Source organism: Denticeps clupeoides, chromosome 10 (genome assembly GCF_900700375.1).
Source record: "Denticeps clupeoides chromosome 10, fDenClu1.1, whole genome shotgun sequence".
NCBI lineage: Eukaryota > Metazoa > Chordata > Actinopteri > Clupeiformes > Denticipitidae > Denticeps > Denticeps clupeoides.
Genome location: NC_041716.1, coordinates 20138029 through 20282207, shown reverse-complemented (window position 1 = coordinate 20282207; position 144179 = coordinate 20138029). Strand labels below are relative to the sequence as shown.

The 144179-nt window shown below is 41.4% G+C and overlaps 2 protein-coding genes across 8 annotated transcripts; one reads left to right on the top strand and one right to left on the bottom strand.

Annotated features, from left to right (window-relative positions):
* The first annotated feature begins 45266 nt into the window (after positions 1-45266).
* LOC114798342 (contactin-4) lies at positions 45267-97877 on the top strand. Its single transcript, XM_074933651.1, is given in 25 exon segments — positions 45267-45430; positions 50614-50728; positions 61790-61922; positions 64096-64271; positions 72436-72531; positions 75514-75717; positions 75884-75986; positions 76059-76243; positions 78699-78838; positions 82068-82197; positions 83101-83251; positions 91453-91580; positions 92737-92912; positions 93704-93821; positions 93895-94053; positions 94129-94157; positions 94159-94207; positions 94210-94281; positions 94491-94561; positions 94982-95216; positions 95295-95410; positions 95490-95676; positions 95766-95878; positions 96388-96556; positions 96640-97877. Coding segments are annotated over 24 exon segments (3087 nt in total). The 5' UTR covers positions 45267-45430; positions 50614-50673; the 3' UTR covers positions 96732-97877.
* Positions 97878-98412: 535 nt separating this feature from the next.
* Positions 98413-138717, bottom strand: LOC114797777 (band 4.1-like protein 1). 7 transcript variants are annotated; one of them, XM_028992841.1, is made up of 24 exons: positions 138587-138717; positions 120131-120214; positions 119296-119451; positions 117384-117488; positions 116522-116564; positions 116334-116409; positions 115783-116001; positions 115361-115448; positions 115113-115280; positions 112864-112961; positions 110855-111030; positions 110477-110658; positions 109168-109206; positions 107991-108026; positions 107440-107583; positions 106430-107146; positions 104888-104938; positions 104409-104759; positions 103152-103370; positions 102843-102902; positions 102657-102749; positions 101895-101975; positions 101695-101811; positions 98413-101087 (listed from the first exon to the last, which is right to left on the bottom strand). In XM_028992841.1, the coding sequence occupies exons 2-23, from the start codon at positions 120197-120199 to the stop codon at positions 101695-101697; spliced, it is 3288 nt and encodes a 1095-aa protein (XP_028848674.1). In that variant the 5' UTR covers positions 120200-120214; positions 138587-138717; the 3' UTR covers positions 98413-101087. The 7 variants fall into 7 exon arrangements, with proteins under 7 accessions (XP_028848674.1, XP_028848675.1, XP_028848672.1 ...); XM_028992842.1 differs by having other exon boundaries at positions 115128-115280; positions 138583-138667; XM_028992839.1 differs by having other exon boundaries at positions 138583-138666.
* Between the last annotated feature and the right edge of the window lie 5462 nt (positions 138718-144179).

The window sequence follows — 144179 nt, the reverse complement described above, 5'->3', positions numbered from 1 at the left end:
TTTATGTCCTATTCATTTCAAGCTGTAGAAAAGGGCTTCTTATCAGCGGGCGGATGCTGGTTTCCCATTCTCTGCTAGAATGTATTATGAGATGTGATCAATGGGGAAAGGGAGGAGGCCTGAAATAGTTGAATACAGTATAAATGGAACTGCAATTCCATTCATGAAATATTCATCACTGGTATTGCAGGAAAAGTTCTGGATGATTTATAATCTGAACTCCAAACGAGCACAAAGCACACAAAGACAAGCCTGAATTGTGAATAGATTAGAACCTTTTCACTGACCAATCCAAGATTCCTACAGGTTTAATGAATCAAATAATAAATGATAAGGATATCCAGTGGCTCGTTCACCTACAGTTTAATTTGTTTTAATTTGCTTTTAAAATTATTTGGAAAAAATGTAAATTTGTTGAAAAAGTTATGTAAATTTGTTGAACTAGTTGACACACCAGTGTCAAAGCAATCAGAAGTCATTCACTCTATTTGTCAGTCAGTGGCAGGCATTGGAATATCCACTGGTGCATGTCTTGGGTGGTGTGGGCAAAGTTTATCTTTAATGACCAATAATGATCTGTCTTAGGCACTGCAGCTAAACAACAATAAAGCCAAATACTCAAGAAACCTGAACAATAAATAGTGTCAGGATTGTGTCCGTGGGGCGCACTCACAGACATCCGCTTTGTGCTGGGTTGAGGTTGGTTGGGGTGAGACACCTGAAGAAGGACAGGTGGCAGGGGCCCAGAGTGCTCTAAATATGTCAGAGTAAGAAAATATTTCTTGAAATAGTTTTGTGTCCTATGTATAGTATTTAGCAGAAAATCCTCATCCAGAGTTACTAACAATCAGTAGTGACAGGGATAGTCCCCCAAGAGACACTCAGGGTTAAGCGTCTTGCTCATGGACACAATGGTAGTAAGTGGAGTTTGAACCTGATGAAGGTGTTTGTATCTGAAACAGCTTTTATTCTTGAGTTATTGCATAGTGGACAGCTACATGTTTCCCAGAGTGAACACCTAGGGTCTCTGTTCTAATGAACTGAATGTCATGCTGGGTGAACAAGGCAGCAAGAGCGGGTGAAGAAGGCAGCAAGGGAAACAGTAAGGTGCATATAATATCTGATGCTGCAACATCCATCGATGTTCTTGTTCATTTACATAGGAACTTGTGGGTACGAAACAATGGGTCACGGAGAAGAGGAGAAAAGATAATTCTTACTGGGAGTTGACATGAGCTGAGTCATGTCTGATGAAGTCGCCACAATGACTGAGCATCCCGAGCAGCTGGTTGGCAGTGATGAAATGCAGAGAATTGTTACCCTGATATTTTTACATTTAGTAAATAATTATAACATGATTTCCCCAAAATGACAACATATTCAGTAATTAGGACAAAAACAGATTATATGCTTTTAAGGAGTATAGCTGTATGATACATTACTTTTGCTTGAATATGCCCCAAAGTTTTCACCATTCAGTAAATGTTACATTCTATGTCAATTTAAGTGAATTAATATAGATTTTTTTCATAATAACAAGAAGAGTAAATCCAAGTCAGGCAGTTTGTCATTATGGCAGAAATTATGAACTGGCCAGCATTACAATGTGAATACAGTGTATTCACAGTGTACACTATGTCAACCCTTCAAGGTTTTCTGCATTAATTTGGCAAGGGTACTGCCTAAAATAATGTGTTTGATCTTTGTTGTCTTTACTGAGAACAAACATAAAAATTCATACTGCCATTGGAAATGCATATTGCTGTTGGCAGCAGTGACGTCCACCAGGCACTTCCTGTAGCTGTGGACCTGGACATGTTTCAGGAGAAATCTTTGCCCATATACCTTGTCATGTTCTTCTGACATATCACAGAAGGGCAAGAATGGTCAGACCCATGTGCCAAATCAAATGTAAAAAATAAATGTTTTAATGCACGCAAGGTCGCAGCTTTCCATTTAAAAAGTATTTCAAAGCCCCTGAGTCCATCATCCCTCCATCAGCAATGCAATCCATCTAAAAATTTCCCCTCAAGCTCTGGTTCCCTTATATGGGGAAAATGCCTTTCAGAGAAACTTTGTAACTGCAGTGAAACTTGGAGTTACAAATTGAAGCCACATAGAAATTGTATTGCTAAGTATTAGTACTTAAAAACCCAGACATAATGCTAAAAGTAGAAAATGACAACAAAAAAAAAAACACTGTCTGGAGATAGTGGATTTGAGAAGTTTCAAAAACTTCTCAACTTGTACATGATTCATGAGGAACAGGTGATAAGCTCATGATGTCACAGAGGCGCGAGCAAAAGAGTGAACTTGGGGCAACTGTGGATGAGTCTTACACTGTCTGACTGGGATGTCCAATCTGACACAAGGCTGAACAGACAATGTCTGTTCACAGTTCAACTGAGATGTTTAGAAAGAGAGAGACTGTAGCTGAGATATCCATAAAGCTCACCCCACTCTGTATCCTGTGTAGACTATGACTGGGAAGTGGCTAAAATGATTACATATTGCCGTGTAATTTGTCAATTGCTAGCCATGTACTGTTTCTATGTAATTTAAATTTAATACATTTACGCAGGGCCATACAGTTAAAATCCAGGCTCTAGCTTTGCATGTTTGAACATTGCATGCAAGTGAACCAGACCTTGTGAATACACTAAACATACATTTACATTGACGGAAATGCATGTCACCTCTGATCTTAGGATAACAAAACATTATAACTGCATCCTCGTAATGCACTCATGCTGCAGCCATAAGTGTTGTATGGTTATATGTGCAAAATTCCAAATATCAGTCTGAATGTTACATTAACTGTTGTCATGGTGGATTGTAAAGGAGAAACAAGTACACAACAATGAAGTGCTTTTCTCAAATGCAGTAAACACGGGGATACATAGAAAACACAAGGCTGGCTAATACAGATAAGAGATATGATACAACTGACTGAAGTGTCATGTCCCAAGAGTTAGTTTTACTCTCACTCACTATCCTTAACCACTTACTCATGGTTGTGGTGGCAAGAGTTATCTTGAACAATCTGAATTATCTAAAAATCTCGAACACCACTAAAACTCAAAGCAAACGGTGTTGCACCCATATAAGGAGTTTCATACCCTTATATTTACAGTTATACTAAGTGTAACATTTTACATGCCAAGAAAGAGCAGTGAATGTCCGCAGGGATGAATTATTATTATTTTTGTTTTTTGGCTCTTACATTAAATTATTGTTACCCTGTAGGCTATCAGGCTTAATCCTAATTGGACAAACCCAGAACAACCAACATGTGCCAATTACTCAGGTTTCTCACTGCCTGGGGAGGTTAAAATTGCTGACTGGGAAAATATTATACCAGTTCATTGCAACAGGAAAAGTTCATTTGGAAAGAAATGGATGGCTGGATATATCACTGAATATGTTTAATCAAGACATGGTCAATCAGCACTGGTTTTGGTTTTGTTTCAGCCCTTGTGCCATATTCCCATCAATTGCTCCTGCCACCTCTGCCCCATACTGTGACTATGACAGGCACTGAAGAATAAAAAAAAGGCTATAGCCTCATTTTACTTACTTTCTTGATGCCTTTAAATTGCTAAAAGAAGCAAACAGGAATGTCCATGTCCACCAGTGACTGAACATATTTTTCACTGGCACATTGCTGATTTTCTTATGATGTGGCCTCATATTCAAAAGATATGATTAAATTATTAAATGAAATATAAGTGGCACGTCTTCCTTACAGGGCAAAGATGGACAATGCGATGGACATGGCACCACAAGGCTTTCGAACAGCAGAGACAGACAGGCAGGTGCAGGACTTGGGCAGGTAAATGCAACAGGTCACAGGAAACAGAAAGGGACATTTAGGATGTCCCTACAGACACACTTCAGATCAGGCACAAGAATTGGCATTGTTCACAGCTGAGTTTCAAGTTCAGTATGCAGGAGAAGGTGGCCAGGATAGACCGGATAAGGACATGAAACCAACGACATGCTGAAAATTTTGGAGACTTTCCAGTTTCCCACAAAGAGTTTCAGGCTTTGTGTGATCCAGTGGAGTACAGCCAGCAGCAAGTGGAAACATACATTGTAGAAGACATGGTCCTCAGAGAATCACAATATCCCTCACAGAGGGACTGACATGGCTCTGAGAAGAAACTGTTCAAGCGATCTTCAAAATAAATCAACAAAATCAACAAAATAATCAATTCATCAATCGATTAATAAATCTTTTGAAAATACAGAGTTATATATTCAGAATATATATATATATATATATATATATATACACACACACACACACACACACACACACACACACACCAAATCATGATGACCCCTTCCTTCTTCATCCATCAACCCAGATCAAAACATAAATATGTTTAAACACCTTTAAAAGTCCCAACTTACAACTTATATAACAACACGACAAAGAATGTTCCAGATGGGCTTTCACACATTCAGACATATGCACCCACTGCTAGGTATCCAGGCAAAGGTCTTGTCTCCACAAGTGCCTTGCAGGTGTGGTAGGTGGACCCCCAGGTCACAGATATCTAGGGCCTTTTTTTACCAGATCATCTAGGGGCTACCAGATATCTAGGACCTTTTTTTCTGATCTATAGATCAGATTGAAGCTGGTTTGCAATCACAGTTTTGATAAACTAATTATTATTAAGCAAATGCAATAAGACATTCTTGAATGACATGTATCAGTTGTTTATATTACCGTGGTGCTAAATACTTCGCTGTTGTGGGTGCCAGAATTTCACCATAAATTCTATGTGGAAGTGAAAGTGATTAGTTGTCACATGTGACAAACCACAGCACAGCACCAAGTGCACACAGATCATAATCAGAAGGTTGCAGCTTCAAATTCCGAACCATCAAGGTGCCACTGAGATGAAAAGCAGCAGGATTTTTTTCAGAATAGCCACACTCCCTCCTTCCTTCAGACCATTCCTAAGCAAAGAATGTCTCACCTACGTCACATGATGGGAACGTGGAGACAGTGACGGGTGATTCCTGTTCTATTTAATCAGCACCAACCTGGAATCCTTGCTCAGTCATTGAGTTCTGACAAGCTCTCCAATCCCTCGACTCAACTCAAATTAAGTCCAATCCCTCTCTCCCTCTTTGTCCATTCATGTCCATTCCCTTTTTATTCCCTCTTTCCCCTTGTGAACATCAGAACCAGCTGCATTGTACACTGACTCGTGTTCATAGATTAAAAAAGTGGTACTTACTTGCTCTTTTGAACCATACTGCATAAGCAGCAGGTTCACTTTTTCACTTTTCTTGTATTCACAGAATGACTATAGAAAAAAGGAGGGAGGTTGCTCTCAGTGGCTTGATGGCATATCTCTGGGAAAAATGAGGAAGATCTCTTCAAAGAGCAGTTGTTTGGTAAAATCCACATTAAATGAAACATTCAAATGTGTCTGTTATTTTTAAACATACCGCAAGGGCATGGATTCTGACCAACTTATGCTAAGATTGTGAGGATGTACTTAATGTAGTGATGAAGATAAATGGATCCAGAAGTGCCAGCCAGCTCAAACATTGTGATTGAGGGAACAGAAGTCTTAATGTCCTTGAATGTCCCAACAGCCTTTGCTTTCCTAATGGCAATGATATATGCACTCAACCTCAGCTACCCAAAACCACAGAAAAATACCTTTGAGGTGTTACAAATGATTTCTTCAGCAAACTCTTCCAAACTACAGTGACTACGAGATTTGCCTGTCCCTTTTGTACTTCTGCAAATTGAATGCTTTTGACCCCTTCTTCTGGCCATGACAACCAGACATCCAAGATGCCCCTGCACCTGACTCTCACTCCTGGACCATCCTCAAGCCAGCCGCATTCCTGTTCTCCCCTGTTCCACTACACCCAAGCCTCCCCACACCCTCCGTCCCACCACTCCCCATGGAGCCAGACTTTCCCTTCTTCCGCACTGCTTTGCACCCTTCTTTCCAGTCCTGTTCCCCCTCACCTTCAGAATCAGAAAACATTATTAATCCTTCAGTCTCCCTCCATCATGCAAAGTGTCTCCGGTCCTCCTCTTCGGATCCAAGCATGCCTGTGAGTGCATCCCCGGACTCGGGCGTTGACAGTTATGTATCTCAAAACTCAACTGTACCATTGAAGATTTTTTGGGTTATGGAAACTATTGATTTTGAACCTAGGATTCTTTTATATTTTAATTTAATCTGACTGAGGTTAAGACATTTCTTACTATGATTTATGTAAAATTTTTATGTTAAGCAATAACTGAAAATAATAAGGATTTTATAATTGCAAGCACTTAATAATTACTTTAAAATATTAATGCAAATTGTTACCTTAATGCAAGTATAGTATTTTATAGAGTGTACCATTGTGTCCCTGAGCAAGACATTTAATCCTGAGTGTCTCCAGGGGGACTGTCCCTGTCACTACTAATTGTAAACCACCTAAGGGTGTTCTTCATGAAATAAAAACTTTAACGTGAAGACCTTTTATTCCATATCTGTAAGCATTCAATATATTTACATGAAAAATTATCACATGAGACTGTCAGAATGATAAGACCTACTGCATCACAAACATACAAGCAGGATGGAAGGCACAGGCTCAATAATGTAAACTTAGCTTAATGCACTTAAATGGGATGGGAGAAAGCTTACTGTGGTGTGAGTCATAATAGTGCTGGCAGGCCGCCTACCTAGCAGGCTTCATTAATGCCCCCTCTTAAGTAATAAGCGTGGCCATTGGCTGCTGGGCACTCAAGTATTTAGCAGTAAAATGCTCAGTGGTGATGTATAAATTAATCATGGGGATTGCGCCAGCTGTGCATTTGTTTCCCCACAGAGTGATGAGCTCCCTGAAAGTAATTCGATAGTTTGCTCTAATTTTTGTTTTACTGTTTACTGTATTCACCAATTTGACACAAAACTGTTCTCCAACTAAATTTGTATTTTCAGCTGTTAACTGCAAAAGAGATTGTGAATGAAGTGTTGAAATGGCACTGTCACAGATCGAGATGTAGAAGAATGACTGGTGTTGGACTTCTAACCAATAGTCTAAACTAGGCACAATACTGCACCTGTTCCCCCTGTGGCGTCCAGGGGAAGCTGAACGCCATATAGTCTGCCCGGGAACTGGCAGATGCAAAACTAATAACAAGGTGTATCAAAATTAGAGGTGGACATAGATTAATTTTCTTAATCTAGATTAATCTCACTGTAATCTTGGAATTAATCTAGATTAATCTAGATATGTGTGCTACCCAAATAATGACTAAAAGTAAGTCATCAGGGTTCATCGCCTGTTTCCAAAATGCATCACAAACCGCTTGAGAAAGCTGTTCTACTATGATAATTGGTGATGAAAATAAGTTATGTTCAATAAAATGTACTTGTGTTTACCAACTGTTTATTCAGTTAAATAACTGCATCCATGTTACCACATCACGTTTGATGTGGTAAATTCACAGTTCGAAGACTCGTCCTCTCCCCCTACAGTGCAATTCGGCTAGGTATACATCCGTGCTAAAATATCAAGGTGAAAGTCATCATAGTGTAGCGGTTCTTCTGCGTTGTGTAATTTTTTAATTTCGTTTCTTGAACCACAAATGATAAGCTGACACCCAAGATATTTTCTGTGCAAAGTGTATTCTGTACAAAAAGCCAGGTCGCGTCAGAACATCGCGTCACACATCGCGTCTTTCTGCACCTCTCTCTCTCACATCTCACGCCATGTGTCCAAGAGAACTGAACATTAACATAAAGCATTCACAATTTACAATACTGCATTCCTGTACAAAAAGCAAGGTCGCGTCAGAACATCGCATCACACATCGCGTCTTTCTGCACCTCTCACAAACCCCACGCACCTCTCACAAATCACGCCATGTGTCCAAGAGACCTGAACCGGGTCTCAAGAACAAAATAAAAGTCTTTAGAAAATAAGAAAATAAAAGACACAAGAAAGAAGAAATATACTTATAAACCTAGTGTAACCATTTAACTCTGGCACAATAGCTTGCGTAGTATAGACCCAGCTCCCAACCCAACTTTGTGAATAGATTAACGGCGATATGTTTTTTATCGGCCGATAAGAGTCTCACATGAACGCAGCACGTTAACGCCAATAACGGCCCACCGCTAATCAAAATTGATATGAAATTTGAGTATGGATAATATCTGAGAATACATTTTTAACAACTCTAGTCTAAACCAAAATAAGCAGGCAGGATGGAGAAGAATGTATATTCAATAAACCGTGATAACGTCTTCTACAGCACAGATAGGAGCATTATTCAGCCTTTTAAGCAATGAGGCTCTCTACATTTAAATGACATAAAATTAATGGCATTCATCCTTTACACACTGAACTGTCATGCACTTGGATTTACTGGGATTCATTTACTTCACTTTAGTTTCATTGGTTGGCTTTGCAATGCCAGTTTTCCCTGGAGAACTAGGGTCAGCATTATGCTGACTAACCACAACCTCAGCTGCCAAATAATGCAGCTGCTCCATCAGACTCTAAAAACTACGAATACCATGTATCCAACAATAGCTGCAAACATTTGAGTTAGTGCCCAACATTATTTATAGTTTTATTATATTAATTTAACATTTATGATTTTAAAGGTGTAATTTTACCGTGAGCCTTACACCTGAGAACCTTAGTTTGGGCTCAGTAATGACAATCAATACAGGTCACAACACTGTGGCATTGTTATGTCCCTGGACTTATGCTCCCACATGTTCTGTGTGTCTGGTTGGGTTTTTGTGTCCTGTCTCATTTAGGTTGACTTCGTGAGAGGAGTTGAAGCCTACCAGCTCCACCTACCATCTGCCTATTGTCACCTCCACCTATATAAAGTGACTTCAGATGGTGTTCTGGAGGTCCCCAGTGTCTGCTAGGCACTTACTCTTTTTGGGAGGTCCCCAGGGTCAACCGAGATCTGCAAGGAGCTCCGTTGGACATCTACAGCACACGCCTCACCAAGAAAGCCCTCGGAATAGCAGCATATCCCACCCACCCAATGCAAACCTTCTTCAGCCTGCTGCCATCAGGGAGGAGACTGCGGAGTCTCCAGGCCAGGACCAGCAGACTGAAGGACAGCTTCACCCATCAGGCGGTCAGGAAACTCAACTCCCTCCCGGCTCTGCCCCCACTCCCCTCACTCCCCTCTTCTGCTCCACAAACTTTCTGAACCCTAACACACACAAACTGCACCAGTCACTCTGTGCAGCTTTGGTCTGCCAACTACCTCACTTGTCACTTTGTCACTTTGTTACCTCTGTTGCACTACATGGGTTTGCACTCTCCACCATGTGCCCTTATCTGTATATGGTGTTTTTAAAATTGTATATTGTGTTTTTTAAAATTGTATTTATACCTTTGTATTCAATGTTACTGTTTTGTATTTAATGTTACTTGTATGGGTCTGAGAGTAACGTAATTTCAATTCTCTGCATGTCCTGTAAATGTGGCAGAATTGACAATAAAGCTGACTTTGACTTGACTTTGACTTTATTATGTGTGTTGTTGCTTTGTGTGATAGACCCTTTGTTGTTAACCTGTAAATCTTGTGCGTGTTTGAGTTATCCCATCTTGTCCACTTCTTCCTTTAGGCTGTTCTGGTGTTGGTTATCTGTGCTGAGTCTGCTGTTTTATTGTACATCTTAGCTCACTTTAAATAAAAGCACTGTTTGTATGCTTTGTTTGGACGTCCTCCTCTCCACTCTCGTCATGTTTCTTAAATTTAGGAACATGACAAGCATAAAGAAAGCAGGAGAGTTCGGACCAGAAAACAGGAATTCCCTCAGCCATGGCATCATGACTAAATATGCAGATACTCAGTAATGTCTTCCGTTTCCGTGGGGCTAATTCCTGGTCTTGCTCCAATGTACCCCTGGCAAGACATAAAGCAGGTAGACTGTTCACATTTGGATACACCATGCAGGTCCAGGGTGGTGCTCTTGTTTGCCTGTCATGTCTTTAGTATTTGTTATGTTGTCACTGTCATATCCCCATAGGTATGTCTGTAAGACACAATAGGAGTAGCAGCCGGGCGGGAACTCATGTAAGTTTTGGGTGGTCAGGTAGTCAGCCAGGGTGTGAATATTGTAAATTTAAATATTGTTGAAACCATTTGGCACTTGGCTCCCAGGTTGATCACAGCTCCAACTGCACCCACATCTCTAACACCCTTGTTCACCCCTGACCCAAGACCAGAGGGGAAGTCTCCAGTGATTACTGCAGACTTTTTTTTCTATAAATGCCTTTTTTTCTTTAGTCCATCAGAGCTTTCCCCATTTTGATGTTCACTGAAGAGATTTTCCTTCATTGTGGTTATCATGAGCATGAGCCTGGTATTTTGGCTGGTTTCTTAGCATAACTGCTATATTATTTAAGCAATGAAGATAACATGAAACCATTTGGCATAAAAATGTAAATAATTACAAGTAACATAGAACGGAACATTCCTTTATAGGTATTTGACAGTTGTTCTATGAGGTCAGAGAGTCAAGTAGTCATATAAGGTTCATCAAAGGTCTTTTTCTGATATAAGTTTAGAAAAGATCTTCTACAGGGATGACAATCAAAAATGTTATCATAGCATTTCTTGATATGAAAAAAAAAATGTTTACTATATGTTCACATCACCATAGCACAGCATATGAAAAATGTGCTCAACCTGCACATATGAATGACATAACTGAATTTAATGTTGTTGGTTTTTTTTACTTCTTATTATATAATTACAGTATGTGGTATTTCTACAGCTTATTTACCAAAAGAAACATATTACTACAATCACTATAACAAAAAATGGATATACAATTATGTTGCCTATTAATTACTTAAATTTATTAAATTTGAAATATTTTTTTTTATCATTTCATTCATTCATTCATGTACATGAAACTTTATGAAAGCCAAAAATAAGTCTTTGATCCATCACAGGGAGCAACATGAATTGACACTGACACTATTGTCATCATCATGAGCAAGATGCTCATTAACGTAAGTGAAGGTAAAGCGGCCTCTTTCAGGCCTGTTGTCTAACTGGAGGGGGTTGAGAGAAGCCAAGAGTGTGAAATGCGGTCATCATTGTAAAAGGTCACTGCTTCACTGAAGAATCTCATATTATTTTTTTTGGTCTGCAACATTCTTCTGTGGGATCACAGTGAAGTTTAAAAGAATTAAAAAAAACACACACACTAGAGCACACAAATGTACATATACAGCTATATCAGAACCAGAAAATGAGAATCAGAAAACTTTATTAATCCTGAAGGAAATTGCTTATTTTAAAATATATTCTACTATGTCCATTTGTTGGGGATATGCTGTGCTGACTATAGGTGGGTGGCACCGGTTCTCTTGATATGAGAGACACCTAAAGCATTTAAAAAGTAATGAAATGTGTTTTTATATTTTAACATGATAGAGGCGCAAAAGAGAGGAAGAAGAAAGAAAACTCAGTTATAGGCCCTATGTAATTTACTCAAAACAAGCAATTTCTCTATTATAATCAGGATAAAAAAGAAAGAAAAAATAAATCAATCAGTTGTATGAAGATAGAAATGCTTATGAGCCAATCCAATTACAGTGCCTAAAATGATTACAGAATTGTTTCTTAGCTAGATTTGTAAAAAAAAAAAAAAAAAGACAAAAATATCCAAACATGTCAGAAAACAACTCAGTTGGGAAACCTGACCACTTTTAAAATCCTGGTGTTTGGACCACTGAAGGAAGAATAAGAAAAAACTATTTTAATGGGCCTGTAGCTGCAGACATTCCTAATTTACATTTACGGCATTTATCAGACGTCCTTATCCAGAGCAACTTACAATCAGTAGTTACAGGGACAGTTCTCCCCTGGAGCAACTTAGGGTTAAATGTCTTGCTCAGGGACACAATGGTAAGTGGGATTTGAACCTGGGTCTTCTGGTTCATAGGTGTTACTCACTAGGCTACTACCACCCAAGTTGGTTTGATCACTTTGTAATTAATCTTAACTACAAAATTATTTGAATTATATCAATTGTAATGTTAACTATGATTAAGTAGCAAATGTTTGCAAAAATGAAACAATGAACAAAACAGCATACTATTATGGTGATATCGATATTTGTCACTACCCTGTAATATGCAATACGGTAAACAGACTTGGAATTCTAAATAAATTGGTCGTCTTTTTCAATTTTTCATTAGTAGCATAGCATTTGGTTAATTCATGCAGGCCCTTTAATATATGAGTGATTGGGGGGCTAGGACACAGCTGGACACTTTAGATGGTATTCCCTGGTGGAGACTCAGCAAGGAAAGGCAAAGGATAATATGCAAGATAGCATGCAGAATCCTTTAACAGTTACACCCAAGCTGCAAATTCCTGCAGAATCCTGGAATGCACAGACCAGGCTATGGGTTGTTCCAGCACAGGAGTTTGGTGCAGATGCAGTGCAGTCTGTACAGGAGAGCATGGAATTACCTGTATTTATTCATCAGGTAGAATGCATGAAGTAATAATTAAACTGCGCATTACACATTAGCAAACTGTGCTTATTTGATGATTTTGTCTGGTGTGTATGTTCAGATGGGTTTGAGCCCCCATGGTTGTGTGTATCACATCAATCTTTTGACTGTATCCTCCTCAACATGATTTGCAGGGATAAATACCCGTCGGAAATGCTGCAGTGAAAAATGCACTCTTCTGCATAAATGAAAAAAGAAATTTGTCTCCTACGGGAGACTATCAAATGCAGTCCATGAAAACCGCACTTGTAATGTGATTCCCTATTGAATTTACGTCCAGCTTGTGTAATCTATATATAATCTATCAACATGAATCAGAGTTAATGTTTCCACGATATCTCAGTGCAGCAAAAAAAAGCTTGTTGTGATCTACTGCATCCTTTTGCCTTTAAAATAAAAATATTGGAGGAAAGTGTGTGTATTTTTTTCTTAGCTGAGTGTATGCAGCTCTGTATAGGGGAAAAAAGCTTTGGAAATAATTAGCCATAGACAAATCGTTGTTTAGTACTGTGGGATCTACTTTTTCACAAAGTATGCAAAAGATGGTGCTTCAGGATACCACTATAAAATGGTTCATTTTGAAACAGCCATTACTATCATCCCCTTGGACTCTCATGTTTTGGCAAACACTTTCAGATTTATAATTGAACTAGTTGACTTGCAGAATCAGAGGTTGGGGGGTTGAAATAATAAAATAATGAGAGCAGGGAGTACAAAATGAGACGGTCAACTGCTAAAAATAGATTACACCATTGTAAAAACAATGAAGACCATGTGGTGTGGGAGAAGAGAATAGAGTGTGTAGAAAAAACTCTTTCTCCCTCCACACAAAACACTGTATTCACCCACTCCAATTTGATGTTACCTGGCAGAAAGAGGCATGGCACAGTAGAGGTTAAAAAAGAACAGTTTCTAATTTATTAACACCGGTAAATAATTATTGTAGTTACATGTGAATATTGAATGTAAAAAGGTACCAAGGTTACAGAGAAAATAAACATGAGAAGAAAGAGTAAAGAGGGAGAAAAGAAAGAGAGGGGGAGAGAAAGTCTCAGAAGCCTTCCGGCTTCCGATGGAAAACCCCCTGAGCAAGATAGCTCAGAGGTCCCTTTTTACAGGAAGTTGTCACTGGCCTACAGGAAGTTGTCACTGACCAATCAGAACCTGTTGTTTCTGATGTCACGCCCCCGGTGCCTCCCATTTGGGGAAGACAAAGAGGGTGGGCGGTCCTGACGACTGATACTTCACACGTAACCGTAAGACAAAAGGCATGTAAAACAGAGGTGTTGAATCTTCACGCACAACCATCAACACAGGAATGTCACACTTACCCCTGCAGACATCTGTTATGCAAGGCAAAAGCAGGCTCCCTGTGATGTCCATTCTTACACCATGTTCATCCTAGATTCATTATGGAAATATGTTTTGAAACACCATGTCAGAAATTACAGTAGGGATACTGTGTCATGGATACCTTGTGGAAGGGCGTGAACTGTATTCTTTGTATTCTTGGTATGCATTCACTTATCAATAAAGTGATTTTCAAGCATTCAAGCAATGAAAGGAACAATAGGTTTCACAGGTCAAGATAAGCATCCTACAGGAGATATTTGTATCAGGAGATACAGGAGATAAGAGTAAATGGTAACTTTTTTATGTGGCCAGCTGAATAATAAGTGGACACAACAAGTTACTTTGTGGGTCATTATTAAATTCACAATTAAATTCACAATATGCATTTTACACTTGTTCATAAACCCATATACATATTCAATAAAACCAAAATAAATGGTAAATATCTTAAAGTAAAGTTTGTACAGCCAGGCTTACACCCCAAACCGGGGTGCGCATTCAGATACAGTGTTGTTCCGCCTACTTTAAAAGATCAACTTGTCACATTGTCCACTGCTGACTTGCCTATACTCCTGAAGGGACCATAGTGGACCATTGTGACCTTCACCAGGTGATCTATATCCTCTATCTACCAGTAATGCTTGTCATAATATCTGCAACTGCCATAGTGGTGCCTATTTTTAGATTTTTAGAAGTCCATTTCTGTCCACCAAGATTAGTGGTTGCTCATTTTCTGCATCCTCAAAATAACAAATGACTTAAATTGTAGTCCAGAATGGTAGGAGTGGTCATGACATAAGCACAAAACAGCCATTTTCAGTCATTTACAACATTACCTGTTCAATTTTGTGCTATTGTAATGGACAAAACAATTGTTTATATGAAAAACAAGGTAATTTCGAAATTATTCTAAATTAGAAAATATATATGTCATTTTGTCAAATTTAGCACTCGCTTCTGGTTAGTTAATTTGAGAGAAAGACAATTTCGCATGAACACATGCATAACAAACAATGAAGAGGGACTAAGCTACAGAATTGTTTTAGAATTTTGTTTTTAGCACACCAGGCCAAGCTGAAAACTCTGAGTCAATTGCACATGTAGCTGCAGCAGTGCACCAACACACAGCATTCCATTTAAACAATCCGTTTAAAGTCACCAGTCAGCCATTAATCCAATTTGTGAGAGTCCCGCAGCAGAAAGTCATTCTCACAACAATCATTGGCAGAGCCCTCATTTATCCTCACATAGACCAGCTTTAATGGATCTTTTACAGAAATCTGTTAATTCCCACAGAATACAGATCCATCTTCCATCCACCCTGCAGTGTTCAGTAAGGACCCACATCCTACCTCAACTGACTGTTTGAGTAACTACATAAGGGACTGTCACCTACTTGGAATGACAATGTCACAGTTGTGCGTCTTATTGGGCACTGTAGCGTCTGCGTAGGATCACAGATGGTTGATCTTCAAAGAACCTTTTAACCTGTGACATTTACATACCAATTACAACCCTGGACCCTCACTCTGATCGTCCCGTCTTCCCCCACTGTCACAAATGTAGCGTCTGCGTAGGATCATAGATGGTTGATCTTCAAAGAACCTTTTAACCTTTGACATTTACATACAAATTACAACCTGGACCCTCAGCCTGATTGTCCCGTCTGCCCCCACTGTCACCAAGACGATGCAAAACAGACGGGGTCTGCAAACTGCTCATCGGGGCTCCAAGCTTCAAAGCATTCCAAAGACCTCCTGCCTGGCCCCACCGTCGCAATACACAATCACGCACACACTTAAAACATATTGTCTGTATCTTGTGCTAGGAATATGTGATTATAAGTGGATCCCGTATATGCACGCGTTGTGTGTACGTTCCCTTGTATGAATTATACTAGTTACAACTTTCTATTGTACATTAGGTAAACTTTAATTACCTATAATTAAGTGTATAAGTGTATCTCTACTTTCCTACCTCCTAAAGGTCCCTTTCTTGGTGTCAGAAGGAACTTCTCTTTACTACTGGAACAGTGATGCATACCATGTGATCACAAAATACATCATACAATTTCTATAAGGTAGAAATTGTAACTGCAACAAACTACAGTCTCTCTCTGGACCAGCCATAAACATTCCGGTCAGTCGTAAACCCGGACAAAGGGAACTTCTCCCGCCAAAATGTCACACTTGTGATTGGCTATTCAGGCCACATGATGGGCGTGCCAGAAAACATTCAAAAAGGAGCGTCACACAGGCACGAATGCTCAGAACTTCTCTTTTTCCTTCCGAGACACCTTTTCTTTCAACACTTTGTTACTCTTTGGCAATATTTACCTTCAAGGAGAACCTCCAACGCCAGACCTACGGATCAAGGATCGTGACCCTACAGCATCAGGACTCTTTGCATGAAATAAGGACCAATGCAAGTAACTATGCACGTCTAAACCCCTTTTTAAGGTGAACATAAGAATTCTCTGACGATTCTCATTAGGCTGTGGTTAATTGATGTGTAATACTGCCATTCTCTTTTCATCACTTTCCTTTACCCTGTATGTATATGTTTGTCTAATTGTTGTATGTTAGCTATAGCCGTGTTTATTAAATTCCTTAAATTCACAATCGTTTGTTTCTGTGTGCTGCTCACATCTGGAGTCACTGAACGTTTGACCCTTTAAGTTTACATGCTAAATTACTGCTAGCAGGCACAGTGGGAAAGCTACCTTTCCTGGCAAGAGGGGGGGGATAATCATTCCCAGAATTGATAAATAATTATATTATCTGCTCCGTGGACGGACAGATCAAGTAATTGTAACATTAATTCTGCTACAGCTTATCCCCAAATCTAGTCTAAATGTTTATTACTAATTATAACCAGTTATAATTAATTCTAGATATTTCCTCTTGAGCTAATTCGTTACATTTAATGGTGGAGAATGCGGGCACGTTCAAACTTATTTTGTGAGCAAACTCAGTAACAATCTTTTTGTGTTTTTATGCAAGCTTAAAGTGAGGCAAGACTCACTCTCGTGATTGGTTGGTTCAAGACCACCTCCATATGTGTATTTCAACAGCCATTGTCTGTTAAAGTACACAGCCATTAGTTCATAATATTAAAATTGTGCTGTAAAGACGAAGAAATCTCTTTGCTGTACATTTTAATATTATCAGATCGCCTGTTGGAACGAAGAAATCTTCCTTCATCGCGATAAAGATTGATTTGAGCGACGTTCCTCTTGTCATCTTTTTATAGGCCTTATTCGTAAATGAGAGCCCTAAATGCATATGTGTAGAAACAGCTAAGGAACCCTGTTTTTAATTGTTAGTGTGTAAGAGGCGGCGAAGAAATCCTGCCCACACATTGCTGTGCAACTAACTGCATTTGTGTAAAAACGGCGAAGAAATCCCGTTTTTAATTTTTAGTGTGTAACGGCAGCGAAGAAATCCTGCCACACACCCCTTTTGGTGCAGCTAAATTGCATTTGTTTTAAAGCAGCGAAGAATTCCTGTTTTTAATTGTTAATGTGTGAAAGGCAGCGAAGAAATCCTGCCACACCCTGTCTAACACTCCTAAATTCCAACTCCACCCCCTCTGTTCTAACCCTTGGGGCTCACCCACGCCACCTTGTGGCCGGTCTCAGTAGGTGGGTTTTCTTGGTTGGTTGGCCTAAGCCTGCCAGTTTATCTGAAAGGCTTAGTCTGACTCTTTGCCTCTTAACTTGATTCTTGTTATTACTGAGTCAAGCCTCTCCCTCTCCTGTTTAGATTTATTTAAATTTAGTCTAAACAGTGTTTGAATTTAAATTTAGAATCGATTTCTATATTCTACACCTGTGTGTTTACTCATAGGTAGTGCTCCCCCTCAATCCTATACCTCTCCTCTGTGTTTGGCGTATTTGTTTGTTTGTCTTCACCTGGTTTCTGTTTGTTTACCAAACCTTTGAGAATCATCAGGGAAGGCTGAGTAATAGATTGACGACCCAAGCTGTCAAAGTCTTAAGACTGTCACGCGGTCAAATCTAAGTACTATAGGCACAGTCGCTAACACTGGTAGGACTTGCATTGGTTTTGTTTTGTGCTGCCCCCCCCCCCCCTTTTTCTCTCTCTCTCTCACCCCTTTTTAAGCAAGCCAACATGTCTCGATCATCGAGCCCTGAGGCCCACTGGGATCGTCTAGAAGTCTGGCTGAACGCCCTGACTAGCAATCTTCTTCCTGAACCCACCGGGGACCTGCAGAACCTGAGCCAAGAGCAGATTGACGACAACCTGAGCATCTTGATGGCCCGCGATCCGACGCAGGACTACAGCCACAAGGAGCTGGCCAAGATCACCGCGTCACTGGCTCACAACCTCCTCGGCCAGGCAAAACTGAGTGAAGCAACAATCCACCACCAGGAACGACAGACTGCAGCACTAAAGCTTCAGGATGAGAGATCACAGAGGAATCTGACGCTCGTTCGAAGACAACTGGAGCAACTGGAGACTCAGGACAGGACAGCACACAAACAGCACCCAGAGCTACAGGAGGAATTGGAGAGACTCCAGAACGCCTTGACTGATCTCCGCGCGGACACAGCACACCGGGAAGAGCAGGAAAAGGACGCCAGAGAAGAGCTGAGGGAAGAACTCAACGAGGCTAAGACCCTCCTGATGAGAGCAGAGACTGAACTTAAAGAAAGAGAAGCCAGGGCCAGGGCCTGTGAGGGCCACCTGCAAACTGCCCGGGCCGAGGTCAGTACTCTGTCCCAACAAAGAGACTATTTGAAACATGAACTTGACACAGTTCGCAGAGAGCTCAAGCACTCATACAGACTGCACGATGACCCTAGAAGAGAGATGCACCCCGCAGAGTTTCCCCTAACCAGCAGCAAAAGGGAGGAGAGCCCAGTGCACAGGACATCACCTGCCAGCATCCCAAACCCCCCGCCAGCAGCAAGGGGGTGGGAACCCTCTCAAAGACTACATTCCAGTCATGGTGTGTCAACCAAGGAACTGGATAAGCTGGCGAGGAACATTCCCATTTTCACTCCTAACCCTGCAGGAGGCCATGATGTCCACTCATACCTCGATGATGTGGACTTCCACTTGCAAACTGTCGCTAACGCTACCACACGCGACAGACTTTATCTGCTCAGAATCACTGCTAGCCGTGAGGTGCGCAGTTTCCTGGACCGACAGCCAGAGAGCGTCAAAATGGATCATCAGCAACTGCAGCAAGCGCTAATCAGGGAGTTCTCTGACCCAGAGTCAGAGCATGGACTGATCACTGCCATGGACCTTAAACAGGGCAGACAGGAAACCACGCAAGCCTACTACAACAGACTCCGACAGGCCTACTTCGGAGCACGCAACGAGCCAGGAATGGAGGACGATTTCAATTTCAGATCCCTGTTCCTCCGGAACCTGCACCCCACAGTAAGCCACTATCTGGGGGTTCTGGCATGCCCACGGACGATGTCCACCCAACAGCTGAGAGACTTGGCCCACAAGGCCTTCGCCAAACAAAGAGCTGTTTCGGAAAAGACAGCGAAAACCCACACCATCTATCCTGTCTCCACTCAGAGTGCAGAACTCACTCTAGAGGGCGCCGAGCAAAGCCACCATGACAACAGATGGTCACGAACCTTTCCAGCCAACAGGGGGCAGCGTGGACATGACGGGGCCCGACACAAACACCAAACTGGTCATTCCGGAAGATCCTGGGACAGGTCACAACCACCCCCCAACCCAAGGGATGAAGCCACATGGGAAGGAAAGAGACGACCCAGAAGGAGCCAATTTTCAGCAACACAAGCGTCAAGATCAGATTGGCAGCAGCCGAACCCTTCTCAACACTCTCTGGATCAGTCCAGATTTAAATCACCAGCAGGACCAAACTGGGAAGCCACATCTGAAGCAGCAGAGATTATGAGAGTTTTGAAGGAACTCCTCCAGGAAAGGCACTACAGGGGGGACAAAAAGGATGAGTCAGATCAGGCATGACTAAGCGTGCAGTCTGACCCTATCACCCAATCAAAGTCCCCTCAACATAATCCTCCCAACCAACTCAAACATAATCCTCTGCTGACCACAGAACGAGAGGTCCCACCACCAAGTGATATCACGCAACCACAGCAGATTACTATGGAACCATCAGAACCAGCCAACTCCCAGCATCACACCTCAAGCCAGGACCTTGATGTACCTGAGAGTGCTGTCTTGGTGGTCTGTCTGCCGGAAGAGTCACGGGAGACTGGTCCTGACTGCTTACCGATTACCACACAAGCCCCAATACCAAGACTGTTGGGGAACCTAATTGAAAGGGGGGTAGCCAAGAAACTGTACCTGACCACCACTTTGGAGAATGAGGTAAGGCTAGAGGCCCTGGTGGACACGGGAGCAGACCTGACTCTGATGTCAGCCCAGCTTTTCGACAGACTTCAGATTGCTGCCAAGAGACAGAATCGAACTCTCGAATATAAGAACTGTGTGCTGAACGTACAATCATACAGCCAAAATGATGTACAACTAGAACAACTAGCTCCCATTCACCTAACCATCGGCCCTATGACTTTAGTACACCCTGTGTACATCTCTCCATTTGACACATACCCTCTCCTTATTGGAAAAGACCTGCTAGACCGCTTTGAGCCCCTATTGGACTTCAAACAGCTAAAAATTTGGGCTCAAGTGCGAGAACCTCTGCCTCCTCAGTCACCAAGATCACGCCAGACAGACTGCCAGGTCACAAAGGCCACAGAAGGTCTCGCCAACAACTGCGGGAACACACCGACCCAAGAGCAAGGTTCAAGGTCATCACTATGCACTTTCCAGCTGGCTACAGCAGGTGCACTACACGGCGAGTTATGGCATCCACCTTCCCACCCACCCACCCTTAATGTGGCTGCCATAACCCGCAGCAAACAGACTCTGCCCACTTCAATGACCGCCTCACAGCCGCTTACGCTGGCTCCTCAAATCACCACCATGGACATTGCTGACATGCAGGCCTCTGACCCAGCTATACACACTATCCCTCACCACCTCTCTGACCCCTCCAACCGCCCTATCACAGCTGCACAAATGGCCAATACGCCAACCCTCAAAGCACTACTCAACGTGAAACCTATGCGGTGTGTGACGCACAATATTCTTGGGTACTGCCCTGATGACGTCACTGCGCCAAGGCTTGTGGTGCCACAGTGCCTAAGGGGGGTCATGCTAATATATGCTCACGACACACCAAGCGCGAGACACCACGGCACAAGTACCACGTATGAGACACTAGAACAAGCGGCATACCGGCCCAGCATGCAGCAAGATTTGGCAGAGTATGTGAAAGAATTCTTTCCTTGTTACCAATTCCAACCAACAAAAACAAACCACAGAGCCTCACTGCAGCGCAGAGGAGTCACATCTCCTTGGTCAGACCTCCAAAGTGACTGGGTTGGACCCCTGCCTAGGTCAACTAGAGGCTACAAGTATTTCCTCACAGTCGTATTCCAGTTCACAAAGTTCGGGCTGCCACTGAGAGTCAACTCAGACAAGGGCACCAACTTCACAGCTGAGATTATACAGCAAACCTGGAAACTTCTGGGAATACAAGTACACCTGCTATACCAGCCAGGAGACACCAACTACACCACTCACCAGTACCTTGAGGAACCGCACCGGCATTTGAGAACCGCATTTGCTTTTGCCCAACAACGACTCCAAAAGAGTGCAGACGGCCAGAAAGCATATTACAACTGGAAGGCATCACACCAAGAACTGGACGTGGGCGACAAGATCAAGCAAAGCCGTGGACAGAAAGAACCAGCGTTCAAATGGTTCCATCGTAACCAGATCAAGAGACATGTGGCTTCTGGCAGGGAAAGACAAAGGGGGGTGCTGCTGTGGCTGTCCTTGCTATGCCTCCAGCTAACCAGAGGACAACCACAACCTGAGATCACATCCCCAGGTCCAGCATCCGGCATTGCACTGAGGGACCAACATGGACTTCTCATCACCAACGACCGTAACCCACAAGTATACCTGGCGTTGTACCACCTTCCGAGCGATGAGTACCAGTCCGAGGTGGAACTTCCATCTTTTTTTTCAAGGATCACAGTCTCACCCTGGAGCCCGAATTGGAACAGAGCATTGAGGAAGGGGGGGTCTCAGATAATTGATATCACCCCAATCGACACAGCCCTCCAAGCATTGTCTAGGCAACCTGTCCAGACCAACTTTCCTGTTGCCCGATCCTGGACTGCGGCCGACACAGCTCTTTGCCTCGCCACAGCGATCAGTTGCACCCTAACTCTCGGCCTTGCCTCCGTCCTGTTTAACAGAGTAAATTTGGTGCAAAGGTCCATGAACCGGTGCACGGCTGCATTTCCCCGGACCTTTCAAGAAAAACCGCCGTAGGAGAGTACCCCAGGCAGAGGCAGTGCTGAACTTGACCAAGGGAACACCCGGGTGGAAGACCCAAAGGCTTGCTGGTCCACCTGCCATCTGACTTACAGGATCCATCTGTCATCCCACCTTCATGATCCAATGTGTCTGATAAGGTTTCTAGTTGAACACTTTTCAGCCACAAGGGGGGATTTGTAGCGTCTGCGTAGGATCACAGATGGTTGATCTTCAAAGAACCTTTTAACCTGTGACATTTACATACCAATTACAACCCTGGACCCTCACTCTGATCGTCCCGTCTTCCCCCACTGTCACAAATGTAGCGTCTGCGTAGGATCATAGATGGTTGATCTTCAAAGAACCTTTTAACCTTTGACATTTACATACAAATTACAACCTGGACCCTCAGCCTGATTGTCCCGTCTGCCCCCACTGTCACCAAGACGATGCAAAACAGACGGGGTCTGCAAACTGCTCATCGGGGCTCCAAGCTTCAAAGCATTCCAAAGACCTCCTGCCTGGCCCCACCGTCGCAATACACAATCACGCACACACTTAAAACATATTGTCTGTATCTTGTGCTAGGAATATGTGATTATAAGTGGATCCCGTATATGCACGCGTTGTGTGTACGTTCCCTTGTATGAATTATACTAGTTACAACTTTCTATTGTACATTAGGTAAACTTTAATTACCTATAATTAAGTGTATAAGTGTATCTCTACTTTCCTACCTCCTAAAGGTCCCTTTCTTGGTGTCAGAAGGAACTTCTCTTTACTACTGGAACAGTGATGCATACCATGTGATCACAAAATACATCATACAATTTCTATAAGGTAGAAATTGTAACTGCAACAAACTACAGTCTCTCTCTGGACCAGCCATAAACATTCCGGTCAGTCGTAAACCCGGACAAAGGGAACTTCTCCCGCCAAAATGTCACACTTGTGATTGGCTATTCAGGCCACATGATGGGCGTGCCAGAAAACATTCAAAAAGGAGCGTCACACAGGCACGAATGCTCAGAACTTCTCTTTTTCCTTCCGAGACACCTTTTCTTTCAACACTTTGTTACTCTTTGGCAATATTTACCTTCAAGGAGAACCTCCAACGCCAGACCTACGGATCAAGGATCGTGACCCTACAGCATCAGGACTCTTTGCATGAAATAAGGACCAATGCAAGTAACTATGCACGTCTAAACCCCTTTTTAAGGTGAACATAAGAATTCTCTGACGATTCTCATTAGGCTGTGGTTAATTGATGTGTAATACTGCCATTCTCTTTTCATCACTTTCCTTTACCCTGTATGTATATGTTTGTCTAATTGTTGTATGTTAGCTATAGCCGTGTTTATTAAATTCCTTAAATTCACAATCGTTTGTTTCTGTGTGCTGCTCACATCTGGAGTCACTGAACGTTTGACCCTTTAAGTTTACATGCTAAATTACTGCTAGCAGGCACAGTGGGAAAGCTACCTTTCCTGGCAAGAGGGGGGGGATAATCATTCCCAGAATTGATAAATAATTATATTATCTGCTCCGTGGACGGACAGATCAAGTAATTGTAACATTAATTCTGCTACAGCTTATCCCCAAATCTAGTCTAAATGTTTATTACTAATTATAACCAGTTATAATTAATTCTAGATATTTCCTCTTGAGCTAATTCGTTACAGGCACAGTGCAATTTCCTGAGGGCATGAAGCTAAATCCACAATGAACAACATGTCTGCATGGCATGTAAACTAGAGGTTACATAAACTGGCAATTCATGCAATTAATTAATGTAATACAGGATTCATATATCAACACAGGAAAATCAGAAGACTGCACTACAAAAAGAAAAAACTGTTTTAGAGAGGCTTTTTAAAAAAGACTTTATTCATATTTCACCGGGAATGAAAGTGTCACTGTGCTTTTAACCAGGCTTAGAGTACTTAGTGCATACGATGGCTTAGTGAACCAGATCATGGAATTTTGTGGAGAAGCAAAAATTATATTTTTTTCCCCCAAGACTTTTTCAGAACACACTATAGACTAATCCTGTGTTGCCATTTATAAAAGCTTTTATGCAATATTACATATGCAGTAGGTATAGCACTCAATGCAGAATTACAATAATAATGTTCTTTTCTTTTAAATCTAGATGAAGGGTCCTATCTAGATAATTACTGCTCTTAAGTAAAGTAGAAAAAAAGACAGCATTGTTTGAATTTATGTTTCATGTGCTCAGATGGTTCAGAAGGGGCTCAGGTAGGAGGAAGGCCTTGTTCTGTCTGCTACGATGACATAGGAGCTGAGTGATTGAGGTGAGTGAGACGAGGGCTGTCTTTGAAGCAGAGCCAAGATCAAAAGGGGAAAAGAAAGCAGGGCAATGGAGAGAAAAGAGGCAGATAATTGAAATGAGTTGGATTTTTGCCCTCAGTACAAGCCTTGACACATCAATAAGTACAAGTCAATCACTATGTCGTGTGTGTGTCAGTGAGAGTGAGATTAATTTTCCATATGACTCATTTTTCCATGTGACTGTATGAGCACTAAGTGCACTGTTGCTAAAAGAGAGACTAGTAAAGATAACAGCGCACATATTGGCTGAGGATTCAATTATACTTTGGGTTTGATATCAAAACCAACATCAGGAGTAAATTCCAATTTTTTTCTTTTTTCTATTCCCTTTCAACATTTATGTCTTTAATAATGCCCATTTGTGTGGTTTGGTGTCAGAAAAAAAAAAGGAACCTTGTGAGATTTTTCGTTAATGAAACTTTGTTAGATTGTGTGATGTCCAGAGGCCAGAGGCACAAAGGAAAATATCATGTGCATGATTAGCAGGTCCTGATGGCTCGCAGCTGATTCCTATGAAGCAGGAGCAATCAGGACATGTTTAAAGGACCTGGGTGCACGAGTTGTCCATCCTTCCCAGCAGCCACCTGTACCAGCTCCCCGCACATGCCCCCCAACACCTCCATGTGTGCCAGAGGAGCTGTCGGTGTGCATCACCCACCATCTATGCACGCCCACCACTGCCTGCAGCGATGTGCTCTGCCCACTGCAAGACAGGGTGGAAGTAGCCTAGTGGGTAACACACTCGCCTATGAACCAGAAGACCTGGGTTCAAATCCCACTTACTACCATTGTGTCCCTGAGCAAGACACTTAAACATAAGTTGCTCCAGGGGGGACTTTCCCTGTAACTACTGAATGTAAGGATAAGGGCATCTGATAAATGATTTAAATGTAAATGGCATTGATACCAGGTGGGCACGCTCAATCGCCAACAGCCCCTCAAACGCCCACTCTTCAAACATGCCCACCACCATATCTAGGTGCACAAATGTAGCAGGCTGCTACTGCCACCACCACAACTGGTAACATAGTGCCCAGCCTTCTGCAGGTCAAGGAAGGCAAGCTAGCCACCCACCAGCCTACCACACCAGCGCCAGCTGGTGGTGAGAGAGACTTGTCCAGGGTGAGGTGGAGTGGCCACAGGATGCCCCTTTGTCTAGCCAGGAGGTGTTCCCCTAAAGTTGGGGCCTTCTTCTAAGGGGGAAGGAAGGGGGGGTTGCCGGGGAAGCAACAGGGGTATGAAAAATGCTGACAGGCAGGAAGAGCGCCTGCTTGTTCCAATGGATGCAGACTGGGCTGAGCCGAGAGGAGTCACGAGTCACGCCCTCGTACCTCCACTCCAGTGAGGGCAGGTACATGCAGTGGCAGGGACTGCACAGGCCCAGACAGAACCGCCCTGTTTTCTTTGTGCAGGTTGCATGAGCCACCACTATGCCGGATGACATCTGGGGTTCAACCAGAGGGTCCAGGTCTTCCTGGACCAAGTTTCCATTCAAATTGTCATTTGGACATTTAGAGGGGGTCAGGAGAGCTGCAACAAATGTTGACAAAATCTTGATTAAACAAAATGTAAAAACGAGGTATCGAATTGAGTGAGGTCCTCCTACCACCAACTTCATTGATTGTAACATGAAAGTACGTTAATCTGGATAAGGACATCTGCCAAATAGCATAAATGTAAATTTACTCCTGGTTGTTGACCTTGGTGGTGGGTACGTGAATTTTACATGGGTGCTGGTCTTGGGGTTGAGGCCTGGTGTCTGGGCTTACTGTTATTGGCTAAGAGGGCAAATGTTTATATGACGCGCTCAAAAGTTTGGTCATAATTAGGTGTTTAGTTTCTTGTATTTTATCCCATATCCAGGAACACACTCAGGGAAGAATTCGGTCTTACCACCAGGGGGAGCTATCACTGGAAGGGGAATTGGCGTTAACTCTCGCGGTATTTTCTTTAGATAAAGAAATGCCTGCACGAGCGAACGATACTAACGATTCCTGCCTGTGCTTTCTCTGTTTTATACAGGTTAGTATAGTGCACCACTATTTCTAAATAAACCCACTAGGTATAATAGAGAAATTACTCATAAGAGCTGTCGGAAAACGCGACAGGTATCACATGGTTTGGAGTAAAAGTGTAAGACACGTGTAATTCAGTGAAATGGTGGCCGCGCCATGCGCGCTTCATTGATCATGTTACTACTGCCAGGTAGATTGAGTGTATTATTTATGTGTATGTGTACATATGTTAAGACCACTGATGTGCTGTGGGATGGAAAAATACTGGAAAGATTCTGTTCAAGGTGTTTTTGAAAGTAATTATTGCATTTACGTTAAGTAATACTGGTTTGTACTATTATGAAAATGGTTGTTCAATCGGCTGAAAGCACAAGTATGTGGGTTGATTCTGTAAAAGTGACAGCAGATATTGAACGAATGTAATGTTCGAATGTGTATTTCTGAAAACTTAATGTAATTCAGGAATTGAGTATATGTAAATTGTTTGTAAAGTTGAGTGTAAAATCTATTTTTCTTTAGATAAAGAAATGCCTGCACGAGCGAACGACACTAACGATTCCTGCCTGTGCTTTCTCTGTTATATACAGAAACCGCAGACACAAATACACTTTTTTAAATCTGTCACAGTCCCGGGGCGCTGGGATCTGTAACATTTATGCTGTCTTTTGTTTGAGTTTTGTCTGTAGAATTGTCTGTGAGGTTTTGAGTTATTATTTTAGGGTATATTTTTTGTGTTTATCTTATACTTTTATTCCTGTTCCATACTTATTGTCTTATTCTTATTTATTTTGAAACACAGTGAATAAAGAATAATCATGATACATGCTTTCTGTGTCATTCATTCATGTCCCTTTTACACCTATCTTATATTGCGTCCAATCTCCCATAGCACCACCAGGACATAAATCTGTTTTCTCTGGCCTTCTATTAAAGTCCCAGACACAGTGTCAATTATTAAGTTCACTTTATCACACAGTCACCCTGTTAAGCACAGATAGTGTTAAATTCACCTAAGTTAGGTTGTCCTAGTTAGGGTACCGGGCCACTGTAGCACAAATATACCACTATAACCACACATTTCAGTATCAGTCATACATTTTTTTTTGTGAGGAGTTTTTCCTTGTGCACAGAAGGGTCAAGTGTGCGGGATGTCAGCTGTAGGGCCTGTCAAAGCCCATTGAGACATACTGTATGTGATTTTGGGCTATATAAGAAATAAAGTTGTTGTTCATGAAAGCGATCTTCAAGGCCAACCATTTTTTTTCAATCAAGTCATTGGCTACAAAAGGAGGGGAGATGTTTGCATGTTATGGCCTTCACATCAGCAGGCATTGTTATATTTTATTATCAGTAATGTCAGGGAAAAGTGTGATTGTAATGTAATGTGTAGTGATACCCTGCTCAGAACTGGCTTACTTAACAATATGTCTCAGGGGCAACAGTTGAAAATCAAGAGAGGAGCCAGGAAATGCTGAGCAAACAGATCCAGACAAATCATATGACAGTTCTCTGTTCTACCAGAACCCTCAAAGGTAACACAGTTGATAGACTGTATTGGACATAAATCATGTTTTTAACAAAAAATCTTTTGTGATGCCCACCAGAGTGGCAAGGTCTAATTTGTCTCTGAAATAGCTTATTCTTGTGCCACATACGCTAAAAGAATGAGGCCATGTCCAGGATTTGTCTGAGATGAAGTCATTTTGGGACACAGGTGTGGCCTCTCCAGCCATTCACGGCATTCATATCTATATTCATATCATATCTATATCCATGCTTCTTAATAAGGAATACCCAGATGTATAAAGCAATTTAGAAACTCCCTTCTTCATGCAAAAGAGACATGGAAATAAAGTGCTGTACTACATTTCTCAACTGTAATTTCAGTTCTGCACCAGCATAATAAACACTACCTATTGTCCTCATTATGTCACTGTGACATTTGGCATTTTGCTGTTCTATCAGGCCTTCTCCATATTTTCCATTCACGGGGGAAAAATCATTTAAGCCTGTCATTATCAAAGACTAGTGTTTGAGTCCTCTGGCACACATCAAAGCAAATTTCTTTGCTTGTTATGGCTTTTTGAAGATCACGCAGAAGTTTGGAGATATCGCTTACTAATTCATTGGACTTGGAGCAAAGAGGTTTTATATCTGTACTGTGTTTATTTGCTGCATGAAAACTGTTATAAAGAATTGATCTTAGACATCTTATGATTAGAATGAGTCTTCGTGTAAATATAATTCAGCTAACACACTTTAATGTTATATATTAATTATGCTGGGTGATATTTAATAGTGGATTAATGTGAATGTGGACAGTGTTGTATGCATATTTGATATACCTTGAGTGATATACTGTACTTTGCAAATGTTTTAGGCAGATCTAAAAAGTTTTTAACATAACCATGAACCAGAAACATAAACCATGTTTCTGCACACTCTCTTAGTAGGATGTAACAAACATCTCATTCTAAGCTTAATGTGGTTTTTCATCTTTTATACTATTATCATTCAAAATTGCCTGTTTATGTTGTGCTTTTTCAAAAGAGCTTGACCTGATGAAATTTTTACATACCAGTCCTCATTGTTTGGGAAAGACTTGATGATGCAGTACAACTGCCTTGTTTCTTGTTGTTATTGTAAAACATACCATGTGGTGTGGGAGAAGAGAATAGAGTGTGTAGAAAAACTCCTTCTCCCTCCACACAAAGCAGTGTATTCAACCACTCCAATTTGATGTTACCTGGCAGAAAGAGGCATGGCACAATAGAGGTTAAAAATGAACAGTTTCTAGTTTACTAACACCGGTAAATAATTATTGTAGTTACATGTGAATATTGAATGTAAAAAAGGTACCAAGGTTACATAGAAAATAAAAATGAGAAGAAAGAGTAAAGAGGGAGAAGAGAAAAAGAGGGGGAGAGAAAGACTCAGAAACCTTCCGGCTTCCGATGGAAAAACCTCTGAGCAAGAGAGCCCAGGGTCCCCTTTTTCCACATGTGAGCAGACCTTTATACCCCTGGCCTACAGGAAGTTGTCACTGGCCTACAGGAAGTTGTCACTGGCCTACAGAAAGTTGTCACTGACCAATCAGAACCTGTTGTTTCTGATGTCACGCCCCCGGTGCCTCCCATTTGGGGAAGACAAAGAGGGTGGGCGGTCCTGACGGCTGATACTTCACACGTTGCCGTCAGACAAAAGGCATGTAAAACAGGGGTGCCAAATCTTCACCCACAACCGTCAACGACAAAAGGCATGTAAAACAGGGGTGCCGAATCTTCACCCACAACCGTCGACACAGGAATGTCACACCTCCCCCTGCAGACATCTGTTATGCAAGGCAAAAGCAGGCTCCCGTGATGTCCATTCTTACATTATGTTCAGTCTTTCCATGGTGCTTGGACTGTCATGAAACGTTCTTCCACAACCATTTAGATTCGATTTGTAAAACTGGGGAGAATGGAGTAAAAACTCTCTCTACACACAAAAGCACTGTATTCAAACCACTCCAAATTGGTGTTACCTGGCAGAAAGAGGCATGGCACAACAGAGGTTAAAAGGATGAGCAGTTTCTAATTTATTAACACCAGTAAATTATTATTGCAGTTACATGTGAATATTGTATGTAAATATGTACCAATGTTACAGAGAAAACCAAAATGAAAGACAGAAGGAAAAGATAGAAAAAGATAGTACAGCCGGAACCAAGCTTCAGAGACATAACCTGATCCAGGAGAAAAATGGGAGGAGAGAAAAGGCTCGAAAATCGGAAAGTCCGGTTTCAATGGAAAAGCAGCTGATAAAGAAAGTGAAGATTTACCACACAATACACCTGGCCTACAGGAAGCTGTCACAGACCAATCAGAAACTGTTGTTTCTGACGTCAGGGGAAGACATAGAGAGCAGGCGGTCCCGACGCCGGTGGGAGGGCCGCCAAATGTTGAAATGCCATTCGACAAAGACATGCAAAAACGGAGGTGTTGAATCTTCATGCACAACAAAAGCACAGAAATGTCAAGGCTCCGCAACACTCCATCTTACAGATTAGATTCAACTTTATTGTAATTACACATTATGCAGTACAGTTTATACTGTTTAAACATCATCTTGTGCCGTTTCACACTGAGGTCACAACCTGACTTAGTTTAAAATCTGTGTAACCGTTCAACAGGATTGCTGAAGACGTATTGTAATTCATACAAATGTAACAAATGTAATTCATAAAGAAAGCTGTTTTGCTTCAGGCCTCAGTGCTGCTTACATGTGTAAACAAGAGAGCAGGCTTTGTAGAGTGAGACACTACAAAGCAAAACTTAATATTGCCTGCTCTATTGACATTAAAGAGCAGTTTTACATGGGTTTGTGGAGTGAGTGACACTTAGAACCTAATGAGTTGGCCTATTTTCAACCAACCAATGAAAATTGCTTTCAAAGACAAACATTGTGGCTGGACACATTATGTGCTTATTTCCTAATATTTGTCTTAATTCTGGACACCATTTTTAATTTAGTCTTTACTAATACTGTCTGGACATATATTATGTGTCAAAATTATGCCCAGTGTTGTTTCTTTGTGAGTCAGTCATTGTAAACTTGTGAACAGTGAGAAATCCGACATCACATGTTCAGGATAAGATATTTACAGCACTGCCAGTTACAGATAATGCTGTGAATATACAGACAATTACATAATTTTTATTTAAACTATAAAAGCAGAAAATGCATTGGCCAACTGAACTGAAGCAAAATCCCTAAAATAAGGAGCAGGGTTGTCAACAGGGTTGTCAGGGTGGTCGTTTTTTCTTCATATTCCCCATTCCCCATTGAGGACAAATAAATGAATTGCACTATGGAACAACTACTACTACAACTCTACTTACAAAGGTGAATGCTACACAAGGCACAAAATGATGTATGTATATTTATATATATGCTGAGTTGGTCTAGTGGTGTAGAGGTTGTAGGATGTAGGAAGTTTGAATAAACAAAGTGAGTCTCAGGCACACCTTCCCATTGACAGAACGTTGAAAACTGTGATAGAAGAAGCTAGCCATACAATTGGAATGGAATTATAATGGATAATAATCCATTGGAATGGATCAATGGATCATTTGGATACCACATTGCAGGCAAAGTGAATTCCCCTTGCTGAAAATATCTAGTTTTTTTTTCTTTCTATAACAGACTCTGTGCTCGCTCCAAAAGGTAATAATGGAATTTGGTTTTGTTCTAGTTTTTTTAGTAACTCCCCAAACCTCATAATCGTCAAATTGCATTTTATTTCTGGTACTGACAGATGCATGCTCTAGTCCTTACCTTGGCTTTACTTGCCATAGGCTATAGTGCATTTACAATATGGACAGTCTTTGAAGCCACTGACTTGACCTGCATCTCCTCTCAAGTGATTAAAGGGATCTTTTGAAAAATCAGTAACACTGTCACATCCCAATGCAATATGGCCCTGAAGCCTGCTTCTTTTTCCTTCTGCTTCTTTTCTCCTTTACCCTGTACACATTTTCAGCCTAATGGGCCAGTGACCCAGTTGCTAGCATACAAAAAACACAATCCAAAACACCCCTCCCCTATCCTCCCCCGCCAGAATCCCCCTGTAAATACAAGGACTGATGGTGCTGCAAGTTGATCGCCTTCCAGCCAAATGCTGGTATGCTGGGCTAACACTTTTCAAATTGTTTATTCAAATTTGAAATTTGCATTTATATTCACATTTGAAGTATTTGTTCAAATACTTCCAGGAAGCTGTGAACAGATAAATCAAGTAACCATTAATGTATCAAGTGTAGGAATGTTGGCAATGTGCCTCTGGAATGAGTGAAATGAGAAAATTCGAAAATGTTCAGAGAAAACCAATATTATGTAACTCATTACATTTTGCATCCCTTCAGTTTAGAGAGGAAATTAACCCCAGTGCTGTTAGTAACATGTAGCCTTTGTGTCTGTAAGGGCTTAAGTGATAAAAGCTGAGGTTACGGAATATGGACAGACCTTAATATAATGGCAGAGCATTTTAAAACTCTCTATCCTCTTTAGGCATGATATCATGTCAAGCTGTGGAATAAGCACACAGTTTCCCTGAATTTAAATGTTATTCTTCACACACAGTGTTCTGATGGCCCCTGTCAGATCTTGGCATCCAGGGGAAATCTGTATTTCATTTTATTTTAAGTTGTCAGGATTGACGGCACCTGGTCTTATCACCTGTGCCCAATCCGGACAGCCTATAAAAGACTGGAACTCCGCCCCTTCTGGAGCTCCGACATTTTCATGAACTTGACTTTGCAACAGTGTACATGTTAGTCTTTTGAGTTCTGGCAATCGGCACACGCCTGCGGGTTTGTTTGAGTTGATTCCCCTTTATTCCCCATTTTTGGCCACCACGCCGTTGTTTATTTGTATTTATTGTTTATTTGTAATAAAACCCCATTCCCAGCATGTCCCGCCTCTGCGCTTCCTTCCTCCATCAGCTCGCCAGTGTGACAGAAGTTATGGTGATAATAACTAAACCTTAGACGATTAGGTGCATGGCAATCAGAAAGTGTCTGTCCCCCTTAACTGCTGCAATTTCCCTTGTTCAACACCTAGTGTCACACCTTGACTTCCCTCCTGACATCTTCTGCTCAATTACTCCATCAACCTCCTCCAGCACTCACCACTTAAACCATTTTAGGTGTCTCTGCGGGAAAGGTTCAGACCAATGGACGTTTTATATACTGGCCAGCAGTTAACCCTTTAACCCCCTAGGACTGTTCCAGGCCCCCCTTTTGACACATGTGTTCCATGCTCTGGCCTGATTAAAAAAGAAATAATATTTGTTCTGAAAAATAAAAAGTCAAATTAGATAGTGGGCTAAAAAGCTGGTGATGATGTGCACGAGAAAGTGGATCGATGAAGTATGGAGCCAAAACCACTAAGCCGAGCCATGCACATTACTGAGCGCTGTGAGGCAGGCCACTGGAGCGAGGGGATGAGGACGCATCTCCCTGAACTCCATCTTGCTCTTGACCTATGAGAGCTGCTCTCAGTTAACCGCAGCATTTGAGGAAAACTCATTAAACTGCAATACGATTTCTTCATTCTATTAATCTTAGCAAGAGTTATTGGTTTAATTTGTTCAGAAGCTAGGAATGTGAGTGTGCATCAGGAGGAAAAAAGTTTTACAACAAATATTTTCTGTTTTCTCTCTGTGTCTTCTTTCAGTTCAACTCAAAATAAAAGGCGGTTCATCACAAGGATGGTAAATATATTGTATCTTGTTGGCTACATGATGTGCCTTTGATTAAATATTGATTTCTCCACATGTTAGAACCCAAATGAAAAATGTTGTCATATTACTTTACTGGGTATGGGCTGTCCTCTCTTCCAAGAGGGACGTAATGACCTTAGCCAGAGAAAGCGCAAAGATTATAAATCTCAGCCTGCTCACATTTTACTGCCCAGAGAAGATACGGAAGGCCAACCTCATAGGAACCCTGGTAAGGAATGATTCACATCTGAGGTAACTGTAACATGTCTTCTCAGGAATGTACACGGCCTGGCTCTGTGCTATAATATTTTATTGCACCCCTTCTCAGATTAAATCACTAGGAACTGGATAAACAATTGAGCTTTGTACATTTGGAAATATTCAGATTAATCACCACACTGGAAGTTTCTATTGTGCTAACCTTCAAACCCAAGTCATCTGGGTTGGTTTTAACTGTTATGGTTAGGACATCATACAGAAAACAATTACAGACATTCCTGTTCTATTATTCCGATCAGAAAACATGATAACATAATCTTTCCAGCAAAATATTTCAGTGACCAGCAACGAAGGTTAGCCCTAGCTAATCGTATCAAATCCATATAGCTATTATTTATTAAAATAATATTAACTTGTTCATTGAGAGGCTTATAAGAGGCACTAAGGCCAGTGATAATACAGATGATGTGGGGCTGTCCTGGTGGTGGCTGAAAATACACCACTGACAGGTTACAAAATAGAAAATATCATTGGTTGCTAGGAAACAGACATAAACTGATAACCAATGTTGGATTTCAATGAAAGAAATAAGATAAGATGGGATTCCTCGATTTAGGATTTGCATCCTTGAGTTAAGATCTTATAGTCCCTCTGTGTGATGTGAATGAAACAAAACGCAAATGTGGTTTTTGGGCTCAACGTTATCTAAGGCACATCTGTAACTGCTATTATCCAGTAGTGGGTTTTTTCTGTTTCTGAAGGATATCAGCATTATTTACAACTGCAGTGACTGGTACCATCACATTATAGGCTGTACACAAGGTCAGTTCCTCTATCAAAGGTTTGCTTCTGGACTGCAAAATGAGGTAGAATTTCACAGTAAACCTGACACACACTGCCACAGTGAAATAAATTTCTCTATGTTGGCTGTTCTATCAAATTTTACTTTAGAGTTCAAATGTCAAGAAGTTTTCAGAGAAGGTTTATAAGACCTTTTTTTTTTATAATTTCACTGCTTTTGTTTTTTGGTGTGCAATTTTGCTTATGCTTTCGAAACAAGACAAGAAAATATTAAAACAGCATAACTTTGAATGATGACTTTTTTTAAATATAATTCATTTTAAATTGAAAGCATATTACTGTTGAGATCGCCTCAAGCATTGGATCAGAAAACAATGAATCACCTTCTACCTGCAGGTCACTGCACAACAAATTACATTTCGTCACAGTTATTAAAATTAATTTGGTGATGGTCAGTCTCTCAGCTCATCAGCCCCATTGAACTGAGTTGCTGTGAATCTGGCAGAACATTTGTTTGGTACAGGAATCGGTTCCGTTCAATCTGAAATTGTTAAATAAGAAGCAGATTGTAACCTTAGTTGGAACAAGGGACAGAAATGAACATCTTTAATCCTGTGTGCCCCCTTGTCATCTGCCAAATGACATCCATAAATAACCAGGACCATGTGACAGCAACAGACGACGGTGACCCGGAAGCGAAGGAGGACAGGGTCAACCAACTGAAATAAAGCCAGGCAGCCATGTTGAGGGCTCTTTGAGTTTAATTAATTGACACTAGTCTTATCTACAATTGATATGAATTCTTGATTTACGACTCTTGCCCGAACAAACGACCACGAGACTTGCTTGCTCCCTTTGGCACCCCGACACCTGGATGTCCTCACCCCTGTCACTCTGTCACCCCAGCCCTGGGTCCCCAACCATACTCAAGCCAGCCACGCTCCTGATCTCTCCCGCCATTGCCACCACGAGTTCCCCTTTCCCATCACGCTTAGCAGCGCGCCCCGTCCACCCCTCTGACTCCGCCAAGCCTCCCACCAGCCAGCCACTACACCAGCATCCACGGAGTTCACCTCCCTCCCAGTCCCCGGATCCGAACCCACAATATCTGCAACTCTGGCAGTGACAAAAATATCTTTCTCTGTACAAACAGTTAACAGAATTAAGCAAGGCTTTACATAGACATGTTTATAATGGTGAAATAATCTCTGTTAAAACAGTCCATTACACATTCCCTGACAAATGTCTTATCTATTTTGTAGAAACACCTGCTATTAACCTGACTTGTAATTAATCAATTGGTGTTAGAAATAGCTCATATGAAAACATAAAACCTTACCAAATGAGGTTTAATGCATTGAAATGAATTAGTTTCACTGAAAAAAGATTTATAATTTAATCAAGACAGAAAGGTCCAATTTTGGCACGACAAAAGTTTTGTCGCCTATACAGAAATTGAACAAATTTACTGCAAATACAAAAATGTGTCAGCAAATAATGTAGTGGTGCTGTGAGACCCAATTTATTGATGAAGTCATCAGGAATAGCAAAGAAAGCAGTCTTGCATGCCTCCCAGAGTTCATCAATATTCTTTGGTTTCGTCTTCCATGCTTCCTCTTTCATCCTACCCCACACATGCTCAGTGATGTTCATGTCTGGTGACTGGGCTGATCAATCCTGGAGCATCTTGATCTTCTTCGCCTTGAGTTGGGAATATAAAATGTAGCTAAGATTTCTTGGTATTTCAGACTATTGATGTTGCCTTCCACCCTGCAGATCTCTCGCACACCACCATACTGGATGTAACCCCAGACCATGATTTTTCCACCACAAAACTTCATTGAAGGTCTCCGGCAATATTTGTGGCGACTGTGGTGTAATTCAACCGAAGATTCATCTGAAAAATCCACCTTCTGCCACTTTTCCAGCATACATCCTTTTAGCAGGTTGTGGGCCTTGGCAAATGCCACACTGTTTTTAAATTGTCTTTTGTTTAGTGCTGGCTTTTGGGCACTGATTAGACCATGGAGGCCATTTCGGTACAGAATCTGACAAAATGTTCTGGTTGACATGGGGACTTCAGGTGACCAGGTCTCATGGAGCACTGGCCTTGGATTTTCGAGCCAACAAACGGTCCTCTCCAGCAGTTGTCTTGCTAGGTCTGCCTGACCTGGGCTTGTCAAAAAAAACATCTCCAGTCTTAATCTTTTTTTGTCCTCTATTCTTGATGCTGAGACACATTGAAGGTGTCTGCCACATCAGCAGTGGATCTGGTCTTGATAATGAGCACTTAAGTCTCAGGGTGAATCTTAGGCATGTTTGCAGATGTGCAGATGTTGCAGTTGATGTGAAGGTCTAGTGTACTGTTGACAGTTGAATTCATGGTACCATCTATCACAGTGAAGGTCTAGTGTACTGGGGTTCTTTTTATACACACCTGGGATCTAATTGATCATTATTAGTATTATTATTAGTCACAGGTGAAGCTCATATGACAAAGCAACAACACTTACAGTGGTGTGAAAAACTATTTGTCCCCTTCCTGATTTCTTATTCTTTTGCATGTTTGTCACACAAAATGTTTCTGATCATCAAACACATTTAACTATTAGTCAAAGATAACACAAGTAAACACAAAATGCAGTTTTTAAATTATGCTTTTTATTATTTAGGGAGAAAAAAAAAATCCAAACCTACATGGCCCTGTGTGAAAAAGTAATTGTCCCCTGAACCTAATAACTGGTTGGGCCACCCTTAGCAGCAATAACTGCAAAACAAGCATTTGCGATAACTTGCAACAAGTCTTTTACAGTGCTCTGGAGGAATTTTGGCCCACTCATCTTTGCAGAATTGTTGTAATTCAGCTTTATTTGAGGGTTTTCTAGCATGAACCGCCTTTTTAAGGTCATGCCACAACATCTCAATAGGATTCAGGTCAGGACTTTGACTAGGCCACTCCACAGTCTTCATTTTGTTTTTCTTCAGTCATTCAGAGGTGGATTTGCTGGTGTGTTTGGGTCATTGTCCTGCTGCAGCACCCAAGATCACTTCTGTCAGGATTGACTGCAGCTGGGCTCATCACCGGTGGCCAATCCTGACAGCGTTTAAAAGCCAGACATTTCCGCCCCTTCGGAAGGGACTGCATTTTCGTGGACTGTTGTGAGTGCACTGTTGTGTGTTAGTGTATTTTCAGTTCTGGCAATCGCCACATGCCTGCAGGTTTGTTTTAGTTCTCCTTTTATTTCCCGTTCTTGGCCACCGCGCCATTGTTTATTTGTAATTGTTTATTTCATAATAAAACCCCGTTCCCAGCATGTCAGACCTCTGTGCTTCCTTCCCCCGTAAGTCCGTAGTCGTGACAGAATGCTGTCCCTCCTGACAAAAGCGCAGAGGAAAAGACAGAGGAGAAGAAACGCCGCGAAGGACGCAGCCTGGCGCGACGAACGCGGACGCCGGGGGAGAGACGCTACACCCGATCTGGTGGAGCGTTTTCTCCCCGATAAGCCATGGTACACGGCGCCGCGTGATGACGCCACCCCCGGGAGAATCCGTGAGACGACAAACAGAAGCAACAACGTCGGCGGGTGAGTGGGCGGAGCGAAGACGTTGGCGTTGACAGCAGCGAGGAAGTCACGTGGGCAGTGAGCACAGAGGATGCGTCCCCCACGATCTTCGCCATGTCGAGCCAGGAACTCTGCGCTCTGCTGGCAAGGCTCCCCGTGGACTGGGATGACACGGACGACGGCGAAAGCACTGGAGATGCGAGTTGGGCTCCGGCCATCGCGGCAGGCCGCGATCGTCGCAAGGTCCGTGGGGACCCACGTCACTTCCAGGGGGGTGAGAAACGGCGGCGTCCCTCCAGCGAGGCGGTGGGCAGGCTCCAGCGCGAATGGCCAGAGTACTGCCCGTGGGAGTTCATCGCACCCTGGGTCCAGAATGCCAGCAGGGTGGACGACCCTCGAAGTCACCGGTGGGAGGACACGGATGACGTAAGCGACAATGACGTGGATTGTCGCTCCAGAGGGGTGGAGCATCATAGAGCCCCTGGGTAGGCATGAGGACCCAGCTGGGACAGGTAGGAACGGACGCAGAAGGGGCTAGCTGGAGGGCCATGCAGCGAGAGGGGCTGCATGGTCCCAGAAAGCACCAGCCTGGGGTGCCTGGAACGGTCGCCAGAGGCTCCAGGACCACCTCCCTGCGCGGTGCAGGGAAAGATGCAAGGCGCGTCAGAGGGGACGTGCGGAGACAGGGCCCACACGTACCCAGATGGATCGGCCCTGGTTTTTGTCCGGGGCAGCCAAGCGGGACCACGCCGGGGAGCCAGGCCGCGGGTCCGGGGCCGCAACGCCTGACCACGCCGGGGAGCCATGCCGAGGGACCGGGGCCGCCACGCCTGACCTCGCTGGGGCCGCCATGCCGAGGGACCGGGGGCGCGATGCCGAGGGACCGGGGCCGCCACGCCTGACCTCGGCGGGGAGCCAGCCCGAGGGACCGGGGCCGCCACGCCTGACCTCGCCGGAGAGCCATCCCGAGGGACTGGGTTCTCCAAGGGGAGGATACAACAGGGCAGGAGCCCTGTGGTTGCCGCCGTCCACCCCACCTCCTCCACTGATGGTACTGCTGGGGCTCCGAGGACATAGCCCTTGGAGGGGGGGCTCTGTCAGGTTTGCCCGAAGCTGGGCTCATCACCGGTGGCCGATCCTGACAGCGCTTAAAAGCCAGACACTTCCGCCCCTTCGGAAGGGACGGCATTTTCGTGGACTGTTGTGAGTTAACTGTTGTGTGTTAGTGTATTTTTAGTTCTGGCAATCGCCACACGCCTGCGGGTTTGTTTTAGTTGTTCTCCTTTTATTATGAAATAAACCGCGCCAGAACCCCGTTCCCAGCATGTCAGACCTCTGCGCTTCCTTCCCCCGTAAGTCCGTAGTCGTGACAGCTTCAGCTTGAGTTGACGAACAGATGGCCGGACATTCTCCTTCAGGATTTTTTGGTAGACAGTTGAATTCATGGTACCATCTATCACAGCAAGCCTTCCAGGTCCTGAAGCAGCAAAACAACACCAGACCATCACACTACCACCACCATATATTACTGTTGGTATGATGTTCTTTTTCTGAAATGCTGTGTTACATTTACGCCAGATGTAATGGGACACGCACCTTCCAAAAAGATCAACTTTGGTCTCGTCGGTCCACAAGGTATTTTCCCAAAAGTCTTGGCAATCATTGAGATGTTTTTTTTAGCAAAATTGAGACGTGCCTTAATGTTCTTTTTGCTTAAAAGTGGTTTGCGCTTTGGAAATCTGCCATGCAGGCCATTTTTGCCCAGTCTCTTTCTTATGGTGGCGTCGTGAACACTGACCTTAATTGAGGCAAGTGATGCCTGCAGATGTTCTTTAGATGTTGTCCTGGGGTCTTTTGTGGCCTCTTGGATGAGTTGTCTCTGCGCTCTTGGGGTAATTTTGGTCGGCCGGCCACTCCTGGGAAGGTTCACCACTGTTCCATGTTTTTGCCATTTGTGGATAATGGCTCTCACTGTGGTTCGCTGGAGTCCCAAAGCTTTACAAATGGCTTTATAACCTTTACCAGACTGATCGATCTCAATGATTTTTGTTCTCATTTGTTCCTGAATCTCTTTGGATCTTGGCATGATGTCTAGCTTTTGAGGTGCTTTTGGTCTACTTCTCTGTGTCAGGTAGCTCCTATTTAAGTGATTTCTTGATTGAAACAGGTGTGGCAGTAATCAGGCCTGGGGGTGACTACAGAAGTTGAACTCAGGTGTGATAAACCACAGTTAAGTTATTTTTTCACAAGGGGGGCAATCACTTTTTCACACAGGGCCATGTAGATTTGGATTTTTTTTTCTCCCTTAATAACGTAAACCTCCATTTAAAAACTGCATTTTGTGTTCAATTATGTTATCTTTGACTAATAACAGGTTTTGATGAGCAGAAACATTTAAGTGTGACAAACATGCAAAAGAATAAGAAATCAGGAAGGGGGCAAATAGTTTTTCACACCACTGTATGTCTTTGCAAAAATGTACTCAATGGGCTTTACCGAGCTTAGAATATTAGAATACTTTTTGACAGTTTAATTTTGCACTGAAACTATATTACAAATGCTGTTGGGAATAAAATGAGCCATTTCTTGTAAAAGAAATATATTTTAGCGGCACTTGATGTCAATTTGTACACAAGACTTTTGTCAGGGACTGTAGAAGCGCCTTAATCAATTTACAGCTGAGTCTTACAGACCATAATATACACTTCATATTATTACTTGTATAAATTTTCACTCACCTACTCAACTGCGGATTACAATTATTCATCTTTCTGGATTTATTTTATGTTAATGTATTCATGAAAAAGCACCAAAAACCAGTTACATGAATGTGCATAATGTAATGCCAGTCATGTTCTTCTGCCTTATTCTGCCTGGGAAATATTGAGGGACTGTATTTGTTTTCCACTCCGTGATATGTTGCCTGGTTTTGATGTTGTTTGTGTCCTGTCAAATTCCTGCACAAGCTGTCATTATGTACACTGGTGGCACCTTATAGGTGAAAAGTTCAGCCCTTGTTTTTTATGTATAAATATATTTCTTATTGTTTTTCTTACTGAATGCACTTTCCGTAAAGGCTGGCCAGTATATATATATGTGCTAGTGAACACTACAGTAATTAGAGAAAAGTAAATGAGAGAAACCTCCTTTCTCAATCCCCCGGAGGGCTCTGATACTGGCAAGAAATTGATATTCATGAAGCAGAGGTAGAACTGAAGCAGAACTCCATTGAATTCCAGAGCAGTGGTAACAGCACTAACAATGTACAATCTTCCCCATGATTAAAATAGATGTACCGTGTAATGTATTCTCTGGGGTAATTAATGTTTCCTTAGTGTTGTAATTTTTTACATATGTAGAACAGACTGATTAAAAATATTGGCCAGAGGTTGATCATGGCCATTGAAAAGTGTTAACTGAGCATGATGGCTTAAAACTACTTGCTTGTCAGTGAGAAAATTATGCTTTGATTGTCGTCAAAGTTAGTTTTGGTGCTTCAGACATGATATTCATCTAATCTAATCTAATCTACAGCGTCCAATCTTAATGCTGAGGTCTTTCCATCTAAATAATTTTTGTGAAAATTATATCTCAATTAAGTCTTTTTAGATTTTGTACTAACCCTTACTTCCAATCAGTGACAAACACACATTAGAGCTTGGAGGAATAAACAAAAGTTTACTTGGGCAAAAAGGATAAATTAGCTATATTTGGTGATCTATACAGCTCAAGCGTTGGTTGTCGACAGTATGGAGGGTTGATTTAGCAAAAATTCTCATGCAACAACATCTAACTTTTCTAACAGTCATCTTCATCCCTTTTGAAAAGACAGGTTTCTCACTAAACGTTATTTGGGAGAACTGACCAAATAAGCACTTAACACTTTTACGTGAAACAGAACAAGTTGGAGGAGGCACACAAACTCTGCATTGGCAATTCAGGTTTAATTCATATCATTTACTACATATCATTTACTTCACTGCTCCACGAGAAGCTCAATCAATCCATCTGTCCAAATAGATTTTGCCAGTACATTAATTTGATCATGGAGACACTGGAGACACTGTCCCAGTCCCAGTCCCAGAACATGATATAGAAACGATTTCAGCAGGAGTGGAGATGAGGTAATCTGCAAAACATGTCATGTGTATTTCAAGCTTTTATTGTTCAAAAAATAGATTTCCCCTTTTTTAACAACAGTACAACACCAAATATGTGAAGAAATGTAATTATAGCAAATTACATGTGCATCAGTCTATCCACATCATATTTCAGGACATTATTGAGTAAAAAGTAGCTAGTCAGTATCTATCTTTTTTATTTGTAGAGCATTCATTTATTATGATCATGATTAAATGACTATGCAGTTTCATATGCAGTGTCATGCTGTACAAAGATAATGCAATTAAATTGCATTTAAAATACAATACAAATAAAGAAACTTACAAGAATCTCACAAACTGCAATGGAAAAAGGTGTGTTTTAAATCTAAATCTTGTCCTGCATCTGGCTCCAAAACAGATGACCTTTTATGTTTAATTTTAAACATTTTACTCATAAAGGTTCCAAATGTAAATTTTTAGCGCTGTTTAGATCTGTATGATATTGCATTCTTTACGATACACTGATAAACTATTATATATAAACTATTATATATAATTGGAACTCAATTATAAGGACCTTCTGAGCAGCTGATTGAGGCTGCGACATTATATGTGAATCGTGCAACTCATGTGTTTAGCAATCGCCACATGCCTGCGGGGTGGTTTTTGTTTCCCCTGGTTTTGGCCCTCCTGCCTGTTTTTGTTACTTTGTGAAAATAAATCCCATTGTAAGATGTCCTGTTTCTGCGCTTCATCCACCAGTCAGCTCGCGGACGTGATATATGCACACACATATATTATTATTATTATATATATAATGTTGTCAATCATTAGAGTTCTGACTATAAAAAAGCTTGTCTTAATATACATTCCCGTTTCCCCTTCAAGCTTTTGATTTTCTAAACAATTATACTGACATCCTTAATCATAGACATAGATGCTCTGATAATTGAAGAGGTGCTATGCACTATTGTGCCCTGATGCTACCTGATTATTGTTTACCTTAAACACTGTATAAAACTTCAGATCAGAAGCTGTATATAGCCACAATGCCATGTGCCGAATTCATTTTGTTTTCCTCTTCCTTGTTCAACACATCTAATACAAGAAAGAGTTGAAAAAAATAATGCACTCAAACAAGGATGAGAGAGCAGCTAAGGGTTCCTCCACGTGAATTATTCATTGGCAGAGAGGCTCAGAGGCACCGCTGCTGCTCTAGAGGTGTGAGCAGAAATATGAAAGCCATGCCTTATCAGTCTGAAGCGCCAAGCAGCGGCAATTCAGAACTGTAAGTTTATCACTTAGTCCGGTGTCTGGCTCAGAACTCGATCCGAAGGCAGAGACCCCCGGACAGAGTGAGGAGTTAACAGTGTCACCATACCCGAATTAAAACCAGGAGACCGTGGCTGGGATGTGGGTGGGGTCAGAGAGCCAGTCTTGGCCCGGAACGCTTTTTCTGGGCCACTGACATTCCAGAATCATTGTCAGGAGTTCAAGCCATATACAGAACATTTCATAAATTAGCAGTAGAACTTGGCTAGGTTGAGATGTCCGACTCTCTTGTTGGTGTGTACAGTTACATGGGTTATTATCAAAATGAATGTATCAGACTATTAAAATTATAAAGTGCTCATGCGTCTGATTGTACAAAAATTCATTATAAGTGAAAACAAATTAGTCGACACCAAACTAGGTATGTAGGCATAAAGGGACAAGGTGAAGACCATAAAGAACCATACAAAGCTCAGGTGAAGTAAAAAGACTGAACTGCTTTTTCCAACCTGGCATTAAAGTGAGTGCCCCATATAAATAATAATATAGTAATAAAAATAGTATATTTTACATGTTCTCTGATCTACTGTGTATAGAACAGTCAAGTTAATCCAGATGTGCACTAATATATAGATGAAATTCAGTACGGTGTTGACTTGTAAGGTGATTGTAGGAAGTTGAAATAATGACTGCTCTCCATCAGTGATAGTGGATAAAAGTGTACGGACCCAGGTTTGGACTGTGACTGCAAGGCTCAGCAGATTGTTTGAGTGACTTGAGGCCAAATATATATATATAATAATGTCTGATAGGCTGCCACAAAAAAAGTCAAATTGAATGTAAATCCCAAAGGTTGGAGTTGACACTAAATGGTTTTGTTCCTACTTTCTGTTTCATGGCCCCAGCGCTCTGCTCTTCATTCAGGCAAGATGAAGGAAGGTCAAAGGTAAAATGAGTTGCTGAGGACTCATTAGATGAACCTGGGAAGGGCAGGAAGGGCAGAGAATTATGCAGGAGAGAATTTTCAAATCAGACTGAATCTGTGTCAGTGCAAAAGTTTGAAAGCGCCTGCACTGGTTTACATTGAATAAACAGGAAAACGCGCAGGTTCCTCATTCTAGTCAGTGATCCTTAGACAAAGTTCATTTCAGCCGCTCAGTTGTTGATTTTCTCACCATTAATCCAACATTAGATTAATAACGGGCACAATAACGGTGCGTGTGTATGTATATGTATACAAAGCCATACTCACTTGTGTTGGTTTCACCTTGAACCCTGACCCCCCTCCCAGCTAATTAAACTCTGCAGCGCGCGTCCGACCGGGAGGGGCGGGGCGCGGCGAGGCGGGGCGGGGTGCGGAACGCGGCGGCTGGGTCGCTCCCGGTTCACCGGGCTCCTCCAATCGCGCAGGGTGAGTAGGCGGCCGCGTGAGATGCTCCTGCCGGGTGGATTTTTACGCGGAGACGGGATACGCGCCGCGCCGGCGGGGATGAAGGTGATGAAGATGAAGAAGATGATGAGCGCGGAGCAGGACCGCTGATCTGAGCCGGACCTGCAAACGGAGCTTCAGGTGAGCGGCGTAATATCTGCATATCTATTTATTACTGTATATCCACGTGTGAGGTTAGCCAGAAGTGTTGGGAATATGACGCGCGTGTTTGTTATTTGCATATTTAATAATTTTACCAGACTTTGTCATTGCAAAAGTCTATATCCAAAAGTGTTCTTCGAAACATGAAATTTTACAGAAAACGGCCAATGTAAGGTATTATAGTTTCTGTTGTATTTGTAGTAGTGTTAGTAGTACTGTCTGGCTTATATTACTATATAAGCGTATGGGTTGCATATAATCAAGTTTGAACCCAAAGAGTGCAGATAATCCTAAAATGTTGTTTGGCCGCATTGCAGAAAATAAATGAATAAATAATCAGCAGCTTACTGTACACAACCTCTTATTAAAGGTCCAGATATAGGACCAGACAAGCAGTTTTCTGTTCCTTCAACAAGTATCTTATCTGCCCCGGCTTAGCCGTCACCACCCTATACACATCACAGACGTGAGGAGAGAGAGCAGAGGGAGGACGAGATAAAAGTTCCGTTCTCCGTGGAACCCCTTTACAGTTCTGCACAAAAGAACCCGTTGTCAGCACCATAATGAACCTCTTCATCTCTCCACCTCACTCCTCTTCATCACTCCTTTGATAATTTACAATGGCAATATTTCCTTTTGTGCGTCCCTGGCCCACTTGAAACAGAGTCGGCTCGCTCTCTCTGTTTCTCTAATAAAAACTCATCATTCCAGTTGGCTTGGATCAGGATGAGAAGTGTGTGATGTATCGTTGGCATTTCTAATATATTTATTTGTGATACGTCCTGGCAGTGAGTGGAATGCAAGCAGACAATGAATTCAGCCCTCCTGTCTCGCTCTGTTTTTGACACACACACACTCCTACAGACTCGGCATAAAGGCACAGTCGCGGCGCATTTTCATTAAAGGTAGAAATGAAACAGCGTAAAGCAAGGGGCTCTGGACAGAGAAGGCAGATAAAGGCTCTAGGCCTGCAGATCAGTTTCTGCTGCACTCTGCTGGTTGGGGGAAATAAAGGCATCATTATGGAGGCCAAGACCAGATCCCTGCCAGCCTCCTGAGACATTAAGGCCTTCCCTCGCGCGAGAGTTGATCCATTAGTCACTTTGTGCCAAACTATTGGTGCCAAAGATAATGTGAATTTTCCCAGCACAGTTTGCTCACCACCAGTTATATAACCTTTCACGCTAAGTGACAGGACAGCTTTCAGAGACGCTTTTTTTAGGCGGAGGGTCCTTCTGTTTTTTTACAGAGGGAGAAAAGAGAGATTTTGGGCAGAATGTGCACCTTTTATTATTATGTTTCATAGCTTCTTCATTTAGATATTAATCTAAAGAATGTGACTTTCAGTGGCCCTAAGTAGCATTCTTTTAATGCTACTGATGGTGTCCGCGGATCAAGTGTTACTCCAATATAATTAATCAATGACGATTTATTCAACTCAGCATCGTGGAAGCATTCGCTTTGAGACCTCCAGTGGCACGGTGCTGCAGTGTTGTCCCTATCATAGCCCGTCTCCAGACTTTTCATTAGCCAGCTCTCCACCATCCGTCCGGGGGAATGATGTTTATGGCATCCCAGACATGGCAGGCACCGGTTTTGCTGATGCGATATTATGTCCTCAAGGGACAGCAACAAGCCAACATCCCCCTAATGCACAAAATATGGCCATAAAAGTCCATTTTGGGACGGATTTGAAATGTTTGACAGCTGGACAGTCAAATCTAGCCTTGGTGGAAGGGTGGTCATTATCATGACATGCTACCAGTTCATGCTTTTTCTCAGTTTTCTCAGGCTTTCTGCCATTTAATGCAGACATGCTGAAATGCAACAGGGCTGGAAAAGCCTCAAAATGATTTTATGTGACAGCTTGGATTATAGGTATTAATTTAATGTAATTACAAAATGTGCGGCAGAAGCCTTGTAAATGGAATGCTGTGTCACAATATATTACAGTAAGAACCAGTTCACATTATCAGATCCCCCACTGGAAGAATAGCAATGGTGATGGATTTTAATAACCGTGGTTTATAAGGTCAGTTAAGAATTCTGTCCCAGAATGAGATTTCATGAAAACAGCAACAATACATGCAGCATGTTCACTAATGTCTACTGAATATACAGAAATAAACATATCCACTGCCACGATAAGTACAGTTTTGTTATGGGTAAACTTGTGAAAGTGACATTAGAAAGCACGGTATACAACTAATAAAGTAGTAGGAAAATACAACCAATAATATTCAATATTTAAACAACATCACTGAAATGTCAGAATATACCATTCTATTTATTTCATAGGATTTTCTGTTCCGGAAAAGAAAACACTCTTATTGTTATGCCAGGCACAAAGATGCCTGCATAATACATTGCAAAATGAAATCATGTAAGACTTTAGGGTATTAACCTGAATGACAGATTACTTTTCAACAAATTTCAACAAAAAATCACATGAAAAAAAATATTTCAATCACCGACGAATGGATAAGATGCTGAAACTCCACTGGGAAATTCAACAGAATTTAAATGGCATTTTTTGAATGAAATAATACATGTTCTTGATTGTATATATCTTAGACACATGACAAGTTCTGGAGCTTAATAGCTTGCCATTCTGGTCTGTTCTCCTGTTTATCCATGAGAATTCTTTTAAAATGTCAAAAGCCTCGTGCTGCTGGAGATGAGAAAGACTTCCCATAGCTATTCCATCAAATAATCTGTTTACAGATTTACTTTTAAAATCACAAATCGCGTGCACATGTATCTGAACTGTTCTCATCAACAAAAGGTCATTCCAAGTTAACTGATCTCTTTTGTGGAATTTGCTTAAGGAGATCTTTGTGTAGTCCCTTTAGTATTAGTACTGTAGTATTACCATATACCGTATACTGATGCCTTTCCAATACCATCTGTACTATATTTTTTATCACCTTTGACCTTAAACCTGTAAACAAGCTAGGAGAAAAAAAAATACAGTGCTGTGCAAGTGTCATGCTTTAGAACAGTCAAGAGGTACAAATGAACAACAGTGTGAGGTTTATCTAAGAAGCTAAACAAATGCAAGGAACAGAAAACTGCCAAAAAACTAAAAGTTTTCTCAGGGCAGTCGGAACTGAAATGGAACAGAGATTACACAGAATACATGTGGAGTAACTGATAAGAGCATGAGACCATGAGACCAACCAAGATGTGGCGCCACCTGGTACGTCAGAGGTGCCAGGATGTGTGATGTATGACACATTACATGGAAGTAGGCTGGTTAAATATATAATACATTTTTGCAGTTGGATGCAGTAATATTTGTGCTGCAAACAAACACATGGGGGAGAAATTGTGAATTTAAATATGAGTCTTGTGTGTGGGTGGGTACCAAATAAAGATAAAAAAAAATTAACAATGATGAATTTCTTGTTACTTGTTTGTACCCTGAAAAAGACAAACAAAAAGCTTTTCTGGTGCATAATTATTTGTCATTGAGAATGTGAAATTATTTTAATAAAGAAAGTTAAAAGATCTTTCTGGCTTGCAGCATTATATGGTTGTATAAGCACCATATGGCAGATGATGACTCATTTCAATGTGATTTCACAATTTAAAATATTACTCTATTATTCTTTTTAAAATTATTATTCTATTGTTGGTCCCAGTAATGCATTTGGCTGCATTTAATTATGAGCATCAACAGATCAGTAATTAATATTTTATTTGTTCAGAATCAAATCAAATCGCAGATTCATGATTAGGTTTGTGCTTTGTGCTGCCAAGTGACTTTGAGTGTCATGCCTTACCTTATAGATACCTTACAGTTTATAGTTATGATGTCTCTTGCATTTGATGCATGAAAATGAAAACTCAAGTATTCTGTTCAAACCTTTTAGCGCTGAACCATAAATGTCACAAACATCAGTTTCAGCTTGAGTACAGGGCTTTTCCTATATATTTTCATGTTTTATTTTCTTTTAATTTTAATATCTAGCTGTCTTTCTTACTGTCTAAGCCAATAATGCATTTTAAAGATGCATTCAGGATGCATTTCATCACAAAGAGGTGTTTAGACTGGTAGAGGCCTGGCAGCAAAATGTCAGAACCAGGAAGCCAGGTAATAAGGGCTGCACACAGTCTCTCTCATCTCACCTTTAAGTGCCTTTAAGAAAGTAATCAGTTCCTACAGGTTTTCCAGGTTTTCTAGGGTCTTTAGAGGGTCTTTTTTTTTTTTTGAGACTTCTGTCCAATTTGTGTTTGCTTTGATCCTGCAAAGAGGATGGAGTGCTGTGAATGAAGAGTGCTACAACTGAGCAAGACTGAAGGCATGGATTAGCTGAGGCAACGTTCAAAGAACACTTTATTGAATGAGCTCGAAAACATAAAGAATACTACTTTATGCTGGTGTCTGTCTTCAGAGAGCATTCCCTAGCCTAGCCCCTGGCATCCAAGTGCATTTATACACTTGCTTATTGCAAACTTAATAATAATAATAAAGTTTACTAATTAATAAATGTCAGTCCACTTTCAACAGTTGGAAGGATATATATTACCTAAACATTGTCATAGGAGTTCAAATTTCATATTTGAGTCTGTCATCAAATTGGATTGGTTAACCCTAAGTTGCTCCAGGGAGACTGTCCCTGTAACTACTGATTGTAAATCGCTCTGGATAAGGGCGTCTGATAAATACTGTAACATGTAAATGTAAATGTAAATGTTTTGAGGTAAAATGACACTTAAATCATATTTGTTTCACCATTGTGAGTCTATTGTATATATAGCATAAATTTTTGTTGGTGGCAACTTAACCGAATTATGAGGGGGAAGGTGAACAGGGAACATATTGTTTGTACCATAGACACCTACCTTAAGGGGGGTTGAGACTCTTTGAACTATAATTGCTTTGCACATAGGGGTTTGGGTAGTTATGGGCTGGCATGTGCTTAATGGTTTTGATGCCTATATACAGCCCCTTAATTCTACAAGCAATTCACAAGGGATTATTGTTAAAGTGAAGGGCTGTTTTTAAATTGATCTAAAATTAAAATTTTGAAATCACTGTTTTAATGTTTCCCTATCAGACCTGCCAACCTTAGACAAATCCTGTGGTGATTGTAAGGAAACACACCAATGATCTGCATCTGTTAACACGAAAATGTCTCTGTTTTTGTTTATTAAAGAACAGAGGGGACAGACTGGATCCTATACACCTATGGTTATACTGACCTCAGACAGTTAATATGGAGTTGCTATGGAAACTGCTTCTGCTACAATCATTTGTTGGGTGTTTTGCAGGTAAGCATCTTATTAACTTTTCAAGTTATTGCCCTGTATGGTTTATTTTTCTCTTTTAGGTTAGTTTAACACTAGACAACAACTCTAGACAACAACTGAGTAAAAAACATGAAGAGGGTGTCAGACACCCCAGTGTTGTGTTGTGGTTATGCTCATTACTGAATAGAGATAGGTGTTGAAATTTAAGTGCTGTGTACTGATTTTTGGTGCTCTTATTTCTGCTTATATGAATATTTAATAATATTTTTGAAACCGTCTAGAAATCTGACTCCCTCTTCAGAACTCCTACACAAAGCTAAAAAAAAGAGTCAATGAGAAGCGGCTTATGGGGGAGAGGAGCTAATTCCAGTATTGGACTGTTAATGATTTCTGGTTTTAACTTCTTAGTACACTTTGACACCATTCCCTCACAACTCTGTGGGTTGTTGCATTTGTTGAATTGTTGGTTCCTTCTTTCCTTCCCTGTTTTTTGTCTTTATGGTTAATTGCACACTGGTTCTGAAGAATGTCGTTTGTTGAAGATAAAATATGATAAAACAGTTAGAAAGGATTTCCTTTTGTATTTGATTCTGCATTTAGGGCCAGTGCGCCTTACACAAACTTCATTTCAATATTCACCTATGAAGTTGAAGTGCTACATTTAACATTTAGACAATTAAACAAATTACATACTGACATTAAGTGCACATGTGCCACACAGACAAACTGGGCTACATAAAGTGCAAACGGGACACAAGCAGTGCAAGAGTAATATTTTACCAAAAAACATGTAGACAATGAGACATACAGCACTAAACTAGTGAATTAATAATAAATGTGCAAAGTATAATAATGCAAATATTACTGTGCAAAATGGAATGGTGCATTAATAGGTAATATTACAGATAGATAATATTACTCAATATAACAGAGGTAATGTGTGTGTCAGACCAGAGTAGAAAGTTCCTGAGTGTTCAGGTGTCTGATGGCCTGTGGGATGAAGCGGTTGCATAGTCTGGCAGTGAGGACACAAATGCTTTTGTACCTTTTTATAGATGGCAGGAGGGTGAAAAGTGCATGTGCGGGGTGTGTGGAGTAGCTTTCCGGATGCAGCGTGTGTGGTAAATGAAATGAAAGTGAAGTGATTGTCATTGTGATACACTGCAGAACAGCACATTGTGCACACAATGGAATGTGCCCTCTGCTTTTAATCTTTCACCATTGTTGAGCCATGACAGGGACCCGGGGAGCAGTGTGTGGGGACGGTGCTTTGATCACTGGCACATCAGTGGCACCTTGGCGACTCTGCAATTTTCTGATTACAGGGCTGCTTCCTTAACCGCTAGGCCACCACTGCTCCAAAAAAATTATGTCATTTAGCCTCTGTTATGTCCTCAGCCTCCGAAGAAAGTAGATATGCTGCTGGGCTTTCTTGGCTGTTGAGCTGTTCACACTGAAGATCTTTGTGTTCTTGACAATCTCCACACAAGATCCATGTTCAGTGGAAAGTGGTCCATCCATTGTCTTTGTTGAAGTCAACAATCATCTCCTTCATTTTGTCCACGTTCAGAAATAGATTGTTGACCTTACACCAGTCTGTCAGTCATTTCACCTCCTCTCTGTACGCTGACTCACTGTTCTTGATGATGAGACCCACCACAGTTGTATCCTTGGAGAACTTGATGATGTGGTTGGAGCTGTGTATCGCTGCACAGTCGTAGGCCAACAGCATTGGACTGATCACACTACCCTGGAGAGCTCCAGTGCTCAATGTGGTGGTGCTGGAGATGCTGTTCATGATCCGGACAGACTGAGGTCTCTAAGTCAGTCCAAGATCCAGAGGGAGGTGTTCAGGCCCAGTCGGCTCAACTTTGCGACAAGGTGCTGAGGAATGATGGTGTTGAATGCTGAATTGAAGTCTATGAACAGCATTTGTGCATATATGTCCTTATTGTCCAGTTGGGTGAGGATCAGATGCAGGGTGGTGGCTATGGCATCGTCCGTGGTTCGGACGATAGGCGAATTGCAGTGGTCCCAGGGTGGAGGGCAGAAGGCGGAGTCTCGAGCTTTGAGCAGTTCATGTACCTCTGCAGTCATCCACAGATTCTGGTTTGGTCTTATTGTGATGGACTTGAAGACTATGACATCATTAGTGCATTTGCTTATGTAGCTGTTCACTGATGTTGTGTACTCCTCCAAATTATGGTGTTGTTGCCATGGGTTGCAGCCTCCCTAAATATTTGCCAGTCAGTGCAGTTAAAGCAGTCCTGAAGAGCAGAAATGTCTCCTGCCAGACAGGTTCTCACCTGCTTCAGAACCGGTTTTGGGCACCTGACGAACGGTTTGTATTAGCATAACAGTGATGTGGTCTGATTGTCAGAGATGGGGGCGGGACTCAACCCGGTATGCACTGGCGATGTTAGAGTAGACCAAGGTGTTATCCTCTCTCGTTGCAAATTGATGGAATTGAGGGAGAACTGACTTGAGATTTGCATGGTTGAAATCTCCAGCGACAACGAACAGTCCGTCAGGGTGTCGCTAATAGCTCTGTACAGCACACAGAGCACCTCCTTCGCACTAGCATATACACTCCGATAATAAAAACTGAGGTGAATTCCCACAGTAAATAAAATAGTCTGCATCTCACAGTCACAAACTCCACCAGCGATGAACAGTAGGTAGAGACTAGCACAGAGCTCTGGCACCATTCCGTGTTGATGTCAGCACGAAACGCAGTAAGCCTGTCCAGCTGAATGGCAGTGTCTGGAATTCTGTCGCTGAGCCATGTCTTAGTAAAAACAAAGACGCAGCAGTCTATATTCCTGCTGGGTTGGCCGCTGAAGTTTGATGTAGCCTAGTTTATTGTTCAGGGAATGGACGCTGGATAATAGGACGGACGGGAGAGCGGGGCCACTGGATTTAGCCCTTAGCCATTTCCCGCTCCCGGTTTCTTGCTTGTGCTTCACCACTTACGGAATTTCTCTCGGGCACCAGAAAACACCAATGTGGAACCGGAGAGGCCGCTGCGAGTTACTCTCATGGAATCTTACCAGAAGCCTGGTAGCTTATCATGAAGCTTATCAACATGAAGCTCTTCCTTCCCATGGCCTGTCTATATTGCATGTTGCTCGAAACTGAGAAATATGTCATGTGTGCTGTGTGACTCAAGATAGGTTTGTGCATAGTCCATGTATGTATACTGTAGTGCTTTGCCTCTAAACGTTCAACCTAAACTTCAGTATTAATACATGGGAGTGAAATTGGTAATGTACCACCAAAGGAAGTATCACATATCTTTACATACAGAATATATCCATATATAAAAATGTAACTAAGCTACTGGTAGCTATGTCTCTGGTTCTGAAGTTTGGTCTGGAGTTTTATACTGTATTTGTTGTGCTCCTGGTTGCATATAGTCTCATGTCTCATGTCCTGGTCGGGTTATATAACTGTTGTCCTGTATTGGTGTGTGTTCAGGTTTCTTGTAATACATGCACCCATTCCTGCAGCCTGTTGCCCGAGACAATAATGTCAGAGCAAACAATCAAACAGGAAGTAATGTTAACGCTTGGTTATAAGTTAACTTCATTGTTACTTCAGTGAACGTAACCAGTTTGGATAGCCAATGAGACAAGACACTGGAACACAGCTAAACTAATTTTACCTACCTGCCCATCAGACACACTTTTTCTCTGTGAGGTTCCCCTCACAGATGTTAACGCAGCTTGAACGCACCATTGCATGATTTAAGAACAGAGTCATCTCATCTTTCTCCCATTGACTGCCAATGCCAGCAGAAACACATCAGATAAAAATTCCCTACGTGCCTTTTTGTTTTTCTACAGTTAGGTTAATGCTGCACAGTTCTGTGTGAATTAACATGGCAAAGTGTTGTGCCACTGCCTAATACTTAGCGGTATGATCTGCAAATTAGGACTCATGGGGAACATGGATCATTTGATCCTGCTTAATCCAAGCAAAAATCTGAGAATTACAGTTTTTTAAAGCCTTTGCAAGTGTGACAGATCTGCCTCATTCAGCCACTGAAGGCTCTCTCATTATTTTACAGTGCAGCTCTGCTTTAATCATCCAACATGCGGTGCCAATGCTGCTGAATGAAATTGTTTAATTATTTTTCATCCAACCTTAAAATCTTCAGGCTATGTAAGTCTTTGATTAGAGAGCAGTTATGCAAATAGAGACTTCAAACATGGAAAGATTGTTTCTGACAAGCATGTGTGGACATTATTTCTTTTTTACTCTCAACAATTCATGGGCCGTTGGATTTTTTATTGTGTGAAAAATGCCCCTCGCCTAGGTCAGTTTAACATAAGAGCCCACATAGATCGCTTTAAGTACAAACCATTTACTCTCTAATCTAATAACCAGCATCAGCAAGAGACTCACTGACCTGTTCCTTTTTGAGAAGAATTTTATTAGGTACTGTGGGTGTGAAAGGTGGAGAAATGTGTTATAATGTATTATGATGCAAGATTTGCATACCATATCTAACTGTTATGTTGACACAAATCAAAAGATATAATTTGCACAGGGTTAGCTATTCTTAAAAAAAAGTCTGCATTATTATAGTCTAGGAAACAAGTTCTGCCTCACATGGTCTCCTGTGTAATACAGTATAGGAAAGAATACATTGAATTTCAGATTGAATATGCCATCATGAATATACAATGAATATTCTATCCTGTTTGTTGGCTATGAGAGTTGGTGACCTTTGCCCAGTCATACTTGCCCAATCGTAAGTAATGGCCCTCAAACCCCCAGCTTGTTAGCAATAGGGTTCATGAGCCCTGGAAAAGGACAAGTTGTCCATTATCAACTGAGAAGTTAATTGCTATGAAAGATACTAAGATTCATCCAAACAAGTAAAACCCTGTGCTATCATCCTGTTGTCATCCTGAGAACTTCCTTACTTTTCCCAAGTTTCTTATTTTAAGCACACCCCAGCTGTCAGAAAAAAGTTCCTTGTGTAGAGGTGGAAGCAGGCTGAGAAAAGGAATGAACAATGCCACTGGTTATCGGACATGTGCTTACAAGAGGACATCTACAGAACATCCGAGGCCAAGTTATCAGCTCACCCCATGCAGAGCAGCAAGATAACATAGTAAGATAACAGTACAAAAGCTGAAAGAGAATTATGCTTTGGCTTTTCCACTCTTTTCAAGCTTCACTTTGCATGCATTTGTTATCTCCTCTAATTATAAATAGCACCCACAGAGGGCCCAAAGTAAAAAGATATACCTTTAAAAGAACATGAATTTAAAAGTGAATTTATTCATCTCAGCTCACTGCATTGTTCAGCATATCTGCAGTTTATAAATTCTTACATTTTTATAGCATTACATGTGCCCCTACATTAATGCCTACAGGAGTAGGTCATGGGCTTACAAAGAGATGGTTACTTGAATATAAAAAGGGACTGCACACACAGAAACAGTCCGGCCTGAATCTTTTTTATGTATAGGGATGAAGTCAGGTTCTACAGAGGAATGCAGGTAGATGGCCTCAGACCCAGGTAGTCATTTGAAAAAAGAGACACCAAATTATCTGCAATGGTTTCACTCATAGGAAAGACTAACATAGACTTATAGACTAACATAGATTAGTATGGGCCAGGATTTGTGCTAAATTAATTGAATTTGAAATCTGAATTTGGATTGTACAAAATGAAGCTGAATGTGATCATTTAAATCTGAATTCCAATGAAATTGAAACTGCATTATTACAACAAAAAAAAGTGCTTCAGTTTCAGTTCTCACAATTCAATTTCAGTTTATGAAGATTCACAATCCTTGCAGATCCTTGCAGGCTCACTCTACCCTGGAAGGAGGTCCCTCTCTGTATCACTCCTTCCCAAGGTTTCTTCCTTTCTTTATTCTCTCTCCTAGAGTTTTTTTGTGTGGAGTTTTTCCTTGTGCGCAGAAGGGTCAAGTGTGGGGGGTGTCAACTGTAGGGCCTGTCAAAGCCCACTGAGACATACTGTATGTGATTTTGGGCTATATAAGAAATAAATGTTGTTGTTGTTGTTATTCCTCCTCACATTTTAACCCAACTTTGGGGCATTTGATCCTCTTTATCAATAACAGTAGCCTCATCTCTGGTATGGTGCCCAAAGGTTTTAAGCATGCTGTTCCTTCAAGGCTGGAGTATAGGATGGGTATTAGGTGTCCAGCCCTCAAATGGTTCAAATCATATCTGTGTGATAGAAGCCTCTGCGTTTCATTAAGGACTCCATCTCATTTTCAATGGCACTACCCTGGTGGGGTACCACGTGGTTCCATTCTGGGTCCTTTTATATTCTCATTGTACTTACCTCCTCTTGAAGGTATTTTTTGAAAACACAATGTTTCTTTTAAAGGAGAGATGACATTAGCCTCACTACACTGGCTCCCTGTCTGTTTTAGAGTCTGTTATAAAATTAATTTATTTGTTTTTAAATCATTGCATGGCTCAGCTCCAGCATATTTGGCAGACCTACTCTGTTCTTACACTCCATATATGTTCTCTCAGGTCTTCAGACCAGAGACTATTGTCTGTTCCTAGGTCACATTATAAGCACAGATGCAACAGGGCATTTGCAGTGGCTGCCCCACATCTTGGGAATGACCTACCAATCAGTGTCGGATAGGCTCTTATGCTGGTGTTCTTATGCAGTGTTTTATGTGTTTTCATAGGCAGTCTTTTCTTAACTCTTTTAATATGTTGCGTTAAATGTTTTCGGTTTTATTCAACCCCTTGTTTAATTCGAATTGTTGCATGTTTTTCTCGTATTTAATTTTATTCTGTTTTCTTTTTATTATTTCTTTAATTGAACTTTTTGTCCATGTTCCTAATAATTTAACTTATTTTTTATTTAAATGTGCAGCACTTTGGTCAGCTCATTTGTTGTGTTAAAGTGCTTTATAAATAAATATGGTAAGGTTAATTAATTATGTGTTTATAAGGAATATCAGGTGTGTTTCCAGTTATTAAGTCAATTTAGTGAGTCTGATGTAATATATTTAATGTTGAACACAATTCATTAAAATATCTAATGAATTGTAATGAATGTTGCTTCATGGGGGCCACAAATTCCAAGTGTATTTATGCAGGGACGATACAAGCTTTACAATCCCAGCAATGTTAGTGTGTGAACAATTTCAGTGTTTACCTTCACTAGCCACAAAAAAAGAAAACATGCATTATAAAAATGCTTCATAATTAATCAAATACAATTTTGGATGTGTGAAACTGGATTCCATTACATTGTTCTTTGGTTATACTGAAAAAACTGCCTCACCTACTGTCCAATAAATACTTTCAGATTTGCATATTGCAGAAACCTGTACATTTCTTTCAAATTGAACCACCAATTTGTGACTGAGCTATATGATACAGTGTTATTATATTACAATTAAAAATGCAATTTTCTTTCAGTAAAGAGCGTGACAGTGGAGGGAACTTTGATACAGTTTAGTTGTTGTCAGAAGCAATTGGTTGTATGTTCCAGACATTCCTTTTTTTTTCTTTTGGTTTATTGCTCTTGACTTTGGTTATAGGATTTTGAGAGTATGATACCTTAGCAATATGTGTTTCTTACCTGTAGTGGCTGTGGAAGATGGTGCTTTTTAAGGAGAAAGATTGGCTTTTTATGTGGTCCATGAGCCTTGAATTGGAATCAAATATATTTTCCCTCCAACACGCCACCCACCTCCAAGGCTGTTTATTCATGCTGAGGTAAGCTCAGTGAATTCATTTGCTGTCCGCTGGTATTGAATTTGAGATTACATCTTTTTTCTTTTTTTGGACCCCAAAGTGATGTGTTTTTTCCAGAGTGGTCTGGTGTAGCGTCTGGCACCTTGGTTACAACGTACTGTGTTGAAGTAAATGAGAGATTCAACAGTTGCCATGCAAAAAGCTCTTTTGCAACGACTTCCAGCTCTGCCCAGCAGTTTTGTGCAGTAAAGATCCGTTTGGTATTTATAATTTGTTCCCGTCAGATGGATCATTTGTCAGTCTGTCTTCCCGCAGACAGCCGAGGCGTGCCGGCAGATGTTCTCACATGTTGCCTATTGAAACGATTAATCAAATGCAAATGAGCATAAATCATACTGTTGTCCTTTAAAACAGTTACATACCATGTCCTGTAGAGATTCACAAGGAACATGTTTTAACTCCACAGTCTTTTTTTTCAAATATGTTAAAATATTTATATTGTGAGTTATTTTGGTTTCAAACCTGACAACTCATGATTAATAAACTCATGATTCATAAATGTAATGCAGCACCTCAACATTCAAGTCATACACAATTTTACTACGATACAAATAGACAGACATTTATGGAGTCAATAAGTGATGGCTGTAAAGCGTGCCATTAGTTAAAGCTTCTATCAAGATAACTTTATAGTTGTGTGTGTATATACAGTGCATCCGGAAAATATTCACAGTGCATCACTTTTTCCACATTTTGCTATTAATATTAAATTAATATTTTTCCTCAGAATTCTACACAGAACACTCCACAATGATAACGTGAAAAAGGTTTTGGCAAATTTATTACAAATAAAAAAAACTGTATATAAATATAAATACTTAGTCGATGCACCTTTGGCACCAATTACAGCCTCAAGTCTTTTTGAAAATGATGCCACAAGCCTGGCACACATATATCCTTGGCCAGTTTGGCCCATTCCTCTTTGCAGCACATCTCAAGCTCCATCAGGTTGGATGGGAGGCATTGGTGCACAGCCATTTTAAGATCTCTCCAGAGATGTTCATTCGAATTCAAGTCTGTGCTCTGGCTGGGTCACTCAAGGACATTCACAGAGTTGTCCTGAAGCCACTCCTTTGATATCTTGGCTGTGTGCTTAGGGTCATTGCCCTGCTGAAAGATGAACTGTCGCCCCAGTCTGAGGTCAAGAGCACTCTGGATCAGGATGCCTTTGTACATTGCTGCAGTCATCTTTTCCTCTATCCTGACTAGTCTCCAAGTTCCTGCAGCTGAAATCCTTCCCACACCATCATGCCTCCACCACTATGCTTCACTGTAGAGATGGTATTGGCCTGGTGATTAGCGGTTCCTGGTTTCCTCCAAACGTGCCACCTGGCATTCACACACACAGGATGTCAACTGTGGGACCTTATATAGACAGGTGTGTGCCTTTCCAAATCATGTCCAATAAATTAAGATGCAGAAACATCTCATGTTGATCAGGGGAAACAGGAAACACCTGAGCTCAATTTTTTAGCTTAATGGCAAAGGCTGTGAATAGTTATGTACATGTGCTTTCTCAGTTTTTTATTTTTAATACATTTGCCCAAGCCTCAAGTAAACATTTTTCATGTTGTTATTATGGGGTGTTGTGTACAGAATTCTGAGGAAAAAATTTATTTAATCAATTTTGGAATAAGGCTATAATCCAGTTTCGACTGAACAATGTTGCACCAAGGCATGTTTTTTTATGCAGTGCTGCATTATTGTGATGCCAGAGAGAAAAGCTGCATTGGTCTAGTCTGGAGAGAATTAGATACTGCAGATGTCCTAGATGTTTGTGAAAAGCAGGGTTTCCATCATATTCCCACATTGCTACACCTTTTTCATCTTATAAAAATGCTGGTTAATTTCTTAGCACATAATTATATTTTTCTCAATGTTTTCTCAGAAACATATTTTGAAGGGAATATTGCACAGACATACAGTACAGGCCAAATGTGTTTTCTTTATTTTCATGACCATTTACATTGGTAGATTAAATTGGTGCCTTCAGTGAGAATGGTGAGAAAGGCACCAATTTAATCTACCAATGTAAATGGTCATGAAAATAAAGAAAACACATTGAATGAGAAGGTGTGTCCAAACTTTTGGCCGGTACTGTATGTCATTTTTCAGGGAAATTAAATGGAACCTGTGGACGCTGTCCAATTGGATGAAAGATAAATGGTTTTTGAATCAAGAATCATGGCTCTTGATGCCATTCATTTCCCCCCCTAAACAAATCATAATGATACTTGGTATTTGTGGTATCACCAGTGGTATCTGTGCTGTCACTTAAGTAATAAATGAGTGTACTTTGTCCACTTCTGGTTTTGAATTTGATATTTTGAGGAACACAAAAAACTCATCCAGCCATGTTAAATACGTGCAGCAGTTAAGTACTTGTCAGATCATTTTGGCCATTTTGTCCACATTGTTGAACAATTTATGGCAGAAACAATCACACGTCAGGCAAAATGTGATTTACCACTAGGAAGGTGCTGAAATTGTTCCAGATTAGGCAACTAGTACGTGTGAGAGATGTCAATCATTTAAATTTTGTTCATAAAACATCAGTAAAATGAATCTTTTGGGTGTCAGACTAGAAAAAATTCATTGAAGTTCTGACTGCCCCTTTCTTGATTCTATCTGTTTATTTCTGCAAATCTTTTTGTTTGGGAGTTCCACAGGGATGTCTATACTGTGGGACCTAAAGAGTCAGTAAAAAGTCAATCCATGCAGCAGGCTGCCTTGGTAAAGATTTTTGTTCATTATTCCAAAAAAAAAGAAAGAGATTAATGGAGGAGCAGCAGGATTGACACCTTCATTACACGAGAGTTAGGAAGGTCTTTCATAGGTTCCTGTTCCTCTTATTTTTCATTGATTGGCTTCATTATAGAAAGTGAGAGAAGAAAGCAAGTGCATTTTCAAAACAGATGTGCTTTCTCTTATGCCAACTCTCCAGTTGCTTAGCACCCTGAAAAGGATGCCCAGAAACTTATAATAAGCTTTAATCGATTTTTGAATTTTTTTAGATTAGTTGACGGAACTGGTCTCTTCACAAGCAAGCAAAAAAAAACATGATTATGTGGCTTGTAAATCTTCCAAATCCCTGTTCTAAATGCAGCAGCCCAGATATTTCATTGTCTCTTATTCTTCTAGGAGCCATGTAAAAAAATGAATCAAAAATATGATTTAACGCAATTCCAGCAACACCTGGGATTGGGGTAGACAAACACACTCAGAAGTGTTCTGAAGAGCACTCACATGGTGCTTGATTTAGTTGTGTGGATTTGTCAGCATTCCCTCCCTCTCTCTCTGATCTAACAGACTCCAGCGATCCTCTGAGGCCCGTCTTCATCAAGCAGCCGGGCAGCATTGTGTTTCCTCTGCCCTCCACGGAGTCCAGCCGAGAAGTGGTGTTCAGTTGCGAAGCCCAGGGTTACCCACCGCCCTCCTACAGGTGAGGCCAGCCATTAAAAATACCACACCTTCCAGGTTACTTCCATCGGCTTGTCCTTCCTGGTGTTTCTCTCTGCACCACCCTGAGGGCCTGAGATTCAGGTGGAGCTCCGGGAGCTTTTACCTTTCTTACAAAAATGTTAAATGTTCTCAGAACAAGGTGAACAAGTGCTCCTCTCCTTACTATTTACACGTTCATTCATTATGAAAATGAAACAAGAATCAAGACTAAATGTTGAGAAATGGCATAGTGGTCACATACAGTATGTCTCAAAGCCCATTGAGACATACTGTATGTGATTTTGGACTATATAAGAAATAAATGTTGTTTTTGTTGTTGTTGTAGTCTATAAATATTGTAGATTTTACTATGATAGCAATGCATGTGGATGGTTTTGTGGTTACCCCAGTGTTTCTCTGTGCGCTTTTGTTCACTGTCAAAAAATTTCACAGCATTGGCTTGTAACGGAGTGAACAACGGTTCATTTGCTGTTCTTTACAGTAATTTGTACACAATGACCTTTCAATAGATTCAAACTGATAAAGGCTGTAATTTGGCCCGGGTGTTTCTGTGAGATGCTGAGGGCGTTTGGTAAAAGATCTCACTATTTTTGGGAACCAAGGACAGATGAATTTATCAGAACAGCATCCTCCACACTGCTGCTGTTAGTGAATGCCCCTCTGATTTGTCACCGCCGCTGCTGATTGGTTTCGTCTGAAGCCCCTCAACCCTTTCCAGCTACAGCGGCAAATCACTAAATCAATCTAATCAAGGAACCTGCCAGCGAACGCCTCCGGCACACCGGCGTCTCTCCTGCTTTAAAGGCAACATGTGATGTTCGAAATAAAGGTGAAAATGAAAGAATGACACTCTGCTTACAAGTCATTGCATCATTTGCATCGTGTGTTTTTATTAATAACATTGTTCTTGTGTACTGAGCAAGGAACGGGTAAAGCAAAGCAAGGTATAAATGTTCCTTTATTCAGTTCATTATTTAGCCTTTTTCTATTTTGCTAGTATTTTATCATCATTTCTGATTGATGGCCAGAGGTCATGACCAAAACCAAAACTTCTGCCACTGGTGTGGTGTGATGGGATTAATATTTATTTATGGATTTTCAAACACTGAAGAAAGCTCTTACTATGAAATGTTTTGTTAATATTCCATGATGAAACAGGGTCTGTGATTCTGTTCTTGAGGGCAACATCATTCAGCAGCAGCTGGTCAAACATTTTCAAAATGTATGAAATTGATTACAGTATTTCATGTGTTCTGGGTTCAGTATCTATGTCTGAATGCAACCCAGACACCTCCATTAATACCCAAATTAAATTGTACTAATTGAAATTGTATATAGAAAGCATCTGGATGTTTACAATATGGTTTAATACTTCAAAAATATAAATGCAGTTTTTAACAGCACTGAATGTCTGAAGGAACTGTTCATTGTTTCTTCCTTACTTATGCTTGATTGCTTTATTCAACTGATATATCGGTGTTTGAAGAAAATTAGTTTTTTAATAGAATGTTATTAACTGTTGTTTGATAAGTGGTTATCGATTAAAATAGAGGCCTTAGAACACTAGTGCAGGAACATAAAAGTAACATAATGAATTTTAAGTTTTCAGACTTAATTGGCCAATTACCTTGTGAACATAACTAATGCTCTAACAGGAATGTTGGCACTGTGTCACATGACCACTCAACGTTCCGCAGCCTGAATTTAATGACAGTAGTAATTGACCCCTGATTGTCGACTTTTCTTAGTTCCCTCACTTAGTTCCCGTTGGAGAAAAATGTGTTGCAATTACGAGTGAGCAGCGTCTCGCAGTGATTGGCTCTCACATCAATAATAATCACTTTTGTCTGCAGCAGTGTGCGCCACGCTGCTCCATTTGTTTTAATTTGCGCTTTATGATGATAAAAGACTTTTCGGCTGCAATTACAGTCTGATGGTGATGAAAGCATTTGATTATGCTATTTGACTGGATAGATAGCATACCACATTAAGCAGATCTGTTACCAGACCCCAAAGTTTCCCATCTGTAGTGCAAACCAGAGCCATGTTGCATTTGTCCATGCATCACATGCTGCAGTTGTTCCACCAATGGGTGTGAGATTAATATAAATGGCTCTGGCTCTTCTAACTGAATATATTCTGTTTTTGTCCAGGTGGAAGCTGAATGACACCTTCATAGCCCCGGCACCAGGTTCCCGCTACACTTTTTCGGGAGGCAATCTCCGGATAAGTCATCTTAATAAAGAGCAGGATGTTGGTATTTACCAGTGCCTCGCATCCAACTCCTTTGGGACGATTCTCAGTAGGGAGGCCAGTCTTCATATTGCGTGTAAGTCATATCTTCAGATCAAAAAATAAATAAATAACATGTCATATGAAGGATGGCCCATGTTCCTGGTGCTGCACTGGTGCAGCTATTGACCCCAGGATCCACCCATGAGAGCATTTGATGTGACTGTGAGGTCCTTGGCTGAGGCTGTAGAACTGATGCTTAACGCTCTTCATTAATCACTCTTATGAGACTTGGTATCTGGTTTCTCTGATGGCAAGGTGAACTTGGTGCTTTGGCATTAATGGGCAACCGCCTGAAAGGGCTCATGACTGATGATTCGGTCAGATTGAAATCTGATGTCTGTTTCGTACTGTCAGGAGGGCAACAGTCTTATAAACAGCCAGTGCCATCTGTCATGCTCAGACAGGAAAGGCCCTGTCAGTGGAGCCCCAGACGTTATGTATTATTAATTTTTTTTTCCGTCAATTACTCGGGCCTGACCTGGCCTCTGTGTCATATTGATTGGTCTCATCATTTGTTGGGCACAGGCCTAGAGACTATGGCTTGTGTCACGGTACAAGTTTGTTTGTTCCACTGTGCATCACGTTTATCAGTTCTGATTGAACTTAATTAACCATGTAGTATGATTTATCGGCTCCGGGTCAGAGGGATAAATCAAAAAGTGATTGGCATTATTAAAGTGTCTGCCCAGTAATTTATATATGCCAGGTGAGACCCACTCAGTGTCAAAGGACTTTTTCATTAATCACAGAGCTGACATTTTCTGTTGAATATATATGTTTGCCAAGTTTATTTAACACACTTTGGTTTTTATTTTATTTTGTTTTGGGGGGTAGGGGGTTGTTGGTGTGTTTCATAGTGTGTCATTAAAACACAGAAATATCATTTAAGTTCTGGGTGTTCTGTGTGACTGAAATAATTACACACAAGCAAAAACAGTAGGTTATTTCTATTCTTCAAATGAATACGCAGCAGTTCTTTTGTATTTGCATTTTGTGTAAATTCTGATGATGCCTGGTGCAAGGCAGGAAAGGAAGGATGCAAACGCACTTTCAAATAATCAACACACAGAAACAGTGAAACATGACCAGACACAGACATAAACGTAATTACAGATGAAAAAAATCTGGTAATCAGGGCAACTAGGGACAAACACAAAACTATGTTCTGAAACACAGACCCGGAACACCCCACAAAGTCAGGTTCCTGACAAATAGCAAAACTAACATATATGGCATATTATTTTAAAACTTGATTAAAAGGACTATTTGGACCTGTCAGTATGACAGTATGACAGACCACTTACTACTGTGCTGGAAACACACTTTTTACAGGTGTCAGGGAAATCTGGGAAAACTGTCCAGAAGGCTGAAAAAGCACCTGTTATGTTCACTGCTGCTATGCTAAGAAACGGTTTGTCATATTGTTTTTTTGGGATTTGCACTGTCCGGGTTGAGTGCCAAGTTGGAGGGCTTCCCCTTTTCAGTTCCTCCAGGATTTGTTGTGATCTAAATTGCCTGAATTTGCAGCAACTTTGCAACAAAAGTTGCAGTGTTTTTTTTTGGGGAAGTTACATACTCTCATGATCCGGACCGGCAGGGGTTACTCCGGATCCGGAGTTCGGACCGGAGTTTCATGTTCGTCTCGTGTAATGTTCCCTGATCATTTTCACCTGGTGTATATTTCTATAATTGTATAAAACTATCCTGTTTGTGTCTGTTCGCGGTCAGGTCACTGCGTGTTAATGTTATCTTGTCTCGTGCAGTTTGTATTAAACCCCTGTCGTGTGAAATCGTGCAAATGCGTCCTCCTTCCTCGCCATGTCCAGCCCACCCGTGACACATACATACATTGGAGGTGTTGGGCAGTGGGCATTTTGCATATGTTCTGAGTTGTGGGTGTTGCTGTAATGCATTATGGGTATATGGAAGTAAAGCGAGAGAGAAGCAGAAACGTGTCAAGTGTCCGCATATTTATTTAGCAACAGCAAACATAACAGAAGGTTGCTGTGAAACTGCTGAACTAAGTGAGACTCCATCAGGGTTATTAGCCTGGCTGATCACTCATGTCTGCAACGCTGTGGCTGCTTTGTGATACAAAAATGTTTTTCAATTGACGGCTTGTGTTTGTGCTTCACTACAACATTGCATGCATTACAAAATAGTGACGTTGGCATCAGCCAGTTGGCGTACAGTGGCCATCGAGTGTAAATCGTAAAAGCAGTCGCCGGCCCTGAAATTGAACTTGAGTGCAGATGCTGGAGGTAGACCGTTCGTGTTCCACACCATGTGATTTGCAAGTAAAGGCAAAGTTGAACAGTATTCCTGTCGTGTGGCCCCTTTCCACGCTGACACTGCAGCGTCAGGACTCCCTTACAATTATCCAGTAAGCCCAGTGAATATTGGCCTAGCCACAGCAGCCATTGTAAGCAAAAGTGACACACAATAATACAGTCAAGGCCAAATGTTTTGAGAATGACACAATACTGGTTTCCACAAAGCTTGCTGCTTCCAATTTTAATATGGTTATTGCATATAACTCCAGAATGTTATAAAGAGTGATCACATGAATTGCAAAGTCTCTCCTTGGCATGAACATGAATTTATTCCCAAAATCCTTATTTCCACTACATTTCAGTCCTGCCATAAGGACATGCTGAGATCATTTCAGTGATCCTCTCATTAACACAAGTGAGAGTATTGAGGAGCACAAGGCTGGAGATCATTCTTTCATTCTGATTGGGTTAGAATAGCAGACTGGATTCTTTAAAATAAATTATAAAGAAATCTTTCATTGAAATCCTTGTTCTTCCTCTGTTAACCTTGGTGGCTTCACAGACAAGGATATTGCTGCTACTAAGATTGCACTAAATCAACCATTTAAATCAAGCAGAAAATCTGTATTTTTTTCATTCTCAAAATTTTTGCCCACGACTGTAGTTCATCCCCACTTTTATGCATAACATAGAAGCTGTTGTTCACGTTTTTGAGGGTAAATGAGCAGCATTTCTGTTACACATATGTGGATGTTCAGTAACACAGAAATAAAAGTGATTACGCTTGAGTAATGGAGGAAGTGCTGCGATAGGTCAAAATTGCTAAAAAGATGCGGTGATTCGACAAAAGTGCAAAAAGTGAATAATTTGGTCTGATTGGCTGAATTTGTATTAGTTGTTGCAATCGTAACATTGAGAATTCATATGGCTTGCGTCGGTGGGGTCTATATTGAATACATTTTTTTATGCTAGCATTGAATACTAATTTTAGTATTGTTAGCATTTAAAAAAATCTCCTGCTTTCATCAAAATAATTTTTTTGGCTTCCCCCTTTTCCATTGAATCCCACTAATTTTGGGTCTGATTATGGTCCTTTGTCCTTCTTCCATATGGTTTGACCAAAACCACTCATTTTTCGGACTCTTCTCGTCATGTCTTTTTCTCAGGTTGGACAGGCCCATTAAAATATCTTCTGAAATTTTCTTGTTAGGTTTGTTGCTTATGCTTGTTACACAGTTTCTTTCATGCCAGAATCATAATAGGCAAGTTTATGGGATTTGTTCCAGCATGTTTAATTCCAAAAATGTATTTATTTATATGAGTATCACCAGAGAAAGTTTTTGAAAAGTATACAAATATTTTCTGAAATACTCTGTAATGCCCATCCCTAAGACACAGGGGAAACAAGCTTTTACCCATTGTTCTGTTGAGCCACTGAACCAGCAAAAAATTCCATCTGTGATTGGCACCTTATTCGCCAGTAGGCTTATAGCAGAGCACAAGGAATATACACAAGCAAAAGGGCATATAGCACAAATCTATATTTTTAAGATAAATCATCTGTCATTCTAAGCAATCAGGGGGCGAATATGGTGCCTGTTTGGTTAAACACAGCTACAGATGAATGTGAATCTCTTCGGGCTGCTCTAATGGAGATTAAACACCTCATTTTACTAAACAAGCGTCTATTTCAGCTGTAATACAAGAGCTTGATATTCCTTATCAGCAAGTTCAAGTACTGTCGTTTAATTAACCATAATTAGCACTTGGTCTCAGTGATTTTTTAGCTTTATCTTTGTAATTACTTCACCACTATCGTGCACTGGACTTGATCCTTTTTCAGTTACAGCACTAGGCGTTCTCACTCAACTCAAAAGCCACGCCTCGCTTGAAGTCTTAGAAATGACTTTGGCATGTTCACTCAGGGATTTCACATTTCAAGTGAACGAGTGCAAATTCATGTGTGACACCACAACGGCCTATAACTGTCAGTCTTGCATGAGCTAGAGCTGCAGAAACTTCTGAGATAATATATATGTGACTCTGTGTGAAAGGAATTGGATTAAGGCCAAAAAAGAATGAAAGAAATACATCACAGAAGACGTCATCTCTCAGATTCAGCCTGAATTCAACAGCATAAAACTGATGGTGTATTCTATCAGATATTATATACTGGATTAGGAGTGTGGGTAAGGTGCTTGTGCTGTGTAATGGTGATGTTTAATTTAAGCACAAACACACAGTGATGAAAAATGTCTCGGGGTAGTAATGGCCTAGTGGTTAAGGAAGCGGCCCCATGATCAGAAGGTTGTCGGTGGAATCCCAAGCCGCAAAGGACCGTCCCCATACACTGCTCTCCTGGCGCCTGTCATGGCTGCTCACTGCTCACTCAGGGTGATGGGTGAATAGCAGAGGACACATTTTGTTGTGTGCACCGTGTGCTGTACTGTAGTGTTTCACAATCACTTTAACTTTCACTTCACACATAAGTATTAAAATGACTCACGACAAGAAAGTCTTTCAACTTTCTCACCCATTACACCAACCATTCACTTATAGTATAATTTTTATGGAACTGTTGTGCATCATGATTTTGTGTGGCATTCAACTATCTAAACCTGTATCTTTTTTTTTTTAAGCATATTTCTTCAGCCATAACGTCTGCTATAGTCACACATAAACACACCACTAGTCACCACAGGAATGGCTGGCAGCATAGACAGAGACTCTCATAATAATCAGTGATACTCCAGTGCATTTCCAGTGGACTGAGGATGAAATTGCCTGGACATTTATGACTGGTGACATATTCAGCTTAGATCGTCATGAAGGAGTTCTTGACTCCTCGGGTCTTATTGCTGCCTCTGTGTAGACCATGCCAGTCCCTCATTTTTGTGCATGCTGGAGCAGACAGCATGTGAATTAATTTTAAAAGAGCATTCTCCTCTCTCGTATCAATCCTGCAGCAGTCCGGCTCTGTTTTTGTCTCATGTGTTTGTTGCAGTGCATCTGTCTCAGTCTATGTTTTTTTCCACTACTTCCACTACTTCCTTGGTTAATTTTAAATGTTCCTAAACCCACTGGTTCAAATAAAAATTACTCAAATAAAAATTACTCATAAATAATAAAATTACAAATAAAATAAAAGTAATAAATAAAATTAAAGGGCTAATAAATAGCAAATGCAGAGTACAATGATAAAGTGCAAACAAATGAAGTAAAAAGGCACATACTACAAGGAACAGAAACATACTACAGGCCCAAGGATTTTTTGCAATAAAAACATGCTGTCAACATTTTCTGCCTTAAGAGATGACCAAAGGCAGGTCACTATGAAATTCTTTTATATTTAATAAGAAAGATTAACATAGACAAACTATAGACAGAGCAGGTCCATAAAAAGAGGCATTTTGTCAAGAACTCTAGACAATGGACTGAAATATATACAGGTGTCAGTACGGAATCTGTGCCTATGGGGTGGTCTGTAACATGAATAACATAATTTGTCAAACAAAACATTTCATAACATACACAAGGATAATTTAAGTCTTACTTATGAAATATGATTAACTTTTTTTCCCCCGCTCGTTATTACAACCGTATGTGGCACAAAAGTCTGCCGTTTTTTTTACCATCAGAGAAGCGTTATTGAATGAGTTTGGAACCCAGTCCAAATATGATGGTGGTATTAAAGCATGCTGATAGGCTGAATGCGACATTCTATTTATGTTGTCACCTAGTTTCAAAGATTGCACGTGTGTGGCAAGGGAGGTGAATATTGATAGCTGTTTTTTTTTAAATAGCACAAATATGCATGTAGAAGCCAAGTTTAAAAGCCCAGAAAAAAGGTGATCTGGTCACCTTAACTTATCAGCGCAATGCTAACTCTACATAACTTACTTATCAACTTAATGTCAACATACACAAATCATGAAATATTGCTTACAACTGTTTACTTAGCCAATAGGCACCAGATTTAATTGAACGACCTGATTAACACCTCTGGTGGGGTGAGGCCTTATACGCATATACGGCATTTGTGATGCATATTTTGAAAAACAAAAAAAATGTACTCATTGCATTTTAATGTTACAAGATCACAAGAATCTTCAAATAAAAAAATTAAATAAAACTAAAGTACATTTATATTAGATGCAGTGTAAGGATGAAATCAGTGCATGGTTGCCGACCCCTGGCTACAAACTCAAACGGTCGTGTATTAATTCTGCCTTAGTTGAACATGTCCTATCAACGCTGGTTCATTAGGTCAAGCTAGCAGGACAAGGGACAAACAAAGTTATGAAATTAACCATAAATCACCACTTAAATCACCATTTATTGTAACATATTAAAATGAGAGATGAGTTTCCCAGTGACTAAACAAGTAAATTTCCCAAAAGTCTAATATTTTAAATGGGCAACAACTTAGACAGAAATATGTTACCAAGAAGAAAATACAGAATATTAAACTTTACATGCAAAGAGTAAAAGCTTGTCCAGAGCAGATTTATGCTTCTGGAAATCAATGAAGGCATGTTCTTAATAGACTTATCTCACTGGCACATTTATTGGCTGACCCTAACTACAACCCTCTTGACTCAGTGAACCCCATAATTTTCCATTTAAATCTGCCCTTCAAGCAGAACCAATCAGAAATCCCATTTCAGAGAGCAACTTCTTCTGCTTTGAAACCATTGCAAACATATTTTGCTTGAAATATATTTATATTTAACATATAAATGTCCCGCACTTTAGCTCTGTGAGAGATATTGAATTGTAAGAATGTTCACACATTGAACTCAGGTGTTTATACTGCTGTTGAAGATATTGAACCTGTTATCTGAAGAAGACTGATGTACATGGAATCCATGCTTCAGTTGTCACATATGTATTTGTTTTTATTAAATTTTTTTGTAGAAAGGTAATTTCAACCTCAAATGCTCTTTATAAAAGCTCAGCGGTGTTTGCCATGATGAGAGCTGTGCATGTAGCTCTGAAACTCACTGATAACTGTTGGGGCAATTAAAGGCATTCGAGGATGACTTATAGCTGAAATTCCTTATACATACAGTACAAGATTTATTCTGTGTGTGTGTGGGTGTGTATAGGCACGAAACAAATTAAAGCACACAACAATAGCTGTTAAATAAAGCTGCAATTTCAGGGCTTGATTAGACACGCAGTTCAATAGCGTAATAACGTAACCCCACATGGAATATTCTCACATTCCCTGAATTCCTTACACAATAGCCTCTACACATTCACTACTGAATTCTCCAATTTACAAATCACATTGAAAACATTTACAAAAGAAAAAAATCATTTTTTTTTTACATTAAACAGTTTTATTGCTTGAATATTGTTCATCAGCTTACTTCTCAAATAAAGAATTTACTATTTTCTCTAACATTCACATGAACAATAACAAGAATAACATAGTGACACCCACCTCTCAGAGGACAGGGCTTTAAAGCAACTGGCTCCAATCTGAGAGGGGAAAGGGGCGGGGCACTCACAGACTCTCACTTGTGCTAACATTTCTTTTTAATTTAAATTTAAATTCCTTAGCATGGAGAATTTCAACTCATACTAACATGCCCTCTCCTGTCTGTATTCCCATTAATGTTGGAGATAAACAGGAAATGCGGAATGCCAGAGGATCTCCAAACACAAATAACATAAAAAAATGTACATGTTTGTCTTCTACTTATTTTGCACTGTTCTCATTTTCTTTAAAAAGCACTATATATGTTAATTAACTTTGACTTTGGTTCTGTGTGTTTGAGAGGCAAATTTGAAATTGCAACCTCATATTCCCACAAGCACGTCCTGCATTTACAGACATGAATAGATTTGCTTAGAATGGCTGCACTGTTTAGAATCTGGGTGATGGTAATGTGACCCTGTGTGTGTGTTGGATTGCAGACCTGGATAACTTCAAGACCCAGAGAAGAAACCCGGTGAGGGTCCGTGAAGGACAGGCGGTGGTTTTGCTGTGCAGCCCCCCGCCTCATATGGGAGGTAAGAGACATTTTTTCAGTGCAGCTAATTCTGTCCGCGTCCAGATGGGCTGTGAGTGTCTGCGTTACTTTAATGGCTGCCATTCAGTGTGGTTTATCCTGCCTTGCCCTTCTGCCCCGCGTCTGTCGGAGCACCTGAGCTGGCGTCGTGTCCCCGCCCCCCTCGAGGAGCTGTTGTGCCTGTTTGTCAATCATCAGCGTGTTCCTGGCTAGCAATTACTGTCCTTGGTTAGACTCACTCTCAAAATGCCCACTGGAGGATAAACACACATTTCCCCATGTTCTTTGCCATCGATTTTATTCGTTTAAAGGCCAAATTGCCATTAACGTTGAAAAAAAGGAAAATGGTTCATTTCTCTTCTACTGAATTTGTGTATTTAGTGCTTCCATCAGACCATTTTAGGCAGCATTTGATAAAACGGAACAAATGAGGCTTTAGAAGCATATAAATTCATATTATATAAATGGCGTGCCGTTATATAACTTTTGGAGATCTTTAGAACAGAATGCTGGAGGATTAGTGGGCAGCGGTGTTGGGACAGATGTGCTCCGCCACCGTGAAACGAACCTAGCCGCTGATCAGGCGGCGTCATGAAATCCCTTTTGACACTTGTCCTGAGCTGGGTGCGGAGCGGTCCCCCTCCCAACTGAATCGCAGTGATGCCGAGCGTCTGGTCTGAGGACGAGCTGCTTTAATGTGCTGATTGAAGCGCTCCTGTCATCTCAGCAGAGATGATGCTCCTGCGGAATCTCAGGCTGCGTTTGCACTGACCTACTTCCTATATCTTCTCGATTGACAGCAATCTTTAAAAGGAGGAGAGACAAGAGTTTGACCACGGATGTTCATGGATATGTTCTGAATGCTTGCAGAAATTGTATTCATGCATGGGTCAAATCAAGCATTCTGAAGTGCTGTCCATTTCAAAACATCAAGATTCTGTTTAATATATTCATGACAGCCATCTATTGGGCTCCATGTTGGAGGAATTTGCCATGGAAACACCAAGCACTGGTACATGCATCACAGCAAAAAAACAAAAAAAAGCAAAGAGTGTGTGATGTCCTGAGCGATGTCAACCCAATTCAGCACAGGCAAAATGAAGCCATGTAAATGCAGCAAAAATGAGCACAACTGGGAAAACTTGGGAAGTTCATAAGAAAAAGTGTGGAGGCTTTCTTTTCTGTTTCTTTTTTTATGAAATGTTGGTTTCCTCGTCATAAGAAGTGAGTGGCGCAGTTGATAAAGCACTTCGTCATGTTGGACTCCTTTCATCTGCTCTGTCACTTGTCATCAGACAGATTCTCTGTCAATGAAAGTGCTTCTCTCATCCATGTGACTGCAGGTCCCCTGCTTCATCTGCTGTCTGCATGTCCCCTGGCTGGTCTCTTTGTATCTCGTTCATTGTGTTTAGTCGCAGCCCTAATGCACTTGACCTTGTTTCTTTAATGGAACAAGACTTTTTAGCTTTGCTGAAGGATGAAATCACTTGCTCTGTGAAGCTTCTAGGCTTCAACATTTGAATAGTCGGACAAAAGTTTTCTTTTTTAACCTCTTCTAGTAAGGATGTACTTTAGCAGGGATGCAGGCATCCATTAGTGAGAGAACCATTTTGTGAAATATATGTGTGTGCACACTATATACAGTAAATGCATTGAAAGCGGGTGAGCGTGTGTAATTGTATTCATTTGTGTATGGAGACAAATGGATTTTACATTTAGCTTACATTTATTCATTTATGAAATACTTAAAACCAAGTGAATGCACTTGACTATGCATCTCTCTCCTTGTGTGTCACACTCAAGCACTTGCCTTGTTCTCAGTGGAAGTCATAATTTTTTTACTATGTATTTTATTAAGTGAAAGTGAAGTGATTGTCACTGTGATCCACTGCAGCAGAGAACATGGTGACACAACGTAATGTGTCCTTGAGCAGTGGGCAGATATGACAGGCGCCCGGGGAACAGTGTGTGGGGACGGTGCTTTGATCAAGGGGATTCAAACCTATTACCTTCCTGTTATGAGTCCGCTTTCTTACCTCACCCCTAAAATGTCAATTTTAAATAATCAAATATAGTTCTTAATGCAACTTTAATTGAGTTAAAGCTTGTGTAGTTTGAACACAGGTGCCTTGTTATTGAAGTTTAATACATTAATAATACATCAATACATATAACCTTTTTGTTTCAGGTTTTGTTTATCCCTGTCTGTGCCTCTGATTTCATGGTGCAGATATGAAAACAGACATCAAATATGCATGCTGGTGTCAGAATGTTCTATTCCTGCTATGATCCAGTGTGGAGTATTTTGGTTAAAAGCTTCCAGTTGTCAGGTGATTTTTCATAAATAAACGCTTTTTAATTTGTGCAACTGTGAATCCTGTCCTATATACTGTGTTCTGTAGTTCTACAGTTTGTTATGTTCATGTACAATAGTTCTGTATGAAAAAAAAATCCAAAGTCAAGGTAACATATTGTTACAAACCTCACCCTGGTGTAGGGTCTGGGTGGAACAAGGGTGCTGGAGACGTGGGTGCTGTTGATGCTGTAAGTAACCCAGGGGAGAAAAAATGTCAACTAAATACTATATATACAATAATTACAATAAAATATGTACGTAGGTTAAACCACCACGCCCAACAGACCCCTAATAACAATAATAATAATAACAATGATAACACTTACAATAACGAGCTGAAGTAGGTCTACATGGTCAGATGACTAAAATATATATATATATATATATATGTATGTATGTATGTATGTATGTATGTATGTACGTGTGTGTGGGTGGGTGTGTGTGTGTGTGTGTGTGTGTATATATATATATATATATATATATATATACACACACACTTACACACGCACACACACACACACACACACACACACACACACAGTCCAATAACACGCCTGTGCAATGACTTCATGCCTCTTTTGAATTCCATAGATTTTGATCTTATTCCTTTTTTTTTATTCCTGACAGAGCTGACCTTTTCCTGGATCTTCAACGAGTTCCCCTCATTTGTGAAGCAGGACACTCAGCGCTTTGTATCTCAGAAGAACGGCAACCTGTACATCGCTAAAGTTGAGCCTTCAGATGTTGGCAACTACACCTGTGTGGTGACGAACACCGTGACCAAGAGCAGCGTTCAGGGTCCCCCCACCCTACTGGAGCTGCGCGCCGATGGTGCATCACTTTGCTGCTCCCACTGCCACCGGTTCCGTGTTTCATCAGCATGCAATTACCTTTCCTTTTTCAGCGGAACGGTGGTATAAAGTGATTAAATCTCTGATAATGCCTCTGCAAAAGCTGATTTTAGAGCATTGCTTTTGGAACCTGTGTTTATCTGCAGGTGTTATGGGTGAATATGAGCCAAAAATTGAAGTTCAGTTTCCTGAGGTTGTGTCCATGGGAAAGGGAATGACGATTAAGCTGGAATGTTTTGCTCTGGGAAAGTAAGTCCAGTTCTACAACCTTTTTTTTCATATGTGTTTACTTTTTATAAATCATTACCCATGTGTTACCAGCCCTGTGCCTAAAATTAGCTGGAGAAGACTGGATGGCAGCCCTTTCTCCCGAAAAGTGGACCTGAGCAAAGTAAGCGGCGTCTTGGAGATCCCGTACTTCCAGCCGGATGATGCAGGAGTGTATGAGTGTGTCGCTGAAAACTCCAGGGGCAGAAACACAGTCAAAGGAAAACTTTCCTACTACGGTAAATATGTCTAATTGTGTTTGAGTTATCTGTGCTATGTTGTAACTTAAAATTTTGTTCACATATTTCATTTGTTAATTAAGACAGTATGGATTAAGAAGGAGGCCGAATCAGAATCACATTTATTGGCCAAATATGTGAGTAAACACACACAAGGAACATGATACCAGTCGATGGTGCCGCTCCAGCAGAAAAGTATAAAGAACAACAAAAATATACAATATAGAAGAAATTGTATATACAGAAAAATACAAATATTACAGGTTACAGATATGATACAAGTGTACATCAAGTTCAGTTGCAATGCTGTAGGTGAGCAAACCATGTTGACTTCACCACAGGTTGACACATTTGGCTTAATATGTTCCTGGTTTGGCTTTTGTATATGAAAGGAAGGGATATACGCTTACAGTTCCTCATCACAGACTTTTCCCATAGACTTTAATTCAGGAGTCTGTAAGTGCTGTGTCTCCTCCTTTACACAGGAGTACAACAAATGTGGTGGTAGTAGCCTAGTGTTTTGAGTATGAACCAGAAGACCCAGGTTCAAATCCCACTTACTACCATTGTGTCCCTGAGCAAGACACTTAACCCTAAGTTGCTCCCTGTAACTACTGATTGTAAGTCGCTCTGGATAAGGGCATCTAATAAATGCTGTAAATGCAAATGGTGTATGGTTTAGATCTTTAGATGTAAAATAACAGCAAACTGCTCTCATTATTGGTATGTTGGTAGAGTTGGTAGTGTTGACATGGTGCTAGTAAAAATCTCTTTTCTAAAATTTGGGGCAGTGGGTGGCCTAGCAGTAAAGGCAGCGGACTACATGTTGATTTAGTTCCATTGTGTTAACCCATGTCTTGTCTGCATTCGTCCTCTCAGTGTGATTTCCATCAGACACACTGGAAGTTTTCACATCTTCAAACAAAATTCAACATAATTCGTCTGAGTAAGAAAAGAATGTTTATTTAATAATGTGTGTATGTTAGGAGTCTTATTTGCCTGTGAACCAGACGACCACAAAGTCCAAGTTCAATCCCCACTTCCTACCATTGTGTCCCTGAGCAAGACACTTAACCCTGAGTGTCTCCAGGGGGGGACTGTCCCTGTAACTACTAATTGTAAGTTGCTTGCGATATGGGCGTCTGATAAATGCAAATGCAGAAGGACATGCTATGTTTGAAGATTACATTACTGGATTGCATTACATTGTTCATCAGTTTATTGTATATTGTAGTGTAATACTTTTGCATTATAGGTCAGGTTGGAGGTTGGGCTAATATGTCAGCGTTTTCACAAACAAAAAATCCGCTTTGCTCTCAGTGCAGATACGTGGAACGGAGAAACTAACTCTGGAACCTGTTTTAGAAAAACATTATCATTCTTCTGAAACACCATCTCCATGTGACACAAGGCCAGATCAGATAGAAATGTTCCCATTTTAAAGAAAAAAACTTCTCATGTGGACTGGGCCTTCACTTGGAGCGTGTGGCCCATCCATGTAATGCCATTGAGTGAGTAGGCGGCAAAAAACAGGACATGGAGAATACATGCATTTAATAAACAGAAATCACTGTCCTCTTCCAGCTCCCAAAAACTCCTCCCAGGGCTTGTCATTATCACCATTGGAGTCCAACCAGCCTAGCTATATGCCGGGTGTTGGAGCAGCAGAGCGGGTGCTGTTACTCCAGCTGTTGCTAGATCCGCTTACCAGAAGGTCAAACAGGTCCACACCTTTCACTGGTCCTGTTCCTGTGTTGTAGATGTCGACAAACGCATGACAGGTGACACAGGAGACCCAAGCGCAAGACAGGAGCACCGTGGCATCATAATCCATAAGATGTGTTGCAGCATAAAAGAATCAATACAGGGATCTGTTGTTGATCACTCTTTAGCCAGCTGGCAATGCAGCTCTACTTTTTGCCACCATACGGCTCTTCCAACTGCCCTTCAAAATCAGTTCATTTACAAATAGATTTGTCATGCTTTTAAACAAGCATCTTTTATATTGATTTTAAAGTAACTGGGGAAAATATCAAGTATCACTGTCATATCAGCTTCAAGCATACTGCAGACCTGAGCATTATGAATTGTAAATATATTCTTGTTACATTTATAAGAACAAGTTGCAATAATGAATTTCAACAAACTGCTGCCAATAGACAGCCAATAGCATATAATGTGATAGATGGTAGAGACACTGTTAGACTGAAAGATTTGAAAGTCTTACTGTGGATATAATGTCCTATTGAATCCTGTGTTATTGCTGTTCCTTCAGATTCTAATGAGCTGTTGATTGATTAATGACTTATTCTTCCATTAATAGGATCATTCAATGGATGGTTGGCTCACTAATTTATCAGAACAATTTATCGATTGGCAACTACTGACCACATGGATCCCAGGAAAATGCTGAAGATTGTATTCATTTATTTATTTTCATCCTTTTAACATTCAGCCCCACCTCACCTGACCGAGAAGCCACAAGACCTGCAGAAGCCCATTGACGACTCTGTGGTGTGGGAATGCAAGGCCAGTGGAAAGCCAAAGCCCTCATATCGATGGCTGAAGAATGGGGAAGCTCTGGAGCCAATGGAGGTAACAAGAGGCTAATACTAACATACAGGGGGCTGTTTTTTCAAGGAACAGTTGTGTCATGTCCCTTAGTCTAGGGGTATAAGAAATGTGACAAGGGTGTGGAGAGAAGAAGGGATTGTTACATACACAAGGCGTTACAAAATATGCAACATTATTTTTGATAACAATTATGTATGATAACAAGCAGAACCAATGATCATCACAGCTAACAACATCAGAACAACCTAAAGAAAAGGGGTGGCCAGAGGGGGTAACTCAGACGTGTAGGAAACACGCCCAAAAGTTAACAAGAGAACACATCACAGACACACACAGGAGCTCGCACAAGATAACATAGGCTAACATAAGTTGGGGGAATGGGAAGGCTACACTGCCATCTCCAAGCCATTCACCGTGTCTACAACTGTTGTATGTTGCATAGTTGCAAGACAAATTCTGTAAGCAAGTCCGTGCTTTGGTCTGATGAGACTAAACCTGAACTGTTTGGGAACATGGATGTTGCTTATGATTAGTGAAGAAAGTGAGAGGTGTTCAACCCCAGGAATACAGTTACCACAGTTAAACATGGGGGTGAGAGTATCATGATGTGGAGATGTTTTGCAGCCTCAGGCACAGGGAGTCTTGTTCGGGTGCACATGATGAAAAAGGAAAATTTTGAGGGAGAATATGCACACTGCTCGTTTTCCAGGCTTCCAACAAGACCCAAAGCATTTATCAAAATTAGTCCAACAGGTCTTCAAGGATAACAAAACCATGATCCTGTAGGCGGCCTGCACAGAGCTCAGACCTCAAGCCTATTAAGAATCTGTGGCAGGTGATCAAAGTGAATGTCCATATTAGGAAACTATGCAATTTGGACCAGCTAGGACCATTTTTAATGGAAGAATGGGCCAAAATCCAACAAGAGACCTGTGCCAACCTAGTAAAGAACTACTCTAGGAGATTGGTGTCAGGTGTGGCTCAGAAGGGGTACACTATTGAATATTAATGGCCAGGGGCTAATAATTTTGGATGTCCCATTTCTTGTTTGAGTTTAGTGTATCAGTACAATATTCTAATTTAAATAAGTGGACATTGTTATTTACAGAGTATTTGTTTCCAAAATTGTTAATGGTCATTTTCATGGAGAAGAGTGTTGTCTAATTTCATAAGGAGGGCTAATCATTTTGGCCTGAGGTGCCATGATGTTGAGGTGGGTGGACACTGTATTCCTGTATCAAGGGTTCTCTCTGGAAAAAGCTAAAACATCAAAGGACAATCTGATTGGTCTGTGGCAACATTTTTGGGAGCCACATGTCCTGTATAAAGGAGGTGTTCAGACATCTCCTTTATATGGGAAAGAGCCCTTTCTGGAGTTTGCTCCTTGATCTTTGTCTTTCTTTCCCTCTTTATTTCTCTTTATCTAATTTGGGTTTATGTGTAGCATTTTACATACAGTACATGTAACTGCAATAGTAATCCAACTGTGTTAATAAATTAGAAACTGTTAATTCCTATAACTTCTATTGTGCCATGCGTCTGTGTGTCCAGGTATCATTAGAGTTCAACTAATAATTGTCTAAAAATTAATGAAGTCTGATTGACAAGTTCAACACAATCTGTGATGTCCATCCTTTACTGCTGAGTTGAATTCTGTTTTTGGGTCGACGGGCAGGCAGTTTTACAACTGGAGCTGGTGTATATTTAATATTCATTAAATAATTATTTATAACTATTTTGACTCATCTGCATGTGTGTTTTAAATGTGTGAGAATCATTTTGCTACCCTGGCGGTGCCGGCTTTCACCACTGACAGTGGCGGGAGACCATTAGAAAAGACAATTAGCTAATCTGTGTTTAATCGAGAGCTGAGCTGTGCAGATATGACTGCGTTTTTATGTGATCCTGAATCGGTAATCCGTTCATTACAGTAATCTCATGATAAATCTTGTTTTTTTGCTGAGAGTGTTAACTGTAATCCACAAGTTGAAAGGTCAAGTTAGGCCTCTTATCTTCAAAGGCTGCAGCTCTTCAGCACGTAAAGTGTAATATTTGCATCCTGTCATTTCATTTGCAGGATGTTTGAGCATTGCAGACAGGTTTTCCAGTAATATGTGTAACCATCACAACCGCTTACTGCCCACGTGGAGATTTCAAGGGATGACAATAACGCTCGTAATGGAAATTTACATACAGGCTTTCAGCAGGGTGCTGTTAGCGAAGCGCATCGCACCAACGCGTCGAGTATTAATGAGCCCAGGTGTTACCATTTTCCAAATGTCACCATCCACTGCTACACCATTTAATCAATTTCCTGACCAAAGGTCAGCCGTGTAGAGAGAGGGAGAAGGGAACGCGGGTGTCATTCGCTATTTCTCATTACGCCGGACCTGTGGGGACTCCTTGCTTTGTTATGCTCACACCCTGGACCGGTGCCAAAAGCAGTAACCAGCTCGCCGTGTCACAATCACCTCGGAAATATCACTCAAGGCCCCAGTCACAGCTTTCGTTCCTGCTCCAACCGTGTTTAAATTTTTTTTTTTTAACCATTTTAACATCTGCCATGACGGTGTAGACTGATTTCCTCCAGGTCTTGACGATGTTTGTCACTGTAATTCAGCAGAAGGTGCATAAAAAGCTTCCCGCCCCCCAGTGGTGTGAAGAACCGCTGATGCTAGAGGAATGTCAGCCCTTATTAATGACGGCCATGAAGCTGATATATGCCGCTGTTTGTAGCCTGTGCTAGAAGCCGAAATCAGAATTGCCCCGCAGCTTCTGCCACTTGATAGCCTACATGCTGTTTTGGGATTATGTCAGTGAGGTGCTTCATACATGCACTTTTATTATTAAACACTGTAAACGCTGTACAAAAATGGTCTGCATTTACAGATGAATGCTGAGCTTTTTCTGTCAGAAACAATTGCAGTGGTGGCCTAGCAGGTAAGGAAGCAGACTCATAATCAAGGAGTTGGGGGTTCAAATCCCAAACTGTCAAGGTGCCATTGAAGTCCCTTTTGATAAAGGTAACGTCCCCACATGCTGTGTTTAACACCTTTTCACTTTCAGAATGCTTGTCTCTCTTTTTGCTTTTTTATTGTTGGGCAGGTTTACAACATTTACAGGGATATGGCGTGAATTCCTGTTACTAAAGAGCCTGCACACTGCAGTTATAAGCATTAGGCAGAAGGATTTAGATCTGATCTACACCTACTCAAAATTACTAACATCTTCTCTTTCCATATTCTTACAGGACAGAGTCCAGGTGGTGAATGGAGCTCTGACTATCTCCAGCTTGACCCTTGGCGATGCAGGAATGTACCAGTGTGTGGCTGAAAACAGATATGGACGAGTTTTCAGCAACGCAGAACTCAGAGTGATAGGTGAGTAGGATTATTTTGTCCAGTAGCAATTATGATGGTGACGTGCAGTGCCAACAGTGTTTTTTTGTGGCCCTCTGACTATAATATCAAAAATTCAAATGGATTTTTGGTCATCTCTGTGAGTATGTGGGAATTTGACATGTTCTACCAATTGTAACTTTACTCCAGCAATTAACCAAATAAATACATACACTGCTACCATGGTGATACTTGTGTACTGTATTGTTAATCAAAATAGTTATTTTTTTATGATTAAAGGATGCATTTAATTATGTATGCCATGTAAGGAACCAAATGTTTTCACAATGAGGAGAAACTTCTTCGGCAGCAAGAGGGACTGATAGACTGTCAACAAGTTTAATAGTCATACCCATAGTTGGAGATTAAAAGATGTGACTCCTTATACATGTTTTTGCATATAATAAGGGCGTGGCATCGTTCCATGCAGCGGGCCTTTTATCCCGCATAGCTGTAAAGCCATCACTTGAGAGCAGGTGTGCATACAGAACAGAGTTGAGTGTGCCTGAACCGACAGACACAACTCACTCATGTACATGAGGCGCCGTGATTGGTTGGCAAAGGCTCCATTGAGAAAGTGTCATTGTGAAGCATTGGAGCGCAGCACACGGTGACATAACGATATGTGTCCTCTGTTTTTAACCATCACCCTTAGTAAGCAGTGGGCAGGCACTCCAGTGCTTTGCTCAAGTGGACCTCAGAACTGACAACCTTCTGATTAGGGGTCCTTTTCCTTACCCGCTAGGCCACCACTGCCCCTCACAGGGAACGGAACCCTGGACCTGTGCAACTGCTTGTTGATTGAAGTGAGGACTATATTGAGGTATCAGAAAAGCTGTTGGTAATGGCCCCCCTCTCTCTCATTCATATCCTGATCATACCCAGCCATAGCACCCGACTTCTCCCAGCACCTCCTGAAGACTCAGACCTTGGCACGGCAGGGTGGCGATGTGCTGATCGAGTGCCGGCCCCGGATGTCCCCCCGTGGGATGATTTCCTGGAGGAAGGGAAAGGAGGCGCTGAGGGACAGTCACAGGCAAGTGCCATCACCATCTGAAATGTGCCTTTTTTGTGCATATGTCACAAAGCATGAAGGAGGAGGAGGTAGCTTCCTCTCAAATATTCATAAACACAGACAAATCTACAATTATCTGACAGAAAATGTGATTCATCAGACCAGACCACCTTCTTTCTTTTGTACATGGTGCAGAAGACGATCCCTGTAGGAGTAGCGGGGCAGAGGTCAGTGTGGTCTGGAGCTACACAGCTCCAATGTATGGCAAGCTGTGATGCAACGTGTGTCCTGACACCTCCCTGTCACCACTAGCAATAAGAGGGTCAGCAGACTGTGCTGCAGTAGCTCTTCCTAATAATTACTCCCCACACACATCAATGTATTTTGAACCACATTATTTTAGGTACTGACCACTAGAGACCAGGAGCATTGAGCTGACTTGTCTACCATCACCATTTGGTCCTTGTCAATGCCACTCAGATCCTGACACTTGTACATTTTTTCCTCATTAGGCTCGGACTGTTTGCTTGCAAATTAATGTTAAAAACCTATGAAGTCAAACATGGTACTAAATCACTCTTCACTCCACTCAATGACTCGAGGTTAGGTGTAAAATGGTGAGATTATGAGTTCCGCATTTCTGTGTGCACCCAGAGTCCTCCACTGAGTGATTTGTTGGAGACAGAGGTAAGGCAGCCATGAGATTCCAAGAGCTGAAGGAAATCATTAGCAGCGATCAATCATGACAAACTCTGTGCAAACACACACCCACCCAGCCACCTACCCACTCTCATACTGAGTGGAAAGAAAATCTCTAATTAGGCTTAATGCACTGCTCCCTTTCCTCATGGCAAACGGGCAAGGATTAGAATTAAAAATGATAATAAGAATAATACACATTCTTCCCCAGGGTCATCTTCATCGATCCCAGGATGCAAACCTGCATTAATGTTAATAATGTTATAGTGGATGTAGAAGTAGTGCAGGGCTGCAGTGGCGATCTGAATGATGAAAGATGGAGCTTGTTATGCTCTCACACGAGACCCTAATAGATTCCTTGTGTCCCCTGGTGTCCTGGGGAGTGGCAATTTAAAAGACAGATGCAAGACATGGGTGTTTACCAAAACCTGTAAAGCCTGCACCGTGTGATTGGAGGTTAGCTAATGTAATTAGAGCAAGCTAAATGAACAGCTGCTGCTTACGTCCATCATACATGAAACATAATCACCGGTATCAGGAAAAGCCAAGAATCTGGCACCAGCGTTGCAAGTATTCATAATTTATTCATGTGGCTCGTACTGAAATCATCGTTCAGATTTGCCCTTGATGTGCCTTGAATGGCTCCGTATAGGGTCTATAAGTGTAACCCATGTTTGTCCCATATGGGCACCACCTTTCAAAAATTCTTTATAAAAGGTATTTTGAAAAAGGAAGGAATGCTGCTCAAGCACTGGGAAGCTTCCTGTTTTTGATAAATTCATGAAATGTTATTGAACCAGGACAGCTATAATCCAAGAATTATAGCTGAAATATAAAAAATTTTAATACTGCCCACTATGACTATACCTTAAGTGTGTGACAAATTTGCCGTTCTTGAGAATTAGGAAATGGACTACAAAGTTATTAATAATTATTGTAATTATTGTAAAAACATGTTATTGTTAAAATAACATGAAAATGCATTTGTGTGTTGTGATATATCAACTCTGGTAGTTAAAATATGATCCATTTCTTATGTAAGATTTTGATTGTCTAAACAGTGACATCCATTAAAACTTGGGTGAAAGCAAAAGTGATAAGTTGTGACACACCACAGCACAGCACCCAGTGCACACAGTGAAATGTGGTCTCTGCATTTAACCCCTCCCCTGAGGGAGAAGTTCAACAATGTCCAACATCCACTACTCACTACACGTATATCATTACTGTGAATAATCTAACGTGCAATAATGTGCAGCCCACACATACTGTATACAGGGAGTGCAGAATTATTAGGCAAGTTGTATTTTTGAGGAATAATTTTATTATTGAACAACAACCATGTTCTCAATGAACCCAAAAAACTCATTAATATCAAAGCTGAATGTTTTTGGAAGTAGGTTTTAGTTTGTTTTTATTTTTAGCTATTTTAGGGGGATATCTGTGTGTGCAGGTGACTATTACTGTGCATAATTATTAGGCAACTTAACAAAAAACAAATATATACCCATTTCAATTATTTATTTTTACCAGTGAAACCAATATAACATCTCCACATTCACAAATATACATTTCTGACATTCAAAAAACAAAACAAAAACAAATCATTGACCAATATAGCCACCTTTCTTTGCAAGGACACTCAAAAGCCTGCCATCCATGGATTCTGTCAGTGTTTTGATCTGTTCACCATCAACATTGCGTGCAGCAGCAACCACAGCCTCCCAGACACTGTTCAGAGAGGTGTACTGTTTTCCCTCCTTGTAAATCTCACATTTGATGATGGACCACAGGTTCTCAATGGGGTTCAGATCAGGTGAACAAGGAGGCCATGTCATTAGTTTTTCTTCTTTTATACCCTTTCTTGCCAGCCATCCTCAACCCGAAAAGGTCCCACAAGCTCATCTTTGATGATACCAGCCCAAACCAGTACTCCACCTCCACCTTGCTGGCGTCTGAGTTGGACTGGAGCTCTCTGCCCTTTACCAATCCAGCCACTCGCCCATCCATCTGGCCCAGCAAGACTCACTCTCATGTCTTCAGTCATTAAAACCTTAGAAAAATCAGTCTTGAGATATTTCTTGGCCCAGTCTTGACGTTTCAGCTTGTGTGTCTTGTTCAGTGGTGGTCGTCTTTCAGCCTTTCTTACCTTGGCCATGTCTCTGAGTATTGCACACCTTGTGATTTTGGGCACTCCAATGATGTTGCAGCTTTGAAATATGGCCAAACTGGTGGCAAGTGGCATCTTGGCAGCTGCACGCTTGACTTTTCTCAGTTCATGGGCAGTTATTTTGCTCCTTGGTTTTTCCACACGCTTCTTGCGACCCTGTTGACTGTTTTGAATGAAACGCTTGATTGTTCGATGATCACGCTTCAGAAACTTTGCAATTTTAAGAGTGCTGCATCCCTCTGCAAGATATCTCACTATTTTTGACTTTTCTGAGCCTGTCAAGTCCTTCTTTTGACCCATTTTGCCAAAGGAAAGGAAGTTGCCTAATAATTATGCACACCTGATATAGGGTGTTGATGTCATTAGACCACACCCCTTGTCATTACAGAGATGCACATCACCTAATATGCTTAATTGGTAGTAGGCTTTCGAACCTATACAGCTTGGAGTAAGACAACATGCATGAAGAGGATGATGTGGACAAAATACTCATTTGCCTAATAATTCTGCACTCCCTGTATAAAACCTTAACCAGTTATTTTTTTCTTCTCAAATATATATATAGTGCAGTCACCTGTGACTTTGGGCATTTCTGACTTACATTTCTGATTTACATTTATGGCATTTGGCAGACGGCCTTATCCAGAGCGACTTACAATGTTACCATCAATGGAGTATCAGTTCTGGTTCACTAGAACTGATGAATGCAATCATGTTGTAGTTTTGCAGACTATAAGAAAGTTACAAGTTAGTCTAAGTATTCTCTAAAGAGGAAGGTCTTGAGCTGACTTTTGAAAATACTCAGAGACTGTGCTGTTCTGACCTCGAGGGAAAGTTCATTCCACCACCTAGGGGCCAATACAGAGAAGTGGTAGGATAGTCCATGTGAGGAAATGACCTCACCAAGTGATCCGGTGTAGAGGGAAAAAAAAGGAGAGGACCAAGTAATGAGCCCTGAGGGATACCAGTGGAGAGTCTGCATAAAGCAGATGACCTCTGCACAATCAGCGGTGGGTTTCTCCTTGTTGTAGTTTTTATTTTTTCTACATCCATCTCTGCACTGAAGGAGTTGCTTTTAATCTCATTGTACCTGCATATAAGGACAATGAAAGGCATTCTATTCTGTTCATGACAAGTCTCTGAACATTAATGTGAACACATTGCCTTGTCAGTGTTTAAGCTCCAAACTTTAGTCACATGCTTACGGGTAGTATTTTTGTTCCTTTTCAGTTTCCTTTTGGCAATCGAGCCTTGTTTATTTCATGTTTTTTAAATATAATTTATCCAAAATGTCAAGCTTCTGCTCCTCCTTCCCCTTTACACCCACATTCGTGACAGTATGTATGAGTGGGAAAATATTTTTCTGTTATTTTGGTACAATGTATTTTTCTGCCCTGGAAAACTGCGCCTAAAACAAAGTCTCATTGCAACAGTGATAAAGATAAAAAACTAAAGAAGAAATTTTAAATGTATTACTGGATGTTCCACACAACAATGTAATTAGTCATAGTTAATCACATAAACTTGTGTGATTAATCATGATTAAAATGTATAATTATTGGCCAGCACATGTTTTTGACACATGTTTTTGTTCCTCCACAGATCAAAAGAACCTAGTTCTAGTTTTGTAAATTAGTGCATATGCCCCATGTGCTGAGGCCTATTGAGGCCTAACATGCCCTGTGCTCTTGGTTACATTTAGTTAATAAATATATAAGTTTTGCACTCAAACATTTGAAGTTGACTCAAACATTAGATGAGAAAGCTCCAAAATGTGTTTTGTTTCATTTCTACATTCTGTTCTTATAGAAAGTCAATCATTAATATATAATCTTTGATAAATCTGTAATGAGAAGTGGGCCAGAGGTGATCATTAAGTGGAAAGCTTGACTCATCTGATTAGAGATTAATTGCATTAGTTGCATTAAGCTGTCAGTGGTTTTATCCATCCGTCTTTACAGCAGTAAATCTCCTCTGTGAGTTTTATTGCAGTCTGGTAAAGCCGGAGAGAGGGAATCGGTATAGCAACTCCAGTGTAGAGCAGACAACGATCCATTTGCAATAGAAGTCACTGTGAGTTTTTTTTTTTTGCCCAGCAAATCCTGTTATGTATTTCAGGGACATCCATAACGTAGAGGTTATGGCATGTGTTGAATAAATATCATGTTCAGTTCTGTAGAGCTATTTTTAATCTGGCACCTTCACTGCTACGACCAGTATTCTTCACATAGGCAAGAAAGCAAATTAAGTGTCCCAGTTCAGATTTAGGTGTCACTGAAATAAATTTTGGGATGTGTGATCCAGCCATGAAGAACTGAGTGTTAAAAAAAATACACGTGGCATCAACTTAATTTAAATGTCTTTCCCTGCTGCAAGCTCATTTACATGCACCTCCAATTATACAAGGTCATTTACATCAGACATGACGTCTTGTGCTCTTTGAAAACGTGAAATTACTGACACACCTTGTGCTGTGAACAGAAATTCTGCATGTAACGCAAGGCTGAAAATATTAGTTTTATTAAGGCATCCGTGATTCATTTTGTAAAATCACTTCTAGGTAAATTAATGCTAAAAATGGCAAATTATAGTTCGACTTTGCTTTACTGCAACTGGCAGTATATCATGTAGATGCTCCATGACTCATGACCTCATTCTTCTCTTGACTGATTCCCCTGACTGATTTCATGTGTCCTTATCCATACATACGTACACACATATATAGATAGAATAAACATCCATTTAAAACAAATTATAAATTCAATGTTTATTCTATTTATATGAGTGCATGAATGTATAATGTATGTATATATGTATTATATATACAGTGCATCTGAAAAGTATTCACAGTTCATCACTTTTTCCACATTTTGTTATGTTACAGCTTTATTCCTAAATGGATTCATTGCATTTTTTTATTATAAAATTTATAACTATAACATTTAACAGAACATCTGATACCACTCTCATCCCTTTTAACATTTCATTAGTAGTGCATCCTTAAACTATGCATATCACTACAGATTGGACATGATTTGAAAAGGCACACCTGTCTATATAAGGTAAATGAATCATTCACTCACTTTCCTTAGTCCTGTTACTCCACTTAGCCTTTAGTCCCAGGTTGGGCTCCTGCTGGACTGTTACTGCTGGAGCTCATCCCAGGACACTGGGCACAGGGCGGAGAACCAGCACATCACAGGACGCACACAGACATCAGTCACTCACACCTACAGTCAATTTAGAGTTGCCAATCCTTCTAGTGGTTTATGTCTTTGGGGTGGTGGGAGGACACTGAAGAAGCTAGAGGAAACCCGGCCAACATGGGAGAGATTGCAAACTCCACACACACAAGGGCTGAGCCAGGATTTGAACTCACAACTTGGAGGTGTTGCGCCTCATGTGAATTAATGAATAAAAAAAATTGTCTTAGTTTGATTAAGCGAGGTGCTTATTGCAATTTCGTTCTCTTCCAAGTGTGGCATGTTACTGAGGCAAACGGATTTCATTGTTCTCAGTAAGTTTTTATGTGATCATCAGGCTACTGAAAATCATTACTTTTACCCACATACATGAAAGAAAGTGAAAGTGAAGTGATTGTCATTGTGCACAGCACACCGAACACACACAAAATGTGTCCTCTGCTTTTAAACCCATCAACCCTTGGTGAGCAGTGGGCAGCCATGACAGGTGCTTTGCTCAGTGGATCCTCAGTGGCACCTTGGCAGCTCAGATTCAAACCGGCAATCTTTGATTCGCTTCCTTAAACCAGCTTCCATAACTGCTAGGCCACCACTGCCCCAACCATTGGGTTGGTCAGCTCAGTCCCCCTCATTGTAGGTGACAGTCAATCATCAATATGGGGATCTCTTTGCTTGCAATGGCAATGATCAGAAAACTTTTTTCTTCCCACTCTGTGTCCTAATTAGAACAGATTGTTCTTCAGCTCTCAAAACATGTCTCTGTTTTGAAGACTTTTGCATTTGAGGAGTTCAGAGTGAGTCAATTGTTCTTCAAGGTTTAAATTTCGCTGCTTTGTATGCATTGTGCGCTTCCATGCTGCTTATGTATAATTCTCTTCACTGCCTGTCTTTCCGCTTGCTGTTTGTGAGTTCAATGACCTTCAACTTCTGCATGAAATTATAATGACACATACCTAATAATGTATGCAATTGGCAAAAAGTGAGGTTTTTTTTTTACCAACAAAAAAGAAGCAGAACCAGTGGATGTAAGATGAATCTCTGATCGGATAGTTTCTAATTTACATTTCTGTCAAGCTTTTTTGTTGGAAATAACAGATACAGCCTCTCGTATAAGTGTCCTTGTAGCAAAGTGAAATTCAAATTTGTAGCAACGTACAGTAAATATTTCTTATTTATGAAATATATTTAACATGTCAATTGATTAAAAACTGTAAGAAATGTATCAGACATTTTGCCACTCATTAATCATTTACAGAATTTAGCAGACGCCCTTAAACCATGGCAACCTAGAATCAGTAGTAACAGGGACAGTTCCTGTAACTAACAGTTAATTCTGAAATAGCTGTAATGCGTATTTAAAAGTATTACCAAGATAAATGTGGTAAAGAGGATCAGAACATAACGGTACAGCCATCAGAGGTGGAGCAAGCGCTAAATCCATTTACGTCAGTTTATTATATCCATTTAATTTTCCATATCTTTGCTGTCACATTCCTAGGTCTAGGGGTCTTAGAAACGCAACAAGGGTGTGGAGAGGAGGAGGTCCACTGTTACACACTCACCAGCAAACAAAGCGTACAAACAGTGCTTTTATTCACAGTGCGCTAAGAGGTACAATAAAACAGCGGACTCAGGACAGCTAACCAACATTAAAACTGCCTAAAGTAAGGGATGGTCCAGCAGGGATAAGTCAAACACACACAAGTAAAAAAAAGGGGACAAATAACATGCTAACAGCTAACAGACACACAGAACATGTGGGAGCATACATCCAGGGATGTAACATTTGCAAACATTTATTTGCATCCCATCGGTGTCATTAATGCAAATGACCTCATAAAAACACCAGCCAACAAGTCAGGTTTAATGCAGCTTCTGCCACAGACATGCAATTACATATATGTTGCGTTCAGTGTATTGCCCCACGTCCGGCATATTGTGAGTGGCTTATCCAGTTTTTAAAACAGTATGGGTAAGCGTGGAAACTGGGAACATTTACAGTTAACATATTATGAGGAATCATTTTAATATTCAATTATTAGCTTTCCTTTTAGCACTCTCAATGGAAACCACAGATGAAAAACATATATTTACTAAGATATTTAATAAATGTATTCTTTATTAAGCCCTCTGTCTTTCCTCATTTTCAGAATCTCTGTGTTGGATAATGGAAGCCTTAGAATATCAAATGTCACCAAACTGGATGCCGGCCTCTACACTTGTGTGGCCAGAAACCAATTTGGAGTGGCAAGCAGTACAGGAACACTGGTGGTGAAAGGTACGGTAATTGCCTCTCAATTATTACCCACTTCCCGCTCCGCCCATAAAGGCTTTCAGAATTGTGCAAAAAAAATTCCCTGGTTGCCAATCATGCCCCCTTATAGTAGCCATTATTGCACAGGCCAGTTTGGTTCATGTTCTTTTTCACCACAGTTCTTCACAGCTTCTAATCACTTAATCACACGCAATTTTCCAGCTAAACTATGTTAAGTCATCTTCAATTTGGCCATGTGGCAATTAGCATTAAGTTGTTTGTAGAGAAGCAGACATTAAAGGTTAAATCAACTCAACAGGTACAAGTATGAAAATATGCATATGCCATGCGACATGTTTAGGAATCATTATTTTGTGTATTCAACCAGGATTTTAGTAAGTTAATTAGTGGAAAACATTCCCATTGACAGTGTTAATGTGTTTCAATATGTTATTTTCCATAAATTGTGAACGATGGTATGTACAGGTGGAATCACAACAATTCTCCTCCTATGCTATATTTTATACATAATGGTAGGGGGGCTGCGAGTGGTATACACAAATAATTTCCCAGGTATGCTTATTACAAGCAAAAAACATCAACCGAAATGCCATCGACTGTAGGGCCCTCAGATGGCCCCAGTTGTGTCAGAGGTTCACATCACCAGGCGCACTAATGCCCAGTTCGGCGATTTGTCTTTCTGACCGTAATCGGTGATGTATAATCAGGCATCCACTGTCTGAGTGTGCTTTTCAGCCACGGCTCACACCACGCAAGCAGGATGTTACAAAGACGTCCTGGGGTGTCCAAACAATGAAACGCGCCCCACACAGTGAGGCTTTTCAGCACCAAAGTGGTTCAGCAATGTGACGTTTTCACTTCACTTTTCTAAAGAATAACCCAGTATTTGTGTGATTACTGCTGCTTAGGAATTAGATGTATACACGCAGCAAGCATGAGAAAGAACTCCTGATGACACAGTGACATCTACTGTCCAACATTGTGTGTCACACCCCTAGTGCCACCAGGCTTTCTGTTTTACTCATCTTGTGCAGGAGGTGTGGTTTAGAAAATAGATTTTTTATTTTTTGGGGGTAATCATTTTCACACATCTCTTCATGAGAAAACAGAAAACCCCACCACCCAAAAACACATGCCCTTATACATATTTCTTGTGCAGAAGCAACAGTGATTTCCACCAAGCCATCACAACTGGACGTGACCATTGGAGAGAGTGTTGTCCTGCCCTGTCAGGTGTCACATGATCCATCTCTGGATGTGAAATTTACTTGGTTCTTCAATGAGCTTATGATCCAGTTTGGTGGTCGTGGTGGATACTTCGAAAAAGTTGGTGGAGTATGTGCTCTTTTTTTATATTTTTCAGATTTTATGATTTTGTATACCATATTTTTTTTAACCAACACCAGGGAGGAAATCATTGCTAACTCAGTGTGGGTGTTTAAAAAATGCATAGAAAAAATATCTACAATAATGACACAATAAAATGCAGAATTGTCATGTCTTTAATGTGAACAATCATTAAATGTATGTGAACTTTAGCAGCTGTAGACCTGCACATGATTCAGGAGGAATCTTAGCCCATTCTTCCTGGAAGAATATTTTTAATAGTCTTAGTAAAGACACTCATATTCTGCAGCAGAACATAAACATCCTGGAAGTCATGGTACGCTTTTCCCCCAGAGCCCTTATCTCAAAAATCCTTGAATTTGTCTGGGATTACATGAAGAAACAGAAGGATTTGATGAAGCCTACTTGACAAGTTCTGTGCTTAGTTCTCCAAGATGTTTGGAACAGCCTACCAGAGTTCCTTTAAAATCTGTGTAACTAGCATACCTCGAAGTTGTTTTGATGTTTTGAAGACAAAATGTGGTCACATCACAAATGTACTTGATTTGAGCCCCGTCCACATGAGAACACTTTTCTCTAAAATGGGTTTTTGGTACATACTGGAGCATGGACACAAGGCCAGATCGGATAGAAATGTTCCTGTTTTAAAGAAAAAATGTTCTCATGTGAATGGGGCCTTAAATTTGTTTTCATTCATTTTTTTAAATTGACAAAAATAAACTATTAAAATGGATTAACTATTAAAATGATTTTTCTCTGATATATATGTTGAATTACAGCATTCCTCTGGAGATATTATGATTCGCAACATTCAACTGAGGCATGCTGGGAAATACACATGCGCGGTACAGACAAAGGTGGACAGCGCTTCCATCGCCACTGATGTAGTGGTCAGAGGTATGGCGCAGTGCAATTTAAAATGATTTCTACAAGTTCCACATCTGATTGAAGGACTTCATGCTTCCTGCAGGACCCCCAGGGCCTCCTGTAGACATCCAGGTACAGGACCTCACTGAGACCATCTGTACCCTCACCTGGAGATCTGGTCCTGATAACCACAGCCCCATCATAAAATATGCAATACAAGGGAGAACTTCATTCTCTTTGGGATGGCAGGCTGTCAGTACAGGTATGAACCTCTAACCAAAACCCACCCACCTCCGGCACTTATTATTCACAATTCGCTCGTCTGTATCTCACACAGTTCCAAAGATCCTCTCAGAGCCAACAGATCTCTGCCACTGTCACTGACCTGAGTCCATGGGTGGAATACGAGTTCAGAGTTTAGCAACAAACTCCATCGGGACGGGGGAAACCCAGCAAATCATCCAAAAAAAGGTCAGAACTAAAGAATCACGTACGTATAGACCAGATTTGATGCTTTTTTCCATTCTTTGATAGTAAGAAAATGTTTGTGATGGTTGTTATACATTGATACCTGATAACAGAACGTAATAGAATATGTTTATTAGAATATGGCTCATGACATACATTGTCCATTAGCTGAGTTTTGTTTTAGATCATATTTTTAAATTTAATAATTGCAATAGTCAATTTCTTTTGCAGTTCCGAAGGTGACACCAACAAGAGTTAGTGGTGGCGGTGGGACTCGCTCAGAACTGGTCATCACTTGGGAGGTAAATAAAATTTCCAGGGAACTGGTGGTTTTACGTACCATAACCCCATGATTGACTTCTCTTCCTCGTTCATCTTTAAAAGAAATGCTGGCTGCTTTATCAGTATTGGCCAGAATCTGAAGCAGCACAAGCCAGCATATGAGGGTGAAGGACATCCCTCATATCTGTACAGCCTCTGTATCTTATGAAAAATTGACTGAACTATGTCAAGCATTTTACATTCATGGCACTTTATGTTTAAGCAGGATTTACCTTGCCCGTGTGTCCTAAAATAATGGGCAGCTGAGTGCATTTTTAATACAATAAATGGATCAGGACTTGCATACCATTAGTATGAACAGTAAAGCAAGCAAAAATGACTAGCTTTTTACCCATGATCAGCTATAGCATCACTGTGTTTGTGTGTGTGTGATATATCAGCCTGTTCCTGAAGAGCTCCAGAGTGGACCAGGCTTTGGCTATGTTGTGGCCTTCCGTCCTCACGGAGCCCAAGGATGGATGCAGGCCGCTGTGACCTCTCCCGAAGCCTCAAAATACATTTTCAGGGATGAGAGCATCCCCCCCTTTGCCCCTTACCATGTCAAAGTTGGCGTGTACAACAACAAAGGAGAAGGCCCATTTGGACCCGTCACTACTATCTACTCTGCAGAAGAAGGTAGTTTACAGAACAGTGTCGTTTTCACTGGCAGCCCTCCTCCATTCACATGACTAATGATCAATTCCATTAAACCAGAACCCAGTGAAGTTCCCACAAGGGTTCGAGCCAAGAGCATGTCTGCTTCTGAGGTGGAGGTCATCTGGAAACCTCTACCCTGGACCACTAACAAAAGGCGCATCATGGGCTATGAGGTGACCACAGTGTGAGGTGGTGGTGGCAGGGTCACATTCGGGTTTTTATGTCATGTAGTTCTGTCTTGTAATATTCTAGCTCCGGCTCTGGGGAATGAAGGAGAAGCAGGAGGCGGCAAGAGTGCTGCGGACGGCAGGAAACCAGACGTCGGCAGTCGTCCGCAATTTGGAGGGCAGCAGCATGTACTTCATGTGTCTGAGGGCGTACAACAGTGCAGGCTTGGGGCCGGACAGTGCCATTGTTAACATCACCACCAAAAAGCCTCGTGAGTAGATACTATCTGCTGTAGGAAAGTTAGCCACGCCCGAATCGCTCATAGTCCTGAAGCCAACCCAGAACCCATTTACATTTCAGCACCACGCCAGCCCCCAACCAAGGTAATGTGGAACACATCCAACTCAAAGATCATTCTGAAGTGGGACCACGTCAAAGCCCTCGAGAATGAGTCAGAGGTCATGGGATACAAGGTGATTTCATGTGAACGATTATGATTGAATCCAATCCATCCTTGGCAATAATGTGATTCGTGTTTCCCTGGATTCAGCTGTAATTGTGACGGTAGTGCCCAAAATCTCTACTGTTTTCTTTACTAAAGTGGCAGCTCTTAACACTAACATCAGGGGAATTGATGTACTTCTGTGAATATTTTTTTTTTACTGTGAATGTGCAATTCATTAATTACAAGCATACAAAATAGCAGACATGTGTCCAAAGAGATCAATGAGTGTTTCTGCTCAACTAACATGGCTCAGCTGAACATTACTCGACCTAAAGAGTAACCATGTTAAGTTAAGTTTAACTACAGCCTTACATAATACCTCCTTTTGGTTTTGACTTACATTGTGTCACTACTTTGGCAACATTTGTCATAGACTGACGCTTTGAAATAGATGTCTCATCATCAATGAGAGTAGGTTTGAAAAACAGCTGCAAATCACACTGCACCTTTGACCCATTCTTGACTCATGGATTGCAGGTGATGTACAAGCAGAACAGACACAGTCGACCCAGCGTGGTGGAGACCAACACCACCTCCCTCGAGCTGTCCCTGCCCGTCGACGAGGACTACCTGGTCCAGATCAGGCCAGTCAGTGAAGGGGGCGAGGGCAGCAGCAGTCGACTGATCACCATCCCGCGGACAGCAGGTCTGGGTTTCCCCTTCCACTTCAGTTTCAGGACACTTTCAAAAGTGATTTTAACTTCTCATAAGACCTTTTTTTAATTGTAGGTACACTGGCCGTTGGCTCAGGCTCGCATCTGCCGGAATTCTCTCGGTTCTTACTGCTCTCCATGACCTACACAGTAAGGAATGTGTTATGACACACAACTCCCAGAGGACATGAAGAGAATATCTCATAAACACTCGGAGGATGTCCTCATTAGTTTTGATGAACACTAGCCAGTGTCCCTGGAGATGTTCTGAAGTGAGTTTTACCAAAGCTGCTTTGAAAATGTCTGCCTTTTTTCTCACTCTTGGCAGAAATTGCCTTGAAATTCGCTCGGATATTGATCATGAAGGACCTTAAAGGATGTTTGGATGTGGCATAGGAAGAAAATCACAGGATCTCCACAGAGTGAATCTATATACATAAAAGGTGTTGAGATCATTGGAGTAAAAGTGCGCTGATGGATCAGTCCATGTCTTCACACATGCCGCAGGCGGTGGACAGACAGCCAAATAGAACAGGAGATGGAATATTGCATCTGTGGAAATCCATTATTTCCTCTCAGTCTGATGTCTGTGGTCTGACCTCTTAAGTGGAACATAATAAGAAATCTTCCCCCATCAATCATCTGGGCTGCTATCAAGCATTTATGTGTTCTTTACAGCCTTCATTCGTTTTATTTTATTTGTTTGTTTTTTTAAGAAATTGCTGCTTTTATTGAGCCGGCCAACGATTCTCCTTTCTGTTAGCTGCTGCTCGGATGGCTACCCAGCTCCCCGGATTCAGACGGTACAAGCTGGAGTCCCAGCTGCCTCATAAGCAGCATGAATGCCCACCCACTCTTGACCTTTGGATGTTGTGAAAAGCAGCTGCCTGTTGGGAGTGAATCAAGAGCTGGGGCTTTTCAGTTCAAACGATGTATAATATGAAATCCTCAGGACCCAAAAGAGCCTTAAATATATTATTATTAATGTTATTAAGACCATCATTATAACTATTATTATGATTATTGCATTATGTTAATTGTCTGAATATGGTCTGCATTCAGTCAGGTAGTTTGCCATCATTTTCAACAGAGATCCGATTGGATTTATTAGTTTTTTGGTTTCAATCAGTCAGAGTGCACTGTGTAAATTGATTAAGTTATTGAACATTGTAAATAAATGTGGTGCTGGTTTTCTGCACCACTTACATATTATTCCTTTGACAGCCATCCGCTGCTACGCATGATCTGGCTAGGAATACAGTACTGGAATAAGTTCTGACTTGTTCAAATAAAAACTTAAAGAAAGAAATGTAATGAAATGTTTTTAGATTATTATATTGAAATATAAAAAAGTTTTTTTTTTGTTTTCAGATGTAATAGATATTGTTTTTCTGCTATGTCTGCTATAACCACAAGGGGGCAATATAACATAACTAGAAGACAGATCTTGACCTTACATACACTAACCTTTAAAAGTTTATGGTTGTTTAGAAATGCTTTTTACAGAAGAGCGTTGTTTCCACTGTTAATTATGTAAATAACTATGTTAGCTGGAAAGGGCAGTTAATGAATGTAATTTCTGCATGAATGTCAAGAATTATCAGAAAGAAATCAAGTTCCAGGCAGTGTTCACTAATGCAAGTCTGTCACTTTAAAAGGTTTCTTGATTATTATTTCTTTTCTTTTTTTTTTTGTCTTTTCAAATTGATTTCACATTTGAATGGTGATTAGGGTTATCTCTAGGTATTCTCTTTAGGGATGCTGACTGACTAATTTGCTCATTGATTACATACAAATGCAAATGCACATGAGCATGATTGAGGTAAGCTTAAGAGTCTGGAGTCATTGCTGTATCCATTAATTTATTCATTTTTTCCAGAAGGAATGCAAATACACTCACTGTACAGCGAACAGAGACAGCATTGGTTGGAGAGGAATGGCTCCTTCCCTTTTTTACAGTCACACCTTTTACAGTTAGTTTGGAGCTTCCAGAAACTTTAGTGGAACCTACATTAACTTACACAGTCAAAAAAACGGTCAGCGATAGAAGGCTCCCCAGGGATCTCATTACTGTCACACCAGAATTGTAGAGAAGCTCCGTGCCACCTCTGTAGGAAAACTGCACAATTATTCAAACAAACTAACAAGTTGCCAGTGTCTCCCAACAAAAAGATCACATCACTACTTCTTTTAATTGTGAGCCGCCCCCTGTGAGTAATGGGTGACGATGTGCTGGCAAGCCGACCCTTAGCCAGCCAACTACAACTACAGCAGCCATTCCTGGACTGATGAATGGAAAACCAGGGCTATATGGGGAGCAGCCCTGCTCTCAGAAGGAAGCCATCTCCCTCACTCGATTCCAGCAACTTCATTACCACAGACAAACAAAATGGGCCACACTTCCTTCAAAACACAACACGTCAACCACTGCTTGAGAAGATCCTTTTGATTTGGCAATGTTATTTTACAGAAGGATCTGGGGTGCATTTCGCAACTTGCGTCCTTGGACCCACTCGATTGCATGCTTCCAACTATGCTTTTGAGAAATGCCCCCCCATAAGATTTATAGGTGGGTGGAGTTAAAAAGTGTTTCATGACATCAATCACAGCTCGAGATATGGTCAGACTGAAGCACACCTAAAACCAGGTCTGTTATAGCTAATGCACCTATAAATGGGTGAAAGATAGAAAAATTCTATGTTCCAGGAAGCTGCAGACACCTCTATAGTATTTCAGATGAGGTTTCACTCATGAAACCCGTTATTTAAAAAATGCAGTCCTGATCACTCTAAAATACTCATACAGTTATGTACAGTAATGGTGATAACAGAATGCTGTGTGGAAAAATCTTTTTCCAGTACAAAGTCAGGATGACTGAACGAAAAATGAGACGCAAGTGAAATGACACTTCAAAGCCGTCTTAAGAAACTAGCAGTCTGATGAAAACTTACAAAGGTGCATACAGTCATTTGGTTCAAAGACTGTAGAAGTTCATCACGATTAAAAACGCAAAAAGCTGCCAGAAGACTTGTATAGTCACAAGGTGGCATCCATATCATACTATTTCCACGCTGCCTAAAACAGTCGCGTATTTTCCGACATTCGTCTTCAACGTATTTACACAGGCAAACTTTTTCAAGTACTGTACATTTGATGATCAAGCTCCACTGCAAAGATATGTTTTCTATATCAGGGAAGGGTTGTGACCTTTGACGATCAGTACAGAATTTTGGGATTACCCTGTGTTGCATTTCCTGAATATTTGTTCAGGAAAATATGAGACTGCGGTGGGATGCCACCCGGTGCTGTGCTCTTATGGACAGTGAGTAGGTGAGATGGAAATTACAAATACTTTAAACAAATGTATCTGGCTGTTGTTGAATATATAGTCTGTGGTAACACATCGGATATGTTATTTTGCACCAAAAGGTGCGTGCTTCATATGTGTCTTTCAAGCATTCACGCTGCACAATGTTTTGTGAGGAAGTTCTTTTCAAAAATATGTGAAATGAATGCAGTGAAACATTTTCACATCCATTTAAATGACACTGTGTATACTGTTACATTACCACCAGATTCTTACATTTGCTTAAAGTATATTTTAATATTTGTGTAATGTCATTGTTAAGGGTGTACCTGAACTTTGGCCTAACCATGCCATTCAGGTAATTCAAAGGTCATTCCATCATATTTTACCCAAATTTAGTGAAAAGCAGATGAGGGGGACTGCATCCATGCCTGATGTATGCATGTACCTCCACGGGTGACGTCGAGTTTATCCCATGCGGGGTGCTGACTTCTTACAGGCAACAATCAGGTCCAAAGGAGATACTCTTTGATGTTAAATCTCCTTTTTATGAATGCCATAGATAATGAACACAGATAGCTAGCTTTAGCTACAGCTAGCAATTACAATTAATGGCACATATTGGATTTTAGATATGTATTAAAGTCTGTTCCATGAAAACCATGTTCCCCAACTAACAAGGCATGCTTTATGACATGCAAACAAAGGTTATGTTTTTATTTAACTAACATAACTTTGTTCTCAAGTTACAGGTTAGCAGGCAATAGACCTATTCTATTCAGAGATGTTACCAGGAACTCATTTCACATTTCTTAATGTCTTTCACTTACTAATCTCAGGAGTCTAAATCCTCATATAGCACAAGTTTCAGGACAAGACACTGTTTTTGATGCCTTGATCTGTTTATGAAATCTGTGGACACTATGAAGGTAAGATGGTATACATTTGGTCAAGTGTAGAATTTTCAACAAAATGCAGTTCAGATGGATTTAGACAGTGGCAGAGTCCGATGCTGAAGCACTCACTGTATCCATGCTGAACCAGACTGAGGGTGTAAATGGGATAGAAATCCAAAGTAGGGATGCAAATATATCAGAATGAGTCCAGCAGGCAAGAAATTTGAAAAAGGGTCTGAGTGCGGCACCCAAGGCCAGCCTGCGGTGGCATAGGACAGTAGATTCACACCAAATCATTCGTCTGCTCCCAGAGGCACAGGGCTGCAAAAGAAGAGCAAATATTTAAGACATGGACTAGCAACCAGATCTCTTTATATATGTGCACAAGTTGCAAAGAATTATTTGTTACATACTGCAGTAAACTTCATATAATATATCATATTCTGTAATATACTTATTATTAATATATACTGATGAATGTTTCATATTTGTGATCAAATAATTGGAATTATTAAAAAACAGATTAAAATTATGCATATCTATAAATAATAATAATAATCTATAAATTCTCTGGAGCCATAGTAACATAACTTACATATTACGCTTATAGCATTTACCAGACGCCCTTATCCAAAGTGACTTACAATCAGTAGTTACAGGGACAGTCCCCTGAAGACAGAGTTAGGGGTCAAATGTTGCACATGAACGGCTGCATACACGTATAGCATACGATTCTCAGCCCAGTGTACTGTGGGCCAACACATGTGCAGGTTTCTGTTCCAACTCTGTTCCAGGCGTGGCTGCTGAGCTCACTTTTAAAGATGATTAAAAAAAAAAGTGCCTCTCTGTGAAATGAGCTGTAATAGAGTGCTGCTGGAACAAAAGCCTGTGCACATTGTGGGTGTAGAGAAAAGGCTGGTGCCTGTACCTAAAACTCTGCATGTGGCTCTTGAGTGGAAGATTCAGTCTCCCTGACAACTACAGCCTTGGTTACCAACATGTCAGGATGCTGCTGTTTCGCTTCTTTTATTGCCATCGCAAGAGCCTGAGGGGAAGATGTGAAGGGTGAATAAAAACAGCTTCCAATCTTTTTACGAAAAAAACAATCAAAGGTTTGCAAATATTCACCTGATCCTGGTCCACATCATCATCTCCAGTAATAATAATCCTCTTCTCAATCCGTGTTTCAGAGTAACCCCCCTTCACGGTCTACAAACACAGTGCATTTTATGAGACAGCCACTGCCATGACTGGGGAAGCCCACCTCAGACCCACAGTGGCCGAAATGACTAAAATAACATTGTAAATATTAACAAAGACAAAGTCTCTTAGGAATATAATGAATATAATATGCTTACAGAACCTGTATGAAGCGCCTCCTAGGCCAAAAATCAAGAAAAGCTTGACATACACTACTTTTCTTCACGCATCTACATACAAACCTCACACACACAATATATTCCACACACAGCTATATATATATATATATATATATATATATATATATGGTGTATGTGCAGGGTTTGTATGTAGATGTGTAAGGAATATATGGCGTATGCACAAGGTTTTTATGTAGACACGTGAGGAAAGATAGTGTATGTGCAAGCTTTCCTTGATATACGGCCCAGGGTGTGCCTCATAGAACTTGGCAAAATGACTGTGGTGCTCTAAATTATTCTTAGTTATTTTAAGGTACACAAACTCAGACTAAAACACCCAGATGATGCAATTAGTGGTCGAGCTGCATGTACACATTACAACTGGACCAAAACTAGGACTGTGAGCAAATAATAAGTAAACATTACAGCACATATAAACTGTACAGAGTGAGCATGGTACCATGGTGAGCAAAAGCCCTGCTTATACTAGAGGTAGAGGTCCACAAACTACCTTTGTGACGTGTGTTGTGGTTGCTGACGTGACGTTCTCTGTGACTATCTGTGGAGAGCCAGGGCTTTGTCTTCCCATCATGCTTCTGTGTACCTTTTTAAATTAACAGAAAGAGATTTCATTCATCAACTTAATTATACTAGATTGATATAATTTCTGATCTCACTTCAATGTCTTTCTGCTTACAGGTGAGCCACTGTCTGTGATGGAGTAAGGAACATCTCGGATTCTGCCCACCCCATGATCCTGGGAAAAGAGGAAAAGTTGTTTCTGAGCGGTATCGTGATTATCCCTCTTAGCTGGGTTCTTAATAAGCCAATTCAAACAGTCACTAGTGTCGGCGCTAATTAGGCCTGCACTTGTGTGTGAAGATCATTCTTGAGCAATCATGTTGACATATCCAAACAGTGAGAGCGTTCATGCAAATAAGACAAGTTATATTGCATTTTAATGAGTTGTGGCCAACAGACTGTAAGCAACGTTCTGCCCGTTTACCTGCTCTGTGAATTCCATGATGGTTGTGGTGACCTCTGACCCATTGGGTTGTGTCTCCACCTTGACATCAGTCTTTCTCAGAGGTGCAATAATGTCACTGCTCTCTCTGCTGAGTGGCTTAATAGGAGTGACATCACTCATCTCTTTCTTCATTGCTTCGGCCTCTCGCCGCGCTCTCTGGGCTATTGCTGAACGTGGAGCCTTTTTAGGCACAAAAGGCTTAGGAGGAAACGTTGCACCGATAGTTAGAAGCAGCAAGACAAAGGAAAAATAAACAGTAAAGAAATGTTGACCCAAATATGAGACTACAGGACAGAAGAAAACAGCTTTTTGTAGACCAAATGGTTTGTATTTTAGAATAATGTGCCATTTTTCATTGTGAAAAATGAGATAAATGAATCCCCTTGTTCTGGTCTTGAATCCAGGGTTCTTACACATTTTTACAAAAGAGCAAATTGAGACCAAATGTTCTCTGAAAGTGCTGTGAAATGTTCTGCAAATGTGAAAAAAATCACAAAAAGTAAAATTTACCACCAAATTTGTGACAACACTGAAAAAAGCTTAAACGTAACTTAAAAAGTTTGCGCAGCCTGGGCCTGAGTAAAATGGATCCAATGATGTTCTGGCATAGGTCATCAGCTGTAATTTACTTACGTTTTAAAAGCAGACACACTGCTGCGGAGGTGGTAAAAACATGTTTCACTACGTATAGCCAGCAAAGATACTATAGACCTGTGCTAGTTCTAAACATTGTAGTTGTAAATGTAGAAAAACATTTATTGTGCAGTCTTATGGGAGCTTCATTATACATTCATGTGTCAATCCGATTTCAATAACTTTTCCATTACTTTATATGTTTTGCTTTGTATAATTGTTTATTTTCTTTTGAAGGCCTGGAAAATTCTCTTTTCCAATTCCATGACTTTTCAAGGTTTTTAAACCCTGTGAATCTGCCAGCAAAGCAGGGACACAGCAACCCGGATTCAAGCTCAAGACATTCACTGAAATAACCACTGTGTTCTGTCTTATATTCAGGTCAAGTCAGGAAATCACAAAACAAGAGGTAAATATCAAACATGAATGGAAAAGGTTCACAAATGGAAACAAGCAACTAAAAAAATGTTTTCTTGCTTTGAGAGTGAGAAGGAAAAAAAGTTGATGTTGCCACATACTTGGTTGAACACACAGATACACAAAGTCATGCATCTCTCCAGTAGGGGTGATCCTGGTCCTAGACTGAAGAAGAGGATTGTCTACCTCAGGGGTTTTGGGTTCTTCCACAGGGAACTCTTCAGGAGGCACAATGTGATCTGCACCCATGATCCACGCTGGCCTGTGATGAGGCGTATCCGGCAGGTCTGCGAATCCCACCTCAGATGACAGGTCCTTCCCTCCCAGTTCCGTCATGCCCCTGGAGAACTCTTCCATGCCTGTGTGAAGGTCCATGATCACGGTGAAGTCAACCTCTGCCTCTAGGCTTGAGGTAGAACTAACGGTGATGCTGGAGCACTTCCGTTCGATGCCAAGGTGAGTTTCCTTTAGGTAGAGGGTCTCCTGCTCGGGGTCGTCTTCGGAGACTGAACCTAGTCTTCTTTCCCATGGCTCCTTCTACAGAACAGGAAAACAACCACCATTACCACTGGTAGACCTTGACCGTAGGAGCTACTGTGATGGCTTATGAAGTGGATTGAGAAGATGAAAGCCAGCACTGTTAAATAAAAGAACAAATGAGGCACCTGGGCTTCATCGAGAGTTTCTGCAAGAATAGCAGGCCTGGAGACAGGCTCCTAGAAGACAGAAAGAAAGAGTAGCCTTAGCGCAACATTTACAGTATAAACAGTCGGGCAGAACTGGAAATTTGGCATCTAATGTTCATGGTATTCAGATACCTATGTAATATATTTTACTTGTTACTTTATGATTTAAAGGTTTAGAGGCATTATGCCAGCTCTTGCATCTTCAGCATCAAGCCATACAGTAGCCCTCTGGGTTGGACCCCAGTTCCAACAAGCTGAGTTACAATGGTTTTATGGTATGGTGCCTGAGATGGGTTCTCCCCAAACTGAAAGGCAGCTGCTGCACATTTTAAAAGCTGTCAGCTGTCCTGCTTCCCATCCACATGAGATGGAGGTCTCCCCACCCTCTCAACGTCCATAAAGCATGAACCATCATACTGGAGACTTTGGGCCAAAAATGATTTCACCTTAATAAACATTGTTCCATTGCCAGACATTAACTAGTCCTTGACAAATGTGCTCTGAGGTTGATGCTCACTGGGCTTTGGTCCAGAAAGGTCAGTATTTTCTGCCCTTGAGAACCATGGCTGGTCTGCTGCCAAAAACCAAAAGGTCTGCATGCAATAAAGATGACATCATCTTGTCACGTCAAGTAAATCAAAGAACCTTTGAATCAGGAAAAGCCAATCAAAGTCAGTCTTTGCAAGGATCACTCTGAAGGGTGCAACAGTGATGTTCTACAGAAAAATGGCATTTGGCTCCTTGCAGTGACCACCCACAGGAAAGAGGATGCTGGAAGCATGGGTCGTGAGTAAAGCAGAACGTTAGAGAAGTACAAGCCAGATGCTTAAGCAATGAAACTTAGGCAGAGGGTCCTACAGATGTCTACAATATGCAAGCAGATGCTGTTGTGGGGGAGCAGGAAAGGAGGCATTTTAAAGGCAAGGTCAATGCCCAGAGGACACCATTTCTATTTTACTTTTTTATTTTTAATAAATGCCTCACAACCTTAGCAGTTCATATTTTGGGATTTAACCCCCCTTCCTTATGTAGGTGGATATGTTCTCTACTTGTATAAAAAAAAAATATGGATGTGCAGTTTCATGCGATGCTTTAGTTCCTGTGATTGACAAGCAGATGCCAAGCAGTTACCACTGGTTTCCTCTTGGCCATTTCCAGGCTGGAGCTCCTGTGCAGGATGGTGCTGTGATCACTGTTGGCAATTTGTCTGTTGCGTGCCAATATGTCAAAGTCTCTTGCCCTTGGTGCTTTGACAGGGGCGTATAAAAGGCTTGTATGATCCAGGGTGGAAAATGTTGAACATGAGAAGACGTTGTAAATGTGGACTGGTTTTTCGCCCTGAAGCCTGTCATCTTCATCACAAAAGCTCTGCCAAAAATCCCCTCTAAGTCCATGTACTTCAGACTCTACTTTCTTTAGAGGATGATCTCTGATTTCTCTATAATGACCATTAGAGATCAGGCCCTGCTTAGAATGGACATAATCAGAAATCTGGTTTGGGTATAATGAGTTATTTGGTACCTTCTGCGGAACAGATGAAACTTCTTTCCATGTGTTCTTCTCATTGGTTCCTCCTGGTTCCTTACACTCTTCATTTTCCACTTGTTCATGTGAGTTTGAGTCTTTGATGGCTTTACACTTCTTTGATCTCACTGGTTTTAAAGGAGCAGTCCTTTTCTTTTCCGATGACAAGTTCTTTGCCGTTATTGTCTCTGTTTTTTCCTCGATAGAGTCTGTCATTTGTCTCTTGCTTTTTGCTGTCTGGAACACCTTGTCCCAGTTTTGGTCTTTGGAGTTTGGAACAGCAGGCTTTAAATTGTCATCCATGTTTTTTAGCTCCCAGAGTCTCTCTGCTGGAAAGTGATCATAGCCGTTTGAATGAATACCATTCTCCATCACAAACTTCTGTGGGGGTTCATGACTATATTGTCTTCTTTGCATGGGGTATTTTAACAAAGTGTTTTCATGATTTTCACCACTGGTTTGCCTAAAGCCCTCTGGACATGGGATTATGCCCATCTCTTCGTTCTCACCCCTCCCATCCTCTGTTATCACACCTCTGTGCATGGCTTTAGATGTGACCCTTTTCCCCCTCAGTTCTTTCTCTTTCCCACACACGGAGTTGCCTGCTAAAGACTGTACAGTAGGAGATGTCTTGCTCTTTTCCTCTTTTGACCTGAGGGCCAGGTTTCTCTGACAACCATCTTGCTTCTCAATCAATAGGGACTCCTCAGAGGCCTATATGTCAATATAGAGCAAAGAGTTTCAATGTCCTGTGTCTGTCTGTCACATGCTCTATGGCAGTTAAATGTTGTCATAATAGGAAAAATGATTTTATCAAGACAGGCTACTCATCACAAAATCCCTAAAGGCTCTCTGCACAGAAGTGCTGGCATTTATAAGATCTCTTGCCAAAAAAAGCACAGAATGACTACTTTTTTGGCTTGAAATTATGTCAATTTTATAAAGCCTATTTAAGTTAAAAGGTCATTGAGGTTTAAGGTCACTTGTCTCTTCAGCCACCCACTCACAGTCTTTTTCTCGGGAGTGCTCTCCGGGGATGATGTGCGTTTGTCCCGGTGCACCAGCTTGCTGTTGGGCTCACGCAGAGCTCTCTTCAGCTCGTTGATGCTCGCCTGGTGCTTCTGAAGGACGTCCTCAGGCTTATCTAGGAACTGATGGCAAAAGGAGGGCCACACAACAAGGGATAAGCTCCAAAAATGTGACATGTTGTTCAAATAAAATGCATGACATTTCTTAATCAATGCAGATACATGATACGTTCATTCATATTTTAATGTCTATAGAATGTTACATATACATGAATGATAAATAACTGAATCAATGAAGTACACACAGTTATCAGTGAGAGTTGGAATTAATGGCTTGATTTAGCCAAGTTATTTCCGGCAGAAGGGTTTATAACACAAATTAATCACAAAACTCATATGAGTTTTTTTGAGAACAGTGGCTCTAAAATGCAACATGGTTTCTGACACATGCAAGCAAAACCCATGACCGTTCCATCACAGTTGTTGCTATCTTTTCTGGCACATTTCTATGTCAGCGGGTTTAGAAGTACCTCCTGTTTAGGTCGTGGGGTCATATCCTGGTCCGACTGGAGGATGGGGTGGTGTGAGTGAGATGCATTGTGGGAGGAGCAGAAGCAGAAAGCACCGCAGGTGAGTTCATACAGTGAGACAGGCGACAGAGAGGCAGCCAGACACTCAGCCTTCTCCCAAACTCCCGGCCACACAGAGATGGCAATGGAGGCTAAACATCAGCCAGGCTCACAAATCATACACATGTGTGCTTTACTGCCATGTCCGACAACTGGACCCCATATACCCTCAGCTGGTTGATGTAATGGAAGGCTTTTGGGTAGTTCACTTGTAAAACTTGGTTAAGAATCATTTCTTTTTACTGACTGTTTGACTTAAATTGATATCTGTTGCTGTGGATCAATGAAAATACAGTAGGTTATTGAAATTTGTACAGTGGACTATCCAAAATATAATGAGTCCATGTTCCATTCATGTGACGACAGAATGCAAAGTGCCCACCAATCTACAGCTCTATCTTAGGCTATATGAGAAAAATATTTCAGTTTCCTCCAACAAATGTCCTATTTACCAAAAGTCTGTTTCAATTTATTCCTCTCGACCTAGAAAATAAACTGTGATGGATATGTAACAAACATCAGGGCTTCTCACAGATGAAGCAATCAGAAGACAAAACGAATCAATGAGACGTCATGGCAAAGACACCTACTATGCAGTAGGCCAGAAGGAATGCAAAGACATCTTTTTTATTTTTAGTGAAGTGATTATCATTATGATGCACAGCACACACAACAAAATGCTTTTAGCCCATCACCCTTGGTGAGCAGCGGGCAGCCATGAAAGGCAGGCCGGGGAGAAATGTGTGGGGATGGTGCTATGCTCAGTGGCACCTTGGCAGTTCTGGATTCGAACCGGCAACTTTCTGATTATGGGTCTGCTTCCTTACCCGCTAGGCCACCACTGCCTCTTAATTTCAGCAATAGCAATTTTATAAGCAATGGGAATAATTATTTGCTCTACAGACCCTAATTCATCCTATAATAAAAAGGAAATCAAAGAAGAAAATGGACGAGTAGACAATCACATTTCAGTTAAATGACAATTCAAAAATGGCTCCGCCAATGAGAAAGACACATGAAACCCAAGCACTTCATATCAAAGACATAACGCCAGACAACAGTCAGTGGGGAGAAATACCTCTGCCTTAGAATCTACAGGCGAGCCTGTCTCCTCCCTCTGAACGCCAAGGGATGAAGAGAAAATAGCAATTAGTGGAGCACAAAGGATGGATTAGGGTGTCAGCAGGGGGAGCCGGATTACATTGGAAATATTAGCACCAAAGAGAGAAGAGTAGCAGGTGAGAGTTCAAGGTAGGCAGTGAGGAGAAGCACATTCAGGAGAGAGAGACAAAAGGCAACTCAATTCACAGGGAATGTAAGTCATGAGCTGAATGGGGAAAGAGATAGGATCAGAATTTAAAATTCACAGATGGCAGGTGATCTGTTAGTCGTGTGTTAAATGTGCTGTTCTCTCCTCGTGTCACTTGTTTGCCAAGCACAAGTCTGTGCCTGCGATTGCTAACCACAAACCAATTAAGGTGTCATTAGTCGTCACTATTTGACTACAATTGCATCATGATTCATTTCTTTGTTTTTCACTTTTTCAAGTCATATCAAGTAGTATAAAGGAAACATTTGTGTGGCAGTAGGATTACCATGAGGAATTGGTAATATGGCAAACTGGAGTCACATGCATCCGAACTCTAGTATCAGACAAAGGTGTACGATTTCGCTGCTAATGAACAAACCATTGTGCCTGTCAATTTGTCAATTTGCAACATTGTTATGAAAGTAAATACCTTTACCAAAATCGGGAGCGTAACTGCCTCCAAAGCAGAGATTCAAAACATCAAGATGAAGTGGAAGATACTTCATTATGTTATCATTTTAAATGATATTGTAGGTATTTGAAAATTTGACGCAAGTATCGATTCAGACTTACACGTCACTTACACATCGCCGTTTTCCACAGCTTCCCGGTGAAGCGGGCTGAATAAATGAGAAAAGAGAAAAGGTCCCTGCCATGATGGCTACAGCGCTCTAACGTGTCCATCAGCTCCCGCCTCGGGGCGGATAGCCGACAGAACGTTGTTTGGATCCACGTCCTTAAAAAAACGCCTGAAGCAAGGCTTCTCAGCAAAATAATCAGCCTGCAGATTAATTGTTTCCCCCTGACGTGTCTCTCACTTCGGCTCGTGAGTTTTATAGTTTCGGTTGTCTCTGTCCAGTCCCTAGAGAATCATCAATTATTATTTAGATGGCTTAAGCCAATAAACGCAACAACAAAAGGGATTCCAGCCCATCTGTTGTGTCAGAGGGAAAAATGTAGTATGGTCAAATTATTCGGCTGTTTTTCCCCTGCACATTTTAACTATCTGATGGCAAATATTAGTTTAATTTAACATTTGTATTATTTTAAAAGCACTTTGGTCTTATCGATGTTTTACCTTTAACTCGACTGCTTTTGTGGCTGTGGGGACACTTTCTGGCTCTTGATCCTTGTCATGTTCCAGATCATGTCCCAGGCTGGGTTCTAAGTCCTCATCCAGCTCATCTTGTGCCAGGGCATGAGCGCATTCACTGGCGCTGTGCTGGGACATCCCATCCACTTGGTCCCCAAGCACTGAAGCTGGGCAAAACACAGACTTAAAAGGTCAATTAACAACAAAGAGAAACTCTGAAGAAAGGCGCGAGCATTAGAATGCAGCCACTATCGCTGTGATCTAAAATAATACATACCTCAGAAAGTAAGATCATCACTGCCTTAGGGAGATTTATTCTCTCTTTACTTTACTGATGAGCTGAGGGGATAAAGTCAGTCTCACCTCCATCTAGGCTGCGTGACAGCAGGTACCTCCGGCTGACGGAGCGCTCGAACTGGGGCGCAGGTCGATCTATCAGTGCGCTGGCCTGTCGCGTCTGAGCTTGTGTCCGCCCACTATACCGGAACTTAGAGCCGATGACCAGGAAACCCTTCGGGGGAGGCTCTGGTGATACCAGCCTGTGGACAGATCCATCAAAGTAAACTTGGAACCTTTATATATCAGTATTTTTTACAATGTTGTGCACCCATGTGTGGGACTTAAATAATGTTTAATAATGTTCCACTAGTTTTAGATGTTTTTTTTTCCCTTTGGTTAAATGTGCAATGACATTTTGCTGCCTTTAAATAGCAACACACACTAAACACTAGTTTTTAAAGTATAAAGCAGTCGTGTTACATGAGAACAAAAAAACAAGAACACGAGCCACCATGACCTGCATGTTTATGAACAGGACATATAAACAGGTTAAGTGAACAGGACTTCCATAATGTCATTTAAAACTGTTTTGAGTTGGACTGTATATAGGGTTTCTGCAGGTTTAAAGAAGACAAATTTAAGAATTTAAGAATTTTTAAGACCTATTTAAGGCCACTTTCATGAAATTTAAGACCCTACAAATTCACCATCGGCCGACTATATATCCATTCCCACCTGGGCTGCTATTGTGACGTCAACACAATATAGGCAAATGCTACGGGTGCCATCCATCCAAGGGACACCAGAAATGAAGGATGAAAAAAAGTGTTTGTTAAAACTAGTTTGTATTAATGTTAATTCATGTATTAATGTATTAATTAATGTATTAATGTTGTATTAATGAGTCTTAATATAAAAAGAACTACATGAACTACATGAATTTGCCTGCGTAGCATTGCCTAAGTAGTATTAATAATCATAATACGCAAATTTCGTATGAGAACACCCCGAGCACCTGCCCCTTCCCCCTCCAATACGGCAAGCAAATAGGTGAAGTGAAATTGGAGTGATGACATTGTGAAACACAGCACAGCACATGGTGCACACAACGAAATGTGTCCTCTGCTTTTAACCATCACCCTTGGTGAGCAGTGTGCATCCATGACCACCGTCAGTAGGTTCACAAACCATTTTAAAGGAAACGCCATATAAATGGCATTTTGTTGCTAAAAAGCAGTATAAAATCAATCCTTGAAAACACAATTTTTTACTCTGACGTGTTGAGTATCACACCATGCATGTTGTTTTAGGCTAGTAGAATATGTTTTTGCTTAAACAACAATAAAGGGTACACAGTTGATCTCCCAACATCAGCACAAAATATGTCTGATAAATGATAAAATTCACCACCACGCACCGCCCCTGCAATAATAAATATTTAAATGATAAACAATATTTAGTTGGCTAAACACCTGCCACAGAAGAACAGAAGTTTGCCAGAGTTTTATGTATGTTGTACATGCGGTCATCATTACCCGACAATGGTTACCGAGATTTGCAAATCAAATTAACATTATCAAAAAACATTTAAAACATTTATTTACAACAGCAAATTTATTTACAAGCAGCGAATCATACGGAAAGGATTGGTACTATAGACTGATAGGAACTATAGACTATATCATGCACTCATGATATAAATTGAAACCCTGAATATAGGTAATTTTGTAAACAGATTTGGAAAAGAAAATTACATTTCCTATCATCACAGAGTCCCTTTAAATTTAGGAGTGGACTGAAGATAACATGGGGGCTTCACAGCAATTTTCAGGCAATTACAGGTAAACATAGCTATATTACTCATAGCTATACATAGCTTTATTATTGACGGCACATGTCTCACTAATATGAAAGTTAGACATATAATACTTGTACATTACTGTTCATTTAGTTGGTCTGACAAAAAATGGTTTCTTTATTTTTTGTTCACATAGTATTATCTTCAGAAAACAAATAGGTTAAACTCCCCCTTAATGTGTTGCGCTCCCCCCAAGGCAACACCAGCATGACAGTGTCCTACAGTGGCATCCTACCTGAAAAAGGTGTGATGCTCTATACAGACTTTCCACAAACGCTTTGAAGCTCGGTGGTTGGGCAGCTTGAAGCCAATGGTGCTCTCAAACTGCTCATACTGACAGCGGTGTGTTGGAGGGACCAGAAAGAAGGAAGCAGTGAGAGTGTGAGCAGTGAGAAGGAGTGAGGGGGAGTGCAGCAAAATAGAGGGTAAATCCAGTGAAGTGGTGAGGTTAGTGCAACAATACCTATAGGGAGAAACATTATCTTTCTACACCGAAGACATCACACAAATGTGTGAATGTAACACTCAGTTTGCATTTTGTTCATTGTTTTTTTTTTTAAACAATTATTGTTTTTACTGATTAAGATTACAGGAGTCTCAGTTTACAGCATTTTATGCACAGTACTTCATTTGAGAAAATATATTCTGCTCAAAATGGTATTCATTATTATGAATAATTAAATGTGATAGTAGAGAAAAATTACATGTCAAGTCTTCTGTGTAACTAACCAATTTCGGCCAAAATATGTGACATCCCGATTAATATACTGTACTTAGCTAAATAAATTAATAAATATGCTCAATATACTGGAATCTACTTAAAATATGTATCTAAAACAGCGTGCTGTATTCTGTATTCTAAATACTACATAAATGTAATATGGACAATAGAGAATAGGTTGTTTTGTATTCTGAAAACTTATCACAGTGACCATTGCAATAACACCTCTTGGCAAAGCTATGCTACTCAGCTATGTTTTAGTTATTCTATGCTAATAGTATATTAGGTAGATAAGCCGTGTGCACTGAAACTGACGTAAACTAAGCCCATAAATTATAACATTAGGTCACCTAGGTTTCAGCTATTGAAATTGTCAATTGTCAATAGCATTATATTTACAGCTCTGTCTAGCCGTTGCAATTATGGGACACTGCATAACTATTTATTTATAGTATAAATAGTATATTTATACTATTTCTATTACATAACATTTGTGACACCATGCATTAATCCGAACAAATTGATAAGGAGTGCAGAAAGACATCTCTTTTTATGGCCACATTTAAAAGTCCCCTATTATGAATATTTCCCTTTGTGAGATTATTTAAAATTAATACGAGCTCCCCTAGCCTGCCTATGGTCCTGTAGTGGCTAGAAATGGTGATATTTATAAAGAGTGCTTTGGTCATTCTGCTATACCATTGGTCGGATCTGGAATTTCATCATAAGGGGAGAGGTTACATCCCCTTTCTCATGCTTTTTCTGCCCAGAGAATTTCCCATACCTTCCCTAAAATATTATCTCTACCGATTGTCATGGCATGAAAACATGCAAAGCATTCCAATTGCTCGATAAGAACGATTGTTTTTGTTCTGTCACTTGACACTCTGAAGAAAAACGCAGACAAGACTTCCTGATTTAGCCAAAAGGAAGTGTTGATGACGTAATTTCCGCAAATGCCCGTGCACTTCTATAGGCTGCTCTCCTCCTCGTCCCACCTCTCTCCACCTCATTAGCATGTAAAGCTACACAAACAGAAACAGCGCGTCCTGGGGAAATCTTATTGTTGGACTGGATCAAATATTGGAAAGAGATATCAAGAGGACTATATAAAAGCAAAGAAAAATATCATAAGAGGGGACCTTTAATGTATTGTTTGTCTTATTTTGAGCATGGGTTATATCTTCTAATTGAGTGACCATAAGGGGCTTTTCTTCTGGCACAACACATGTGATGACAAGAGTATCATTTATGCTTCAGCAGGTAGGGAGAGACTATTCACTGTTTGAAACATTGAACAATGATCAAAACTTCCTGGCCTGTTATTACATGAGCAAAACTTTAGGGCGACAAACCCTTGTTGTATAAAGGCATTCTTATATCATAACGGGTTAGAGAATGTTGTCTTCACTCCCATTGGAGTCACCATTATTTAGTAGTTTCACAGAACAGGGTGCTTTTTTTGCCATGCCTACTTGCCTATTGTTATAAATTGGCACTCTCACTACCACCTGACCAAATGAGGTATGATCATCGTTCACTCTCCTGAATTTGAAGTCCTGTCACTAAATTTCCCCAAAAATTAAATTTTCAGTCAAGGTTATTTTAAAAAATACTTATTACATAGAGCGAGGTATCCAGCAAACTTGCTGACTCCTCGGAGACTAGATCTTCAATGTTTGTCTTTTCAACGGTACTGGATAACTTCTCATGCACATTTTCTGCAGAATGTGTAAAGAAATATGTGAAATTCTGGAAAACACCTTGCTTTTCTCTACCTCTCCTGGGCGTATCTTGATGTAGAAGTTGCTCCTCTTGTAGGAGATCTTAAGGATTTTGGGCCAGGCAAAGCGGTTGATTCGCAGTCTGTCGCGATATATTAGCAGCCCATTAGCACAGACACCCAGCATGATGTCGATGCCTTCAGAGTCCTGACAGAAAAAGCAGATAAAAGGCTACAATGCATGTAATATTAGAGTCAGAATCGGAACATGCATAACATCGTTTTTACCTTGGCATGGTGAAGGTCCACCCCATACATCGACAATTTTTTGGCATTTTCGAGAAAGTTAATCTCTGCTTCTGCTGGACTCATTCCCCTGAAGCAGAAGATCAAGAAAACCTCATGATGCCAGTTATTATGCTATGACATTCTGAGGTAGGACCTAGTGATCTAGGTTTATTGTTACCAATGCAGTAAAAACAATAGCTCATATACACACAATGGGGCCACAAGTTCTGGCCTACCATTAGATTAAAAAATATATTTAAAAAAAGCAAAGAATGCTGCTTTTTAACCTGTAAAATTTATATTAAGGCATTATTTATTAAGGCATACATTATTTGCATTGTTAATTTAAACCTGAGGGTCAGTCAAAACTCCTGGCCATGTTGTAAGAACTGCACTTACACAGGAGGGAAGTAAACACTTACCTATATGTGCGATGGAGCTCCATCACCCTCTCCTCTAGCTCTCGCGTTTGGTTTGGGGCAAAGCGAAAGTCGCTTACATAATCTAAGCCATGCTCCTCGGCATCGAAGTCACCCAGCTCGGCCTGGACAACGTAGGAGCCCAGCAGTGCATGTGTGACAAATGAGCAAGGGAGTCGGCCTGACAGCATGTCGTCCCTCAGCTGCAGACATAGGTAGTACCTGTCCAAAGAACATCATCTCACAACCACTGAGCATTTATTTACATTCCTGGTTGACAAAGTGGATTACAAAGAGCACTCCGTGATGACATTCCGATATTGCATGTTGTTTATAAGTATTGTACTGCCCCTAAAAGGAAGCCGAACATTTTCACACCTGCCAGTACAAAAGCAAGCACAAAAAAAATGAATCAGATAATATAAATAATTATATTTTCTGAATAATTTAAATATTATCATATAAATGCATGCTTTGCAATATCATATTATATAATTTTTCGAGCATGAAAAAAACATTTAGGCATGAAATTTTGCCAAATCAGAGAGGCCTACCTGGTAATGTCCTCTATGAGCTGAGAAGGGTCAGGGGGGTAAAACTTCACAGCAAAGGCAAAATGCCAGGAACCTGCTGCAAAATAGCCAGAAAAAAATGATTTGCGATGACAATAAAGTTTTTCTTTTTCATTTGCTCAGACAGAAGAAGAGGAAACGTGATGTGAGTGGATTTTAAACACACTTACTCCGGATTTGTTTCTTAATCTCTTTCGATGGGTCCAGCCAGTTCTGAAAAGACAGTGTTAAAGTTCCCATCAGATAAAATAAAATGATCAAAGCAACTGCTTCAAATCCAAGTGAAATTTGAAAAAAAATCTATTCACGAAACAGAATGAAGGCATTAATATTCCCCGAGCTATGGGGAATAAAGAAAAATGTCACCGCAGTCATGGTAGATTGGCTTAAGGTCACTGCAGGCCCCAGAGAACGGCTCTGTGCTGTGTGATGACGACCACACCTTTCCCACTTTTACACGCTATAAGCTTCTCCTGAACCAATTCAAAGATGTCTCAGAGTCTCCCTGCCCCACCTGTTAAGTGTTGAATTAAAAACAGGTCAATGCAGATTTGTTTAAAAGGATATGCTCTACATTATTTTTTCTAACCACATTCCTCAAAAATACTGTTTCATATAATACATGAATCTAAAATATGACAAGCTTAAGTTAACACTAATAGTTTTACACTATTTTTCACAGATCACACCAGCTAAGAAGGCGACCAGGAACCAGCACTTGATGACACAGATATTAAAATAGATTTTTTAGGTCAACTGACTAGTTTTAACCTGATAAATGTGTGTTTTCATATAGTTTATTATTGTTGTTGTTTATATGACATTTTCTGCAGCCTTACATGAATGCATTAGATACAGGAGCTTTTACGCATATCTGATTCCTGCACAGGCAGAGTAAAGCGCTTATCTGTGAGGGGCGAGTGACGTATGGGTCTTATTAAAAATTCCATTAGCCCCATGGGACTGCAGCCGGCCGCCTGGCCTCATGCAGAACCGGGACACTGGGAGAGAGGTTGGAGAGATGCTCCTGACCTTCTGGTTATCTGTGTCGTAGAAACTCAGGCCAAAGTAGTCTTTCTCCAGCAGGTTGAGATGATCGCAGACCGCGTCGAAAAGGACCTGCCCTCGAGCAAATTTCTGTGAGGGACACAGAATAAAAACATGCATAAACGAATCTGTGTAAACGATGCACGTTTTTTCCCGAAAGGCACAAAGCAGTGCAGCAGCTATAAAAAATGCAGCTCCCCGGAACACCGCTTGGTGTCATTATCTGTGAAAGATGTAATTTAATACCTAATTACCTCAGACGGCCCAGAATAGATTTAGGTGCCACTATAAATAGGGCTGAATTTGGCACTGCAAACTTTTTTTTTTTTTTTCATCAAAAACATGTTGTATTTAAATGTGCCATGCAGATTAATATGTTTTGAATATGTTAAGCAAGCATGCTGGAATTATTAGTATCCTGAAAAGACATCAGCAATAGGATTATATGTAATCAGATGGCACTATTGTATTTGTGGGTGATCCCAGCAGGATTATATTTTTATTTTTGCAGGAAGGGGGTGAATAATGGAGAAGGTTTTCTTAATGCCCCTCCCATTTGTCTTTTACATGAAAAAGGGCAGCATTTCCACCTTGGATAGAGACTGTGCCTTGGCAGACGGTGCCTACAAAGACACTGAGCACTGGGCTCTCAGGGCGCCTGCTTCCTGCAGCGACAGGGAGTAGCAGTTGCCATGGAAACTGGAGTGGTGGGGCTCTGGGTTCCTTTCTTTTTTTCCCTCTAGGTTTCTCATGGATGGATGGCAGGCAAGGCTTGGCTTCCCTTCGCACCAAGGAGGGGAAGGGTGTCCGTCTAAAAGCTCTGGGTATGACACATGGTGTCCGGAGTCACTGTTCGAGTTCGACCGAATGTCCTTGAAAACCATTGAAGCCTAAGATAAGATTTTGGTTTCCACCTGAATGTTCCTATAAACTGCATAAACACAATTAATTATACAAAATATATGGAGTTGTTCAGTTGCTCAATAAACCTATGACTGGTACTAGCAGCTCTACACGATCCTCTGGGCAGTTCTGCTGAAAAAAAATCAAAGGTACCAGGGTAAATAATGCAGAGGCAGTTCATTATTATTGATGGCAATGCAACTAAATCAATCAGTCTGTAGCTGATTACATATTTGTGCACATATTTTTCTGAATCTGATACAATCTGTTACTACTCTGGTTTGGAAAGTCTAATTTCCATTTCATTATTTTTATCATACACAGTCACCCTCAGGTCTTCACATGACACATATTATACATTATGAATATTCATGAAAACACACAAATTTTTTTAAGAAGTGAGTGGTGCAATTTTCTACATGAACACACCCTGAGAGGTGTGTAGAGTTCCCAACACACCCATCACACGTCAGTGATGGTGTGGGATATACCGCTGACCAATGTACTCTACACATTGGCCATATATCTTCTACTGATGCTGCACAGATAACACACAAAGCAAAAAAACACACACACAGAGGGAAAAGAGATGAGAGGACACAAGCCACTGGCATCTGGAGTGCTGGTGATCTATGGACAGGCGTGCACGTAACTCTCTGAAGGAAGCTGTATTGGAGTAGGACCCTCGCCCCTTCCCCCTTACACCCAGCTCTCTTACAATTCCTCTGGCTGTGACAACACGACTCCCATTATTCATTCCAGGGCAAAACCAGAGCACACGCTAAGCAGGGGCACAGTGACAATGTTTGCATCCTCTTCAGGCATCTTAAAGGCCTTAAACAGCCTTAATGATAAATAAATGGATTCAGAAATGTAGTGAAGAAGTTCAAGTTTCCTATTGAGCTTCCACACACTCTGACTTAACGACACTTCTGTACACCCCTCTTAAGAGACTGCACTGAACCATTCTCAGGGAAAGAGAACGCAGACTAACCTCCACCCCTGTTTCATATTCTGAGCCATCCAGCAGAGTCACTTTTACAGGCACCGTCTTCGGCCTTTTGGAGCTTTTCTGGGGAGATTTGGAAACCCGGCTGGGAGTCCTCTCTGACATATCATCCATGTCATCTGAACCTCTGGTGTCATGATCCTTTAAAAAAAAGAAACAATACATTCAAAACAATGTAACCAGTATGTATTATTACAGACCATAATGATTCCTTTCATCTCATTTCTCAACTAACAGGATATTTTTCTAATTGAACTTACAATTCCATACAAGATACTACTGTCAAAAAATTACAACAGTACAGTATTGTTAAAATAAAGCTGAGCAGATAACAGTACACCTAGGGAAAATACAGCATTTATTAAATGATGTAGTTACAACGTGTTAACCTAGGAAGGGTTCATCAATCAAAATTGGATAAAGTAAATCCCCAGAAGTGATTCCCAAGCCTTATCTGGGATAGATCACCTGATCTATAGCTCACCATATTGAAGGACTGCAACAACTCATGCACATGGATGGTTTGTATAGAGTTATATAGATATAGATTTATATTTCTGCAGTTTATTCATTTTTTCTAATAGCGATGTAATCAATTATAAACATATTAGAACAACAACATTAGCGCATCACAAATAAGAAGCTGGCAAACTGTAAAGAATATATTTTCATTTGTGCTGGCTGTCTGAACAAAGTAGTGCTCTGACCAGCAGAATCAGTCGGCAGAAACATCAATCTTGCTCTCCGTGTTTTCTCTCGTGTTTTCAATATGAAACCTGGCCCTAAATACAAAATCAGCAGTTCAACGCTGATGTCCCACCTGACTGGGCCTTTTGGCATCTCCCTCCATCATGTTCTTCAATTCCGAGGCGGAACCCCTCTCCGACATGTCTCTTTTGCGATTCTGGGAAAACGGTAAAACTCATGTCAATAACGGTAAACAAGCCAGTAGTGTGCAGCCTTCTCATGCTCCCCCTCCCCCAGCACAATTACTGTGAGATGTTGTACACCCCCCATCTAAGGCAGTATTAGAAGTCATAGCGTACGCTTTTACCCCACTCTGTACCACACATACATTTGCTAACTTCGTTTTTAAATCAGATCAAAAACCACGGCATTCGCACCCGGAACCCACTACCGCCCATGCCGGTGCAAACTGCCATGGCGGACACGTTACTTAATGCATTGGAGTGCATCAGGAGTCTGTTGCTTGTGGCATTAGAAGCAGTGGCATGAATTACATTAGTAGAAGTACACACACACACACACACCCGGCACAGCAGGTGACTGCATCGATACAGACAAACTGGGCGTGGTGTGGGAGGGGTTGGCTGGAGGACTGAAGTGGGGGCGATCGGATGCACAGGGGGGTCTGTCGCTGCCACTCCAGCACTTTACAATAAGCAGTAAATGGGCTTTTCTCCTGACCAGTAAATTTGCTCCGCCCCAATAGCTTGTGTCACACGGCTCTGGCAGAAATGAATAGTTTCTCCTGGGGAAGGGAACTTTATCAGTGAGTGAGCAGGACATCCTCTCTGAGGTCCAGCTGAGATTTTAATTATTTTTTACGGCTTTGTTTGCTCTGTTCAGTAAGTAAAAACAATGTGCCATATCAGTGCCATACATGCTTCATCATTGTAACATGAAATTAGAAGCAACAGTCTTATTGTAATATCATATAGTGTGATTTTGACATTGAAAACTGAGGTTCTGCATTAATTCAGAATGATTCATATGCAGCACACTGGCTGAAATCCAGTTTGAAACATTTAGTGAAGTGATTGTCATTGAGATACACAGTAACGTGAAGTGAAGTGATTGTCACATGTGATACACAGCAGTACAGCACATGGTGCACACAGTGAAATTTGTCCTCTGCATTTAACCCATCACCCTGAGTGAGCAGTGGGCAGCCATGACAGGTGCCCGGGGAGCAGTGTGTGGGGACGGTGCTTTGCTTAGTGGCACCTCAGTGGCACCTTGGCGGATCGGGATTCAAACCGGCAACCTTCTGATTAAGGGGCCGCCTCCTTAACCGCTAGGCCACCACTGTCGTAAGTAAGCACAGCACTTACGACACACGGTGACACAACAAAATGTGTCCTCTGCTTTTAACCATCACCCTTGGTGAACAGTGGGCACCCATGACAGTTGCCTTGGGAGCAGTGTGTGGGGACGGTACCTTGATCAAGGGGACCTCAGTGGCACCTTGGCGGTTTGGGGATTTGAACCGGCAATCTTCTGATTAAGGGTCTTCCTCCTTACCCGCTAGGCATACACTGTGTCTGAAATCAATTTTTAACCTCTTTCTGGACCTGCTGCACTAATGTGTTATGGCACTCAGCACATATGTAGAGACATGATAAAGTATTAACGGAGGGAAGGGAGCATGTCTTGCATTTACAAGCAAAATACAAACTGGAATTAAACTGCCTTAAAAGAATTATAAAATATCTTTACATTTTTCTGTTTTTTGTACAGTTCAATACAAAAAAGAGCCAAAAACCCATGGTGCACTGCATGTTTCCATTATTATTAGTGTGAACAGGTTAAGGAATGCTTGATTTCAGAAACACTAATAAACTGTTATAGCACCATATAATTAGTCAAAATGTACAGCAATTAGCTTAACAGAACGAGAACAATAGTAATTTAAAAACGTTATTACCAAGAAAAAGTCATCTGGGCACGTGAGTATCACTTATGGTGAGAATTTAGGAAAGCTGGGCCCTAATTAGTTTAGTGTAGCTTTAAAAAGTCTGTTGAAAAAAGATTGGGCATTTATTCAGGAACCCTGACTAACAAAGGACTGCAGAACCAAATAAAATATTAAGTTCTGCATAGTTGTTTTTTTTGTTTTTTTTTGTGAATGTGTGAATAAAAAAAACTATTAAGATGCTGTAACCTCCCAAACCTCCACATGACCTTTTTCCATCTCCTTGGCATGGCTTCCTGGAGACTAATGCATCTCATTAATATTAGTGGGCATTTTAGGCTGTGGGTGGTGTGACATTAAAAGGATTGAATTTAATCAGGTAAATGGATCACAGTTTGATTCTCAGTAATCACTACTTAATCTGTTGTCCCTTTGTTTGTCTGCCGGGGGATGAACACCTACCTTAAAAACACATTTACGGCCCAGTGTGAATATGGGCTGTATGCATTAATAGCTTTTTAGGTCACATCTAGCAGGTTACTGTTTCTATTGATGGAAGTTCAGGCCACCTCGGCTTTTACAGAATCTTATGTGACCTCATTGTTCATTAAAATGACTCAGTAGATCTGTAGTCCCCATCCGTGGTCAACTTGCTGCCTCTTTTCCATATTAGTTAGTCTGAAACGAGGTGCGGGTCGCATATTAAACACAAAACATGCTACACCAGCACTTTGTCTACTGGACTTGCACTGACCTCATTTGGTTCAAGGAGCAGAGTACCTCGAAGGACAAGGACAAATAATGATGGGAAAGAGAATGGCTGTGATATCAGAGATATTCCAGGAAAACAGAGAGAGAGATAAAGAGAGAGAGAGCACTCTTTCCATCTCCATCACATTTCCTACCATGTTTTCCATTTGCTTTCACAGTATGAAGCACATTAAGCTTGATGGCATCTTCATTTCAAAATCCGCTGTATCCAGAGTCTGAAATTAGCACCCGCAACTCAACAAGTTAGACCATTTGCTCTGCTGAATATTATAACTGAGGTAAAAAAAAATGTTTAAAATAAAGGACGAGGTTCCTTACAACAGAATGTGCATGGAGCTGGCGTATTAACTGAAGCATTCGGATGAGTGGACTAGTGAATTTGACATTCATCAAGCATAGGCGTCTAAAGAAGCTCCAAATCTAGGGTTTTCTCTAATGTTTCCCAAAAACAAGGAGATTAATAAACCTTAAGAATTTTCTCTAAAACAGGTTTCCGGTTTCTAAAGAACTTGCGTTCACACGGGAACGTTGTCTGAACTGTTCTTATTCACACAGGGACGCAGAGAACGTCCCGAATGATGGTTCGCCCCCTTCAATATCTGTAAGTTTGGCATCTAGTTCTCCTCCGCGGTGAGTGATTCTCATGTCTTTTCATTAGAAATGTGCACTGTAGAGAGGATTTCTTCTGATTGCTGCAGAAAATAGATACGTGGAAAAGAGCATTATTTTCTGTGTGGACACAAGGCCTGATTGGACAGAAATGTTTCCGTTTTACAGAAAAACATTCTCGCCTTAGAAAACCAATTGCACAAATTGCACAATTTTCTGAGCAAGTCTGTCATGCCCAGTAAGATGCTGCCCTGTTTGCCTGCCCTGTTGGTGATGCTCGTGGTCCATGGCTGTAGCCGCATTTGAAGCATTCCTCAAAAACAAACACCTCGGGTCCCTGCTCCCGTTGCCGCTGCCGGCCATGCCTCGCTCAGCAATGCTGTGCAGGAAAGAAAAAGAGCTTACGAGTCCGGTCTGGCCACAGCAGCATGAAAGCTGCAGCGTCCCAACAGACACCAGCAGAGTAAACAGAAACATTTCAAACGCAGCTTGTTAGAGTTTTGCTGAGATTTTTCTCATGGTCCCAGCAGATGCTGAGTGAAGTTGAACAAATTACAATGTAACACTTTCATTAAGAAAACTGGAGGGTTTTTTTTAGCATAGACTGATCATAAGCATCTTGTAATCAAATGACAGATAATGTGCCATTAGTCACCATGTTGGCAAACAGTTGAGTCGCCTCTGAGGCCCGAGGCTGTTTCGCACCTGCGTTTTTTAAGTTCAGTGGATCTCGGCCTGCTGCTCTGCCGCTGTGAGTCAACATCCGTTTTTTTTCACTGCTTTCAGCACGACATGTAGTACTGGTGGTACTCTGGCCCCCACTAGCAGTGTGCCAGGAGTCTCTGAAATTGTTAATAGTAAAAGTGGAGTGATTGTCATTGTGAAACACTGCAGCACAGCACATGGTGGCACAATGAAATGTGTCCTATGCTTTTAGCCCATCACCTTGAGTGAGCAGTGGGCAGCCATGACAGGCGCACAGGGAGCAGTGTGTGGGGACGGTGCTTTGCTCAGTGGCACCTTAGTGGCACCTTGGCAGCTCGGGATTTGAACCTTTCAGTGTAATGCAGTGTAGTTATAATTCTTAATATCTTCTATATAGTACAGTTATTATCCTGACTTGCTGTGTTTGACTGCAGAATCAACAGTGGATGACAGACATTAATAAATATGTCAGTAGGGGGTCAGTGGTTGGCCTAGTGGGTAAGGAAACCGATCCATAATCAGAAGGTTGCCACCTCAGTGACAGCTGAACTGCCAACATGCCACTTGAGGTGCCACTGAGCAAAGCACCGTCCCCACACACTGCTCCCCAGGCACCTGTCATGGATGCCCACTGCTCACCAAGGGTGATGGGACACGCCTGTTCTTTGTTTCCGGTCTCTGGATACCCTTTCTGTGGAGGATGGACTACTGGACTCCTGGCTCACGGACCCGCTTCCTCAACTCGACTCTTATTCCTGCACGCCCCTTCAGCGTGACTTCCAGTGTATGTATGTGTGTGTGCATGAACATGTCTCGAATGCATAGGTCAGATAACGCACCTCTTATGGTAATCTACAGATGCAGGAACAGAATTTAAAAGGTCAAACAAAGATGTTCTAGCCATTAAGAGTAAGTAATCCATGATGTCTAAGATTAGCCATATGGCATTCGTTGTACTTATCGGACCTGGGTTAGACAGCAGCACCCGACTCCTGCCTCAAAAGATAAAAACATGCAGACAGGCCTGGAAAAGGTACTGATCTCTGCATCAACCAGGAGATTATTAGCCACACACATTATACAACAGCTCTCCAACGAGTGTAAGCCAGATCTGTTGACTCCATGATGCTCATTCGGGGCACGGTGGGGGTCTGGCGCGAAACCAGGCCATATGGATCAGCTGAGAAGCACCGTTCAGGCCAGCTGAAGAATAAGACTGACATTTATAAAGGTTTTTCGCATTTTTTTAATCACTGTCTTCATTATTCCAGCCTGCCATGCTTGTATGACATAGCATGCGCCATGCTTCACCCTGTCCTCAATGACAGAGTAATTATGGAGCGCTCGTAACGAATGGCCAATGGGAACATCGGGCCTTTGCTGAGTAGACACGAGGAGGGGAAGGGACAGATAGGTAGCATGCATATGTCTTTTGACAGATTACCGTACAATGCAGACAGGTCTCATTATTCTCTTTCTTAATCAAGGCATACAGGCTGATTATGCTAATTCCACTTTTCTATGTAGCGCAGCAGAGGTTAGATCTCCTAGCCTCCATCTACTCTCTTTGTGCCGTGAACTTGGTAGACATCATGTTGCTTCCATGTAATGACATATTACAGCAGTGGGGCGGTTTATAAGAAGGAGAGCCAGGTTTCATTATTGTCAGCATGCTCAGATAAATGCATCGAAAACAACTGAAATGATGGGAGGGAAACAGCATTTGTCATCGCCGCATGTCTCCGCAACCTCCCCTGCCCAGCAGCATTGGCGTTTTGAAAATGGATCCACGCGTGGTGGCTGGGGCTCCGTAGCCCAGGGCACATCCATTCATCTGTGACACAATCTGCTGGAGGAATCCATCATTTATGGCACAGCCACACGTCTCCGCGGAGCACAAGGTGCAGGACAGCAGCTGTGCCAGGCCAAGTCGAACAGGGAAGAGTACGGGCTAAAGGCCATCGGAGCAAAACAGCAGCAGCACGGTGACGCAGAAAATGTCAACTCAGCAGGTTGGAGGCTATAAAGCAAGCTTACTGAAGCTGCTGTTGAGGGGCCATCTTAATAAGGACCAACTTTTCAGAGTACAACAACTCTGAGGTTCCAGATCTCATATCTAATTATGATCTATATAACAATAAAGTAATTTTTCTGTAAAAAAAAAAATACAACGCATGTGACAGTTGCGTTTATTGGTCCCGGTCCCAAGCTTGGATAAATGGGGAGGGTTGCCTCAGGAAAGGCATCCGGCATAAGACTTTTGCCAAATCCTTGTGCTGACAACCAGACTGGTTGGTCCACTTTTGAATGGTAGTGTACTAAAATATGTGCTTGGTACAAGTTCAATTAAATGTAAATATTAATGTCAAATGTAACACAAATAATCATCATCACTCTGTGATGCATTTGTTTAATAGTTGTTTTATTTTGTGGTATTTTTATTCCAACCTGAAATTTATCCATCACATTAAATGGGCCAGAACAATCCAGGAAAAGTGCTTTCTAGCAGCGCTACCGAACGTACCTCAGCCTTGACACCCAGTCCTATTACAACGTGAGATCGACTCAGGATCAACAGTATAGCACAATGATAAAATTACCACAAATATCCCTGTATTTAACTGTCAAAATGTTAGAATGAATTTAAATAAAACATGTTGAAGCCTGCCACATTATGTTTAGACCATAATCAATTAAATTAACTGAAAATACAGTTAAATGGAAATTTACATCTCCGTGCTTATTGCAACTCGATATCCTGGTTCCTGAGATGCACCAGCATGAAATGTACCAGAGGGCCACCAAACAGCCACCAACATCATAACTACTGAAGTCAAAAGGATCTTCAAATGGACATACACTGTGGACCATGACACTTGACTAGTTGAAACCTACTCTGCACTGTCCTGTGACATCAAACATGGGCATGGACAGATCCTTTCTCCAATCCTTACTGCATCCTAACCCTCACTCACACACTTTTTTCTTCTTCATGTGTTCAGAAATGGTGAAAGTGACAGTAGGGCCAGTATGTTATTTTGGGGCTAAATAAGAAATAAATTGTTATTGTTGAGGACAGTGGGGTTTAGGCATAACCCTGTCCATACCTTTGTTTCACTCTTAGGAGCACATGGCCAGTATTTGAAGCGGCCAGGAGCTCATGATGTAACCTCTGTTCTGCCTGATCAGCAGTTAAGAGTGAAACAGGGAGGGGATGACTAGTAGCCCTGGTCTCATATCCTTAACCCTCCATATAACCAGTTTGCTCACACACACACAAACCCAAGTTCATTGAAATTCCTTTATTAATTCTTTTTATGTCAAATCCATCCAAGGTACGGCAGCCAGGGCGATTTGCCATGGTATATCTGCCATTAAACAGTCCACACTTCACAGAAAAAAAAGATTTTTGTTGCTGCCATTCATGTTTAATGTGGCATATTGTTCCCACAAATTGTGGGAATTCTGAAAATCTCCAAATGCAAATGAGCAAATGGTTGTCCTCAAAAAAGGAGCTAAAATAGAAATATGACAGTGATTTTCTATATGGATATATTTCTCTAAATCCTTTTACATTTACATTACATTTACAGCATTTATCAGACGCTCTAGTTACAGGGACAGTTCAGGGGGAGTAAGGTAGTAAGTGCGCGCAAATACATGTCACCTGTAGGACTTATACTGTTATACACCCTAGGAATAGCGGGCTGGCACCAACCCTTGTATGTTTTAGAGGGACAGGTTAGCCCAGGGTGTCCATATTACCTGAGTTTATGAAAATAGTTTATTTCTCTCTTTCCTACAGCGCCGGCCTGGGCCCTCGCCACGGTGGTTTTCCATGACATGGTAGCACTAGGAGCACATGGTATTTTTGTTTGCCCCTGCTTCTGCCTTGTTCTCTCCCCTGATCTAGACCAGCGGGTGGTTAACAGTGGGGTTTGAACCTGTAAATTTATGGTCTTCTGGTTCATAGACGAGCATACATAATGCTACATTAGCAAGCATGCCTCACATGCTACATTTTAAGTAGCACCACAAACATCTGGCCCTGCATCCTTGATGTTTTTCATTTAGCTGCGTCCAGTTTTTATATTTCATTACATGCTACTAAGGCTACTTCGCCAAAACATTGCACAGGTCATTACTGTCGACGTGTATTCATATTCACTACCTGTCAAAAGTTTGGACGGACCTACTCATTTATGGGTCTTGAATTTTTTACATAATAGAACAAATCTGAAGACACGGGACACAGAAATAACACACAAGGTTATGTAATAAGAAGTAAAGTAAAAAGAGGCAACTGAAAAAAACAGATTCATCAAACATACTTCACTTTCTTCTGATACAACAAATACAGAATATGTTTCTTGAATTGCATTCTTCAAAATGGCTCCATCTTAGTCTCCATAACTGCCACAGAATGAATTAATTTGGCATTCAAAATATGGAGCTTGTGGAAACTAAAATCGATCATCTAAAAACTTGCTTGCACATTCACAGTTTTGTGATGCCTCCTTATAGGCCTAAACGCCCATTATTTAGAGTCTTTGTATTGTCTATGTATTTCCAATAATTTTTTCTGATATATATCAAGAATAGGGCTTTACAAAATAGCAAATAGTGATTATGATGAAATTTTGATTGATTCCAATGATCAGATTTGGGAATCATTTTTCAATCATATATTAAAGAAATTTGCACAAGAATTGCAAATCAAAGCTTATCTTGCCCTGTGCTGTTTCCATGGAGATCGTAAGCTTACATGTAGATGTCCAGTCAGGTTGCACCCTTGGTTGTTGGAGCCATGCAGGGAGCACAGCAGTGGCAACCAATCACTGTTTCTTGCCCGGAACAACATAGTAGGCTTAACCCAACTGTTTTGGCTGCTTGTGCCGTGCTTTGTAAGCAAAAAAAACAAAAAGAGCAGAATGACCGAATGCAGACTCCAGCGAAAGTGATCTAAACAGAAATATAGTGCTGAACTGTGTAAAGGAATATTACTTTGCGTTATATGTTAGCTCATTTCACTCGCTCCACTATTTGAATAATGTGAATTAGTGTGTGTGACTTATTTGTTAACATTTTTCTGTATTTATCTTATGTGTATGTCAAGTTTCAGTCCAGATGTTCTTAAACTGGCAGTACCAGAAAAAAACTTATGGCTAATATGGGCAAATATACATATATAATTTTTTTGCTTATGTTATTGGAAACATGGTTAATAATCCCAATCTTACACTTTTTTCAGAGCACCCTGTCACAGCCACCCATACCCCAGGTGTCACACAGTTCTGCCTTCTACTTCTGGTTGTTCTATTTGTAGACATGTGCCGCTTTAGGTGGATTTAATTAGCACCTTCTCTATTAATTGTGACTACATATTTTTTCTCAGCTCCAAGCTTGTCCAAGTTGTCCACATTTTTCACCTCATCACTGAGCCAAGCTTGTATTGCAGTTGGGGAGAATTTAAAAAATGCCATTACCTCGACAGGTTATTTAAATTTACTAAACTTATAACATTTCTGTCTGCTTCTGCAATAACATGTGCAGAGGACATAAGCTCGATTCAGGTCCCACTAAATATATTACACACCAATAAAACCCAAGCAAATGAAGAAATCAAAGGGTCCAATCATTTATCCCTGGAGTAAAACCACAGGTTTTAAAAAGTGAATACTGAGAATGTGCACCAGGATAATTTGTTCATTCATCTACAGATTGCTATCATACACCGCTTCACAATTCAGCATGACAGAAGTAAAACAGTCATCGCCTTTAATAAAGCTCACTTGAATCTGTGCTCGGTACTAGGACACGATTAGCTTCTAACATCTATTCCTGAAATAATAAGAGCGCATAAAGAGTGCCCTTGACTGTGCCAATTAAAAGGAAACAATTCCACACAAGCACACAGTTTCACCATTAAAAAGTGTACAAGATTGCAAAACTGTGCTATTTATGAACAATAGAGAATAAGGACCAGATCATCGTCGATGACCATGACATGATGGGGAGCCTTTCCTCTTTCAAATTTCTCTGTGAGGCTTTCTTCCTGTGCACATCCAAGGTTACATATGACAGAATGAAAGGCAAATGTGCTCCCATCTGAAAGAGTAAAATAAGAAAGCACACTTTGTAAATTCCAGTTACCATAGTAACGCAAACATGTGCTGTCATGAGCAGAATACAATTTTTTTCTGGCGGGAGGAGCCTGAAAATATTCCAAACTTAAAATGTAGCAGGTACCACACAGGAAATGGATGTTAAGGGATTTAAATTGCAAAATTTTGAAAAATGCAAAATTACCGAAACATTTTATCATGAGTTCCAGTCACAGTCCCTTAAGTGGGGGATTTTTTGTTCTAGGGAGCACCTTCTTTTTGGAAACAGAACATAAAGTATTCTGTAGAGACACCCAAGTGCTCAAAACCTTGTCTGGAACATTCTCATAGAGGCGGTGGGGGAGAGAGCAACGCTGGAGAACCATGAGTTTAGGATTCAATGATAAGTGAGACAGCACATCCTAATCAGAGCCTCCGACAGTCGAACTCAGCATGGGTCTCTCTGAGGTTAATGAGAATCTTTCAACAAAATCAGCATGAACGACTCTGTAATGAAGATTTAGGTGCAAATATCCCGTAAATTTCAGTTGCTCTTTACAGTACAATAGAATAAAAAAGAAGCAGGGTGGTGTGCTGCCAGGGAAGGTGCGAGTTAATCTGTTAAACTCTCTCAGAAGTACACTCCTGACACTGCAGTGGAATGCCCTTAGAAATCAGTCTCCGCTGACCTCAAAAAAAAATGCAACAAAGCCCAGGCAGCACTGCAGCTCAGTAACAGCATGTGCACGTCATTCAAATGAAATTCAGTAAAGCAGGAGGCAACTGCTGAGTCATGGGAGCCCTGCCAAGCACCACGCCCCTATATACAGGGAGTGCAGAATTATTAGGCAAGTTGTATTTTTGAGGAATAATTTTATTATTGAACAACAACCATGTTCTCAATTAACCCAAAAAACCCATTAATATCAAAGCTGAATGTTTTTGGAAGTAGCTTTTAGTTTGTTTTTATTTTTAGCTATTTTAGGGGGATATCTGTGTGTGCAGGTGACTATTACTGTGCATAATTATTAGGCAACTTAACAAAAAACAAATATATACCCATTTCAATTATTTATTTTTACCAGTGAAACCAATATAACATCTCCACATTCACAAATATACATTTCTGACATTCAAAAACAAAACAAAAACAAATCATTGACCAATATAGCCACCTTTCTTTGCAAGGACACTCTAAAGCCTGCCATCCATGGATTCTGTCAGTGTTTTGATCTGTTCACCATCAACATTGCGTGCAGCAGCAACCACAGCCTCCCAGACACTGTTCAGAGAGGTGTACTGTTTTCCCTCCTTGTAAATCTCACATTTGATGATGGACCACAGGTTCTCAATGGGGTTCAGATCAGGTGAACAAGGAGGCCATGTCATTAGTTTTTCTTCTTTTATACCCTTTCTTGCCAGCCACGCTGTGGAGTACTTGGACGCGTGTGATGGAGCATTGTCCTGCATGAAAATCATGTTTTTCTTGAAGGATGCAGACTTCTTCCTGTACCACTGCTTGAAGAAGGTGTCTTCCAGAAACTGGCAGTAGGACTGGGAGTTGAGCTTGACTCCATCCTCAACCCGAAAAGGCCCCACAAGCTCATCTTTGATGATACCAGCCCAAACCAGTGCTCCACCTCCACCTTGCTGGCGTCTGAGTCGGCCTGAAGCTCTCTGCCCTTTAACAATCCAGCCACGGGCCCATCCATCTGGCCCATCAAGACTCACTCTCATTTCATCAGTCCATAAAACCTTATAAAAATCAGTCTTGAGATATTTCTTGGCCCAGTCTTGACGTTTCAGCTTGTGTTCAGCCTTTCTTACCTTGGCCATGTCTCTGAGTATTGCACACCTTGTGCTTTTGGGCACTCCAGTGATGTTGCAGCTCTGAAATATGGCCAAACTGGTGGCAAGTGGCATCTTGGCAGCTGCACGCTTGACTTTTCTCAGTTCATGGGCAGTTATTTTGCGCCTTGGTTTTCCACACGCTTCTTGCGACCCTGTTGACTATTTTGAATGAAACACTTGATTGTTCGATGATCACGCGTCAGAATCTTTGCAATTCAGAAGTGCTGCATCCCTCTGCAAGATATCTGACTATTTTTTACTTTTCTGAGCCTGTCAATTCCTTCTTTTGACCCATTTTGCCAAAGAAAAGGAAGTTGCCTAATAATTATGCACACCTGATATAGGGTGTTGATGTCATTAGACCACACCCCTTCTCATTACAGAGATGCACATCACCTAATATGCTTAATTGGTAGTAGGCTTTTGAGCCTATACAGCTTGGAGTAAGACAACATGCATGAAGTGGATGATGTGGATAAAATACTTATTTGCCTAATAATTCTGCACTCCCTGTAGAAAGATGTAAGTATAAGTAAATATACAGACCCTGTATATAAGGAGAAACAGGAGGTAACCTTTCTCCTTATGATGGCATAAGGGGACAAATTCCAGATTCAACCATCTGAGCTGAGCTGAGATGCAGAATGACCAAAGCACTCTTTACACCTAACGCCATTTCTAGCCACTGCAGATCCATAGATTAGGGGAAGATGTATTAATAATAACTAATAAAGTGAAATTCTCATGTAATTACTTTTAATTATCTGCATTATGAAAGATTATCAGTATTCATTCAGGAAGCAACACTAGATGGTTGTCAACAAGAAAACAAACTTTTATTTGTGACCAAAAGTTTTGTCAATGACACAAATAGGTTTGCTGCTGTGGTATTTTTAGATGTTTTTTTCAGTTGTTTCTGTGGTGTACTGAAGTATAATTATAATTTATTGACAATTACATCTGTCAAGGCTAATACCACCTCCAGCCCACCAGAGAGCGCCAGACCAGCCGGGGAGACAGCGACTCGGAAGCGGATGTGAGAGCTGGCAGCGGCAAGTATGAAAGCCACGCCCAACTGATTAGAACTTATGACCACGACCTTAGTCTGTCCATTGGGAAGACCTGGAATGAACTGTAACTGAATGTTATTAAAATCACATTTAGAATCAGCTGAGTTTGCCAAGTTTGCGTGGAACTGATCGGAGTGGTACGGATTTGACACTGACAGCCCCTTTGCTTTAGCTAAGTCCCGCCTCAACAGGAAATACTGGTAGTGGGCTGCAGCAGATCGATCCCGAATGTCGATACTATTGATAGCAAGTTGGTAACAGTATTTGGTCGATAATAGCACAATTGTATTCATGTTTTCGCTCTTCCATTTCTGTACCATGTTCGAAGTAGACGTGCCGGTAGAATACTGCTAAATAAATCAATGGGACTCAGTGACGTCACAGAAAGGGGTTGTACCCAAGACAACCCAGAAAATCTCATGGTGCCGCCGGACACACACTTTTTTATTTATTTTTATATTTAGTTTTCGTATAAAGTATCAGTGTCAGATCGAGAAGGAAATCCAAGGTATCGCACATCTTGCAAGGTAGGAACTAGACATGATGGCTGCATGCACATGCAGTTAATATTGTCATTAACATTTCATAAAAACACAATAACAACAAATACAACAATGTTAGTGCAGTGCCACTATACAACTGAATCTGAATTGCACTGAAAACTGTCCTTGAGATTTGAGAAAGATGTAATATAGCGCATTATTATTATTGCTGTTGTTATTGAAAGCGGACAATATGGTTCCACACCGTGCAGGTGCCACGTCCGTATCTTTATTCTGCTGTGTGCCTGTACCTGGACAGCAGTAACAGTAAAAATACCAGCTCGGTGTTATAAAACACAATCTGTCTCTCAGACACATGATCTCAGATCATAACTTCAACAAAAGTCATCCAGGATGGCAGGGTTAAAACCACGGCTCTCGCCCTCAATGCAGGTGGTGCACAGAAGCGATGGGGGGGGGGGCGGAGTTACAGTGCAGTCACCCGCTCCAACACTCAACCTGCACACAGATGATTTAAGACACGACGCAGTGCTGGCTGCGCACAGACACACACACAAAGCATAATTACACAGCGCCAAGGAGGCGTGAGTGGGCTGACAGTCATGGCAACCTTCTAAACTGGCTTCTCCCTGAGCAGCACGGACGCTCGTCATACGGCCTGAAACAAAGGCCGCTGGCATTGTCACGCTGAGAAAATGACACTTCGGACGCGAAGCTGAAGTGGACGTTTGAATCAACCCTGTATTCAACAGACCAAATACTCTTTGTTTTGTTTTTTTTCCAACATCGGGTTTCCAATGTCACTCTTTCATTCTTAAATCCACAAACTGTGGTCACATGTCCCTGATGAGCCATAAAAAAAGGAATGATGCTTTTTTTGTCAATATTGTGAAAATATATATATATATATATATATATATATTATTTATTTTTTTTTATTTTTTTTTTTGGAAACAAAGAAGCTGCAAATTGTTCATAAATTAAATGTATGATGTACTTTCTTAAAATTTCATGATACAGGCCTGAAACACTCCCAGCAGTATCTTAACAAAGAATCATTAACCAGCCTAATAAATCATTCACAGGATCGTTATAGTCTCCACTTCTGACCACGGGCATAATTCATCTGCCAGATCACAAAAAAGGATATAATCCGACACAACAGAATAATAATGTGTTTTAAACTAACCATTAACAAGGTTAGTTTAAAGGTTGCTGGTTTAAAGGTTGTTGGTTCGACAACCTTTGCTACTGAGATGCCACTGAGTAAAGCACTGTCCCCACACCCTGCTCCCCAGGCACCTGTCATGGCTGCCCACTGCTCACCAAGGGTGATGGTTAAAAGCAGAGGACACATTTCGTTGTGTCACCGTTTGCTGTGCTGCAGTGTTTCACAATGACAATCACTTCCTTTCAACAACATACAGAAATTGGGTGGTAGTAGCCTAGAAATGAAGCTAGGAAATTAAACTCTTATATACAGTATATATAATTTCAGCATGAATCATAAAGCATTCATCACATATGTTTGATAATAAAACACCAACATTTTACATTAGTTGAAAATTATTATTCATTCTCAACTAAAGCTCAATTAGACGTTTCCCCCCAAAAGAAATTAATAATGCACTAAACTGCATCTCTGCGGATGCTGCACTAGGGTTGTTTAGTCTTGTGTAGTGTAGTATTGTGTTGTGCAGGGTTGAGTATTGCAGGGTTGTGTAGTGTTGCGTAGTGTAATATTGTGTTGTGCAGGGATGAGTATTGCAGGGTTGTGTAGTGTTGTGTAGCGTTGTGTAGTGTATTACAGTGTAGTGTTTTGTAGTGTAGGGTCGTGTTGTGCAGGGTTGTGTAGTGGTGTGTAGTGTAGTATCGTGTTGTGCAGAGTTATGTATTGCAGTGTAGTCTAGTATTGGGTACTGTTGTGCAGTGTTGTGTTTTGCAGGGTTTTGTAGTGTTGTGCAGTGTCGCCCTCCTCCTCTTTGTCTCCCAGCATCTCTGTTTGGTAAACAGGCTCAGTGTGCTGTGCAGGGTTGTGTATTGTTGAGTAGTGTTGTGTTGTGCAGGGTTGTGTAGTGTTGTGTAGTGTCATGTTGTGCAGGGTTGTGTAGTGTTGTGTCGTGCTGTGCAGGGTTGTGTATTGTTGTGCAGGGTTGTGTAGTGTTGAGAAGTGTCGTGTTATGCAGGGTTATGTAGTGTAGTGTCGTGCTGTGCAGGATTGTGTAGTGTTGTGTAGTATTGTGCAGCGTCGCCCTCCTCCTCTGAGTCTCCCAGCATCTCTCTGTTCGGTAAACGGGCTCCCTGTGCTGTGCAGGGTTGTGTAGTGTTGTGTTGTGCAGGGTTGTGTAGTGTTGTGTAGTATTGTGCAGCGCCTCCCTCCTCCTCTGAGTCTCCCAGCATCTCTCTGTTCGGTAAACGGGCTCCCTGTGCTGTGCAGGGTTGTGTAGTGTTGTGTAGTATTGTGCAGCGCCTCCCTCCTCCTCTGAGTCTCCCAGCATCTCTCTGTTCGGTAAACGGGCTCCCTGTGCTGTGCAGGGTTGTGTAGTGTTGTGTTGTGCAGGGTTGTGTAGTGTTGTGTAGTATTGTGCAGCGCCTCCCTCCTCCTCTGAGTCTCCCAGCATCTCTCTGTTCGGTAAACCGGCTCCCTGTGCTGTGCAGGGTTGTGTAGTGTTGTGTTGTGCAGGGTTGTGTAGTGTTGTGTAGTATTGTGCAGCGCCTCCCTCCTCCTCTGAGTCTCCCAGCATCTCTCTGTTCGGTAAACCGGCTCCCTGTGCTGTGCAGGGTTGTGTAGTGTTGTGTTGTGCAGGGTTGTGTAGTATTGTGCAGCGCCTCCCTCCTCCTCTGAGTCTCCCAGCATCTCTCTGTTCGGTAAACGGGCTCCCTGTGCTGTGCAGGGTTGTGTAGTGTTGTGTTGTGCAGGGTTGTGTAGTGTTGTGTAGTATTGTGCAGCGCCTCCCTCCTCCTCTGAGTCTCCCAGCATCTCTCTGTTCGGTAAACCGGCTCCCTGTGCTGTGCAGGGTTGTGTAGTGTTGTGTTGTGCAGGGTTGTGAAGTGTTGTGTAGTATTGTGCAGCGCCTCCCTCCTCCTCTGAGTCTCCCAGCATCTCTCTGTTCGGTAAACGGGCTCCCTGTGCTGTGCAGGGTTGTGTAGTGTTGTGTTGTGCAGCGTTGTGTAGTGTTGTGTAGTATTGTGCAGCGCCTCCCTCATCCTCTGAGTCTCCCAGCATCTCTCTGTTCGGTAAACGGGCTCCCTGTGCTGTGCAGGGTTGTGTAGTGTTGTGTTGTGCAGGGTTGTGTAGTGTTGTGTAGTATTGTGCAGCGTCGCCCTCCTCCTCTGAGTCTCCCAGCATCTCTCTGTTCGGTAAACGGGCTCCCTGTGCTGTGCAGGGTTGTGTAGTGTTGTGTTGTGCAGGGTTGTGTAGTGTTGTGTAGTATTGTGCAGCGTCGCCCTCCTCCTCTGAGTCTCCCAGCATCTCTCTGTTCGGTAAACGGGCTCCCTGTGCTGTGCAGGGTTGTGTAGTGTTCTGTTGTGCAGGGTTGTGTAGTGTTGTGTAGTATTGTGCAGCGTCGCCCTCCTCCTCTGAGTCTCCCAGCATCTCTCTGTTCGGTAAACCGGCTCCCTGTGCTGTGCAGGGTTGTGTAGTGTTGTGTTGTGCAGGGTTGTGTAGTGTTGTGTAGTATTGTGCAGCGCCTCCCTCCTCCTCTGAGTCTCCCAGCATCTCTCTGTTCGGTAAACCGGCTCCCTGTGCTGTGCAGGGTTGTGTAGTGTTGTGTTGTGCAGGGTTGTGTAGTGTTGTGTAGTATTGTGCAGCGCCTCCCTCCTCCTCTGAGTCTCCCAGCATCTCTCTGTTCGGTAAACGGGCTCCCTGTGCTGTGCAGGGTTGTGTAGTGTTGTGTTGTGCAGGGTTGTGTAGTGTTGTGTAGTATTGTGCAGCGTCGCCCTCCTCCTCTGAGTCTCCCAGCATCTCTCTGTTCGGTAAACCGGCTCCCTGTGCTGTGCAGGGTTGTGTAGTGTTGTGTTGTGCAGGGTTGTGTAGTGTTCTGTAGTATTGTGCAGCGCCTCCCTCCTCCTCTGAGTCTCCCAGCATCTCTCTGTTCGGTAAACGGGCTCCCTGTGCTGTGCAGGGTTGTGTAGTGTTGTGTTGTGCAGGGTTGTGTAGTGTTGTGTAGTGTTGTGTAGTATTTTGCAGCGCCTCCCTCCTCCTCTGAGTCTCCCAGCATCTCTCTGTTCGGTAAACCGGCTCCCTGTGCTGTGCAGGGTTGTGTAGTGTTGTGTTGTGCAGGGTTGTGTAGTGTTGTGTAGTATTGTGCAGCGCCTCCCTCCTTCTCTGAGTCTCCCAGCATCTCTCTGTTCGGTAAACGGGCTCCCTGTGCTGTGCAGGGTTGTGTAGTGTTGTGCTGTGCAGGGTTGTGTAGTGTTGTGTTGTGCAGGGTTGTGTAGTGTTGTGTAGTATTGTGCAGCGCCTCCCTCCTCCTCTGAGTCTCCCAGCATCTCTCTGTTCGGTAAACGGGCTCCCTGTGCTGTGCGCGCTCCCGCCGCTGACTGGCTGAGCCACACCCCGGCTTCCATTCAGCGGCATCCCGACCCCCGGAGCCTCATCGCCCGCAGCAGCGTCATCCAGAGACGCGCTCAGCCGCCAGCGGGGGTCAGATGAGCGGCTGGAAGAGGGGGAGGTTGCGCGAAACTGCAAACGGCAACCAGTCCCAACGTGAAGCGTCCGGCGCGCGTCGCCGGTGAAAGGGGCTTCACCTGACGGACACGGTCGCGGGGCGAGTCGGTGTCCAGGAGCGCTTCGCGTTTACGCTCTTTTCCCTCATTCACGGTTCCGAAGCACCTCGCGGCCCGCAGAACTGCCCGCAACACCGGCCAACGGAGCCCCGCGCGCCGAAGCGTCGAATTCGGTGTTGTCGACCGCATTCCGGCGCCACCCCCCACGCACACAAGCACACCCATCCACGGTTAGCGAGAGGAAACGTTAAAAAAGGAATAAAGATGAGGAGTACCTGCCTTTCCGCGGGCGACCCTCACTTCCTCCTCCGGATGGAGAACATTGACGCGTGAGGAGAGGAGCGCGCCGCCTCCGCCCCGCGAGAGGAGGAGGAGGAGGAGGAAGAGGAGGAAGAGGAGACGGGACTCCCTGCTCTTCACGTGTCATCGGGAATCTCATGGCACTCTCGAATTATTTGACAGATGGTCGCTGTAAAATTGAAATTAAAACATATATGTTGTCGCGTATTCGTTTCATAATGAATATGGGAGATGTGTGAATGGCGCAGATGATCAGCCATTCATGTTTCATTCCCTCAAATATAACAGTTACCCACGAAAAGTATATATACATTTTTATATTTACTTGAGTCCACCTGTTCTTGGCTGTAACAGTAACACTTTTTACAGTTTATTACCATCTTTATTCACAGTTAATTACTTTTATGGACAATTTTTCACATTTCCGTTAAATACCGAAAACATCTAGAATTGCGCATAACAGAGTGCCATTTCGCTTGACCTTTGCTTTGACCTTTCTTATTGAGGTTCAGCAGCGTATGCTACCAGCTCTACTGAAGGTGGAACTCCATGTTTCACATTTATCTGCAAATGAAATGTTATAGTTGTGCTGCCCAGTGCCACATCCTTGCATGTGGCCATATAAAGGTGAGACACAGCTAAAAGGTCCATTTTTAACACCCATGAGCCTGGTGTCTGGATCCGGGTTTGGGGGTTTCAGGGGTTTCATGTTGGTCCTGTGTTACTGCCTGTATAAAGCTGCCCTGTTTGTGTCTGTTCTCTGTGGGTTTGTTGTTTGGTGATATGTGCCATGTCCCCTGTCTCGGGATGCTGTGCGTATTTGTCCTCCTCCTGTCCAGCCGCTGGGACACCAGGGCTTTCCAAACCTGGTTCTGGAAGTTCCCTGACAGCCCTACTTAAATAGGATGAGCTTGTGGCTAATTATCTAATGTTTCGTGTGGCAGATTGGAATGGGGAAGTGTTGAACAGAAGGTTGGAATTGGGAAAATGCGACATGGAAAGGCCTCAGAGGCAGGACTGGAATGAATTTTTTATTAACATTAAAAAATAACAATACACAATTCCACTTTTCCTGTTACAATATGAAAGTGAAGTGATTGTCATTGTGAAACAGCACCGGGTGACACAGCAGTATGCATCCTCTGCATTTAACCCATCAGGCGCAGTGTGCTTTGTTCAGTGGCACCTTTGCAGTTTGGGATTTGAACCGGCAACCAGGCCACCACCGATGAAGTTTGAATTGGCTTTAGTGTAATATGGTACATGTTCCAGTTCGCTCACTTTTCATAACTGCAGGAGCCCATGCTCCTGGTGCGGTGGGCAGAGACTCTCCCAGGACCAGCAGGGAACACACACACACACCATTCATTCACAAACCCATACCTACGGACAATTTATAACCCCCAGTTTTCCTTTGGACGGCAGTAGGAGCCGCTGGACTCGAACTCAGTGTAACTCAGTGTATTCCATTAGGACCAAAAAGCCTGCTTTAATTTCAGAAAACATCTGTAATAGATATTTGGCAAATGCTTTTTATGCCATTACATGTTAATCCGCTTTAATGACTCAAAGCAGAATGTTGTAAAATTTGGCTGCACAAATGAACCCAAGGAAGTCATAATTAGCCCAGGAGCAGAAATCAGTGCTGCCCCAGCCATGGCCAGAAGAAGGCAGGTAATTACCTCTCTCGGTTTGCAGGATGGAAGTATTTTTCTGCAGCTCTGCATTAGAGGACGACAGGTTGCTGCCTGCCATATCAGCAGAAGCACACAGTCAGGCAGCGAGGGACTGGAGGTGGCTGGTGTGAGTCATGGGGATGCACCACCTCGCTGTGGGGGTCCAGGGAAAAAAACAATGCAGGAGAAGGGCGGTGCGGAACGTTCCGGAGCCATTGAGCATCATTGCTGCTTTATGTGTGTGTTTTATGGCCATGTTCTAGCATAATTGCTACGGACAGTCATTATAATTGCCGCTTCTCAGTAAGGTTTCTTCGCTCTGTATTCCATATTCCACCTCTGCAGCACAGTGTTGTTATTTGTTAGATATTACAGTGGGCATAGAATATACCAAAAAATCACCAGGATCAATATTTCAGTATTTATCTAATGAGTTGATATATTTGTGTGCTGTGTACATTAATTTAAGTGAAGTGATTGTCACTTGTGATACACAGCAGCACAGCATACGATGCACACAGTGAAATTTGTCCTCTGCATTTAACCCATCACCCTGAGTGAGCAGTGGGCAGCCATGACAGCCGCCCGGGGAGCAGTGTGTGGGGACGGTGCTTTGCTCAGTGGCACCTCAGTGGCACCTTGGCGGATCGGGATTCGAACCTTCTGATTAACCGCTAGGCAACCACTGCCCCATTTTGATAATTCACTGTAATTTTCTGCATAGAATTTCAGTGTCGTTGTTGTTAAGCTATGTACTGCATGTAGTTAAAACTATCTTGAGATATTTTGTGTGTGTGTGTGTGCGAGAGAGAGAGAGAGAGAGGAATAGTGAGAATCAGTAGGGGTGAAGTTTAATGTGCTTTATCTGCTATCACCCACTGGGTGGCAATGATGAGCCACAATGAGTCTCAATGAGTCTCAAATCCCTCTGGCACAGAGGATAATTCATTCAAATTTAATATTTACTGTGTGCGTGTGTTACCACTACCTGCCCGGGAAAATGATCCAATCGAAAACCTCCATTGCTAGAAAGTATACTGTCAACAGGTTCTTTTCCCCACCGCTATTTTATAGGATGTCGTGCTGGAAAAGCCTGTTTGTGTGTGAATAGTCTGTCACGTTATGTTTTATATATTGAGACGGATCAAATGGAGCCTTTTTCTTTAACCTTTTGCTTCATGCTGACCAGACACCACAAAGAGTGACACTACAAAGAGGCTCATTAGCTGGGAATGTTAAAGGTCACAGGGAGCAAACTGCAGCATCAGATGAAGCTGCGGTCAAAGGTTTTGCGTCGGGGGTGGGACGGGGTCGTCGAAAGCAAACAAAGATAACGTAACACTTGGTTGGTGTCTCCACTGATTCACTGTGGCAGCTCCATTAAGATAACTGTTGCTTGAACGTCAGCAGAAAGGTGCACGCGTGAAGGCCGGTGTGGGAAGTCCCCTCCTCTGTACAGGCATGATGAGCGGCGAGCTCTGCGCTGCTGGGACCACACTAATGAAATGGCTGGACATGCTGGACCGGGGATGTCACTTGGGTTTGATTGATGAGGTGGTTTCAGGGACAGAATGGCAGGCCCTCAGCGAGGGATTGTATGGGGAGGCTTGTGCCTCATTGACTTCTGTCGGAACATCGTTCTGTAGGACATGAAATATAGCTTCCAGAAGCCCGCTGGATGTTGCTACTTTTCTACTCGGAAGCCTGCTGGTGTAGGTTCCGTGTCCACATCCCTACCAGCAGTCCTGCAAAAGAAAAGAGTTTTCCAGACATAAAGTTCTCTTGTGCTTGTGAGCTGGTTCAGTCAATACTTTTTTCAATCTTTTTTAGAAAAACATTTTAAAAAATGGAATAGCGCAAGTGCTGTCTTCTAGGCTCTGCACATTTTTCTGGGCAGAATGAATCCAGACACAGAATCTGGAAGAGATAACCTGGAATGATTGATGTCCTTTTCTCATAAGGCATTTGACACACTTATTGAATTACTCTCTGCCGTGTGTGTGTTTGTGTGTGTGTGGGTGGGTCTCTGGGGAATATTCTTTGACAGATACAGCAACCCCCAGTGCCTGGGGGGGTGGGGGGTGTCACGACACAAAGCTTGTTACTTGCCTGGGCGCTTAAACAAATCAGTGGTTGTGCCAGGGCATCGGATACAAATTGGATTCCAGAAGCAAAAAAATAAGCATTTGCTGTTCTTAAAAGATATAAAAGAGATTTGGAGGTGTTCATTTGTTCTGTAATCGACTTGACTTGTACATTTGTTTTTCGTGTGATTACACCAACAATGATTAATCCTTCCAACAGCGGCAAATAATCCTACAAGTTCTACTAGGCCAAAAGTATCAGCACAGCGTGCCAGGAAGCCATTAGTCGTTTTGGGCTTGGTAATCTAGGAAGCGTAAACCATGATGGAGACTTTCATTTCTTGCATGAAGAAGTGTTGAGCGCTCTGTTCTGATATTGGACAAGAAGACTCTTTGGTTTGAAGTACCAGAAGGAAGCGAAGGCTGAGTGAATGAGAGCAGCCGGCTCGGCCAATTTGTCTTTCATTTGGCAACAAGGGCAGGTTTGATAAAAGGCAGGAGGCTTTCAGACTTCTGGCAAAAACCAAGCCAACATGATGAATTTATCAAGATGTAAGTATTGGCAGGCAAATCCTGAATCATTTGTACTTCATCAAGTTTCCTTCCAAAGGTAAGGCGTGCAAAAGTTTGGAATGCTCCCTCCTGTCAAATCACGGTAAAAGCACTGTTCCTTGTGTTTTCTTGTTGTGGGGCTTTTTGCTGTGTTTTGGACACACCCCTACAACAACAGCTTTAGCACCTTGTCAGTTTCATGCTTTCATTCACGTAGTCTTGCAGGAGACACGTGGTCTTTGGCGATATTGACATGAGATGGGATCTGTCAGAGAATACAGTGTCCACCGCGGAACTGTTGTGATACCTGCAGATATCCTTATGTGAATAAGAGATACATCCATTATGTAAACAGTGAATTCCTGATAATATTTATGAGACAGCCTGATAGAAGGAGATCAGAGCATCTCCAAGACATCTGAGACTCATCATGAGCTCTTTAGTTGGCCAGTGAACGGATCTCATTTGTGTGGACAGGTCAATTTTTGGCCTTGCAAATTCTTTCTCCACTAAACAAAATAGAAAAGTTAGAAGAGTTGAGACAGTTGTGCGTTGCTTACATGCAGCATTTGCTGTTTGGACACAGTGCAATGAGAAACATCATTTAATTCATTACATTTAACGAATATTGCACACACATCCAATGTGCTCCAAGTTAGAGCTGAAGATCTTTGCTCAAACCCGATGGGACCTGATGGCTTTGGTAGAGTTCGGGTTTAATTTTTCATTATTTTACACAGGCTCAGGCTTGGTAAATAAGCAGTCAGGTGACGCATTTCGAGACAGATGCGAAAATGGACGCTAAGGAGGTGAAATGGAGGCTAGCCTCTGCCGATTACGATTTGGTCGCACCGGCAACAAAAGCAAAGGCTCAGGTGTGGAACAGTTTTGGCCACGTGCATGATGAGAATAATGAGCCATAGACTACGTTAGTTATTAATAAAAATGTATAAATTTCATATTCTTGACAAAAAGTAAAAGAGCTGTATGCATGTGCACATTTGAATAAGCATGTTGGGCCTTCATTCAAAGAAAATCATTCAAAATGTACTTTTTGGGCTTGGGCCGAAATCTGTCAGGCTCGGACCTTGTCAGGCCTAATGTTTAAGGCCCAATAAAAGCTCTACTCCAAACCTCTGGAACGCATTACGTGATTTACTTTGATTTGTTTTATTTATTTAAATAACTGTTGATCTCTCATCTCAATTTTATCTTCATGCCTTTATTTTGTTTTTAGTCTTGCATGTTATTTAGTTCTCC

What these genes read in the sequence shown, in the direction of transcription:
- LOC114797777 (XM_028992841.1), bottom strand. Translation starts at nt 120,199, where the DNA reads ATGTCGGAGAGGGGTTCCGCCTCGGAATTGAAGAACATGATGGAGGGA. An exon ending in CTGTAGATTCTAAGGCAGAG is followed by an intron (nt 108,027 to 109,167) that starts GTATTTCTCCCC and finishes CCCATCCTCCAG; the next exon opens with TCGGACCAGGATATGACCCC. An exon ending in ATGATGTGGACCAGGATCAG is followed by an intron (nt 101,812 to 101,894) that starts GTGAATATTTGC and finishes TCTTCCCCTCAG; the next exon opens with GCTCTTGCGATGGCAATAAA.